The 144,179-nt window shown below is 38.0% G+C and overlaps 1 protein-coding gene across 1 annotated transcript; it reads right to left on the reverse strand.

Annotated features, from left to right (window-relative positions):
• Positions 1-31,125: 31,125 nt before the first annotated feature.
• On the reverse strand, positions 31,126-114,547 carry GULP1 (GULP PTB domain containing engulfment adaptor 1; the record flags this gene model as incomplete). The annotated part of the gene is made up of 11 exons (XM_080622053.1): positions 31,126-31,197; positions 38,188-38,282; positions 43,562-43,700; positions 46,504-46,728; positions 57,139-57,231; positions 57,615-57,731; positions 60,084-60,221; positions 63,192-63,290; positions 77,459-77,530; positions 101,340-101,401; positions 114,520-114,547. 11 exons carry the CDS (start codon positions 114,545-114,547, stop codon positions 31,126-31,128), a joined length of 1,140 nt encoding a protein of 379 aa, XP_080478179.1.
• Between the last annotated feature and the right edge of the window lie 29,632 nt (positions 114,548-144,179).

A 144,179-nucleotide genomic window follows, 5' to 3' on the forward strand; every position in this document is an offset into this window, starting at 1 on the left:
TAAAAAATAAAGCTGAAGTATTCAGTTTATTAGTAAAATACAGTTAAAAGAGAGTATTTTTATATCTATCAAATTCAATGCATTCACTTAAAATGTGAATTAAGTAAACCATATAGATAAGCATAGATGGGAAATAAAAAGATGGGATTCACTACTTCTGGATATTTTGTTACAAGAGATCCATATATATCCTGAGCTTTCAATAGGATATTTTTCTACAGGGCTGTGAATTTGACCCTTAAAGTCATTTTAGTGGTAGCTGCAACATATGTAGGGTTCTGGTAACAAGGAGGATTTTCTGCTTATCAGGAGATGTTGCATTTGGTGTCAGTAACTCCAGCTAGCACTAAGTAACTTGTCTTTCCCATCACCAGGTCTGGCCTCCTACGTGTTGAGAATTATGGTGTTTGTTGCTTCACATTCTTGCCCATTTTCCTTAGGACCTGACCCTCTTCCACAAGGCTGGAACGTTTAGGGAGGAACTCCTTCAAGAGAAACTTCTTGGATGTTTATGCATATCTACTCATAACAAGGTTTAGTTGCCAGAAATTTTTTTATGTTTACTCCATTTGCCAGTTTTCTATGAAAACCAAAAGGATCTGGAATTAAATTATTTGCATTCAGTACAAGCCATTAATGTATCCAAGCACTGTTGGATGTTGAAGTAGAAAATAATAGCTTTGCTTGATAATGAAATCTTTCACAAAATAGACACCATATTTTACTTAGCTGTGGACAGAAATAACTGCTATTGTGAATATATCCAACTTCTCATAAAAACATTTCCTTTATCAACATTTTGCTTTTATCAAACTTTGAGGAAAAGGTTTTCCTGACCAATGCTTTCTACCTCTAAGTCCTCATGTAGCGTAATAAAGGTAATTAAAGGTTTTAATAAAGTTTAATTGAAGCTACACATCATGGAATCATTATGTGCAGCACATGTTCACTATGTTCAGCACACCTGCAAGTGAACAGTCCTTTTGCTTATTCTAATCTTCAATGGAAAACCATCGAAATGTCAAGTATATGTTTGCAACTGACCTGTAATCCAAACCAGTTTGCCTCAGTCCTCCAAATAGAATCATAGAATAGTCAGGGTTGGAAAGGACCTTGAGATCATCTAGTTCTAATCCCCCTGCCATGGGCAGGGACACCTCACACTAAACCATGTCACCCAAGGCCTCATCCAACCTGGCCTTGAACACCGCCAAGGATGGAGCATTCACAACCTCCCTGGGCAAGTCTGGACTAAGCAGGAGACAAAGCTGCAAGTGGCTACAGTTCACAACATGGAATACTGTAACTGAAGACAACAAACATTAGCCTATATTACAAATAAACATACATGTTTAAAAACTTTTCTGTTCCGTTACCAAAGAAAGAAAATTGAATAAATTGAGCTGAAGACCTACTCTGGCTTATGAAATGAGTAAAACAAAAGATAGGAACAGAAATCACTCTTTAAAGAAAACCCAATTAAAGAATAAGACACCAAGCCAGGCTGTCAGTAAAGCACCACAGAGCTCAAAAAGCTTTTTGAATTACCGCCTGGAAGTGACACATATGTCTTTCAAAGCATGCACGCCAGGCCTATAAACGTGCAAGTGTGCATGTGTTCTTGAGATGACCATGTCAGCTAAGGATAAAGGAAAGCATTCAAAACATAATGCCTCATGAGTATTTTCCAGAAGAAAGTATAGTTGAGGGGAAAATAAAATAAAAATGAAAAATAAAAATAACCCAAACAAAATCCAGCTGAGAAACAAAATAGAAGAAGCTCATTCAGGATTCTTCTCAGTTTTCTCTTAAGAAAAAAATCTACATATAGAGCCATAACTGATGAACATAGAATTTTTAATTGTATTTTCATAATGTTGTAATACTTTTATCTGTCTCTTTCTGGTAAACAATAGACCAAATAGCAATGAAATAATGGAATACATATGTGTCTGCCATTCACTGGACACATTAGAAATTTTCTACAATTTCTACATCTGTACTTGTATCCAGAGTTGAGCCAAGACCCTATTCAGGCTTTCCATCAGCAAACAGAGATACTGCAACAAGCAACCTGCAGTATCAATACTCAGATTGTTTGAATATTATGAATTTGAACAAAAAAAAAACACCTTCATTTTTGCCAGACTGGAGCTGGCGACCCTCCCCTCAAAGCTGCCTGATCCCCGTTTGAAATGTAACCAGAAACTGAAGCAGTTGACAACTAATTTTGTCAGTTGAAGATAAGGAGGTTTTATTTCTGGTATTGAATTGTAAAAATAAGCCTAAGACAGATCAATAAATGCGGCAAGTTTCTAAGCACTTTACTCCTTGTGCCTCCTCTCTGAATCAAGGACAAATGCCAACCTCACCCCACCTGCTGAAGGGTGACTTGGATACTACGTGTAGTAAGAGTCATTCACCATTTACACACTGGGGTTTATGGTACATACTAAGTGTTCAGTGAATGCTCTATTTCTCTACTGAGTATTTCTAGGTTGTTAACTTTCATTGCTTTCTAAATGCTTACATCAGAATCAGAATAATTCAGGCTGGGATGTCATTTTGAGACCAGGGCAAAGCAAACTTCAAACTTAGGTCAAGCTGCTCAGGGCCTTGTTTAGTGCAGCACCAAATGCCTACAGGCATGGAAGGCCCAGAAACTCTCTGGGCTATCTGCTACAATGCTTAATCAGTTCAGCTGCAGATTTGTATCCAGCAGAGTTCCCCTAGCTGCAATTTGTGACTTTTATGTCTCATCCTTTTGCTTCATTCTTTTTGTCTTCATCCTCTGAGAAGAGTCTACCTCTGTCATTCCTGTAACATTCACCTCCAAGGGAACTAAAGGCAGCAATGAGATGCTCTCTGCCTTCTGCTCTCCATGCTGAATAAACCTCAGCCCCTCTGTACTTGACATGGTCCAATCCCAACCATCTTGGTGGACCTCTGCTGGACCCTCATAATTTGTCAGCACCCCTCTTGTCCCAGGATGCCCCAAATGGGACATTGTTCTCCAGATGTGACTCCACAATTACCACATAGAAAGGAATAATCACTTCCCTCAACCTGCTGGCTATGCCTATGCTACGAATGTTGCCTGTTTATTTTAAGGCCCTGTGAGGATCTGGGAATCAGCCTGGGCCACTGGCCAGCTTCTGTGCTCTCAGCCTTTCTTTTGCTTCCTGCTTTGGGGCTCCTGCAGGCATTTCTTCTTCCTTCAGCCTGACCCTTAGCTTGTCCTTTCTGGAGTCATTCCCTAACTAAACTCATCTTTAGCTTTCATCTATCTGACAGGGTCCTAGCTCCATCACATATTTTGTAGTCACACTGTGTGGCCCAGAAGACATAAATTACTGGTGTGCTTGCTTATGGCCATACAGCACATCTTGTGCTAAAGCATGGAAGAACTTAGTTCAAAATCCAGACATAATATGGGTGTTTCCAGTACAAAAAGACTATTCGTCAACAGCTACCACACAGTCTTCCTGCATTAGGAACAGGAAGTGCTGTAGTATCTCAAACATTGCCATGTGAAAGAGTTCTAAACTCTTAATTTCTAATACTCTTGGACAGTAACCAAGTTGCTATATTCATCCTGGCAGCAAAACACAGCAATTCCCTTATTCTGGTACGTTTGTTTTCTTGTCAATATGGAGAACCTTAGGAAAGACTGACAGAAATGTGTACTATGCTCATATGTGCTGATGTTGCTTCAGAGAAGTCTTGCAACATGCTAGCTTCCTCCACAAGATTTGATATAAGTTACTTTGTCTACCAGCTATATCCAAGACTTGTGCTCTAGATTGTAAACTGTGAATATTCTCTTTTGTACTACCTGTTTTCATGCTGTGTAAAAACACAGATGTTTACTTTGGTTTTTTAAATGCTCGCTGTTCACAGACAGATGTGTGCATTCACACAGGTCCATACAAATCAGAGATGCACACACTTGAAGCAGAAGTTGCTTGTTCATATTATGTATTTGAGAACTGCCTCCTTTGTTCACGTTTCGCCTGTTGTTTTCTAAAGCAGCTGGTGAGCAAGAGGGACCCAGGCAATTTACTTCGCAGTAATTAAGCCCCAAGAGGTCACATGACTCATGCCCTCCGCTTTTCCACAGATGATTTCCATCAGCGGTCGGCAGGGATCTGCTTTTAGGAAGGCTCCCAAACAGATGCTCTGCACAGACTGTTTATGCTTCTCTGCCACGTCTTTGCCTGGAAGGGTGCTTTGGGCTACACACGCTTAAAAGGAAAAAAGGGGGCAGGGGAGAAGGACCTAGGAGAGTATATGAAAGCCCCAGTAAACTACTTCTTTACATTAACAATCAGCAGATCTTACACAGAAGGGAGAGGAAATCACAGCCTGGCTTGCAGGGGCTATTGGGCTGCTTGTTAGAATCAAAACTCCAGGGATATAAAGACTGTAATGAGAAAACTTGAGAATAATGAAAGATACCTTCATCGCATTAGTCAGAGTCAGAATGCCCGTACTGCAAATTTTACTGTCATTAACACCAGGTCCAGTTTTGGCTCAGTTAGAAACAATCTCCACTCATTACAAATCTGAGGTGTGATCATATGTTTATCTCAAACTGTTTTAAAATGTTTTTTGTTTGATCTTTTCTATAAAGTGAAACTATAAAATGGCAGAACTGTACCTCAAGCTGCATGTTTTAGAAGAACTTGAACAATACAAAAGCACAGATTATTGAAAACTGCAGTTCCTGCTAGGAAAGCTTATATTTCTATTTTTTAAAATGTTAGGCTTCTTGCTTCGTTTGAACATGGCACATCTACAAAGGAAACATTTTGTAAGAGTTTTATAATAATAAGAATAGGATGCTTCAGTAATGGAATAAATAAATCTAATGCTGAAAATACATATATGTAAATTAATTTGCATTTCTGTATTTTATTTAACATTTCATCATAGGCTAAGCTTGCGAATTAACTTCCAATAGTAACATTTTCAAAAAATATGCTATATAATCTAAGCACCTATTGAAAGGAAGTAATAATGTCAGTATGACATTAGCTTATATGTTCCCATCTACAGTGTTGATTTCCCCTCTATTTTAAGTCAGATTTGCAGTGTAAGTGGTGCAATAGCAAATATTTGCCCGCACAAGTGTTTTTATTAAGCAAGACCATTTCACTCAGGTTCCCCACACACACACACACACACCCCCGCCAATGAGTTTTACTATATTATGGGGTTTTTTGTTATAATTGATTGCTTTAGCTTTAACCAGGAGAAAGTAAAAACTGCTACATCTAAATATAAGACCATAAAGTCAACAGAAACAGTGTCATTGGTATTGACTCATTTAGGATCAGCGCCATTCATACCTTCTTGTAGATATTTGACAGCCTTAAATTTCATTGATCTTGAGTGAGACTATATACAAGATCCATTACCTATATACTTCTATTATTTTCACGGAGTCAAGAACTGATTTAAGCCTGAATTATTTGAAGGAACTTATTTGCTGTATTTGATTTTGACTGCAGTTCTCCTTTCTGCCTTGCAAAGTAGATTAGAAACCTTCTCATGTCTAATGACCTTACATAAGGCCAGCTTACAGTAAGCAGCTATCTGCATGACACCACTGTCGTAACTGAGTTTACTTGGCAACACTGGCTTGGACAAGCCCCAGATGAACTTGCCCTTTTTATGTAAAGCAACTACTTTCTCATAAGAGTTAAAGTTGAAAGATAGGCCAGTATGGTCCAGACAATCTCTGTGCTATCATGCATGTCATTAATTATGATTCATCCTTTATCTCAAATATGATGCGCTCATTAGGATGAAACATGTATTGTTTAATGAGACATTTGACTTTATTATTTTTTCCCAACTGTTCAGGGAAATTTATATGTCTAAGTTTAAAGCATAGCCAAATTGACAGTGATAGACAGTTTGGCATTAGTCACTTTTTTCCAAGATTTAGTCCAACAGTGTCTTATTGAATACAGCTGCAAAATTCAGATCTTCCAGATGGTCACCACAATTCTCAGAGACTAAGAAGCCAAGACATTGGTGCCAGCTTATGTAATGAACCTTAAAATACTGACATGTACAAGAAAATCCACGTGTCTTTACTGTGACTTTTTTCATCAGTAGACATGGTAAACATGTATGGTGTTTACTATGAGGTTCGTATTACCAGAAATGAACAGGAGGGTATATGCTTTATGTGATCGGAAATTATGGATTTGATTCAGATTGTTAATGATGGCTTTCCTGTGGTAGTGGTAAAGAAGGACAGCAATCGTTCCTAGCTTAGTTTCTTCTCCAGGGCATATTGACTTTCTCATGTCAAATAATGACAGGTTTTTTGCATCTGAACAGATAATCACTGCTTTTATTTTCTGTGGGCTGTGGGCTGTTCTAAAGGGAAAGAAAAAAACAAAAAAAATCAAGTTCCAATCAGTAAACCAGGATTTCACACACACACACACACACCCCCTTTCCGCATGCCTAGCTCCTATGGCTTAAATTTCATGGAAGACATACTTCACCCTGCAATGGTTTGTAAGAATAATTGGAGAGGGGAGGTTGTTCCAAGGCTTCTCAGTTTCGTTCACTACAGTTTGGAATCCATCTTATCAGTTTTAAAGAACTGTCTAAAGCTAATAACATGCTTTAAAAACATTACATAAAGAGAGCTCTGTCCTTGCTATTTAAATACTTGCCTTCCAGTCCTAGTGCTCTCACTTCTTCCTCAGCAACGGAGATCTTAACATGCAGTTGATTTCTGATTTTGAAATCACAAAAAGGAAAGTTATGGGATGAAATAGAAAATAACAATTGATTCAGTTACAAAGCAGACCCTAATCTTATACGAAAATAAGGGTTGCTGAGCATTTGAAAGGGCCAGAACTGCCTCCTGACAAAATATAACAATATAATTTAGTTTGATATTTCTTTGAGACATCAGCACCTCCCTGAGAAGGAGGAGGAAACTGCATGATATTTTACAGTTTAGATGATCCAGCAGGCAGTTACACTAATGGCACAACCTCTCCTACAACTCTATGTAACACTTTGTCTAGATTTTAACTAAAATAATTGTATGAGTGCAGAATTTATTTCAACATGATAAAATTATACTCCTTTTTTTGTCCAGTTGCAGAAATCACTTGTTACAAAATTCTGAGAACTGAATTTCTTGAAGTGTTTTGCATTGATTATGTTTAAATGTTATATTCTATTCTAATAGCTAACAATAAAAATATACTATACAAATGATAGAATTACAAATGACATGGTCACATCTTAATCTTTTTTGGTCTATTAATTGGAAAATATACAACTATATATTTTTATAGATAAGTGTTTGATAGCAGGAAGTAGGATGGAGAGATACTAAGTTCTAGACATAGAGATAGACCCCATTCAAAACTCAGCTGAATAAAATAAAACCATGCCAATTTAAATCAGCTGCAAATCTGGCCTGTGAATATGTTGTTTTCCATTTGGAAAGAGGGATATGCAATACATCAACTAGTCATATCCAGGAAAAATGATCCAAGGTTATTTAGCCAGGGAAATCATTAAGCTGTTTGATTTTGCACTGTGTCCATGAACTTCACACACCATTGTGGGTGAACATACAGTTTTAATTCCCAGAAAGAAAATAATAAAATTAGCCTAAGTGCTATATTTTTCTCCTCTGCCCTATTTAAGAGGTTAGTAGCATTAAAAAGTCACCAATGAACTAAAAGTCACTACCATGGTGCAGCACTGAAGGCTTTGAGAAAATGACAAGCCCTGGAGAAGCGGAGATAGTCTGGGAAAGAGAAGAAAGGGAGAGGGGAACATGACCATTTGGGACAAGGGTAACCCAGGCAAGGGGAGAGAGACATGAAAGCACTAAAAGACACGAAGGAAGGGAAGTAGGTTAGATGCAGAAGCAACACACTGTGTAGATAATAAAAATTAGACCTTAGGAGAAACTGCATTTGAGAAATGCTACACACATTCATATATTGACTATGTTTGGTTTTTGTTTGGTTGGTTGGGTTTTTTGTCTGGAGAAAGTTTTCCAGAACTCAGAGCACCTTCTGTTCTTATTGCTCTTCCCTTCTCTTTCTCTTTCATTGCCTATAAGCTCTCTGATTCCATCAGCAGCCACCTGCACCAGGAAGCCTGCAGCACTTTGTCATGCATCCAGTCACCCTGCACCACCTCACAGAAGATGCTGGAAATTAGGAGATGCTTCCAACTAGTTCTTTCCAGTACCACTCAAAATGCCCAGATCCCACATGTCCTGGTCATTGCCAAACATCACCATAAATATCTGGGTTACCAGTGTGCCATAATTATCACAGTAAACAATCTAAATACTCATGCACAATTAATTATGAATACTCTACAGCATGAAGTACTACCTGATGCCCTTCTGACAAGACCTCCAAATATCATTCTTGACAGCTGGGGGCCCTTTAGCTCCATGAGAGCCACATGCCGTGGTCCCACCACATCCATGTGCTCCTGGCTCAGACCAGCCAGTCTCCGCAGAGCATCTTTGCTTCCCATCCCTGGGAGCTCTTGAGATAGAGCTCATCATCATTCCAGGGGTCCAGTGGGGATGCAGGTTAGCCCTTGGGACAAAGCACAACTGCATCTATCATATATTCCAATCCTTAAATGACCCTTGAATGTCAATTTAAACACATTTTTCTCAGAATCAATACCGTTAATGGCAAAAAATCCATCTAGGATTGCTAAGGACTAATATTGTGTTGTAACGACTGTGCTACTCCAATACATTCAATCCATTTTACTGGGTCTTATCTTTCACAGGACTTCCAGAAATTGCAAATCTCACTCTTTTGCAGTCTAGACAGGTTTATAGTTTCTTGTATTAAATGGAAATATGCAGTTTCTTGGCCTTCAGTGCATTCTTGCCATACAGAACAGTGTTTCTTTACGCATCAGTATCTCATGTGTTTGTATTCAACTTGAAATTTTCAGAATTGTTGCTAAAAAGCAGACTTTTAGAGTTGTTTGCCAAGTACCATTGCTTACCAGGTCTATTTAAAGTCCCTAGTCATTCTGTTTCACAGAACCCCTGTATCTGTTTTCTGATTGTTGTTGTCCCCTTGCTTTTCATTGTTCCCTGTATCACTGACATCACCTGGGTCTTGCAAGTCTCTGTTCAGTGTGAACTGAAGGCCAGGTGGATGGGGCTCTGAGCAACCTGGTTAGTGGAAGGTAATTGTATGATGATGATTCTGGAATGACAACTTCACTATGTTCTGGAGCTCTTGTGTCCATAGATCCCTACAGATACTCCTGTTCCAGTGATCCTGGTCCCTCCAGATGTGTGGAGGTGGGTGTAGCCTGCTCGCCTCTTGCCACTGGCCATGGGTAATCCTTGGAGCCACAGGGAAGCATCTCAGAACAGGCTGGGTAGAGAGGGAGCTCACAGCTGGGGCAAGTCAGGAGACACATGGCAAAGGCAGGATGCTGATTCATGGCAAGGCCTCCATGGGAATAAAAAGAAGCTTTTCCCCTGAGGGGATTATATAAAATTTGCTGCAAAGCAGAAAGCAACAGAAAGTTTCCTGATTGAGACCGAGAAAAGGGAACACATCCTGTCTTTCAAAGACAAAGAGGGCTGGCAAAGGTTCGTTTAGATCCTTTTATTTTCATCTGCTTTCTTTTGAGATTTCTCTGTTTCACAAGTTATCTTGTTCCAGATATTATGCAAACAGTTTTGTTTTGGTTTGGTTTGGTTTTTTTTGTATGTTTGCTTTGAACAAGGGTGCAGACAGATCTCAAAGTCTTGGCTAACTTGGGATCCTGTCATCCTTCCTTGTCACCCTATCTGCCAATGCACTGATCACTCTTCTGGCAGGTCCAGATTAGCACACAGAGGCTGACCGCTGTTCTGGTTTGTATATGCAGTGACAAACATGACAACACGGTATGTTTTTGTTTTATACTCAAGTTTCTTCAATTAAAATGCTTTGGATTCTCTATGATCTCCTGGATGTGAGAAGATAATCTGCTTTCTACAACTTACATCTGAATTGCACTGACTGGCCAACTTGTAATTATTTTATCAGGGTTTTGTTCTGGTCCTGCAGTAGTCTCCAAAAAAATTTTGTCCTAGATCCCAGTTCCTGTCTTTTATTAGATTTTCAGCACCTTCTTCTCACATCGTGTTCAGAATCTCTGACTGTATTTCATAACTTCCCTTTCCTTCTTCCCTTCCCCTGGTCAACATCACTTAATTCTTGCACAACACACAAAAAAACCAGTATAGGCATGCTTTGGAGAGAGTCTCTAAAAGTACAGTTATTCAAAAAGAAAAATGGGCCAGATTAATTTGTTAAGTAAGGAAGTCCCACTTCTGGAAGAAGATCATTGCTTTCATAAGGAGTTAGCTAGATGATTTAAACAGGGGAAGTTCAGGTTAGATATAATGAAGAAGTTCTTTACTGTGAGGGTGGCGAGGCACTGGAATGGTTTGCCCGGAGAAGTTATGAATGCTTCATCCCTGGCAGTGTTCAAGGCCAGGTAGGACAGAGCCTTAGGCTATATGGTCTAGAGTCAGACGTTCGTGCCCATGGCAGGGGGTTGGAACTAGATGATCTTAAGGTCCTTTCCAAACCAAACCACTCTATGATTCTATGATTTTCATGAACATGATTTTTTAAGAGACAAGAGAGTTAAGTTTAAACCCATTACCCCTTGTCTTGTTGCTGGAGTCCCTGATGAAGAATCCTTCTACAGATCTACAAACCAAGAAACCCCTGGTTAAGTGTCTCTAGCATAAGTAAGTTGTTTGTTTGGGTTTTTTCCCCCTTCTTTTTTTTTTTTTTTTAAACTCCATGAGCTGTTGCCATCAGAAAAGATTTTTAAATCTTTTGTTTAACAGCAAGGTGTTTTAAATTATCTTGTTTACGGTTGTAATGAGAGGTATAGATGAGTGGCAATGCTGTATTTTCAATACACTTCAGATTTGTGGCATAGTATTCCATCTCTGCCTCATGACAGAGGGACAATCTGTCATTTTCCACAATATTTTCCACAATAGATGGGAGATTCCTTGGCATGGGTTAAAAGCCAATGAATAAATAAATAAATAAATAAATAAGCAACCTGTCTTTTGGTACAACCAGGAAAATTCAATGCTTGGAACCAAGACATCCCACAATACTGGCCCACAAATGTGTCTCAGAAAGCTCTTTATTGCAGATGCCTATATTTTCTGAAGTTTTCACCCAAAATCAAACCCCTAAGTGTCCAGTTTTATCTACTCTCAGTTGTATTCTTTACACGGGAACTAATTTTTTTCTTCTAATGAGAAAGCATGCATCAGATACAGGAGAGTTTACATCACCTCCAACAGTTTTAGGGGAGCCTACACATACCGAATCTTGTAAAGCGACCCTCAAGGCTTTTGCACAAATCAAAGGACAACTTCCTCTGTTCAGGCATGGAATGAGATGGCCAAAAAGCCTAATTGCAAGTATTTAATCAGAAAGCCTGGCACAGAATGTGCACTTGCAGCCAGCATTGGAGAAGAAGATGGTGGTTAAATCCCAAGTGCAGAGCATTGAGGGAAAAGATTGAGCACGATGGGAGGGGGGTTTTGAGCCAGTCAAATTAAACCCAGGGATCAGACAAGGATTAACTGGGTTCCAGTGGCTCAAAGTGCCCAGAATTGCTCAGATACTTCTTAATAGACCTCTGAATTGCAGCCCTGTCTCTCCACTGCTGCTATCTAAACTTTCAGTGATTTGCATCAGCTTGTATTTTCTACTGAATTTCTGTGATACTGAATTCCCTCTAGTTCCTAAGAAAACCGCTTTTAAAATGTGGAAAATCGATCTGCATATAAGTGAGGATATCTAAGTGAGGTTACACCTACTTGGGGTAACTTTTAATGCAGTTTTGATGATGTTTGATTTTCAAATGTCTCAGGTTTGTAATGCAAGGACTCTTGCAAGTAGACAATTTTCAAAGTCAACCACATAATGCCCATCACGAAGAAGAAAGCATGCAGTTGCACCTTCTATTAACAGATAGAAACAGCAGATGGGCCCACATAATTTAATAATTTCTGGCAATATTAGCTTTAGATCCAAAACATTTTGAGAAAAAAACACACCGGATTTTCCCCACAGACATCGATAAAACCAAAATCAACTAACTCTCAAATAAAACAGTCTAATAAGCACATTACTATTTTTTTTGCTAATTCTTGCTGTAATTTGGTACAGTGTCACCTTGACACACAATGCTGTTGCAGCATAGCAAGCCACACAAAGAGAGCCATCTGCATGTAATAGAAATTAAATTGACTACACTGTGGTCAGCATTTCACCAGGCAATCATTTTAAAAGGCTGTTATGAAACATTGCAGGCTCCTGCTGGGATTTGGTTTCTATAAATATGTGGCCCTTGTAATTGTTTAAAATCATAGATGTGATATGCTTTCCTGAAGAGAAGTACAGGAATGGAATTAAATGGGAAATACAGCTAAAGTAATAAACAGAATCAACCAAAATGAAGATGTTTGTTCTGTTTTTGCTTGGACTTTGCAAGCAATACTGCCAGCAGTCTGATAACTACTCCTTCCACTTTCTTCCATGCTATCATTCACAACTGTACAGCTTGCTACTGAGCCTGCAACAGAGTTTCCATGTGAAAACAAGCTGCAGTCAGCTCACATATTAAATGGATTTTATACCCACAGTTTAAAGTAGTATGACAAAGTGTCTGGAAAGAACTACAGAAATATAGTGGTCTTGTCTTATAGGAGATATTTCTTATACTAATTCCTGTTCAATCTGTAGGAAGATAACAGGAAGCACAAGTTTTTTTAAAAGTGCATAAAATAATAAAATATTGTATTATGACACTTTTTTTTTCTTTCTTTTTCTTTTCAACTCCATGAGCTGTTTTCTTTAACAGGTTTTAAATGCTCTCGTTTAATAATAAGGTGCATTAAATGATCTTGCTTACAGTTGTAGTGAGAGGTATAGATGAGCTCTCTCCTTGTGATCTTCTTCAACTCTCATCTTTCGTCATTTCTGTCCGCCCTGCCTATTAAGGACATATTCCTGCCCAACCACTCTCCCTTCAGACTGCTTCACTCCTAATCCTATGGGAAGTACTTCCTTCTCATGTGTTAAAGCAAACCAACAACAAAACCAAAACTCCGAACCAACCAAGAAAACCAACCCCTCCACCCTCCAACATTAGCAAACCTGAATGACAACAAACAGCATCACTGCTTCCCAAGGTACCACAAGGCACTCTCAGCAGTCATACTGAACCACAGGACATTGAAGCCACTTCCTGGGTGACACAATCAATACTAGCATGCAAAGGTTGGAAGCCAGTAATGCTAACATATTTACTCATCCCCCTTTACTTCCCCTAAATTCCCCTGTAGTTTTGACCACTGTTGCTGTGCTCTGGACTAACAGAAAGCTGCCCAGGTTTTATGTACTTGCCATGGTCATGTGCTGAGAGGTCTTCTTCCTCAGCCTGGAAACGCCACATGGGATGAGATGACACCCTTCTTGCTCAGCTCCAGCAAGGTTATTTCTGTCTTGCAGATATTTGAAGGCACAGATGCTGCAGCAGCTATGGGGTTTGGAAGGATTTCTGTGGGCTGCTTTCTCAGACGTAGGTATGTCAGCCCTCTTTGGCCTCTTGCTATATGCATAGATAGGGTGGGACATTCTGAACCATTAATGAGTCACTGCTGTTATGATATGGCTGTAAATGATTAACAATTCAACAGGAGCTTCTCTGCCAAGCTGCTAAAAGAGAACAAAAAATGGGACAGGCCTAATTCAACTCCCCTGTTGTGCCAACAGCAGTGAATGTATTTGTGATTCTGTGAAAATAAAGTATATGGTTGTCCAAGTTTCCCTAACAGAGCAGCCCAAGATCTGCAAACTGTATGTTCAGATTTGGATCAAAACCATGGAGCATGTTAGAGTTTAGCTTGGATTTGAGCTTTTCCAGAAACAACAGAATCTTGGTATCACTTCAGATTAGGGACAGAACAAAGAAGTAAAATCTTCATTGCAGAGTTCAGCTGTGGCCATATCATGTGAAAGAAGGTCAAGTTACTAGTGACCATGCTATAAGTTTTACTGTTAAAGTTCCATAAGAAGTAAGAACACCCTCACTAATATTTGACCTAAAAACATTGCAGACTAGTTGTATTAATGAAATTAACTTCAGTTAAAGTTTGCTAAGAAGTTTACCAAGAAGTCTTTCATTGCTTTTAATGGTTTGGGCTTTTTTTACCTTGGAAATCCTGGCTGCATATTCATCTACATAATTTCATTATAATATTCTAAGTGTGATATCTTTTGGCTTAAGAAACATTAAATTTGTGAAGAACAATCTAGGTTATTAATAAACATTTAAACTTCTTTTCCTTATGAAATAAAGAGAACTTTCTATTTCCACTTTAACGTATGCTATCATGGCCAGAAAATTAGCTAAAGGTTGCATCAAGGATTATGGATTATCTGTTCTTGAAGTGTGGCACATTTCTTTAAAAGCCTGCAGCCATCCGTGTGAAATTGTATTGAGGATCTAAGGTAAAATCTGAATGAGTCATTATGGCCTAACCTCTGAGCTAACAACAGTTTTATTTAGCACAGAATGGACAACCACAGACTGATTCAAAACTTCATATATTAGAAAGGTGGTCATATCAGAATGTCTCTACTATGTGTTATCTTTCTTTCCTGTTAGAAGCAAGGCTCTGGGCTTTGTGGATAGATCAAAGCAATTGGTAAGCACACAAAGATAAAATGAAAATCAGGTTAATGTCCTTAGATTTAAAAAAAAAAAAACCCCAAAAAAACCAAACCGAAAACAAAGTGTAAAAAGAACAAAAATCTTCTGAACAAGTTTTAACCCTTTATGTGCATCCCTGCCCATGGCAGGGGTTTGGAACTGAATGGTCTTTAAGGTCCCTTTCAAACCCAAACAATTCTTTGATTTTATGGTGGTTTAGGATGATGTTGTTCTGTAAATGTTTGAAGAAAGAATAACATATTAATCATGTTATTTCCCAGTTTTCATTTCCTAGTTATTGTCTCATTGTACTTTATGGTAATGGCTTGTAATACGGGCGGGCTCCGGCAGCAGGGCGGGATGGACGTGGCCGTGGACTTGTACCTGCCCGTCCCGCTGCTCTTCACCGTCCTGGCCCTCGTCCTCGCCTCCGTCTTTGTGAGGCTGCGGGGAGCTGAGGGGGAGCGGCCCCGGGAGCCGGCGGCGGCCGAAGCGGCCCGGGAGAGTGGCCCCGGGGACCGAGCGGCGGCGGGAGCGGGGCCGGAGGCCGGGAAGGAGGCGGCTGCCGAGGAAGGGAAGGAGGCGGCAGAGGAGCCGAGCCCCGCGGCCGAGCCCAGCCCCATGGCAGCAGAGAGCATCCCCCAGCAGCCGTCCGCCGAGCCCCGTGAGCCTGAGCCCCAGGAGGATGCAGGAGACCCCGCAGCATTTCCCAGCAAGGCAGAGGAGGAAGATCTGGACTCAGAAAAAGGGAAGCTGGTGGTGAGAGAGCCGGCAAGTACAGCAGCTACAGCAGCCCCAGTGACAAGTACAGCAGCATCATTTGAGAGTTCTGAAGGTTTTGAATGGCTTTTGGGTACCCTTGGGACCTGCCTGCTGATTGTGATGGGGATCACCATGTTGGCACACATACAGAGTGTGTTCTACCCACGACCATTTTGTCTGATCCCGAGAGTTAAGCAGAGTCAGGTTTGGGTCTTGTCTGGGTTTAGACAATACAGGGGGACTGAGAGGTTTTCCCCAAGGCTGGACAGCCATGAGTGTCACGGTGTGTGGGACAGTATGGGCGAGTATCTAATCCACTGGGCCCCTCCAGTGCTTTGGAAGCATCGGAGATGGAAGGCAGGTGTGTGGAGTCCCCGACGACAAGTTGCAGAGACTGCTGCAGGGGAGGGTGAATTATTTTGAGCCTGGTGGGCCCGTGACACTTCAGGCCATCAGGGCAGAGATGCAACATAGCATCTAGATGGACTCATGATCGAGGGGTGGACTTTGCAATAGATACTATTGCCCAGGTTATTCATGAGTGTGAACACTGCCCACAGCCTCTCCTGCTCTGAAAGACTGTTACAAAAGATGGAGCCCAACATCATGGACCGAATGGACTCAGCAGCTTTATAGGGATTGGTCTGTGCACTAGGATAAGAGTGCACTGAGAGGAAAGTGAGGGTATATTGAAAATGTGGGATCTGAGCATGACGTAAATGGTATGGAATAAGGGGTGGATACTGCCCTGGGTTCAGCAGCAGCAGTCAGTTTTTCTCCTTCTTAGTAGCTGGTGCAGCACTGTGGTTTTGACTTTCGGCCTGGGAATAATACTGATAAAGCCGATGTTTTCAGTTGCTGGTCAGAATGTTTACCCTGACCAAGGACTTTGTGAGTCTCATGCTCTGCCAGGGAGGAGGAGAAGCCGGGAGGAAGCAGAGACAGGACACCTGACCCAAACTAGCCAAAGAGGTATTCCATACCACAGCACATCATGCCCAGGATGTAGAACTGAGAGCGCCCGGAAGGGCTGGAACGCTGCGGGGTGGTGGCGAGGTACCGGTCAGTGAGGTGTTGTATCCTCTTTGCTTGTTATTTCCTTTATCATTATTATTATTGGTGGTAGCAGTAGTGGTTTGTGTTATACCTTAGTTATTAAACTGTTCTTATCTCAACCCGTGGGAGCTGCATTCTTTTGATTCTCCTCCCCGTCCCTCCAGGAGCGGAGGGAAGAAAGGTGGGGGGGGAAGTAGATGGCGTGGTTCTGATTTACGGCCTGGGCTTAAACCACGACACTCACACTAGACCATGTCACCCAGACTCTTTAGTTTAACAACAACTTTACATTCTTGATCACTTTCTTTGAAATTCCCCTTTAATCTTCACTGAAAATGCTGGAGTAAATAAAAATATTCCTAATTTCTCCTGCATTTTTCAGATCCGCAAAGTTGGCATTAACTATATATCAGATAAATTGAGAGTCACTAGGGTATGTAAGCTTATGGACTGCAGTAGAAGTCTGGGTGGACAGTAGTACTTCTCAAAATTCATAGCAGCGTTTATCTGGCAGTGATGAATACCACAGTTCTGGTTACTTACTGTGTTACTGTGGGCTTTTCCAGAGGATATTTGGGTTTTTTTTGTTTGAATGTACATATATATAGACCTGTACATAAGCATTTGCATTTAGACACACACATATATAAATATTTGCATAGTTAAAGTCAAGAGCTGGAGTGTACTGTGTTTGCTGCTAAGCCACTCTTGCCATGTTCTTAGAAAGGTGAACAGTTTGTATTCTTTTCTAGACTGCAGGTTGACTTCATATAAACAAAGATAATTATATTATTATGAACTTCATATTTAAACACTTTTCGTTATTCAAGAGGAAGAAAACAAGAATTAACTAGACTCCCTAGAGACATGATTAGAAATATGCTGTTCTGATTGCTACAGGGGATGAAAAATGTCTGCCAAGCCTGGGAGAGAGAAGTGCCTGTGTTACCTGGCAAGTGTCTAAGGGTATCCATGGAAGAACCACTGTCAGCTTGAAATAATTTGTTATACTCTGTCAACAAAGGCTATTATGAAAGAATATCAAATAAATTAAATGCATAATAATCCATGAAAGGATCACATAAAAAAATACTCCCACGTACCAACATAAATATATATTCTCCTGACCCAGGAATACCTTGCTGTTCGCAGTTACTATGTTCCATGATTTTGAAACACACATTGACTGGAGAAGGACTGCTTGCTCCATGCATTATCATGGGTTCCACACACATTGGTCATCGGGTATGAAGTCAGGCAGCAAGTACTTGGTCAGCCAAAGAGAATGCCAGAAGTGTCACAGGAGGTCTAATATGAATCTCCCTTTTAACTACACTAACAGGCTGCTAATACGAAAACTTACCGGTTTTGTCCCCAGCCCAAACCTTCTCTCTCACCAACCTTTCTGCTATGCTTATTTGCTCAGCCAGACTGACCAGACACCAAAGGAAACTGATAAAGCTGTCATAACCTGGCCTGGCCCAGCCAAAGTTTTGGCAGTCTGTGCATCGACAGACTACATCCTACAGTCCCTTCAGGCTGGGCTGCAGCACACACCACTCTTTCCTCCACCAGAACCACTCCTGACTAAAAAGCGTTTTATCCGCAGCAGAAGTCAGGAAAGCCTCTGGCCATACTGGCAAAGACACAGAAGAAAAGCTACTTGTATCTAATGCAGCTGAAGAGGAAAGAAGTTTGTGGGAAGACTTTGACCGCAAGAGCTTTCTAAGAGCCTGGCTTTTCATTGCTGCTTGACACATTTCCTCCAACCACCAAGGAAATCCCTTACACAGGATTCTAACTGTGCCCTGGAGTTCCCAGGAATTGAGATGGCTAATTATGACAGCCAGAGGAAGTGGCCCATTTGGGAATTAATCCATTGATCAGTGGTGTAGATGAAGCTGGAAGCTTTACAGTCTGATTGGATGTGTGGTCTTATCCTTAGTTAATGCACAAGTTTTGTTGTTTTTTTTTTTTTTTTGCCTTCGGTCCTTTTTTTGGAATTCCTAACAAAGAGCACATGGGCCTTCAGCAATACACAGCAGGATGAAACTATTAGCAGGAATACTGGTCATGGAGAACTGTGTGGGTGGCAGAGTTTGGACAGTCGAGGCAGCCAAATCTGTGGGGCAACAATTCACTTTTCCGTGTGCATTTAATCTGCCATAGCCACAGACCAGTCCTGAGACAGCACTGTGGGAATCAAGAGTACATTTGGCTTGGATTCAGTCAGCATCTCCCCACCAAATGAACTAAAGAGCATAATGGTAACCACACAAAGAAAGTAGTTCCAGACAGACTTTAAGGGGAAGCTGGGACTGACTAGTAAGAAGTAGCTGGTCTGCCTTTCATAAAGTTTAAATACTTACGCTTCAAACACGTCCTATAGCAGTGGCACTTGGAAGCCTGGTTTCTCTCTTGGCAGGTGCTCCACAGGAAGCAATTAAAGCCTTTGAAGAAAAAAACAATCAAGGCCTATCAAGTGAGGTTCAAGACTGGATTTCTTTTCAAGAGCAGAAAGGAAAGTCCTGTATAAACTAGTCAAGAGACCAGACTGATGAATGTGGCTGTGAGTATGCAAACAGGATTCTCATGCCTGCAGAGGGACTGCTGGGGTGAGGAAGAGGGGAGCTGGAAGAGTAAAGAGAAATCCATAGCTGAAATATCAAAGGCTCATTTAAGTTCAGAGTAGGGTACAAACAGCCACCATGACATACTGGACAAAACGTATGCAAGACACCCTTGACTCTGAAATACCTATGCAGTACGTAGGTTATTTCAGAGTCAACAAGGGCAGCCAGCACTTAGACTCCTAGGCTTCCTTGTCCCTCTGTTCCCACTCTGACTGGAACAGCGCCTCACTGTCCCAGCAGTTTCAACTATACCAGTGAACATCTCCATGGAGCTAGTGCAAGAAGGGCCTGCTGGGCCACACAGCCCTTCCTACATATTTGGGTGTGCTGAACCTTTATAGCAACAGTGATCTCTGCCTTGCATCATCTTGCAGGAGGTGACTTTCTCCACCTGCCTGACTTGCTTAAGGAAGACAGCACAGAGTTGGTTGGCTGCAACAGATTTGTTTGTGCCATTGCACACATGCGTATCGCTGAATAATGGAACTGGAAGCAGGAGACTGTTGGCTGTTACTGTTGGCTGTAAAGGAACATACAACCTAGCTTGCCTGCTGCTGGACACCAACATGCTGAACACCAGAGGGTCACCTCAACACAGAAGTCCAGACATCATACCCCATAGCTGACCTCAAGGTGTACAGAGACATCTATTGTGCCAGAAGCCCACTACTTAATGGTGTGGCCTCCTGGAATTTGGCTCCACTGTAGAGGGCTTTTAATGCCCTTGAGTTTCTGATGTTCTTTAAGTTTAAAGGAATAAGGATCACAGTGGTAGAACAATACAAAAAGACAGAGTTTATACATACAGCCTGCCATCCAATGGCCCTTAGATGTAGAAAAAGAGACGGGCATTTTTCTGACTTTATCCTGCTACACCAGCAATGGTAAAGAAACTGAGAAATGTTCAATACAGCAATGCAACTGGAAGGTAAACACACCCTAATGAATCAGTTTTTAAAAGCTCATATGCAGAAGACAACCCCAGAACAGCACATGAGAATTTCAGTCAGAAATAATTTTTATAAAAAAAAGCATGGCACTGTTCTCTTTTCCTGCCTTATGAATTTGGCAATGTTTTTCTAGCATATATTCATTATGCATTGTTAGGACATAAACAGTAACACCAGAATAAAACAGTCAACAGCTGGCTGGATAAAAAAAAAGAAGCCAAACTAGAGTATAAGGTGGTAGCAACATTGCCCTATGAAGATGCCCTAAAAAGAGAATTAGACATTACTTGAACTGCAAAAAAGAGTCCATATTGTGCAGAATTCAAACATACTATCCAAATAGTTTCAGAAGTGGCTGCATCAATATGTGTGTTTGCAGTGACACCATCTCTCAGGTTTTACTGTCCTGTCACAGAGTCCCAACTGGAAATGCAGCCAGAGTCAACCTCCACAGGTGATCTCGGCCATGGAAGTTATTGCTTATGGTATCTTTAGTCAGAAAAAGATGGAGCAAAGGTCTTCAGGCAGTTTCCAAAACTTCAAAACCCTTGAACTGGCCCTACATTTCAGCAGGTCTCAGTATGCACAGTACTTGCTACTCTGTATGCTCACAGCTAAATAGGCACAACCCCTCCATTAGCTTGTGCTTAAAAGAGTGCTCTCCTGGAAAGCAGCCACAAGTGCTACTTAAAAGCATATAACATTGGATCATTTTCAGCTGCATAAGGTATGGGGGAAAAAAGCACAACCATAAGGAGACACAGAGACTACAAACTAATTCAGTATTGCTGGAAGACAGCATGCTTTTTGGGGCCAACCAGAATACTTTTGCCAACTTTCCTTGGTAGGCTTGCTTACCCTTTGAAAAATCAACATGCAACTTATGACTCCTAGGAAGAAGACCGGATTTTAGGTTTTAAGAAAGAAGGGTGACTTGCCATTATTTCTAGGCATAAAGGTATGAATATTGAAATATACACAGCTCACATATTGCACACATTTACAGACAGTTCTCTAGGAAAATTAAAATGAAAAAACAAAAATGAATTCATAAAATCTAAGTAATTAGAAGAAACATAAATAGTATTCAAACAGAAGCTAGAATGCTCTGTGTACAAATACCTGCTCCAAGTTTTCAAAGCTTTCATTTATAAAACATAGGGCTACTGCATTTTTTATATACAGCTCTTAAAACTCTCTCTTGCTTATTGTTTTTCTTTTTTTATTAAAGAAATTAATTAATTATGGGGCGTCAGAATGTGCCTCTATTCAATCTAAATTCTGCTGGAATATATCTGACAGTATATTTTCTCATGGGTTTACTCTCAGGCTGAGAAAAAGTAAGTTTTAAATGTTCTCTGCTTTATAACAGCTGAGAGAGGGGCCCATGTCTGGAATGCCTCCGACATCTGTCTGCACTTATTTACACTGTGCTTGAAATCCTGATGGAGATTGACTTGACATTTCCACAAACTCTGTCAGCTCCGGCAATCTCTATTCTTATCCAGAAACTGCTGTGTATGAAGCAGCTCCCCATTTAACCACCACAAACCTCCAGAGCTACATTTTGAGGCATCAGCCTCCGTAGGAAAAGCATTCAGAATACTCATTTGCACATTTCTGTCTGCACACCACACAATGTCATGTGTACAGCAATAGATACCAGTTTTCTTGTTCTAATGTGAGTAGATGAATAAGCAAAATGTCACTTTAGATAGTTTGTCCCCATTTTTTTTCTTGAAAAATTGTACCTATCAATAGCACACTGATGCAGTGATACACACTTCAAAGATATTGCTCAATAGCATTTTATGAACAAGTTAAAAATTCGCAAATGCTCAATAATTTATCTTTTCAAAGCAGTTAAACATCGTGTTTTCTGTGATGTGTTCTCATGCAAATTCAGGTTTTTCCTCTTGATCTCACATTAGCTTTCTCATTGCTTCCCAGTGCCCTTTTGTGACCATAAAGTTTGCTTATGAACACAGCAAGAATCAGGATAATCCCTCTATACATATGTTAGAAAAAGATTGCTAAAGTCATAATCTTTCACTTTTTCAGCAGTGAATGCCTTTTACAAGTAATGCTTGTGCATTGGATTAGAGTCAAATATTGTTTTGAATATTGTATTGGGCTTTTTTCCCCTTTGGTATTCAACTTTTTAACTGGAGAGGTCTGTGACAGACTGAATCTGTGGTCCCAAGAAAACAAATCCCTGTTTTCCTAAGTTTCAAGTAAATTCATTATGGCTATATGACTCATGTGCCTTTAGTAGCCTAACTGCTTTATTTATTAGAGTGCCAAGAGGCAATTTATCTTGTTTACTTAGGTCTCTAGTCACTAGTCACAGTCAGCAAGAGCAACAGTAAGTTCTGTGTCTGTGTGCTAGACTGAGGTGTACAGTGAGGTTCCCAGAGACAGGGAAACTGAGGAAGAGCTGACAGCCCTGACAGGAGCTCTCATGAGAGCCTGACATGGCTTGGACATTGCCAGAGCAACTGCAGGAGAGTGAAACTGCCTGGGAAGGAGTAGGAGCTTGCAAAGATGAGAGCATGAGAAGGACCCTGTGACCTGCATGTAGGCCCACAGCCCAGGGAAGCACTCCGGGGACAGCCTCGGCCGCAGTGATCACAATGTTGTGGAGTTTGGGATCTGGCCGAGCACACTGAAGATCAGTACAAAGACAAATGTTTCAGATTTTAGAAGAGCAAACTTCAGCTCACTCAGAGCTCAGTTGGGAGGGATTCTGTCAGGAGCTTCCATGGAGGATAAAGGTGCTAGCAAATGCTGCAAGTTCTTCAAAAACGCTCTCCTGGGAGCACAGAGCCAGCTCATCCGATCCTTTTAAAGGTAAGGAAGTAGGGGGAGCAAGAGAAACCCCCTCGGCTTAACTGCAAGCTTCTAGGTCCGCTCAAAACCAAAACAGAAGTGTACCAGATATGGAAAAGCAGACGACTACCCAACAAAAACTACAAGGGCACTGCCAGGGTGTGAAAAGATGCAGTTAGAAAAGCAAAAGTTCATTTAGAAATGAAATTATCCAGAGATGTCAAAAAACTGGGGAGCAGCTCTGTGGAAAGGGACCCAGGGGTCCTGGTGGACAAGCAGCTCAGCTCAATACAGTGTGCTGCTGCAACAAAGAAGTCATTGTCCCACTCTACTCAGCCCTTGACAGACCACAGCAGAAATACTGTGCTCCATTTTGGTCCCCACTATACAAAAAAATCTGTGGAGAGGCTGGAGAGGGTCCAGAGAAGAGTCACAAAGATGACCAAAGGACTAGGAAGCTGTATGAGGAAAGGCTAAGAGAGCTGGGTTTGTTCAACCTTGAGAAAAGAACGCTTAGAGGGGTAGAACTTGTCACCATGTTCCAGTATTTAAAGGGTGGCTACAGAGAAGATGGAGACTGCTTTCTTACAAGGAGATGCATGGAAAACACAAAGGGTAATGGGCACAAGATACTCTTGGGGAGATTCCAGTTGGACACTAGAAGAGCATTTATCACAACAAGAACAATCAGCCACTGGAATAGTATCTCCAGGGAAATGGTGGATTCCCCGCTCTTGTATAATTTTAAGATTCAGCTGGACAAGGTGCTGGGCCATTTTTTCTAGACTGTGCTTTTGCCAAGAAGGAGCAAATGATCCTTGAGGTCCCTTCCAGCCTGGTATTCTATGATATTTCTGACTTTTAAATAATGCTCAGGTTTTTTAAATACCTACATTTATAAGGGCTATTAAATAATGGAACCTTCTATGACATTGTATTACTTCAGTTTCATACATCAATCCATTGCAATGTTACAACAGCATTCAGTTGTGATGGCACAGATCACAGCCTTATCTAACCTTTTTGCAAGGTACATTAAATATAATGGCAATTTATAGGTACTATCAAAATACACACAGTGAATGCTAACAATCCTGAAACACCCCGAGGGACAGATTTTAGTGCAGACTCACAACCTTAAAAATGAGAAAACAGACACAAATGGTAAAGTCAATATTAAAACTTTTGATCATTAGACACTTCTATCGATAATATGGAAACAGTATCAAGCATTTTTAATGTCAGATCATCATTTAAAAATACATAAATATTGCCTCAGTTGGGAATATTTAGCATGGTTAAGCCCAGTCAGACAAGCAATTCCATAAAGCATTTTCATTCTCACGTGAAATTTCTCACCAACTCTCACTTATCTCAAAAACTCTCTTACCTTTCTTTCCAAATGTAGTTGCTTGACTGGCATGCCAGGCTTATCTGTCACAAATTACACCTGATCATGTCATTATTTTACAATTCAGATCTATTCTGGCTTCTTCACAGTATTCCACTACACAGAAGGTTGTAAAAACATGAGGAACTCATTCCTGCATCTTTTAAACTGTAGGTGACATTAACCTGCCATTATAATAGCTCTCTTCCACTACAAAAAAATTAGCAAAGTATGTATGCAAATGATACTGTTGTTCTGACATACCCTAAAAAGTGATGATAATGAAGAAAAAACCCCCCAGGTTTCTACAGTCTATCAAGGCTTTTCAAATAGATTGTTGTTGCCTCCCTCTCCCCAAACCATATCTTCTATAGAATCTTATCCCAACATAGCACATAAGCTAAGTATTTTGTCAGTCTTTCCACAGTGTTAAGGATCATTTTATTTGAAAACAGTGAAGTTCCTTTAAAAACTCAAGAACACCAAAATGTTTAAAAAGCACAATAGCTTTCAAAAGCGAACCAGTACAGATTCCCAGGGAACTCATTTAGTTATATTCATAGAATCACAGAATAGTTAGGGTTGGAAAGGACCTTAAGATCATCTAGTTCCAATCCCCCTGCTATGGGCAGTATTCAGTGAAACATGGCTAAAATACTTCAATTCTAATTTCTGTGCAAAAGCTTCAAAAGCATCTTGTTTTTACTGAATAAAATGCTCACAGAATACAATCATACAAGAAATAAAAGTTGCAACAATTTAAATGCCAAACATGGCAGAGTCCCAAGTAGCTTCTATGAATGCTCAGTTAAACAGATTTTCTGAGTTGCATTTTAGTCAGAAAAGCTTGCGTGTAGGACGAAGCTGCAAAAGAAGTGAAATTGCTGAAAATTCTTTAGGGTCTATTCCAAGACTCCTGATTTGGGAAAGTTCTTATCATAAGGAGATTAATCTATACAAACAATTAATGAATAGGTTTACAAAATATCAGGATGACTATTCTTACTGTCATGCTTTCCAGTCAATACTCCAATAAGGACAATTGGCTAAGCACTTCTGTAATGGTGTAATACAGAAGACAGTCCTTCTGGAAGCCTTCATCAGATAAACAACTTTGCTAGGTGTTTAGTATGGTACCATCTACTAGAAATCAGGATAAATGGATGGAAACCAGAGCTTGTGGCTAGCAGGCATCTTGGACGAGGCTCAGTGTGAGTCACCTACTCTATGTAATGAAGCTACAACAGGGGGTCGAAAAAACATTCCTTGTTTCTGGCTAGCTCAAACAGCTCCAATAGCAGTTCTTGTGGACTGCAAATACAGCAAATCTGCATCTTGGCATCCCTCACACAATCCTCAGGCAGAAAAAGTGATGGGGCAGAACCAGAGAAGTTATCAAATCGGTGAAGTTTCAGCAGAAAAATGCAGTGTTACTAAATTGTGGAAAGTTGGCACAAGATGACATTTACCCCCTTTTCCTTCTATACTTCATTTCTAATCTATATCTGTTCCTTCTTTTTCTTTATTAAAAGGCTAAGTTTTGCTGGATTAAATACTGGAAAACATGGAGGGAAAAAAATCAAAACAAAACAAAAAAACATTCCAAAGGCTCAAATATACTGATTTTGGTTGCTCTCATTCATATGAGCCTTAGAATAGGTGCAGTCCATCCCAGCATTCACTGCAGGAGACTGAACTTGCAGGGTTTATTATCTGAAATGATACATAAATTAGACTCTACAGAAATCTCTCAAAAGGCAAATTGCATATTCATGCACTTGGAAACCTTGGAAACCCATCACACACAAAAATTATGTATGCAATCCATGAAATCCAGTGAAAGAGTCTTGTAGTTCCAGGAAGAGTTTTGGTCTGATGAATAAATAAATGTGCTATTTTCTTTTAATCTATGCCCCGGCACTTAACTGAATGCTGAAGCATCTCAAGAAGGCTACATATACGACAAACGTCAGATTTTTATTTTGACAAAAAGTTGCCTACCATTCTGTCACAACTAAATACAAGGATATACTTGAAATCCTGTTCTCTATTTCGTTGATAAGAACTGCCACGTAGTTATCACCAGCTGATGACAATGCAACGTATCTTTCAGTCTCTCATTAAAAATATGTCTTGAAGGGTGGCAGGGGATGCAGGCTAATTATGTACCAAAGCTAACTTGCTGGTTTTCAGCTGAGGGTTACAGAACACCTACAACCTGGCATTTTTGGTTGCATTTTAAAACATATGGCCAGTTATTCAGACTTTTTTTTTGTGACTTCTGCATCCTTTAATTTTAAAAGCAACAACAAAACTCCAATGTGACAAATTAAGACAATTGAGAGCTTGCCTGCCACTGTTAACACTTTTCTTGTCTTAAGAGAGTGTTCAAAGGTGGACAATACCTAGTAACTGATGGGATAGAATGAAAATAGCAGCTCTGGATGTTTAACTAGAAATTTCCCACAGGCAGTGACACTCTCTTCCTTTGCAGAAGGGACCCTTTTTGTGAAGCAGAATTGCTCGGTGAGACTGAGACTGCGTGCTTAGTTTCACAAACTGAAAAATAATCATCATAATGAAGCCTTAAAGCCAGCCCCATTTCTTGGCATGCTCAGTTACCTTTGGGATTACACAACCACGCTTACTTCTGCAAGTGTGAGAATTTTCTTCTTCCTTTCTTCCGTGAGTGAAGCCAAAATGAAATAAAATTCTTTTTTGCCACATGAAGGACTTGATCTTTGCCAACTTGAGTTATTTGATCAATTATACTTTTAGTGCAAATCACATCAGTCATGTGGAAGGACAAAAGACAGCCACTTACAAACCCATCCAAAGTAAAGACAATGTGTTAAGGCAAGAACATCCTGCAATTGTGCTCAGTAATTTATCAAAGGTTAAAAAGATAAAACACAGACACCAACCATATATCAGCTTGTTTAACAAGAATTCTAACCTAAGCACCTCAGTTACTCAGGTATAGTGTAATAAGCAGGTAAGAAGAGAAGAATAGTTCATATACAAGAAAAGGAACAGAAAGCAATGAATCTTGCTTCTATCTGTTAATATGGGTTCATGTGTCATGCCAGCACAGTAGCAGGGCAGCCAACAAGTGAAACTGAAATCTAGTTTTCCACATCCACAAAGGGATGATCATCATGATCAGCAGTGTGATCCCACAGTTTGAAAAAGTTTAAGAAAAAGAAAGGCGGGGGGGGGGGAGAGAAAGGAAAGATACTAGAAATAAAAAAAGCATGGACAAACCCAGGAGCAGTCAGTCACACTGGTATTTTCTTTTTGTTGGAGTATAAATTTACAAGTTACCATAATTTACATACCTCCCTTATGAAGATAGGCTGAGAAAGTTGGGGCTGTTCAGCCTGGAGAAGAGAAGGCTGCGTGGAGACCTCAGAGCAGCCTTCCAGTATCTGAAGGGGGCCTACAAGGATGCTGGGGATGGACTCTTCATCAGGGACTGCAGTGACAGGACAAGGGGTAACGGGTTCAAACTGAAACAGGGGAAGTTTAGATTGGATCTAAGGAAGAAATTCTTTACTGTGAGGGTGGTGAGGCACTGGAATGGGTTGCCCAGGGAAGCTGTGAATGCTCCATCCTTGGCGATGTTCAAGACCAGGTTGGACAGAGCCTTGGGTGACATGGTTTAGTGTGAGGTGTCCCTGCCCATGGCAGGGGGGTTGGAACTGGATGATCTTAAGGTCCTTTCCAACCCTAACTATTCTGTGATTCTAAGTCAAAAAAAGTCTTATTCACAACTGATTAAGCACTGTATCTCAAACTAGCACATGATGTTACTGTCTTTTTACAGGCTTCTGTCAAGTGAATTGCCTATGGTCACACAATTAACAGAATCACTTCACATTCCCAGCCTAAACTAGCTATTGAGATTTTATTATTTTTTTTTTTCTGAGCATGAGGTGCACTCTCATTTACTCTAAACAGAGCAAGAACGATCACCCAGACTTCATGTACTGCTCTCAAATATGTATTTTAAAAGTAACAGTCTGAAGATTTAGCACATGACATTATTGTACTATCTGGAAAAGAACATTGATACAAGTGGGAGACATGTTCTGAGAAAGAATAGCTCATGTTTATAACTCACAGGAGATTACATATACCACTTACTTGCTAGCCCTGACAGCATCCATTCCCATGAACTGTTCAAGCCCCATTTCCACAAATGGAAAAAGTTAAACAGGTTTTGAGTATTAGCTTGAAGAGAAAGTTTGCAATGGAAGTAATTACCAGATGGTTTAAGTTTACTTTTCTCAAAAGCATCAACACTGTATGCAGCAGCCTGTACTATTAACAGACAATATTTACAAAGCTTGCTTTGTAGGATTCTGAAAGACTTCAATTACCTCCTTTACTCCTTAAATAACCATCAGAGTCATTTAGTAGCTAAGTATATTTGAGCAGCTACATCTATAAAATAAAAGACAATAAAAAGAGCCAATTAAATCCATGAAACACAGTGGAGAGAGTCACTCACTAGTTATTAGTACTAGGTAGCTGCATATAGAACAAGATTTTTCTCTGTTGATTACAGATCAGACCAAACTCAATAATAAAGGTCAAACATTGGAGTTTCTCTACACTGACTGAGATCACATTCATTCCATCAAGTAAGGTAACTTTCACACACTTCAGCACTATACCATTCTTTGTGGCAGATCCTGCCCAACAATTAAGCATCTCTCCACCCTCCCTTCAACTGGGCATTTTACTGAATGAAAGTTGTGTTCTGGGATGCAATTTATTTAAAAACATTTATTTTAGGCAAAATTAAACAGACATTTGAGATTACATAAAATACAATTTCCAATTGGATCACATAACCTTTTCATTAAAAATGCACTGTTGAGTTGATATAAGTATTTTTGTATGGATTGGCCAGGTATGTAATATTTAACCATGCCATTTGCAGTCAACTATAATAAAAATCAGTAACGAAAAAGGTTTCTTAAAATGTGCAAATATTATTTTAGTGTTACCATTGATAATAAATGACCACTAAATAGATGCTCATTATGTAAAACTTTTTAAAGTACAATAAAAATACAAATTCTATTTGTTAAAAAAAGCCATTCCTATGGCTACTAAACATCCTCATTATACAAATTCCAAAATACTATATGACAAACAAAATTATAAAGATTTCTCTTTATGAAACATATACTATTAGTGATTTGATATATTTTAATATATATATTTATATATAACACTCTACATGAATGTTGAACACAGAATAGGAAAGAGGAAGATTAAAATAATAATCCAATTCATTTTTGTGGACTTCAAAGGTATATGCAGAAGTACGTTGTTGAACAAGGCATAAACATACACATGTGGTGCTGAATTTGCGAACTGTTTTTTCATTGTGAACTGTAACTGTTATAGACAAAAGCATAAGTATTACAAAAAACTTCTAATAGAAAAGGAATGAAAACAAAAAAAAAATCTAAAATTTTGGGTTTTTTTCCACATCTGTATGTTTTGAGGGGAAAAACCTAGAGTTTTTAAAGTTTCTGAATTGAACTAATGTGCAGTTTGGGCACCAAAACACTAATGATAATTTTCTGAGATAGGTTTAAGATGGTATTTTATTGCTTATGCTGAAGATTAATGAAGAGTATGCATAGACAGGTCAGCGTTCAACTTGCTAGAAGCTGAAAACTGCAGTTACTTCTGTTAACAACCGGTGGGTATGAAAGACTTATGAACTTATATAGAATTCTTACAGCAAGCTTTAAAATTATAGTAAGACATATAGCATTAAAGCAGACAGTGAAAAAAATACTCAACAGAGCCTGATTGTAAACACTCAGGTGTTGAAAGTAACTTACAGGACTGAGCCCACTAAATGCCTGCTTATATACAAAATTACATAAACTCCTAAGTAAATGTAAGACCATAATCTTCTTTCTAAGTTATGGTTATCATATAATGAATTCCATATTACATACTTTACAATTCAGCTATAAAATATCAGAAGAAAGGGCAGTTACTTTGTCCAGTCTGCAATTAGCAGTTCTTCTATGCTCATTAAACACTAATTAGCATACTAACAATTTGTTAGTTTATAAAACATGAATTAAGGACCTAAAAGTCTTTTGGATTTTGTAAACTAGTAACGACATATATACAGCATAGTAATGATACACAGTAAAGGAGATCAATTATACGGAATCCAGATTTACCTTTTAAGCATATATTAATGGTTAGTATTTTCTGCCTTTTCACTGCAATTTGAACTTTTTGTACTAAATATTAAACATTTTACTGCTTGAATATTAAATAATGGCTTAAAAGCATAATTTCAAAATGCTGCCAGGTAAAGTATTACATGTAAAACATGCTTGCATGTCTGCAAACAGAGAGATGTATGTGCGAGCTTTCTGAAGAACTTCTCCAGGCTAATAGTCATAAAACATAGTAATGGGGGGCAAAATGTGAGAGAAAGAAACATAACAGCATAATTTAAATCATATTTCATAAACAAATATAACTTTTTACATTTGTACAGGGCAAGACTAGAACTAAGTTGGATTTTTACAGAAGCAAACCTCACAAGAGTTTACATGTTGAAAAAAGCAATTTTTGGCACATGGATAATATCTGTGAATACGTGTTCAGGATTAAAAAAAACAACCAAACAACACTGTGTAGGATTTTCACATATAGTTTCTTGGCATCAGCACCTGCTGTCTAGTGGGTCAAGACAAAACACTGTGCCTTCAAGAGTTAATCCCATTTTGAACCCCTCCTGCAATGAAACAAAACATAGTTAACAAAAAGGAAAGTGACTTTTTGAGGGTTAAACTCTTTCTAAAAACATCTGAATTTGAGCCTAACTGTAGGACATTTCTCTCTTTACTTTAGAAGAAGCAGAATAATGGCTGAATTTTGGCCTGACCTTCAAGAGAAAAGTTACCTTTGAGTCAAGAAAATTAGTCTGTTAGGTAAAATTACTGTAAAGTTATAAGCCACTGGAAACAAGGGCTCTGAGCAGAAATGCTATGAGAACATCATCTCCAGGGACAGCTGTCATAATGTTCAGTTCACCATTGTCTTAACATACAGTTCACTTAGAGAATGTTGATTGCATGCTATGAAATCAGTAATAGGTGCTTTCATGAAGCAAATGTCTTGTAAACAAAATAAATCTTCTTGCAAAGCAACCTGTACTGGGATTACGCATAAGCTCAAGCCTTTTCTCATAATGTACAGCAGTAGCTGAAGCATGCCTTTTAGTTTTGAAAGATAAATCCCAAATCAAACCAGTTTAATTTCAAACAGATTTAAACCACAGGATAGAATTTTGAAAGCGTATCACTAATTAGTAACCCCACTAGCTACTGCCATTAGAAGAGTAATACTGAGAAACAGAATAAACCTCCTGGCAATAGTTATTAAATGGTCTGAGATTTTCCAAGTAAAATTTGAATATTCCTACAGGCAAATCCATTCTATGCGATGATGAGCCAGTAGCTCCAACTGTGTCACCAAGTTTGCCCTGCCTGGATGACATGGTGCTGCCAAAGCTCACCAGCATATTTGACTTTTTTTTTTTCCCTTTATTCACTTTGTACTTCTCAAAGGGTAACAGGAAGAGTACTGATTTGAAAAAATATTTCAAGCAAAAGATACCTGAAGCTCCAAGTCAAACATCTCCTGTTGTTCATTTACCAAAAGGATATTATTAATTGATGTAACTGCAATCACAGAAGCGGAAATTCAGAATTAGCCCTACAGTCTATCCTGTCATATTGTAAACCCTGCAGTTAAACTGAGTCTGAAATGCTAACCTTTTGAAGCACTTCAGATATGCTTTGAAGCATATCTAAAAGCTGCTTCCAGTTTTGTGATTGTAAAAGGGATAGTTTGTGCTTCAACCTGAGGATGCTTCATACAGGTACAACAGTAGCACAGCTACAGCAACTACTTTAGGAAGGACAACCATCTTCACTTTTAGCAATCCAGAGAGGCCTTCACAGAACACGCATCTCATTCATGTCCTGCATGCTCTTACCTTTCTATATATTCAAGCACTGTTTGTTGCTGTCTTAAGAAGCTGCACTTCCAATGCCCTATCTCTGGCTAGCTAAAAGCAAATCAGCTTATACATTTTGGAAGCACATACATCCCACTGCTTTTATGTTGATCATGTGTGATTTTTTAATTTTTTATTCCATACAAAATGGTATTTTGTCATTTAACACTTAGCTTGTGTTTGCTATTACTATTTTGAACAATTTCTGCTTTCTTGAAGAACAATGCTCTCCTTATCTTTCCTTCTTTAACTTCAGACCACTTTCCCCCCTATTTAGTCCTCCCCCTCTTTTAAGACGTGATAGTCTGCATTTAAAATGGTCATACTTTCACGTATTTGCAATGTGATCAATGTTATTCCATTAAGAGATTGCTGCACTATATGTATCATAATTATTTTTAAAAGCATGTTAACTTTATTACCGTAACTATTGTCTATTGTAAAACAAAATAGTGATGTGGTAGCCAGGTGCTGTTACCAGTTGCGTGCTTGAGAACCCAGCTTCTATTACAGGCAGAACTGATAAGGGAAGTAAAACCTACTACTACAGTATCAGGAACTGCATTGTTAACACATTCATACTTTAAAACGGCTCATGCACTTAGCTGTCTATAAAAGGAACATGACATTTCAATGTTCATCTGATAAATCACACAAAACAGACCGCCATTAAATGTCAGATACTACAGTTACTAGCAGGTTCAAAGTTCCATGCCAACCACATGATAAAAAAAGCCCAACAACATAAAGAGGACATCAAGGCAATCTAGATTGCCAACTGGGCACTTTTCAGATTTTAAAAGAATGTAAACCCCAGAGGTTCAGGTTTTTGGTTTGTTTGTTTTTTTTTTTCATGAAAATCTAAGTGAAGGACAAGAAGTGCGTAGGAGTTTAAACCAAAGAACTGGCTTAATCAATGTTCCTATTAAATTAAATGCAGTCTTCAAAAAGGGGGGGAAAGAAACCAATAAATCAGAACACCCTTGTCTAGCAGATTCCTTGGCAAAGTGATTGCCATAAAATTTCCAAGGATCACAAAAGCATGGCCTTCAGATCTCCGCAGCCATCTCTATTCCTAATCCTTCAAATTTTGCAAAATAACTCCAAATTCTTAAATGGTTTTTGGAATCTTCAAACCTGTATTTTGGCAAATATACATTGTATTTTTTAAAAAATGGCAATTAGCTGTAGTCAAGCAAGCTGTAGGAAGATAAGGTTTTACCAAAAGATTCTCCTTTATGTCCAGACACAGCTGAAGTGTAATTAATGCAGATAACAGAAGTATCCTATGCTGCAGAACTATGCTATGCAGAACTCTTTGAGCTTTATATCTGCTTTCAGGAATACAGTTTATACATACATCTGAACTGCATACATCTCTATCAAATCCTTTGGCTCCTGCTTGAAGCTGCTATATTATTATTATAGTATCCGTTACACAGTATATGTCTACTTCAGACTCTCCACTTCAAAACCCAGCATTTGCAGCTGTCATAATAATGAAGTCAGTTGGAATGACCAAGCTGATTACAAATTACGATTGTTTCTTTTTCTAACAAACTCAATTAACGTGTAATGCAGAATATTTTTTCTTTTAAAAAGACATATATAGCCAGCACTTGATACACATTACATACTATATATATTAAAAGTTACAATAATTTTAATACACAGCATTTAAGGTATTTTGCCTTGTGAAATTCAGACACTTCAGCTTCAAGTAGCATGTCTTAGCATAACACACTGCCTGTTCATTAAAACACGTGTGCCATGGCTTCCTGTACTTTAAAGATTCATGAAAGAGTAACTCCTCATGTGATCAGAAAATCTCTCTAATCTGCTGATTTTTAGGGAATGCAGAAAAGGCCATTCTCTGTTACTGGACAGGAGTGGAAGGGCTATGAAGTGTGCATCTATATTGCGCCTTGCCTCTCTGTTCATATCCTTATGATGACTATGTCAAGTAACTTTTTACTTTCATGGTGATTTAACACAAGGACTGAACATCTTAGTTACCCAGATAAATAATGGTATTGTACTAAAGGATATGATTGGTCTCTTGAAGAGAGTAGCAAAGCTTGTTTTCACTAGTGAAAGCAACCTGAAAACAAAGCCTCTTCCAAAACACCCACTTTTTTAGTTTCTCTGATAATAAGACATGAGCTATTCTGGTTAAAACCAGTAAACAGTAAAAGACAAAGAACTCTTTTTTCCAAGAAGATAAATTTGCCAAAACCTTACTGCTTTGAGGTTAACTCGTCACTTCACAGTAACTTCATGAGCTTAAGTCAATGCAAACCCTATGAACCAACGATAAATTTACACATATCTGAGAAGATAATTTAAAGGGCTGAGGGTAACTTATTTCAGATAGGAAAACATCAATCCTACTGACTGCTTCAGGGCATGCAGGGGGAATGGCTTGCAGCTCCTGGAAGCTTTATGATATTAACTACCTTGAGATTTTAGTAAATTATAGCAGCTGTTGCTGGTATGATTCATGATCCAGGGGAAACTTCCCTTCAACTGCAAGATTTCTGAGAAAACAGATTAAATTTATTAATGTCTGAATGCAGTAAAAATAGTGAAATTAAAGTATGTTTCAGCATAAAGGTGGGGGAAAGGGGAGGTTGAACAGCCATCAGAGAGAGGCCTGAGATGTAAAAGTCACATCTCAGTATATGTTTGAGTTTTGAGCTCTCCAAAAAGATCAACAGACTGGACTGAGAAATGGAACAGAAAGAGCCTAAGTGTGAAATCTGGACCCTCACTGAAGTTTAAATATAAAAGTGTTCTCCCAGAGGTCAGGAAAATCTATCTTATCTCTTTAAATTCAGAATATTGGATGCAAAGGAAACCACCCACTCCTTAAAGGGCTTATTCTCCAAAGCCTCTTCTGTGCTGCACTTTCCCATCCCACTTTGCTTACACATCACCTTCCAACGCACACATACACTGAGACACCTTTCTGCAGACAGGGGTATGTTTGACAAGGCATCCGACATAGCTTTGCAGGAGAAATAGGGTAAGAGAGTCTGGACTGAGCTGCTCCAATCAGGTTGTCACTGGCTGCTGCTGAGACAGCTTGTTTACCACTCAGTGCAGGATAAGCTGTATTTAACACCCCTCAGAGCGAGTTTATATTTTGAACTATTAGATGTGTTCATAAGTAACTTACCTTTGTATATTTAATGGAATATGTATTTGCTGAAAGTCAGACTGTACTTTCATAATGTGAACAGGTTCCTTCAGTTTGCATTTCACAAAAAGAAAGAAGCCTGTATTTTTCTTACATGTTTCTTTACATTTTCCAGAGCACATTGCATATTCTGTGCTTTTACCTTTAGCAGCATCCGTTTCACCTTCCTTCTTATCAGCTGTATATCTTAACAACCATTGACTTCTAGTACAGCTATCTCATGCTCATTTCAAGCTTTTAAGTAATTATTTCCAAATAAAAAAAAATTTCACAAATATGACTGGATTAACACAAAAATACATGTATCAAAGGTTTTGCTTAAACCATTTCGCTAAGGACAATCTGATAATGAAAATGGAGATTTCACTAGTACACATGGAAAATAAACAGCAATGAAAATGAAGGCTTAGTATTAGCAGCTAATAAGAAAAAGAATCAGCTTTCCTACCTTAAAAAATTGTAGGTCACTGAAGGTTTTAAAAGTTACATGAAACTCTTTACATATGTACACACATATTCACAAAAACAAAGACACCAGACATGAACACATACACACTTCAATTGTAAATGCTTTAAATACCATTATTAAAATATGATATACCAACCATCGCTGACGCTGGGCACCCAGGAAAGCACAAGAAGATAAAAGAGATATTAGGAAAAACATGTTTCAATCTGCATTTTACCACCTAGTATAATACTGTACATAACTTTTGGTTTGGACAAAGTTAGAATTTTATTTTTGTTTTCAGACCTTGTTAATTTTATACTTGTTCTCAACTGGATTATAAATGAACAAGTTTTGTTTCTACATATAGACCCACTAGTTAATTTTCAGTGGAAGTGTCAGGGTATGCTAAGACTGATAGACTAGACGCTCCAATTGCTAGATAAAGCATACAAAAAAAAGTTGGAAAAACAAAACCTGTATGTGCAGAGGGGAATACAGGACCAAGGCAATATTCTTTGCAATGGGGCGTAATAATGGCATCAGGTTTGGAGGTTTTGTTATTGTTTGTCTGCTTTTTTAGGTCAAGAAAGTACAAACAATGATGCAAGTTTCTCATTTTAAGACTTCAAAAATCTTTGACAAGGATTTCTACTGTTCCATTCACTGATGTTTTATGAGGTGATAGCACTTTGCAGGCTTATATGCTAACAATCAAACTATCATTACCTGTAATAAGAACTCTTAGTGTGTGACACTTGGGTATTTTCATAGGATTCTTCCTAGTAGCCAGAGATGCTAGTATACTTTTTCCTAAAGTGGGCTATAGACAATGGAAACATTGATATATATCACTGTGAGGTGCTTAAAGATTTGCTTTTTGTGCTAAAGGGCTTGGCAATAACATTATTTCATTTACAAAACCCAAGCATTTTTACTGGAATTGTAAAGAAGCCAGTTTTGGCTTTTAGCTGCTATCAGAAATTATATGGGCCAAAGTACAGGTGACCCACAACCTCAGTTTCTTACTTCGCTGTGAGTGGAGTTTGCCAGGGGCGACACCATAAACTGACATGGAAAATGAAATTTCATAGTGAACAGGAATTAAAAGATTATACTCAGGAAAACTAAATGGTGTTGAAATCTTATTTCAGCCATTTTGAAATGTTTCTGCTGCTCTCCAGGCAGAAAAAAGAAACTGAAGGAGCCGGAGAGCTACCTCTCTTGGACCTTGTGAGATCATGAGAGAAAAGAGGGCTAGAAGCCCTGGGAACACTTTCTGCTGAGGAGCCAGGATCCTAGAAATTCAAGTTTCCAGTATTTTCAGCCGTCTGTTTTGCTGTCAGGCTGCTGAAAAACACACAGATAAGAAAGCTGGCAAGGAACTAGCACTTTGGAAAGTCTGACTGAAGACAGTGAGTTATTCCAAAACTTGACGGCTTTCTCCTAGAACTGCTTCAAAATTGTATCAGCAGCTGAACAGATAAAATTGAGAGTTTTAGAATCAGCAAACATTTTCTGACAAATGCTTGCACTCAGAATTCTTGAATCAATTCTCAACAGTTTAAGTGCTCCAGAGTGCCACAGTCAAATACAGCTGGTTTTAAAGGCACCTGACACTTTGCCTGTGCCAATGCTATGAAAAACTAGACTGATGTCACGGATGGAAAGATGAGGGTAAACCGGGATGATGGTGATTGCTAGAACTGAATAGTAACAACATCAGGGGATCTGTAGGACTCTTGCCTCAGCTCTCTTTTTCAGCTCCCTCAGAACCTTCCCAGATAGGAACAGCAGTATCCAATTTGATTACACTGCTGTGACCCCCTACATTAGTGCAGGTGTCTATATTAATACCAAGTAAGGATCTTCAGGCAAATTCAAACTTCAACTCAAAGACCATGAAACACACTTACAAAAACAATAGTCAAAACCAGTTTTTTTCTCTATGTATTTGTGTGTAGTCTAGAATACATTTTCAGAATACTGTAAACATGTATTTCAAGAAGAGTCATACAGCCACAGAAAACTGCATAATTGATAACTCAGTAGTTACCTGCATCTCATCTAGTTTGGACTGAATGTCTGGAGGGAAATCTCCTGCTCCACAGCTAAAAGGGTCAAAAGGTTCTGCTCCAAAAAGGTCTCTCTCTGGAACAAGAGAAAAGTGAGTCACTGAGAGAAAAAGTATGGGCTACGACAATAGCTCTTGGAAAAAGTCAGCTTCCATCTCCTTAAAGGCTGAACAATAGCACCTCCAAATCTACAACTGATTAACCACAACACCCAAATTTAAAGCCAGGTCTTGATTAGTTTTCCTAAGTTTAATGTTCAAGTATTTTTCCAAGAACACCATCAACCTCTGTTTAATGCTTAGATTTCATTAACACTTCTGCCAGTAAAAGGAATTTTAGGGATCTGATAAGTTGCAATTTGAAGAGGGCATCTCCAACTTAAATGTGCTCTGGATTCGGTGTGTATGAGGAGTTTCAGAAACAGGAAGGGAACTGGACATCGGTTGTCAAATTTCACCCTAACATTATGTCAGAAAAATATTGGAAACAAACTAGCCTTCGTGTCCCCTGTCTCCCACTTCCCACCATCAGGGTTAAGGACATCTTCATAAGGACAACATCTACTCTTCCTCATAGAAGGGAAGGCCTTCATTTGATAGAGTTCCTCAGCGCACACCTGATATTAACTAACACCATTTGTTAGGGTTTTAAAATGTTGGATAAGATCAAGTCAAGAAAGAATGCATAAAAAAATTATAGGAGCATGAAAAGTCACTTATCCTAAAATTCCACTAAATCTGGATCCATAATAGAATGATTGCAAATTTCTCTCGTTCAATACCACACTGTTTCTCACTTTTCTTAACTGTAGTATGCTTTGCAGCGGTCAGGGGATTTTTGTTTTGTTTTTGTTTGGACAAGAAGAAACACCTCCAATATTTTTTTCCTCTTTTTTTTTTTTTTTAGAACAGTTCTTCAAATCTGAGAGCCCAAATATTTATTTTTTTTTTTAATTCCTTCTTAGTAATGGGAATTTTTTTCCCTCTACATGTAATGTTCCATCTACACAGAGTTTTTCTATCCCACACTGGGTTGAACTAAAGCAGTAAGTTTGGCAAACAATGATAAGACAAGGGGTAATGGGTATAAACTGGAACACAAGAGGTTCCACTTAAACTTGAGAAGAAACTTCTTCTCAGTGAGGGTGACAGAACACTGGAACAGGCTGCCCAGGGAGGTTGTGGAGTCTCCTTCTCTGGAGACATTCAAAACCCGCCTGGACACATTCCTGTGTAACCTTATCTAGGTGTTCCTGCTCTGGCAGGGGGATTGGACTAGATGGTCTTTTGAGGTCCCTTCCAATCTCTAACATACTGTGATACTGTGATACTGTGAAAATTATTTTGCTAACTCTACTCAACCACACTGATTGCAAAATTTACAGAACCAAGTTAATAGTCTTTTCATTAGTAGAAATAAAATTAAAAACATATCCTATCTCCTAACTTCCAAGGTTGTCCAGCAAGAAACCTGGTAAGCATACTACCTACCTTAAAACAATGCTAGCTTAAGAACATGAGAATAAAAGGGGCTATTAGTAACTTCGAAATTACTGGTTAATTTTAGATTTAGAACAAAATTTTATCCGTTACATCCAAGATACAAAAGCTGACAACTGACTACTTGACACAAAATCCATGTTGCAGTGTTACCAGTCATGTTATGAATACTGAAGCACGTGCATGTAGCTAAATGGTCTTTACTTTGGCATCCCTGTTGTCAGAATTTTAGATGTGTAGTTGTCCAAGCTCTTCAACAATTATTGCGCATGTTAGTCTTCTCATTGGTTTTGACCTGATTTATTAGGTGTTATCAGGCTGCACAAAAAGCATTTTAAATTATTAGCAGCTATCAGCATTTACTCCCATAATAAAGTACAGAAAAAAAAAGGAACTTGATTAATTACATATTTCAAAACCTGTGGCCAAACAATTCCGAACTGCCACATGGGACCAGGAGATGGCCCAGATCAGAGACCTTTATTCCAAAGGCCTATCTTACTCAAAAAAAGAAAAATCTAGTTTTCCTGGCAGAGGCAGACCACCTGCATACAAAAGAGACTTTAGGGCACTGCTAAAGTATAGTTGCACTACTGCATGGGATCTCTGTAAGTTTATCTGCTAGTGTTCACTCCACCATTCATGGGGGGCTCCTTTTTAGCAGAGGTGGGATAAATTACTGATTTTTTATTTCAGGCATGAAGATTAAATATTGCCTAGCATACTCCCCAAAATAACTGTAGCAGATACAGGCATTTCTTTCTCCAATACACAGCAACCAGTAAACCTCTGAAAATGATCCTTTCAAACAGCACATATAATTTCCTTTCCTTTTCCCATTCCTTTCTAAATGGAAATAAATTTACAGTGTGGAAAATTAACCAACAAATTCAAAATGAAATACTTGTTTTACATTCACAACTTAAATCACAAAGCCATTAACAGGTAATACATTCTTGTTTCTGTGACATTCAGGACAAGAAACACGTAATACTGGAGAGTAGCAACCTGAACTCTGTAATAAACCAAAAACTAACAATTCCTAAACAAAACTACAAATATTTGGCATTATGCATCTCAATCTTCTTTACCTCAGCTATCATGCAGGCACAGTTATGTTTATATATCCTTTCCCCAGTTCTAGAGGAGCTGTGATGACAAATAAAAATTAATCACACTGAAGACAAGCACCCATGAAAATATTTGGAATAAGCTGAGGTAGTAAAGTCCAGAAAGCCTTTCCCTTAGCTGAAGGCTACTCCATATTTGTTTATTTTGGAATTATTACAACATAAAAAATGGTTCCACCATTATTTTGACAACATACTCTTAAATGTCTCTGGAAAGACAGCATCTGGAACCATATTTCTACATCTGCCAGTAGTGACCTTGGATTATTCAAGATGCATTTGAGCAATATAAATGTTGAACAATTGAATAATGTTATTCCCCAGTTCTTTTCTGAGATACAATAATGCTGTGCCTACAAGAAACACATAAAATACTTCCTCCTTTAATTAATTAAATTTAATAAATTATTTCTGTCCTTTAAGATAACTTTCAAGAACATTTGCAATCCCTTACTCCATGAGGAAGCAGCAGCAAAGTGACAAAGTAGAGATAAAAAACATAAAAGATGACCTCAGAAAATGGGAGACTCTAAACATCGCTTCCTCTGGGGTGCCACCTATCTGACTTATACTGGAGAAAGAAATGCCAGCTTGCTTGCACTGGCAGCAGTAACACCATACAAAACAATGTACTATTGTATATTATTACGGCACTGTAACATTACATAGCTTCAATGAAGTTCTTACAGGATTTGAACTTTCTCATCTAAGACAGTAAGTCCTTGTTTGATTATAAAGTATTGCTCTTCTGTAATATGAAGATATGTCATATCTGAAATATGCCGAAGTGTGTTCATAGCTGATGAATGCAACAATTTTCAATGTATAAAGTACCATAACAGACTAAAAGAGCAGGAATCAAAAGTATAAAGACTATGATGTACTTCTGTAACCTCTCTCTGAAGCACGGCACACTGAGGAGCAGAGAATTCAGAGATACTGCCTGCGAGATCTCTGAACTACGTTATCTGAATTTAACGCAAATGAATGAAGTACAGAAGAAACAACTATTTTAAACAGTACTCATCACTAAATAAGCAATTTATTTATAGCATTTTCTATATTAAAAAGCCCACTGATAAAATAATCACAAAACTTATATAGCTGGAATTCTCAAGACTCCTCAGCATTGAGTGCTGGCTCCCACATGATTTCTAGCCACAATTTCAATGGAACTGAGCCAGGACAAAGCTTTAAAAAAAAAAAGAAAAAAACCAACCCAAAAAACCCCCAAAACAAAACCAAAACAAAACCCAAACTAAACCAAAATGAAAAGAAAAACAAAACCCCCACTCCAAAAAACCCCCAAACTAAAAGCACCCAAGAAAAAAACCCCAATCCCGCCAAAAAACCCAAACCCAAAACAAAACCCTTGCCATGTAGTTCACTTGAAATTATTTTCAAAGCTGTATATGAGCAACTGAGATTGATTTTAGGGCACTGTCTGTAGTTTCCAAAGAACAAATTTCGAAACACAAAAGGAGTTCTTGGAGGGGATGTCTTTGAATATTTTCTTTTTCTGTACAAAGCTATGAAACTTCTGTTAACAGTTCTAATCCAATGTTCTTTTAAGTTATTTAAGAACAGTTAATATTAACTATTCTTAATGGTTTTAAATTATGTTAATACACCCTCTGAGAGACCCATAGAAATTAATATAAATTAATCTAATATCTTCACTTGAAAAGGAACAGATGTTTTTACTGAATCAATAGCCTGGACATCTACTTTCTTTTTAAATGGTGACAGCCATTCTGAGCAATGGAACCAAAAGGCACGTAGGATATGGTACTGGGGAAGACATTCACTGAGTTAAGTTTTACAATGCATTTATAATTGTACACAGCTTTCATTCATACCTGAAAATTCTACATACCAGAAGCATTCCCTAAAAAACACAGAAACTTTCCAAATGTGGTTTTATATGGTGTCAGGCAGTAACACTAATGTCCCTTACCCGTACTAAAACATGAATCAGAAATACAAGATACTACACACAGACTGATTCTTCTACTGCCTCTAACATTGCTTGTGTATGTTCCATCCCCCTCTCCCCCAAAAGATTTCCAAAGCTTTTAAAAATATATTGTGGACTCCTAAAAAATTTCCAGTGACGCCAAGAACCTTACCCTAGCTGCTTTCAAGCCTTTGGAAAATAAAATTGCTATTATTAATCATCTTTTCAGGATCTTTTAGGAGTGGTTCATAGATCTGGAAAGGCTCATCAACTATAACTGAAAAACAAAGCTGTAGATGGTATGAAAAGCAGTATTAAAAATAGCATTCCAAGGCAGTCTGCATCTTGAGGGATTTCTTCAACTCCTCCTTCTGCACCATCATCGCCATACTTACTCCACCTTCTGTCTTCCCCAGAATTGTAGGTATTAGATGCTACAACTGTGGCTTGACAAGGAAAGAACTAAGAGGAAGTAAAAGTATTTCTTGAAGTAAGTACAAAAAAGATACCGTAAAAGAAAAGCCAAGTTAAAACCCCCAACCAAACTCCTTCAATCTGTATATATAATAGTCCAGCAAGTAAATAAATTTGTAACTTGGCAGCAACATCGATGACTCTGGGAAGATGGTATAAAAACGAAATGGCATTATTGAATGTGATTTACAAAAACTGTATCTGTCTTTTCATGCAAAATGTACGTAAATTTTTAAAGATGCTTTACTAAAAATATAATGTAAGCAAAAATTAGGTCAGTTGTTACAAAACTTACTGATCTCTGTAGATCTACTGGGTACTGGAGGAGGCTGTGTACCATTGCGAGTAGGTGTTGATGACTGAGGGGATATGGGAGAAAAGGGAACCATATCAAAGATGTCAGTGGAGGGTGATTTAGGTGTCACACTGCCTGCCTACAATAAGGACAATAAATATTAGGGCAATAATTCACATGAAAAAGATCACAATACTGAATTCTTCAGCATGCAGATAAGAGCCACAGTTTCAAAAAATGTTAAAAATAACCATCAGCATGCAAAACCCAGCTCCTGACAACAAGCAAATGGCATTTGCAGATCAGAGTCTGAGACATGCTAAGACTCTCCAATATGTAAGCAGCATTGTAATTTTTCCTTTTTCAGTCCATCTGGTACAGCCAGAAATGTAACACAGTTAAACCTGAGAAAACCGGTGACAAGCAGTTCTCTGCTGCAGATATATGAATACAGGTATCTTCACAAGACCCATTTTTTAAGGTAACACTGCAACAAGAATATGCTATGCTCCAGACAAGTAGTTAAAATTAAAAGATACAATCTAAACATTTTTTGTTCACTAATTCTTCCCTACATCATAACTTACTTGGCAACCTAAAAACCTGTTGTGATTAAAGCTTCAAATGTATTTTTTCATTAGTAACAATATGGACATCCAATACACTGAATATAACAGAGTAAAACTCTCATTTTTGAATGTGAAACAGAAGAGATTTCATTAGGAAGGCCCAGGAATTTGGAAGGGTTCAATAAAAGCAAGGAAACCCCAAACCCAACAAAAACTATGGTTCTACAGCCATATTTATTTTTGAATGATTCATTCCTCCTACATCAGTCTACTACTTCAAGACACAAACAAGGCACAGTTAAGTCAGAATAAACCGAACACTAAAGACAGACGATGAAATAGATTAAAACTCAGATTTGCAAGCTGAAAGCAAAATATATGTTCAAAACTAGTTTGCATATTAATGTTATTACTTCCACAACACAAACCCCCCTACGTTCTGTGTATCAGAAAGACTACACAGCCAGGCACAACGAAAACCCACTTCTTTTAAATAAGATTCAATTTGACCAAAATATTCACATGAGAATTATTAAGAAGTTAAATTAGTCACATGGATCAACAACCTGGCAAGCACCTAGTCTTTAGTACTGCTGACCCACGAGAGAGAGTTTCATGGACCTAAATCTTATTTTAGAATGCTACTTCAAGTGCCTCTCCTGCAACAACTGAAGCTGCCCTCTCACAGCACACAGCACAGATTTCTAATCCAAGTGTAGAGAGAGCCCTAACTACGTCTATTTCTCTCTGAAGGCTGCAGTAGTTGCTGAGAAGGAAAGGATATTGATCCACAGTCATCCACTGAATAGACTGCTTAAAGACAAAAATAGACTCACAAGTCCTACATTTCCTATTTCTAAGGGATTTTGAATTCACATTTTAAATTTGCATTACGAGGCATCTAGAACTGCTCAGTATCTAAAAAACACTGGGGCGTTTCTACCTAGGTATACCAAGAAGGAAAAAAAAATAATCACATTTAACATATTGCCTTTTTTTTTTCCTATTTAAAAATATATTCTCTCAGTCATGTTATTCCCTGGCAAGATCACAGCTGCATTAACTTCATAAAATAACTAATTTCAAAGATTTTTACATATACATAACTCGTACTGGCCTCCACATGAGTTACTGTTGCAATTTCAAAGACCATATATTGTGAAAAGATTTGCGTGGATAGTGTTTAGACACAATAGGCTCTTACTGCTATGGCCATGGACCTTGCATTAACCTCCTGGCACCTCTGTGCACAATCGGAGAACCAGTATAATTTAGGTCAAGGCAATCACTGGATGTCATTCTCCATTCAAAGCAGGGCAATGGATGTTTTTGACCCAAAGGAAACATATAATGAATCTCACATTCCTTGCTTCATACAAACAAAACTCTCTCTGATTCTAGATAGGCTTTCATCTACATCAGGAAGGTGGCATCAGGTTTAACGCATAAGTACATGCCATATATTAACATTTCCCATCAACATTGATGGATAATCCTAGAATCTCATGGAGACAGTAAATGCTAATGTAGATTCGCCTTATTTGCTAAGTGTTTATTACATATATTTATCGAGAAGCTAGGTAAATAAACAGTATTTATATTTAGTCTTGAGTCTTTTAGACAAAAAAAAACCAAAACCATCTTTACACTTTCATTTCCTGGCTATATGCCATTCTGCTGAAGTTACTGGCCATGTCTGTACTACTGCTACAGCTAGTTTAAGTAAAGCTACAATTTAGTTATTTTAAGAAATGCATATTTTGGATATATATAAGCATAAGAAGCACTTTTATTTAGTGAACACATGCAAAAAGCCAGGATGTTTCCAAAATACAGCCAAATGTTACTTGCAAATGGAAAAAAAGTTGAGAGTATAAGCATACTGATATGAAAAAGCAAGGAATATGCCCATTTTGTGTAAGAATAATTCTCAACCTTAATTTTGCACAGAGTTTTTATAATGTATGCTAAAAGCTATATAATGGCTGTTTACTTTTATATTAATTCATTGGGGGAACAAGGAAGTCCTTGAAGTTGGATTTTTAGTTTTGTTATTTTTTAATAACTATTCTTAATAAAAAGAATTTAATGAAAGATTGACAGATAACAGAGAGGTAATTAACTGATGGACTAATTTAAACATGTTGGGAAAATAAGAATTTATGTTTTGGGGATGAGAGAGAAAAAGCTATACAGAAATAAGAGTAAATTTTCACAAATTCCTCATTTTAAGAGTTTCACTCAAGAATCTAAGACACATCTGCTCTGTCCTTTAACCACTGTACAAAATGCACATTTTTAATACAAGTTAACACACAACAGAGAACAAAGGAAAGCAAAAAAAATTAAAAAGCTTTTGCACAGCAGGATTACACGAGGTCTTGGGCAGCTGTATTCATTGGTTGGCTTTGGAAGACCACTTTTTGAAGGTGGTGGTATTAACAATCCAGGTAGTAGTCTAGAGTCAGGAGAACTCCTAGGAGTAAGCGTAATGGAAGAGATATCTAAACAAGGAGGTGAATCCTCACTGTTACACCAGAAAAAAGCAGAGGATCTTTGAAACATATGTTCATCATTATCACACTTTATGTGCAGCAGCTGAAAAGGAATCACAGAAAGAGAAAACATTCTGAGGAACAGAATGTGGTAATGTCAGGAACAGAAGAAAGAAAAAAGAAAAAACCAAAACAAAGCACATTTCATACTTCAAAAAAGTTCGTCAGCGACTTGCTGTTCATTGCTACAGTTACAAGATACAGAACTTGAAAATTTTTTAAAACAAAATCTAAAAACACACCACAGTAAGAGGTAACCCAGTATTAAACTCAAATGAACATTACTTGCTCCTTGATAATCACACCAAACGAAATGAAGAGAGACATCTTTCCAGAAGTGGGTGTCTCAGATGCACTGACAAATGTCTAAATCCAGTAACATATCAGCAATATCTCATATCTGCACATGTAAATTAGCAGGTAAGCACATATCCAGGGGGAATAGTTACTCTGGTGCTTAAAGCACAGGTCAGAATTTTCTTTCTGCAAACCAGGAAACACATTTATATCTCACCAATATTTAAAGAACATTTTAAAATCTTCTTACAGTAGAAGCTCACAGTGCACAAATTTTAATGTTTACATTAATACTAGAATTTGTTTCATTTCCCTATCTACAGAATTTGAGAACCTAAACATTTATGGACAGTAATATGCTTCTGCCATCTTTTCTGTGTGGATGAATAACCACTTGAACTTGGTATTTTCAGTAGGTATCTCAAAAGCTAAGACTCGCTGTTGCAAAAAGCAAAGGAATCCTCATGTCCCTACAACAGTAGCACAGGATGCGGGACAAAATAAAACTTTGGTGTTGTGGAAATAAAAACGTTGAGGATTGCAAGATTCTCTGGGCCTCTTTCACAAATCCACAGAACAGCTCTGAACAGAGGTAAATGAGTAATATCCACACCAGAATACAGATAGTAAGAACATACACCTAAGATGACAAAGGGGTAACTGCAAGGTTCTGGTCTGAATTAGGCAGACAAGAACCTCAAGCTAGCTGCCTCTTATGACTGGGGATATTACAGCAAGATTCAGTGTACATCAAGAGCAAAACTGAGGGTTTTGTCGACTTTGATAAAAACCAAAACCTTTGATTTTTTTCTGAATGGGAAATATCTGCAATCCTGAAAGGCTTCAAAAGAAACAGATCTTGCCTAGGTGAAATTAGAAACAAGAACCTGTAGGACTGATCCTGGGAAGAAAAGCAAAAAGGAAATGTATTTAAATATTTAAGAAACATGCCCAGCCAATCTTTCTGTTGGGACCAAGTTGTATTCCTATCTCAAAATCTGAGGAAAACAGCTTTGGGCAGTTGAAACAAGGCTTTGGAGGACAGACTGATCTTTGAATCTTAACAGAAGGGACTGAACACTTGTGCAGCCAGTTCTTGGCTAGAGTGAGGAGTTTATATACTGAGAAGGCAGGAATTTCATCTATGCTGTAGGTATCTTGCCTAAAAATCTCTTTGACTTGCTCAGGCTGAAGCAGTGGTAGGTAATGGCAGCAAAAATTTTTAAGCCTGCTTTTCCTCTCTTCCAACAGTGTTACACAATTGATATGACATGACTACTTCATTAGGAGCTTGCATAGCTCCAGTAGAGCAGGATTTAGTCAGTTACTTTATACTATTTTTTCCAGAGTTATGCAGAAAATAAAACATCTCAACTCCTTTTAACCTGAGTCTTAGTTCCTTTCTTCACTTTCTTTACAAATAAGTTAGGTTAAGGGTACAGGTATCCAAATTCAGTAACTACGCCATATTTATGAGAAGACCAACAAGCATCCCAAACCTCTCTATTCAAAAGTTGTGATTTGTAATTCATAAGAAAAAAAAATTATCACAATTGCAAAGAATTGATCTGTTGCCAAGCTGGAACTGTGAAACAGAGGGTTTGGAATGGTAATCAATCAAAATGAAAGGAAAAAACTGCAAGATAGAATTTTCATTATTATTTCAAGAGTATCACTAGAGGTAGAAGACCTGTAATGCCACTGTGTAATTACTACCATGTAATACTTGATGCTATACATATATATATATATAAAAACCAGATCTCATAATAGCAAACACTGGAAGACACTAAATACAAACAAAGTACTTAAGCAAAGTATTTCCCTGAAATGCAAAACAACACAGGATGAATAGTGTCCATAAAAAAGCATGTATATCACATGAAAAGAATCATACACAAACCAGCAAAATGCATACAGGATGCAAAGCAGCAAAACTACAAGAACATGTATCAGATCCAGGCATAAAAGGTTTCAAGCCAAAACTGGAATATACACTATTTGTATCATTCGAGTCCTGAATGCTGTGCAGTCACATATCTAATAAACCATGATTTTAGGACATTTTACACCATACAGGGCGTCAAGCTTCACATGACGGTTTAGGGGATGTGTCTTGCTCTTGGAATGAATTTTCACCTGCAATTCCACATTTGCAGTGCAATCTAGAAGCCCACCACTGGGCGCTGGGACCTGTGTTGTAAACACTGTTCTGCATGTTGCATCTCATGACTCACTGTCAGCCCACTGTGAGGATAACAATGGTCTTCTGCTTGCAGCCCTATGTATTTAAGCAGCCCACAGACAGGAAAGGTACAGCAGGGAAATGTATTCAACAATGGAAAATAATATATTGGGAGGTCTCAAAGAGAAGCATTGAAAAGAAGGGTTTTAAAAAGTGTATAGCATAAAAAGGTGTAAATTCTGAAACTTAACACTTTTCCACCAAATCATAAAGGAAGAAAAATGTAGTAAAAATACATTAAATTGCCATTTTATATGGCAATTGTATTTTGTCTGAGCTTCCCATTGTGTAACACTGAACATGTAGTATTGGTCAGGTTGATATATTACTTTCCAATTTGAGCCTTATTTCATCAACACAAGAAAACAATATGATATCATCCTAAGTGAAATGAACACCAGCTCAGTGGACTTGGTCTTCACTATGAGTAGATGTGATTATGTGCCTGTCAAAGGATTTATTTTTTACTCATTCTACTTAGCATGATGCTGAAAATGTACAGTTTGGCTCTATCATACTAGAAAATGTAGCATGACTGAGTTTTTTTAATCAAGAAATCATTTCAAAATTATCTGCTTTTACTAGGTGTCTCAAGACACTGATTGCAATCTTTGAGTCATACTCCCATTTGAATCACACAAGCTTATCAATGAATTAGAAAATGTTTTCCTTCCTTAGAACATTCAGGTTGGTAATGTACTGGAGCTGTTGAAACCAGTCCAGAAGAGGGCTGTAAGGATGATCAGGGGGCTGAAGCACCTCCTGTATGAAGACAGGCTGAGAAAGTTGGGGCTGTTCAGCCTGGAGAAGGCTGCATGGAGACCTCATAGCAGTCTTCCAGTATCTGAAGGGGGCCTATAAGGCTGCTGGAGAGGGACTCATCTCCAGGGACTGTAGAGACAGGACAAGGGGTAATGGGTTTAAGCTTAAACAGGGAAAGTTCAGGTTAGATATAAGGAAGAAGTTTTTTACTGTGAGGGTGGTGAGGCACTGGAACAGGTCGCCCAAAGAAGTGATAAATGCTCCATCTCTGGCAGTGTTCAAGGCCAGGCTGGACAGAATCTTGGGCAACATGGTCTAGTGTGAGGTGTCCTTGCCCATGGCAGGGGGTTGGAACTGGATGATCTTAAGGTCCTTTCCAACCTCAACCATTCTATGATTCAGAACTATCACAGTGGATAACTGCAGTGAATCTTCTAGGGAACTGTGAGTGACTCTGAATTGGACATTACGCAGTTAATTACAAAACCAGTGATTACAAGCTACCTGAGATTTTTGACTACTAATGATATATTAATTTATTAACTCGAAAAATACTGTATAAGCATTAATAGTTTCATTAATTAACTGCTACACCTTCAGTTTAGTACTTTTCCAGTAACATGAAATCTGATACAGGCAATTTCAAAATTACTTTTTTTAACACCAAAAACATAATTGAATTTTAAACCCTCATGAAAAAGTGCGCACTGAACTGAATACAGAATATTACAAAATTGAAAGAGCAGAAGATAGGTGAAGAAAAAGTTAACAATTTCCCACTCGGCAGTCTTAATGGAAACATGAATCAAGTGATATGCTAAACACATTCCAAAACTGTTTTTTGAATTATGCATACAGTTTCAACATCTATCTTGGGGTTTTCTCAAGGGCACGGTAAGGCGTTTGAATGAGGGTAATAGATGCAGGTGGCCTCCGCTTCTAAGTCACAATTAAAGAACTTTAAAAAAACATCTAATCAATCAGTACCATTAATGTTCTGTTCATTTTTAAATGGAGGTTTTTTGTAACACTGCCATGATATGAACATGTATTAAATACTACTTCTTTGACAATACTTACGGTGAATGGAAGAACATTGTTCTTTTTGGGGCTGTTTGTCCCAATACCTTTTCCCGCTGCCTTTCGATTTTGCTTCTCTCATATTTCATCATTCTCCCTTTTACATTATTTTCCTGAATATTCCTGTTTTCTTCTATCTAACTTCAGTCGTGCACATGTCACAACTTCCTTCTCTGCCTTTGTCCTGGGTTCAGCAGCAGCAGTGCAGTTCAGGAAGCTGGTGCAGCTACTAAGAAGGAGAAAAACTGACTGCTGCTGCTGAACCCAGGACAGCCTTAAACAGAAGGCCAGTTTAGATGGGGCTTTGAGCAACCTGGTCTAGTGGAAGATGTCCCTGCCCATGGCAGCGGGGTTGGAATTAGATGAGCTTTAAGGTTCCTTCCAACCCAAACCATTCTATGATTTTATAAAACATGCTGCTCAAAAAGAAAACTTTAAAGGCATGCATGATAAACTTCAGCCACGCCCAAAACAGCTTAAAAATCTCTCTTATCAGAGGTTCCTTAGTGGCCTACAATGGTTTACTGTTCAGACATCTATAAAAACTGAGTGTGCTAACTGTACCTAACTGCTAACCACATGAAGGCTGTGAGTACAGTTAACCCAGGCTGCTTCAGACAACACTAGGAATATAAATGGCGATCAAAGAAATCATGTGAAACAGTGCTCCCAGGGATGCACCGATCTTTGCAGGCTGGATTTATACACAGCAACATCCAAAATCTTATTGTGATACAAATCTGAACAGTGCCATCAGAGTCAAACAACAAAATGAAAATCACGTTGTCCTCACATAATCAAGACCAAACGCAAAAAAGACTAATGTATTGCCAAGCAACCAAAACAGATGAAAATTAAAAAGCACAGATCTAAAAGTAATGGAAACTTTAGTAGCACATGCAAGGGAGTGGGAGACAAAAGAAACATCCCATGCCAACATTTCCCATGGCACATGTAAACACAGCAATAAAGGCACACTAAGGAAACTCCTAGTTTGGTATAGTATGTCCTTGACAGATCTGTTTAGGAAAAGAAGAAAAAGTGACAGTTTCTGTTGCATAACACTTCTGCATTGGCAAATACAGACTTTTTAGGGACTAACTTTTTAAAGCTTTAGAAAGACTAGCATACTTGAAAGCTTCTACCCAAAAGCAGAAAAGTGGTCACTAAGCAGTCTATTATTTACCAAATGTGCTGAACAAAACTTAAATCTAAATAGTTACAGTACCCTGAGAAAAAAACTGTGCAGAAGATTGATAATTTAATGTTCAACTTTAACAATACATTTTAACGCAAAATTATTTGATTATACAACCTAGATTTCTTTTTTTCATTTCCAACTTTGATTTCATTGCTTTTATAATGCTTCTTTTATAGGTTCAGAACGAAATTTTATTTTTCCCATACAGTTTGTGAGCTAATAGAAAAAGCACCTAAATTAGATTGATAATGATTTATTTGCATTTTCTTTCTCTTGGTTAGACCACTTATGGATTTTGGACAAGTCACCATTTGTACTATTCTTTGTACACATTTTGATGTCAGAGATCAGGAAATCAAGTTGTTTTAGCACAATGTTTTGCAAATAAGAGTTCTACACTATTTCCTTCCCAAGACTGCAATATGCAAACATGTGACCAACTCCTTTTAGAAAAGTAGATCTGTCAGTAAGGTCACACATTGCAGTCCAGACTGCTAAGTCCAATTTATTCTTGAGCATCACATATATAAAATAGCATCCCTGATAAACTATAGACAAAGTATTTTTAAAACATTCTGGAACCAAAAGAGGATCTAAATTTAAGTCTTGATAGTATTACATTTAATCCTGAGCTTGAATTCCAGCAAATGGCTTTATGTATGTCTTCAGATTTAGTTAGCAAGACTATTTCAAATGACAGCAGGAAGTCAGATAATTTTATTTTAAATGACAATCTGGATGTATCTACTTACAACTGAAGCATGGCAAGATTAGGTTGTTGGGTTTTTTTTGAATGTGCAATGAGCCAAACATTTAAAGCTATATACATATTAAGTTTATCCATGCACAGTTTAAAGATTCTATTGTCCTTTTGACACTGAAGTGAGAACAGAGATGCAATCTGGTCCTGTTCATGGGAAAATCATGGTCTAGCTTTAGCTTTACTGGCAGAAAAAGAAGAAATGGCTTTTGTTAAAACACAAAACAGCGTCAAGTGTCAGTGAAATAATGCAAAAAGTACTGAACTTCAAATTTCTGAAGGTACTTTCTACCTACTTCATTAATGGGAAGACTAATGTGTCTAGAATAATTAAAGACACAAAAATCAGTCAACATCAGATGGAAGAAGCAGGAATAAATAAATGATAGACTGGCACTGCATACAAATTTTACCATGGTTTTTCAGTTACTAACAAGTGGGAAAGACTTTCTGTACTAGAAAGTATTTTATCAAATAAAGCATGGTAGTGACATCACTTGGTGTCTGTAACAGCACTGTTTCATACTACAGGTATGTAACAGTTTAATATTTACAGGCAGTAAATATTAAAAGCCCTAAGTCTTCTCTCACAGGAAAGGAAAAGATACACCCACTGTCAGCCTGACACTGTGCCTGCTTAGACCACATGGCCTCTGGTCTCCATTCCATAGCAATTCAGGATTGAAGAAGAGGACGTAGCTCAGAACACAATTTCTGTGTCTCTATTTGTCATGTTCTGGGAACTGTCATCACAGGTCCTTGCAATACCTTGTTTCCTTAAGCATCTACTTGTTTAATCAAATTGCTAGTGTTGACTTCTGAAGCGTTAAATCTATTGCTGATTACCAAGTGTGTCTGCGACCATGCATTAATCACTAAAGGAAGAGAACAGTCAACAACAGACAGGAAAGCCATTTCAGCACAGCTGGCAAATGTTAAGAAAGTACAAACAGCATGCAAGCAACCAAATACAAAAAGGAAAGCATAAGACATAAAAACCCAAGGTACTACTTAAGCAAAACCAGAAGCAACCTTATAGCCATCTGTAGTTGGCTCCTGAAACTGAGTATTTCTTTGCAAATTACTGCAACGCTAGTAATGATGGCACATGTACTTTTATCACATTTAGGTATCAACTAGGGCTTAAACTTCCCATCAATCACTAAACGATCCCTCCCTAGAGCTCAGCACACAGAATAACATCAAAATGAACTGACAAATAAAGAATAATAGCTATATCAAATTAATTAAATATAAATCAATCACTTATTTTGTCTAAAAAAGTTTCAGAAAGCTCTCATATGGCATTGGTATCTCTTCATAATTCAACAGCCCAGATACGAGAAATGTGAGAAAACCTGAAATTTGTCATTTAATAAATCTGCTTTAAATAATGGGAATGGTTATGTTATATCCACAGTATGTAACATAAGGAATATCTGCAGGGAAGCAAGTTTTCCCCTGTCTAACCAAAAGTGCTTAGGAAGTGACTCAGGTGAGGATCTTACTCCTGATGCTGGGTACTCTGCTTCATTAATACAAGCTATTTTATTTCAGTATTTAACAAATTACTATTGCCAGATTTAGAAGTTTTACTTCTGACAAAATGATCACAAGATACAACTGCTATTTTTCTTTTCAAAATGGAAAATTTTGTCTTCCAAAATAGGAAGACATAGAGCAGCAGTAGTACAGATATTTTTAGCCATATGGTACTTAAAAGTTTTAAATTCAGAAAAAAAAACCCAACTTTGATAAGTTTTTTAAAAGATCACCAAAGTGATCTTTTTCATCATAGGAATTAGTGGAAATAGAAAATATTCTTTGCGCCACTTCTGCTTTTTTCTAATAGGAGTTGATATTTTGCAATGTCATTCTTGAATTTATAGTCAATTTGAATTAAAAATATAAAAACCTAATTGCAAACTATAATAGGCAATTGTCCTATGAACTGTAATTTCCTTCTTTCATACATATTTGTTGCTCATAGTAAAAGAAGAGACAAGTATCATCAAATCACATCCACTGCTATTCCACCCACTTTGACATCTGATCCCTTTATTGGACTCAATCTTAAGAATATTTATGCTTTCTTTTCCCTACACTGAAGTCAACTTATAACCTCCCTATCCCATTTCTTCACTTATTTTCAACCTAACTGCTGCATTTATATGTACTTACTCTTATGGTACCACATTTAAGAGCTCTGATTTACAAGGTACACAATTATGCTTAAAACAGACCTACTTGAATGATGTCTCTTGGTACAAAAGTTGATAGCATTTGGTGGACACAGTTTTGTTCCTAGATTGAAGAAAGACACTTTCCTAAAAATGTGTTTGGTTTTGTTTGTTTTATTATTGGCTGCTCAACTGATTATCTCCAAGAGTACATACAAATTGGGCAACTTGTTCCAATTATTTATTCATTTATATAAATCTATTTTGTGGCAGAATTGATTTAGATATTACATGGGCTTTTAGATTGCTCTTACTGTAATTCTAATGATAAGGAAACTCAAATCTGTGACAGGATATGCTTGTGGTTTTCTTTTTAAAGATTGAGAAGTAAATAAAGCCATAGAATTATGTGTGAAAACTAACAGCTGGTAGTGATTTACTATAATGCATTACTATTTTAATATTAATAATTCTCAATAGTATTTTGTTGTAACATACATGTTATTTAAGCAATATGCATATTCATTGTACCAGTAGTAATTAACAATAAAACACCATCTAGGGAGAGTACAAATGACTGTCAAACTTACAATTTTTGATGTCACCTTTTTAATAAGGAATGAGACAACACTGTCTTACAAGACAAAATAAATCACAAAGTACAGGATATTTTAGATCATTATTAATAATTTTGTCACTAAATGTAATTACCAAATTCTTCATTAATTTAAATGAAAGAGAAATGCATCTATCACAAGAGACTTAAGAGCTTGTTTAATGGAATTCAAAGATATATTTAGTTATTGTATTCATAATTAAAATCAAGCTAGCTGCCATCCCAACTGAGGAAAATTAAAGATTAAAGAATTAACTAGACTGATTTTAAATCTAGCATTAAAATTGACTACCTATCACTGAATGCTTTATAATTGAGAAGACATCCATAATTTACACTTCCACTGTGGCAGTTATGTAGTATTTATAATTTATGGTGCTCTCCTTTAGATTTTAGTAAAACAAAATGACAGTTCCTTATGGGAACAACCCTCTAATCAGTATCAAGAGAGTGTATAGACACTTGTGAAAAAATTGCCATCACCATTATAAACATCCTTTCACATTGCCCAAAATTCTAAACATCCATTTAAAGTGAAATGGTGTACATGCAGGGCAGGGACAAGGTGGCCCAAAATGCACAGTTTAAAAGCAGTCCATCTTTTTCTAGAATTTTTCTATATGCACATTAAGAAATTTTATTTAGTTTCAGTTACCTAATGATGTATAGATAGAATACACTTCTAAGAAGAGGGGAGTCATTAGGATCAGACTGCAATGAAACCTGCATTTTTTCTTATCCACCTAGATATAAGAAACTGTCAGGCAATCATTTAAAAAATACTGTTGTCACAATCACCTACAGGAACTGCAGAAAGCATTAGAAATTTCCAATTATGAGGAAGCCACACTTGCTCCTTTTTACCTACTTATCCATGTTAGCTCCTGAGACCTAATGACTCTTCTGAAAGACAGACAAAATTTTTGAAAACTCACTTAGACAATATCACTTGTAAGTAACAATATGCTTGTGACAGAAATTCCTAGAAAAATCCCACGTAGCATTTGTGAACCAGATCCCACAAGTGCAAAACAGAGTTCTTCATCCTCAGACATCTACTAGAACGAGTATTCGCTGGATTTAGGCCGCAACAAATAGGTATGACAAGGGGATTAAAGAATCACAATTTGAAAGTCTGCAATTTGCATTTCTGTTGGCTTGTCACAATCCTACTGTTACTTCAGTACTGCATTTCAACAGATATGTTACATGATTGAAATGTTAATCACAATCACTGGAAATGGCATGGATGCTAATAATTATCGTAACAATGATATAAATTTAGATATAACAGTTATGTTTATGTACTTACTGGAGATGCATGTACTTGTGTTATTCTTAACTGGTTTTCCAAATCTTGAACTTTATTTTTCAGTTCTGTATTTTCAGTTTCTAATTCTTGAATCTACAAAGCAAGTGGTTACTGCAGCAGGTATAAGTATAGTCATTCATTTCACGACAGCATCTACTGAGAGTAAGTTTTATCTGAGATACGGTGATTCAGAAGCAGTGTTGGACTAGTTATTTGATTACCAAACGAGAATTAAATCTTGCTATCTTACATATTTATATATTGCTTTTCTCTTTAATGACCTTGCAAGATGGCAAAACATAAAATACTGTTTCAAAGTTATCAGGTCTTTTTTCAGTTTTCTTTCTTTATTATCTGTTGCAGTTCTTAGCAATCTGAGAATAATGCTGGAAATTATGCTGTCATAAAAAACAAATAACAAAATAATACAGTAGCATATTATTTCATCTCTTTAAAAAACATAATTCAGAACTTACTCTTTTCTGTAAACCTGCAATTTGTTTCCTTGTTTCAACATCTTTTCCTCCGGATTCCAGAAATTTCCTGTAAGCTAAGTCAAATGCTTGACCAATTGTTAAAGTTATCTCTTCCGCCTTTACATAAAACATAAGATTGAAATTAGTATAATACGAATATTTTATATAATTACTTTTATTTCAGATGATCACAAAATACTTTACACCATATATCATGTTCAAAGGGTTTGCTTCATACAACCTGAAGTTAACACCACAAAGGAGCATGGCAAACACTCTTCAGCAAAATAACTTGACAGAAGATACTACAAAAGCAACTTAAAAGAACTGCAGACAAAGAAGGGAGACTGAACAGGCAGAACACAATTAGCTAATTTTTAGTACAAATTATGCCTCTAGCTTCTGTAAATAGAGACAGCACGCTGCAACGTTATTTTCTGTTGTTTTCTGAAGCAAATACAGGCTTTTCAATCATTAAATAAATTGGTTTACTTTTAATGGACTCATGTTTTCATTTTAACGGATGTTTTGACTCCCTACTGCTTTTAAATCTGGATTTCAAGTTACTTTCACAAGTCCTATAAAATCGCAAGCAGTATGTGGTAGATAAATGTATCTCTGATAAAAAAAAAATCTAACCAAACAGTATTTGAATCTATACATGCAAAATAGAATAATTTAGTAGTTCTATGCTGATTCACATAATATATTATGCTCTGTATATACATCAGTGCAGGAAATCTACTTTAAAAGTAACAGGGGTAAAAATAAGAGTATAGGAAGTTCGTTGAGCACACAAAGGTTTCAGAAAGAACATGCTGACTTACAAGAGGCCCAGTAAAAGGTGAACACATGGCTACGCCATTTGCCTTCGAATTTTAGTAGACAAAGTAAACACAGTAATAACTTGTGGTTTTAAACAATTTGGCAGGGGAACAAAAATGTTGGAAAACATTAATCTGGCTAACACAAAACTAGAACTTTCTCTTCTTTATTGAAATGAAAACCTGAAAATGATTGTTTCTCATGAAAGCAGAGCATTCTGCTCAATGCCAAGAATATTTTTCCTTTACTATCTGTAAGAACATCAAGGGCTAGATGCACAAAACTGGTATAAAACATGATGCTCTCAGCCTTTTAGCCATCAGTGCAACAGTAAAGTCATCCAGTAGAGTTGTATGAAGACCTGAGTTCTACAGGAATGAGGAATTAACCCCTCTATATTTTTATTTTTTTGTGAAAAAAAAAAAGGCAAGCCACACAGCCAACTTTATTAAAAAACAACAAAAAACAAAAAAACCCACAAGAAATTATTTTTACCCAATTAGACCAAAAAAACTGAACCAGTACTGCTTTAAAGAACAACTGTTTATGTTAGTAAACAGTTTATGTTAGTAAAACAGTAAACTGTTCGTGTTAGTAAAAGAAAAGACACTGGAAGTATGCAGTCCTGCTTTCTTGGGAGGACAAAAGTTGGCCGAAATAAAAAGTACCAACTGAGGCAGAATTCTTTTAAATCTGAAAGTACTAATGAACGAAGAGCGAAACAGGAAAAAAGTACAACTAGTGAAGTATCAAATGGGAGAGAAGAAACAATGGTGCACCAATCTGGAATAAAAATGGCACTAGTGGGTAGAGACTGCAAGGGCAATTTAAAATCATGGGAATATGTGGCAAAGAGGCACAGGATAGAAATTTGAAGAGAAATTAACAGATGTCTACAGTAATTATGAACAATATCTACTGAAGGCACTGAAGCAATGGATGTGAACAACAAAATAACCAGAAACTGTGAAGTAACACATAATACTACATAATTGCATATAAACAGAAGTGAATCTTAAAAAAAAAAAAATAATGTTTCCTTAGTATTTCCTTTGCATGAAGCTACTTCATAATAAAACAAAAAGAGAGGCTTCAGATTACAAAAAACCCTAAAACATCCATTTTTGATGCTGATTCCACTGTTTTCATTTGTTAATTACTTTCTGCTAGAGTAAACACATGACCCTGTTTCAGCTAGACACCATTTTCTTCGCTGCCTGTCCTACATTTTTCCTGATATTGCACATTTTTGAACAGTTGCCCTGTTCTATCTCAGAAGAGCCTGTGAGGGTATCTCAGCCACAGGATTGCAGCAACCTCTGCAAAACAGCTGTGCAAACATTTTAAGCTTGGAGGGATGAAGCCTGTTCCTTGAGAGCACTGCAGATGCTTGGCCTAGGATATTGAGCTGGGTAGTAAGAATTGTCCCAGAAAACCACCTTTGATCAATGAAAAAAAAAGCTCTCTAAATAAATGCATCTAAGTTAACAAGACACTATAATTGCATGAAAGATTGTATCAAAGTGACCTCAATCAAAATGCAGGTTATCTGCCTTTATTAACCATTCCTGTTTTATTTCAAAGCAGAGCAATCAAAGTCTGTAACAGTCACACAAATTCTCTTAAAACATCTTGAATACTTACACACTTTTCACTGTCAAATACATAGCAAAGATGCTTATTTGATTCTGAGTCTTTGCATATGAAAGTAAATATTCTCTTGTCAGTTTTATCATCAGCACAAAATGATATCCTATGGAGTTGACAGTTGTGCTGGACTTCCTGAAAATAAAAAACAAAAATCTGTTTTCAAGAAATTACTATACTTGCTCAGGATAAAGACACACAAAGTAAATCTCTAGATTTCCTGATATACGTAAGAGCAGGCAAACTGCAGTGACATTTTGAATGCCTCTCATTGTACAATAAAGTGCCCAAGAATGGACCTAGAGTATAACAGAAGTTAGCAGATTAATCTCCTAACAAATGTTCCCATTTTTACTCAATGTAAGCAGGAAGTTTTTATTTGGACAGCACTTATCTGGAAGTATTTACTTGCCAGTAATTTCTGTTCTAGAAAATACGTTTTACTGTTGATCTGTGTCTCTGTGCAATTAATTTTAGGGACTGATTATGTAAAATATCCTGCTCTTTTTCCAGGTGAGCACCATCTTTAGATTTCATCATCTCCCAGGGTTTGTTAAAATGGTTTCACTGAAATAAGGACTTGCTTTTCTATCTTTAATGTAGAAATAAAATTACTTTTGTTATCCAAATACAGGAGCATAGAGAAAAAAATGAGACATCTAAATAACTGCTTACTTAAGGTGCAACACAAACAGCTTTAAGCATTATTATTTGCATATTTTCAATACTATATTTCACTTTCCATTAAAAAGCATGTTCCAACTACTTAAAAAGTTGTGGTGGCAATGCTCTTCAGTTGAGAAAGCTTGACAAGACTGAAATAAACTATCTCAACTACTTTTTTCGTTGTTTTTCTTCAACAAGTCTCTTCTTGGTATTTTATTTTATTTGGCTTATTGCATGGGAAAGCAGCATTTGTTTTAAAGGAAAATATGCAGTTTAGATGTTAACTATCATCTATTAAAAAAAAAAAAGAAGAAAGTTTCTGTGCAGCACTGGGGTTCCCAGATTGCTATAAACTCATAAACAAGGACATGCAACCATTTAGCAAAAAGACGTACCATACACACAATCTTTTCTCCTTGCATCCCTGTTCTCAGTCTTTATAGCCAGTCTTCTGTGCATCCTATTTCTCCCATGTCCTCAGATCTATCTCAGATTTAACTTCTTTCTCTTTAACAGTAGCTCTTTAAGTTACATAGAATCATTGAATAGTTAGGGTTGGAAAGGACCTTCTAGTTCCAACCCCCCTGCCATGGGCAGGGACACCTCACACTAAACCATACCACCCAAGGCCTCATCCAACCTGGCCTTGAACACTGCCAAGGATGGAGCATTCACAGCCTCCCTGGGCAACCCATTCCAGTGCCTCACCACCCTCTCAGTAAAGAATTTCTTCCTTAGATCCAATCTAAACTTCCCCTGTTTCAGTTTGAACCCGTTACCCCTTGTCCTGTTACATACAACAACATATGCTTGTTCTGGCTCTTTTACATTTCTAGATCCACATAACTACTTTATCTCATTTAAGGACAGAACCATTTTTCCACAATCCTCCTTTTTTGAGTGCCAGGTATAAAATCAAGTCCTGATACATGAGCAAGCCACCTGTTCCTAACACAATAGTTGTCGCATAAACCTTCATAGTCGTCGCATAAACCTTAATAGTCATCACATAAACCAGTATTCCTCTGTAATAATACTGACCTGTTTCAAAAACACATAGAAAAAATTACTGTAATCAGTGATTATAACATGAAATTTGAATAATTTCCTAAAGCATCTATAAATTATGCAAAAAGAACTGTAGGTTTAAGAAATAAAGTGGGGAAAATAAAAAGACTACTCATACTTAATTACTATTTGAGTTGTAACAACAACATTGCTAAGAGATTTGAATGTTCCTGATCTCCCAGAAACTTCCATCCCACAGCTTTATGTTAATCTCCGCAGGAAGAGTTAGGAAGGCTAACATATTTTGGCACTTAAAACTGTTACTTTAAAATAGTTTTTTGGGTTCACTACCCCCTTCTGCCCTATGACATCAGGAAGACGCAAAACCTGCAATTAGTTGACATGGATATTTGCTGTTTAACTGTTGAAATTGTGGTTGTATCAAGAATCTGAACTGAAAATGGATTACAACTATATATATATAGCCTTGAACTAAATTTCCTTTACCTTTTCTCAAAATATCACTATCTGAATGGCAGCAATTACTCCACAATTAAGAAGCAGTAGCAAATAGTTTATGCAAATCCAACATTCAACATATGTGTAAAAGATATGAGCATTCAGATGTTAAGAATTGCTGACTATTGAATAAATTACTTTTTAGCTTGATTATATTTATCTCATTATTCCTCTTTGATTTTGTGAGGAAGATCTTTTGCTTACTATGTAACCCCTTCCAAAATACCGGAGCAAACAAAGGAACAGGAAACCCATCAATGGGATGACTTAATGGACAGAACTGCTGAAAAGGTGGGAATTGTCATGCTGTGCCAGATGAAAAGCCTACAGTAGTGCTTATAGCCTGCTACATGAAGTTTATATAGAAATGGGTAACACACTTGAGAAATGTACACATTCTAGGGAGGGTAGATACAACTTAAAAAATAACAATTAAAAGCAAGAAACAAAGAGGAAAAATTAGTATGTTAAGGAAAGAGAGGTGCGATTCCAAGGCAGCAGTATGAAGAATGAGCCACTGAAAACAAACTGTCTCCTGATTCACCATCTGGAAAAGTGTTTATCATGTGCAGTGTTAGCATCTATTTATCACAGTATTTCCATCATCCTCAGAGTTTAAAAGTTCTGGTGCGAAAGGATTAAAAAAATTAAATCGCACATTAGCTACAGTCTGTATTTTGGAATACCATGTAACTGGGATGTCACTCATGTCTTGTAGCAAGAAATGGTATTTTAGAAGAATTTTCCATAGAATCATAGAACGGTTAGGGCTGGAAAGGACCTCATCTAGTTCCAACCCACAATCGCTTTCATTATAATACTTTTTAAAAACATAAAACAATAAAAACATTAAAACCATTAAAAACAGTATTTAATTACTAGTTTAGCACAACAAACATAGAAGTCTCTCACCTTTGTTTTTGGATCTAGAATTTTTACACCATAGATTGAGATTTGTAATTCAACTTTGGGTGTCTTCTGGCCTTCAGATTTCTTGATATGTCTTGCAAACTATAAGATGAAAAACAGAACAGCAATCACATTAATACTAAGTTTTCTTTATGTTGGGATTTATTTTAATTACTTCTCATTTCTTCTTAACTCCTTCCACCTGATATTGTTGAGGTGAGTAGCTCGAGAGAGGATGCCTTCAACATCGGAGTGGGGAGGAGATCAGCATCCAGGAGCCTCAACTCAGAGCGGCCAGAGCCACTGAGGGAGCCTCAGGTCCTTGACAGGACTTGCCCAGGAGCCGGCAGCTCAGCTGAGGCGAGCAGGGACTCACAGGGTGCGGAGCCAGGAGGAGCGGCACCAGCTCTGACTGGGTAAAAACCTGCCCCTGGAAGCGCGAGCGACCAGGGCGGGTCAAGGCAGTTTGTGCAAGCAGGCGAGCGGGATGGTGAGTACTCGCCGTATGACCAGGGCCCGGTCTGGGAGCTCTGCTCTGGCTGCCCCGGTGGTGGCCAGTGTAGGCACCCAGCCAGAGCCGATGAGAGGGGAGGCTGCAGTGCAATGCTCAGAGTGTAGAGAGTGCCTGCACTGGTCTCCTGAGGGAACGGTGCCCAATGGGCAGGGCCGCACTCGGTGCTCCCTGGTGCAGGTCCTCCTGCAGCAGGGGCTGAGCTGCGGGATGCTGTGAATAGGCTGCAAGATGTCAGGGAAGCTGAGAGGAAGCAGGACTGCCTCCTCCAGGCCCAAACTGTGCAGGGGCCTCAGGCGTCCCCTGAAGCTCATGGAGGAGTGGAGGAGGCTGTCAACCCAGGAAGCTGGGAAATAGTAACAACAAAAAACAACAAAAAAAAGGAGGAAGACGACAATTAAAAGCAAGTGGCTTCCTCCTAAAGCTGTTGTCCCCACCCAGAACTGCTTTGCTGTCCTCCAGGGTGCTAAGAAGGAAGGTCACTTGCACCAGAAACAACCGGCTGGTGCACCAGTAAAGAAGATCTCTACTGGTGCTGCCAGGAAAAAGAGATGGGTCATAGTGGTAGGGGACTCTACTTTGAAAGGGACAGAGGCACTCATCTGTCAGCCTGACCCCATCTCGAGGGAGGTGTGTTGCCTACCTGGGGCACTGATCAGGGATGTTGCAGAGAGGCTGCCTGCTCTAGTGAGTCCCATGGACTATTACCCACTTCTGGTGATCCATGTGGGTGCTAATGATGTTGATAGCAGTAGCCTGGAGAACATAAAGAAGGACTACAGAGCCCTGGGAGAGGTGGTTAGGGGCTATGGAGCTCAGATTGTCTTTTCATCAATTCTCCAGGATACAGGGGAGGACCTTAAAAAAGCTAGGAGGATTGGCCAAATTAATAAATGGTTAAAAGGGTGGTGCCATAGTCAGGGGTTTGGGTGTCTTGAACATGGGGCCCAAGTTAGTAGGCCAGGTCTACTGGGGGCTGGTGGAGCTGATCTGGCAAAGAAAAGGAAGAGAGGTTTTGGTAGGAGTCTTGCCAGGCTGGTCAAGGTTTCTTTAAACTAGATGTGTTGGGAGAGGGGGGCACTGTTTCATCCCATCACACCCAGTCAGTTGCCAGCACCTACAATAAATGCTCGGAGCGATGCAGAGATATTCCAGCCGCCCCAGCCAATGAGCCGGCTTCATTTGGAGCTCAGCTCAGATGCCTCTATACAAACGCCCGTAGCATGGGGAACAAACAAGAGGAATTAGAGATGTGTGCACAACTACGGGAGTATGATATAGTAGGCATCACAGAAACATGGTGGGATGGCTCCTACAACTGGAGTGTTGGAATAGAAGGTTACAGGCTCTTTAGAAAAGACAGGCCTGGCAGGTGGGCAGGGGGAGTTGCTATTTATGTTAGGGATAGGCTGGAGAGTATGGAACTCTCTCTGGGGACGGGTGAGCAGTCGACAGAGAGTTTATGGGTCAGGGTTAAAGGGAGAACACCTGTGGGGGACATTACTGTGGGGATCTGTTACAGACCGCCTGATCAAGAGGACTCTGTGGATGAAGTGCTCTATAGACAGATAGGAACAGCCTCAAGCTTACAGGCCCTTGTTCTCATGGGGGACTTCAACCACCCTGACATCTGTTGGAGTGAAGGTACGGCCCAGCACAAGCAATCCAGCAGGTTCCTCGACTGTGTGGAAGACAACTTCCTTCTGCAAGTAATAGAGGAGCCGACAAGGAGAGGTGCCATGCTTGACCTCGTGCTCACCAACAGGGAAGGGCTGGTTGGAAATGTGATGCTCCAGGGCAGCCTTGGTTGCAGCGACCATGAGATGGTCGAATTCAAGATCCTCAGGACAGTGAGAAGAGCATGCAGCAAGCTCACTGCCCTGGACTTCAAGACAGCAGACTTTGGCCTCTTCAGGAGCCTGCTTAGTAAGGTTCCATGGGACACAGCCCTAGAGGGCAGGGGGGCCCAAGACTGTTGGTTGTTATTCAAGGATCACCTACTACAAGCTCAGGAGTGTTGCATCCCAACTAGAAGGAAGTGCAGCAGGAGGGCCAGGAGACCTCCTTGGATGGATAAGGAGCTGCTCAGGAAAATTCAAAGGAAAAAAGAGGCTTATAGAAGGTGGAAGCAGGGACAGGCAGCCTGGGAAGAATACAGGGATGTTGTCTGGAAAGCTAGGGACCAGGTGAGGAAAGCTAAGGCCCAGTTAGAATTGAACTTGGCTAGGGATGTTAAGGAGAGCAGGAAGGGATTCTATAGGTACGTAGTGAATAAAAGACAGAATAGGGACAACGTAGGCCCCCTCCGGAAGATATCTGGAGAACTGGCTACCAGGGATTTGGAAAAGGCTGAGGTTCTGAATGACTTCTTTGCCTCGGTCTTCACCGGCAAAGGCTCTGACTGCACCACCCAAGTCTTGGAAGGCAGACGCAGGGACTGTAAAGAGTGAAGACCCTAGGCCCACTGTAGGAGAGGATCTGGTTCGAGATCATCTTAAAAACCTAAACGTACACAAGTCCATGGGACCTGATGAAATCCATCCGCGGGTCCTGAAGGAGCTGGCAAATGAAGTTGCTAAGCCACTGGCCATCATATTTGAGAAATCATGGCAGTCAGGTGAAGTTCCTGACGACTGGAAAAAGGGCAATATAACCCCCATTTTTAAGAAGGGGAAAATGGATGACCCGGGGAATTACAGACCAGTCAGTCTCACCTCTGTGCCTGGCAAACTCTTGGAGCAGATTCTCCTGGAAGGCATGCTAAGGCGCATGAAAAACAAGGAAGTGGTTGGTGACAGCCAGCATGGCTTCACTAAGGGGAAATCCTGCCTGACCAATTTGGTGGCCTTCTATGATGGGGCTACGAAACTGATGGACAGGGGCAGAGCAGTTGACGTCATCTACTTGCACTTGTGCAAAGCGTTCGACACTGTCCCACACGACATCCTTGTCTCTAAATTGGAGAGACATCAATTTGACGGGTGGACCACTCGGTGGATAAAGAACTGGCTGGATGGCCGCACGCAAAGAGTTGTGGTCAATGGCTCCACGTCCAGCTGGAGATTGAGTGGTGCCCCTAAGGGATCGGTGTTGGGACCGGTCTTGTTCAACATCTTTGTCAGTGACATGGACAGTGGGATTGAATGCACCCTCAGCAAGTTTGCCAAGGACACCAAGCTGTGTGGTTCTGTTGATATGCTGGAGGGAAGGAATGCATCCAGAGGGACCTTGACATGCTTGTGAGGTGGGCTGATGCCAACCTTATGAAGTTTAACCATGCCAAGTGCCAGGTCCTACACCTGGGTTGGAGCAATCCCAGGCACAGGTACAGGTTGGGCAGAGAAGAGATTCAGAGCAGCCCTGCGGAGAAGGACTTGGGGGTGCTGGTCGATGAGAAAGTGAACATGAGCCGGCTGCAGTGTGCGCTTACAGCGCAGAAAGCCAACTGTATCCTGGGCTGCATCAAGAGGAGCGTGACCAGCAGGTCGAAGGAGGTGATCCTGCCCCTCTACTCTGCTCTCGTGAGACCTCACTTGGAGCATTGTGTGCAGTTCTGGTGTCCTCAACATAAAAAGGACATGGAACTATTGGAACAAGTCCAGAAGAGGGCCATGAGGATGATCAGGGGCTGGAGCACCTCCTGTATGAAGATAGGCTGAGAAAGTTGGGGCTGTTCAGCCTGGAGAAGAGAAGGCTGCGTGGAGACCTCACAGCAGCCTTCCAGTATCTGAAGGGGGCCTACAAGGATGCTGGGGAGGGACTCTTCATCAGGGACTGTAGTGACAGGACAAGGGGTAACGGGTTCAAACTTAAACAGGGGAAGTTTAGATTGGATCTAAGGAAGAAATTCTTTACTGTGAGGGTGGTGAGGCACTGGAATGGGTTGCCCAGGGAGGTTGTGAATACTCCATCCTTGGCGGTGTTCAAGGCCAGGTTGGACAGAGCCTTGGGTGGCATGGTTTAGTGTGGGGTGTCCCTGCCCATGGCAGGAGGGTTGGAACTAGATGATCTTAAGGTCCTTTCCAACCCTAACTATTCTATGATTGTTTCTTCCTTCCTTCAGAAAGCTCTTACAAACAACATCAACCATTTCCAAAGTCATAGGCACAGAACAGCATTTCTGACTGCACACTAATGAATATTCCTGTAATTCAGGAAAAAAAAATTAAAATTACTTAGCTGATTCTCTTCAGACTTTTACCTGCTGTTTATGCACTTAATTTAAGCTTTTTCTTGAGACTTCTAGAACAGGAGAAACATGAACACCTTCAGACAGTTTGCCAACTGCATGGTTGTTGAGCAGTGAACACTGTTATGCTTTCCACATCTCACTGTTTCTACACTCCTGTACACATGCATACAGGGTACTTCCTATATGGAACTTCTCATATTCTCTAAGGAAATAAGTTCTTTTAAACAGGTGAAAGCGCTGCAGCTGTCAACACCTAAGAAATATTTGATTTCTTCTACCATATTCTCAGGATTTATTTCATTTTCATGTTCACTACACAGCTAGACACATGACTGGGTCAGGTCATGTGTTCTATTCAATGCATTTTCCGTCCTTTTATATCTCCTTTTCTAGCAGCTCAAGCTGACCTGTCTTTCTCTTAGGAACAGTGCATCTAAAGTAAGCAGAATACCTAACATTTGCTACTGCGTAACAGTTAAGTGTCATGAATTTGGGGAATTTTCTTACCAGAGATACAGAATCCTTCTGTATTTTGCTCTGTTACCAGCTCTTTTCTTCGAAAGTCTTTGACAGCCTAGAATGCTATTTTTAAAAGCATGAATAAGGATGATGGCTCACTGATGGCCAGAGAAGTTGGGGTCTCTGCTTCACAGCTGTATGTTTGAACACATCGTCTTCAAACTTGCTCCTACTCAAGTATAATTGAGTGTATAATTCACTATCAGTACAAGTTAAGTATATAAAGAGCCAGCGAATACAATGACTTTTAGTGGCATAAGGAGTCCAGGTCGTCAGCAAGGGTACTCGCTTATCTTTAAGACCGAATTACCTAACTGTGATTGTCAAGTATTGGACTGCAGCCAACTGATACCTCCCTCACAAATGCCTAAATCCCTCATTTTAATTGATTATTGAAGCAATAACTGAGGGTTTGGGTTTTTGCTCTGTCCCTACTCCTATGCCAATACAGTACTTGGGAAGTCTTTCCATGAACTCAATTGCTTTACAGAATATGGCTGCCTCCATCTATTTTATTTCATTTTGCTTTAGGCAGCTCCATTCATGGCAAATTATTAAGTGTTTTTACGAACCACCCTAAAAGCACGTAATTAACCTGGTTTTCCCTTCCTCCCAATTTTACTTCTCATTTTGACAGCACACTTCTTGAAAATTTTAGTAATTAAACACTAATTTACAATTAATCCCATTAACTTCATATAGTAACACAACCTATCTAGACAGTTTACTACTGATTAATGTATCACGTGAGCTGATGCAGTATCACAGGCTTCACAAGTTAGTCAAAACAGAAGCCAAACAAACCAACCCAAACAAAGCAGCCCACCTAAACCACTCTATGTCATTCTCAAAACCAACTTAAATCTAAATACTCGTATTACATTTCAACAGCTAGAACACTACAGTCATTAGCCAGACATGACAATTCACTAGTGAAAAACCAACCAGTCAAAAGTCAAGCAAATCTAACATAACTTCTAGTTTTTCTAACATTTTTCTAACATAACTTCTAGCTTTGCCTCACTTCAGTATCATATGCATACAGCTCTTGCATCCTCTTCCATTCCTATTTATTTTGAAGAACATTTTTCACATATTCAGAGTATACTTTTAATACAGTTTAATGGCTATCCTGATCCTTTTATTTTAATTGAGGAGGGCCATCTTATAAGCATCTTTTTATAATAAAAAAACCCTATAGAAAATAAAATTTAAACAACTTTATCATTTGTTTACAGGCATTTTGGCCAACAAGTTCTCTTAATCTTCTAAGACAATTCAAATTTGCTACAGGAAAAACATAATTTTTCTTTAATAAAAATTACTAATTAAAAATCCCTCAAAATGTGACTTAAACATTATACCAGCAATTCAACCTGTTTTATTCTTAACTCTCCACTTTAAAAAATAGGAAAATAATAGGCCAATCTATGTTTCGTTAGCACAGATTTTTTTTTCCCAAGACGAATATAAAACTAAAATTGTCTCTCAGATAATTTTCATACGTTTTCTCAATACCCCCACTCTGCTGGCTTTCCTTTCTGATTTGTAATTTGATTATGTTCTTTTACTGGATAAAACTTTGAGGATTTATATAGTCCTTTTTCATAGTACAACAGAGATCCGTGCTTGGCTCTCTTCGCTATGTATTAAATGGAATGACCACAAAAACCACAGATCACCTGGACAGTTTGGGCATCTCAATTTCCAATGTACTTTACAGTATACAGAAACATGACTATACAACAGATAACCCCGGGGCAATCTCAGTTTGAAACAGCCTTGTAGTTGAATGAACCCTGGCTTTTTTACAGTGCCCCTTTAAAACCAGAAGCTCACAAATATTTCTGTGCAGTAACAAAGAGGAGGCATACGTAATACTGATTTTACTGAGTCAAAGACATAGTATATGTTTAGAATGATGCTGGTTTTCCAACTGTAACCATCTTCTCAGGGTCCCCAACAGCTCCATGAGAACTTTTAAAAGTAAGTAGGTCTGAATAAATTGCATGAGTTTTAGAACAGCTGGCCAAAGCTTGCTCCAAGTAGCCAAGAAGTCTTACAACTGAGGAAGTTCCAGAAGATATTCCTGTGACAATACTAAAAGAAGGGTAAACAAAATGGACCTATCACATCTCCTTTCTCAAAAGGCATAAATCCAGTTCAAGAACTGGAGAATTCAAGTGAGATGTAATTAATGATGATCACTACAAGTTTTACGAAAAATGCAGCTTGTCAAAATAGGCAAAGCATTTGTCTGAGTTTTGAATGCTGTTATATTTGGGAAATGAAGCAATACAAAGAAAGTATTAGTTAACTTAGTTACATTAGCCTCCAGATGCAGTTATAAACAGGAAATTGTCACTGGGAAGATATGTTTCTAATGTATTCCAGCAGGGTTTATTTTTTAAGCATGACATTACTGAACAATGACCAGGAGGAAAATAATCACGGATAAAATCTGCAGGCAGAAAAAAACTAGAGGAAAAATGAGGAGAAAAGTAACTCATGAACTGAAATCTAAAACCATTACAGAGGAAGCTTGCACACCATGAAGGCTGATGGAGGGGCAAATAACAGAGAGAATACCTCACCAGCCAGAACACCACAGATTGCCTGTATTGCAAACAAACCACCTCTGTTGCAATACCAATTTTGCAAATCATACATATGGAACAAACTTGTTTTCTTGGAAAACTACCCTGTGAGGATGAAATTAAGAAAGTCTTGATGTCATGGTAGGCTTTCTGCTAACTGGACCTTTTCACGAAACTACAGTTGGGAAGATTAATGCAATCCTTGGATATTTCAAAAGCATCCTTAAGACGATAACAATGGCTGCACTGCATTGGCTGCTTGTGAGAATTGACTCAAACTTTATGTTCTGAGGTTTTTAAATGCAGAAGGATGTTGACAAATTGGAGAAAAACTACAGAATATTTACAAAGTGTTAGCAGAGGACTGGAAGCCCATTTTATAAGAAACTCCGTCAAATCAAAACCAAGCTAACGGAGAAAGAAAAACACGTAAAAATCTCTTCAACAGAGGCATCCAGAAAGACAAATGAACTTTTTAATTTAAGGTTTACTAGGATACAGTAACTGAAAAGTACACCTAGATAGATATAGAAAATCAGGTGCAGTTACTTTCTTTATGCTTTTCCTGCCCACTCACTGTTCTGTGTAATAACAGGTAACATAGAGATACTGATCAGTAATTTCTTTTGTACCTGACCTTCTCATGAGAATGCCAAGTTCAGCTACCTCCCAGACTTGTGCAGGGTACGAACAGCAAATCCTAAACTTAGTCAGGTATCAGCCAATTTGCTTCCTTTTTCTTCTATTTTTTTCTACTACTTCTACCTGAACAGAATGTGAGGGACCTCTGGACAGAGGAGATTTACATGCATTTTCTTCCCCTTTCAGCACACATTTGAAACAAAGTAATACTTGTAGCTTGCACAGTAACAAGATTATTTAAGAGGGTAAAAATCTGCAGCCTCCCATTGGCATCAAAATGGACAATGATATAAAATTATAATGAATCACAACATGGCTTGGGAAGAGATGAAGTGCCAAATTCTTAAGCTGTTAGTTTATACATATATTGCTCTCAGGCAAGACACACAGATTTGTCCCAATAATAATGTGAGCAGCTCTGGGAATGGGCTAGCTTTTATTTAATTAACATCGTATTTCTCTTGAATGTTTTAGGGAAAGCAACAAATACAAATAAAGCTATTTCCTATTGGTTAGTTTAGCTTATTTTTTTTTTCTAATAATAAAAGAAAAAACTTCCATATTCCTTGTCTTTTACTACAGTAGCAGGAAAAATTGCATACTTAAGACTCTTACTAGAATTGTATTTGAAATGCTTGTGCATTAAGTCTTTGCAAAGCACAATCAGAGGATTAATCAACAAAAATAACATGAAGAAAAAAGGTATCACACTTTAAAAACAGCCAACGGCTTTAGTTAAAGAAATAACGGCTAAACAAATTATAACAAAATCTATTTAAGAGATGCCAAGCTAAACTATTTGTTTCTATCTTAATATTTACACCTCACTGCACAATTCAAGAGTTTATAAAAAAACCTTGAAACATCAAAAGCAGATGTTTCTGTGATTTGGGTGCTAATCTTCAGTCCAGGGAACAGCGTTTCAATGCCTCATTTTACGCAGGCTTCCAGGGAGACTACAGACACTGCACTTCATGTGGACACCTTAAAAATATCTGTTTGAGGGCAACACAGTTGTCTAAACTGAGACACAGCTTTATATCTGGCTTTGAGAAGATGCTTTCCCTCTTTTCTCATAACTACATTCATTATAAGGAAAGATCCCTGAAAAACAACAAAAGGCCCTATTTCTTTTGCTGTGACTGTGTCACCTTTTTGGTCATATTATGGTCTAAACCCTCATGCACATTTTATGTTGGTATAATGAAATTATGACTTCTGGAAAATAGCTGGCAAAAGAGAAGGATGAAGAGGCCACAGATATGCAAACCTGAACCTCTCAGCTGGATAGGGAGAAAGCCATCTCAGAAATCCATTTCTGTGGAACATGCGGTATTTTATTTTCCGAAGATGTCTGGTGAGCTTGTTTGGGTTTTTTTGTTTGTTTGGGGTTTTTTGGGGGTATTTTTTTGGGGGGAGGTGTTTGTTGTTTTGTTTGGTTGTGTGGGATTTTGGGGATTTCTTGCGGGTTTTGGTGGATTCTTTTTTATGTTTGGGTGGTTTTGTTTGTGGTTTGTTGGACTGGTCTTTGGTTTTGGTTGCTTTTTTTGAGGGAGAGGTTCAACAGGTATTCTCTTCAACTCTTTTCATTTGATGTGCTCTGGTCTTCAGGCTGTCCCTGACTGGTCCTAGACCACACATTCTGCTTTCTCCAGCACTTCAAAAGAGAACAGCCATGGCTGCAAGGCTTGTCTGGAAACATCTTCATCCCAATATTACAAGATTTTCTGTACTCCACCTTCCTCTGTCCTTTCAACAACAAGTGAAACTCAGCTTTGACACAAAAGGCAGCTTAGAATGATATCCATTATAGACTATTATAGCCACAGAACAATATCCACTGATGGCCCATTAAGGGCAGCAGCAGGACAGCATCACAGCCTGCATGGAGGTGCACTCTTCACTTTCTGTATCCTTATCCAAGGGGTTGAATAAGAATATTTCAAGTGGCTTCACAGTGATTAACTCTATTTACATTATCTTTGGTTATCTCTATTTACAGAAAAAAAAAAAAGAGGAGAAAAGGAGACTGATGCCCCAAAATTTAGGTGAGCGAGCGGCTGCATGGTACTTTGTTACTGGCTTGGTTTAAACCACAACATCCCTAACACCCCTCCACACTAGCTTCTTATTAGGGTGTGTTTTCTTATATGCTGCCCTTTGCATCTGTTATGCTGACCTTTTCACCTGGTTTTGCCCCTGGCAACCCCTTGAGCACTTTTTCAGAAGGACCAAATTAATTCCTACGTTCTGATTTAGCAGTTACATCCTTCATTAATCAAGGAAAGTAAACATTCCACTTTATAAAGTGTGATTTGACAACATATGCACATGTGAATAACGTACGCATGTTCTGATAGTTCTGATACACCTTGGTATCATTTTCCTTAGTTTTTATTTCACTTTATAAATTAGTCAGAGTAGAAAAAAAACTGCTTGTAATGAATTATGAGAACAGTTGACCTTATCTTAAAAATAAAAATAAACACTTTAAAACATACGTGTCCAACCATCTTCTTTCTCCTGCAGTACAGCTCCAAGAAATTTGAAAACAGGAGGAGAAATCCTAACTAAAAAAACCCCACTAGATAACTCTGTAGAAAAATTAAATATAGATGTCCAAAAAATCCCTCTATATTCGAATTGCAACTGACCCAGCAAAATTGTTGTGTTGAGAAAACGAAGTAGTAGTATTTCAGATAGAACAAGTACATTGAAGCATCAAGAAAAATTTCCTTCAAGTTATTGTATTTTACTGTAGAACATCAGCTCCACCTGCTGGTAAAAGTAAGTCCACAGGATGGATGAAAAGTTCATAGATGCTACAGTTTTGCACAAACCTACGTTTACCAAACGTCTCCGTGCTGTTAAGAAGTTAAGAGCTTTTGATTTAAAAGAAGTGAAGAGTTGTGTATCAAATGTCTCTTCTGACAAAGTTTGATGACAAGATGGCTTAAGAAAAATAGTTTACTGTGACAGTATTTCATGGTCTATAATCACTGTAAGCACATGACTTCAAAAGGTTATTTGTGCAAGGCACGCCTCTCATAAAAATAGCTCCAAATATTAAGAAAGTCAGCTGCCTTTCTGCTAGCTATTTATTTTCATTAAAAACAAATTATGATTAACAACACTGTGATTCAAACCAAATCCATTAAAAAAAACCCCAACAAAACAATATAGCATCACAAGCTACACATCTCAAAAACTCCTACTCCAAAAACCACTATATATGTTTTCTTTCGATATAAGACATTAGTTTTCAAGCTGTTTTCACTGGTTTCAAATTTTTAGTTCACATTTTCTGAAAACAAGCCACAAATGTGTGGTTCACAATAAAACCCAGTACCTCTAGGCTTCTCTTCAAAGAATCCAGATGCGCAACACAAGTCAATGTTGAAAAGAGTATTCAATTAATTGAGGATTGTTTCAAACGTAAAACCTCTTTATTGCTTTCTGAATTCTGTTCCAAGATTTTTCAAGTCTTTCCAAAAATTGCCTTTAATTACTTTGTGAGTTTTCCAATAAACCTGTGATTATGTAAGATCCCATGTAATACTTGAAATCTAAGCTCCCAACTTCCAAGCTTGATGAAAGTAGTGTAATTCTGGCAGCAACAATTCAGACACATATCTCTCCAAGGAGGATTATTTAGGGAACGTGTAAAAAGTTAGAAGAGGTATCTGCATATTCCAATGGCACAACAAGTATATACCAAAAATTTCTACTTTTATGTTATAGTGCTAGGCTGGCAACTGTTGTTTGCATGTCCTGTCCCCTCCCCCAATACAAATAAGCCAGAATAGTTCTGCCTCTTCCTATACTTAACAGAACAGTTACTTGAAATATTTTTTGGACTTGCTTTCAAAGCAAACTATTTCAAGGTACCAAATCATAAAAGCCAACCCACCAAAATCCTCCAGTGATCAGCGAGAGCTCAGGTTAGTCTGGCGTTTCCCCAGTTAGAAAGAGACACTTAGCTGCTGCTTTACTTGGGAGGAGTGTGATAAAACATCATAAAAATAGAATCAAAACTTCTCCATAGCAGGATATTATCTTAACAGATTTCTGCACGGAATTAACTTTGCTCAGGGTAATAGAATCGTATAAACACAAAACATCTAAACAACAGGCTTCACTCCAGTATCAGCCATAAACTGTATGAGATTCACACAAAACCATACATTTTTTTTCCACTGGTAGCATGCTGCAATTGTTAAAAAAGGGTCATACTTACATTAGCTTAAAACACTTGAAAACAACTAGGCAATAATATCTCTGATGAAGTGCAGAAGAGTAAATATTTTTGGCATAAAATGGTCTAAGAATTGACTAACCAAATCTCAAGGCACCTGTACTACGTCGGTAGAGTGAAAACAACGGCAAAGAACTTATGTTTCAATACCTGAGCAAAAGTACTAACCAATCCTGTAAAGATGGCTTTTCTAAGGCAAACTTCAGTCTTAAAAGCTGAGCTGTGAACAGTGTTTCATGACTTCTCTCTTCCTTTATTATAGTAATAACACAGAATCAAACTTTTGTGTATTGATTCCCAAATTTTTCTGTCCATTTCCAAGGAACTTGTGTTTAAATGAATAACAAAAACCCCACAAGAAGTTATAGAAAGTACAAAAATAGGCAGAACAATTTTTATGTCTAAATATTACGTCTAAATAATGCTCCAATAGCTGTAAACAGCTAAGCATGAAACAATGCAATTCCACAGCAATGTGAGCTAGCAGGCAAATGAAATCAGCATTCCCTACCACAACTCATAGCATTTGTAGAGCTTTAAGTGTATGAGCTCTTGCTCAAACAGTCAAGTTAAAGCCATGTTACCAGTTAGCAACCCTCAACAAGTCATTTTGCTAGGATACTTTTGAGTATGCTGCTGAGTCCCACATTGCCCAAGGACACATAACCAAGAAGAAATTTTAAATGTCTGGTTTTCTCAGCCATCTATGTGTACCAGCACATAGATGGTGTTTGTGCACACAGACCATTTCCAACACAACACAAAGACCTAAAAGACAAGGCAGCAATGCCCCTTGGCTTGTTTTAAGTCCTATTCTCTCACTACAGCTTTATTTCCAGACATCTCCAATTATCACAGCTGGAGGGTGAACGACATTCATGCCAGTGTCACATACATCCCTCTCCAGTCTAACAGTTAGTCTATGTGGATCAGACGTGTTAGTTTAAGGTGAAAAGCAGTCAGGGACAGCCAGTACTCACAGAGCTATCACAGCCCACTTATGGCATGGTCTAACATTCTTACTCCTGTTCTCTGCCATGAACAGCTTACCTTAAGTGGGAGGGTACTCTATGTTTTGCAGCAAGACGCAACTCACCCAACTGGGGCTCATAGAAAGCAACACACAGCCCAGAGAAATGCAGGTCAGGCATTGCCGATGTCATTAGGAAGAGTTCATTTTCTTAAATTCTCTGGCAAACTGTTTGGAGTGCCATCATGAGAGGTACTCAATAGCCACAAAGTGAGGATGGCAGCTAAAATAAATTGTTGCTACCTAAGTTTGCATTGATGAAGCCCTAAAGTTTCCAAAGAACAAGCATTATGCATTAAAGTATATAAACTTTGTATTATAAATAGTTGCATAATTTAGAACTACATATTTGTACAGAAGAACACCAAATAATACAGACATAGGTGCCTACACACTGATGAAGAGATTACTAGAAGCAACTGCTTCTAGAACCAATGAATATACCTAAAACCACAAAGTGTCTTATCTCTGAAAACAGGCTAAGAATACATTGCATTTATATCTTATTAAAAATTCCTTCTTACCTTTAATTTTCTAACAGCATCTCTTACAACTTCAGTGCCTTTGGGCTGCTCCACTTCCGTACTGCCAAGAAACTGAGAAGATTATAATTTGTGAGTAATAAATTATGTCTTGAAAGGCCTAATTAACTGAAGTAATCTTAATTTCCAAATAATATTTTGGGAAGACAACTGTTTCAATACTTGATGAATAACAAATATTCATATAGCTATTTCTAATCAAGAGAATAACAAGAATTAAATTTTAATTAGGCAAATACAAGAATTATCAAAAGCAGCTTTTAAAATACATTTTATCTTTCTTCTCTGCAAGTCTGTAAATTAGAGGTTAAGTACCTTTTCCCACTAGGAAATTATCATTTCGGTAATATAATCTCTTTTAGAGAACAGTGAAACAATGCAAAAAAAACCCCTATGTAAGATACCTCTCATGAATCAACATGAGCCAATGGTTTGGACTATGTTACTAAAACTTTCATACAGTGATGCAAAATAAATTAAGAATGCCTGATTTTGCTCTCCAAGCTGCTCGGTACAGTTATTTCATAGATTTAAAGGAACTGAGTTCCAATCATACATAAAAACAAGGCTTATGCTCAAAGAATTTCTATTAAAGGCCAAATCTTTACCAAGCAAGATCGTAATGAAAACAAAACATACACCTGTTATTACAGAAAGCATGATACTTCAAAAGGACCTTACAATTTATTTGCACGCTGAAATGCCTTTACATTCTTCCGTACTGTTTTCCTTGCCTTCCATTGAACTGTTATAAAAGTATAATAATTCTGCCCAAAATGCATCTATGTAATAATTATATTGAATTGCCTGATTTTCATATTGAGGCACAGTTGATTTAAGTCACACCATGTACTTGTACATGCTAAAATAATGTTATCAAGAAATAACAACCCCCTTTTTTTTTGTCTAAAGTACACAATTTTCTGTGTAGCATGACACACAGAGGTATGTATAATTTTTAAGACTTAGCAGTTTCAAAAGGAACTTAAATTTGCCAAGCTACAGATAACTTTCAACATAGTATCTCTGAAGTTTAAAATTTTATTAAAACTTCAAAACATGTTTACGCTAGTCAATGTCCTCAAGCTTTACTTCTGTGAAGAAACCAGTAAGTCTCATTAGATACGTGCTACTGACTCAAATATGATGTGCCATCTTGAATACAACAGTGTGTAAATCAAAAGACCATGGACATCTGCTGACTATATTCTCTGTAACAGTTCTCCAGCTAAGAGACCAAGGTTTTGTAGTAACAAAGCAGAAACCTCAATTATTGATTTCATAGAATCATAGAATAGTTAGGGTTGGAAAGGACCTTAAGATCATCTAGTTCCAACCCCCCTGCCATGGGCAGGGACACCTCACACTAAACCATACCACCCAAGGCTCTGTCCAACCTGGCTTTGAACACTGCCAGGGATGGAGCATTCACAACCTCCCTGGGCAACCCATTCCAGTGCCTCACCACCCTCACAGTAAAGAATTTCTTCCTTAGATCCAATCTAAACTTCCCCTGTTTAAGTTTGACCCCGTTACCCCTTGTCCTGTCACTACAGTCCCTAATGAAGAGTCCCTCCCCAGCATCCTTGTAGGCCCCCTTCAGATACTGGAAGGCTGCTATGAGGTCTCCACGCAGCCTTCTCTTCTCCAGGCTGAACAGCCCCAACTTTCTCAGCCTGTCTTCATACGGGAGGTACTCCAGTCCCCTGATCATCCTCGTGGCCTCCTCTGGACTTGTTCCAACAGTTCCATGTCTTTTTTATGTTGAGGACACCAGAATGGTACACAATACTCCAAGTGAGGTCTCACAATGTCTTTCATTGTCTAACATCTCCAATGACTTTAAATAGAGGGTGTGTTCTTCATTGGGAAAGTGACACTTGCACACAGAAAAAGAAGAATAATTTTTGGACATTATGGATACTACATGTGACAGAGACAGAAAGGGAAATGAGAAAAAGGTAACCACAAGTTTAAATGGACAAGAAAGCAGATAATGTCAGATGATGATCTAAGAGGAATGCTGATAATACCAGATATCTGTACACAAGATACTTACACACCACACACCTGACACAACACAAGAAGCAGAAGTAGAACTGCTGTAAAGTTTGTGAGCAGGACAGGGCACACTATATACAGTACAGGAATCCTTCATAACCACAGGAACTAAGAGCTGCAAGTGTGGACAAGGCTCAAGGAGCAGAAAGCACAGGGCACTGCTGCCCATAGTGAAGCGGAAGACAGCCGAGCTACTAACTCACATTACTGCCTTAGAAAATGTAAGCACCATATTAAGCTTTTGCCACAGCTGCAGAATCTGCAAATGTCACTAAATTTTTAAGAAATGTTCTCAAATCCATTTCTGGTCATGGAAGAGAGGGAGAAGTAAGACATCTTCACTAGAAAGATAAATTGCTGAAAGCATAGCTTTAAATGATTGACAATACCTGAAGAAACATATTAACTGGGTTTGCTCAACAAGTTATACAAGAAATAAACAACCAAGATCTGAGATATGTGGAAACACCATAGAATTATAACATCACAACAGGCATTGTATCATTATCTATGGAACATAACTTAACCAACCAGAATTCCAACAGTCATACGCAATAGGCTGTCTTCCAGATGAGTATCTGTTTTGACATTAAGCGTCACTATTGAAATTCTTATTGCTCTTGACAGTTTTGAACTTGATGTGGAGTTAAGAGCTTATGCATAATAAACTGTTCAGCATAGGAAAATGTAGTAAGATGCATTTAATCCAGAATTATGAAGCTTAAGTGTTAATATCAATCAGACTGGGCCATAGGTTACGTTGTTTGCATCTGATATCTATTTGCATCTCTGTTAACTGCAGTTGTTTGGCTTTTTTTTGTTGTTGTTGTTGTTGGTTTCTTTTTTTTTTATTTGGGTAAGCTAAAACTTTAGTTATTACCTGCTTAGAGATTTCATTCCCAACTTTCATAAGCTTTTTCATTTTAATCTTTTTTTTTTCTTTTTTTGTAAGAGAGTAATAAAGAGAAAAGCAGCAATAAAGAGCAAATATTCTGAATATTTGTATTAATTAGACTGATGTAATTGGGAGGGAAATATTAACAGAACTTCAAATCAAGACAAGTTATTTCTAATTACAACACAACGATGACTATGTAATATAGGTTTAACATACACCTGATATATTAACTGAAGGCTTTTTAACTGCTTGCTTTTTCTGCTCTGTACCTTTTCTGTGTCATTTGTCCTATCCTCATATTTTGCTTAATGTTAAGCACCAATTATGATGGCATTACTCGTAATAGTTAAGCTAAGCAAACACATACGTATTTGCAAAGCTGAGACTTCAGAAGACAAATGCAATGTGTCGAAGTCCTCTGTGTTTATGTAATCCCTAACACAACGGATTGCGCTGCCACCTCTGGGATTTCCTAAGTAACTAACAACTAATTCGCCATCCTCATGAAACGGGGAGATGGCCATGTCATTATCCTCTTTACAGCAGATTTTTCTCAACAGACCTTACACAAACACAGAGAACAAATATTTGTTATATCAGGAGTTCAGTACAGCTGTGGCATGAATGGTATAAATATTCATCATGGAAGAGTTTCTGCAACAGCAACTGCAAAGCAAAACTGGTAAATATTAGATTTCCTTTTTCAAGATCAGGCTCATTTAGAAAGCAATGCTGATGCAGAATTCTAGATGGGAACTTGAAAAGTCAGTGACTACTCTGACCACCTCCAGGATCTCTTCTGCAGCTATGAACCTCCTGCAGACCTGGCTGTTGAGCAGAGCCAAGCTAAGACTACTCCTACACATAGCTGCAGAACAGCAAAACAGAAAATGATGTAGCAGTTCCCCTCAGATCATTCACTATTAAACCTATATGCAAATTAATAAAAGCATTGCATTTTTAAGTGTTCATTAACATCCAATATGTAATACAGGTGAAAAATGTTTATATATATGATTGTTACATGTATTTACTGTTTGCAACTAGTAAGAGTTATTCTTGAATGTGGTGTACATAATGCATGATAAGCCAATTCCAACAAAAATGATCAGTAAGTTAGGCATGCCACTAGACTCACCTTTTAAAATGTTTATATATTGTTGAGTGCTAATGACAAGTTCACCATAATCATACTGCGTTTCAGTTAGATACTCTAAGAAGTTTCAAGAGCATGACATTCAATATTTTGTTTAACATAAAGCAAGCTAAGGCAGTCTTTTTCCTATATGAATTACTACACATTTTTCATTGCAGTCTTTCATTCTTCCAAACATATTCCCTACAAAATTCATAAAAGGTTATTTTCCTAATATATTACTTATTCTGATCTCACTTGCAGCTGTCTTATCAGAAAAAAAAACTTTTATGAGGTCAATGAATCTTATCAGTGAAAACAATTTAACTGTTCCTTTAAAGTACATTAAGGGTTGCTCTTTCCTCACTGATGTCTGCCATTAAGAAAGTGAGCTGTTGACCAGCCATATACGAGACAAACATCTCAGATCAAACTGTTTATAATTCAATATTAGCAGACAACCAGATGTGCTCACTCCATGTGCAAAGATTTGCAAGATAGTGCAGCTGCGGAGAATGAACAGACACTATTTCAACATACCAAAATCAACAGAAGTTTTATCATTGTGAACTGGGAGAATAATTCAGCGCTGAATTACTCTTCCAGTAATGGCCAGGGGGGCTGTCTTGCACAACAAACTAGCATGCAGACCTTTTGTGGGGAATGTATCTTCCCTCAGAATGTAGTTGAAATGAAAATTTTCCTACTTATTTAAATTGTGCAAGACATGTTTTGGTTCAATTCCATACTGAAATAATAAAAAATGCTTTTATAGTTGTACTTTGGCTGGAGAAACTGTTAAAAGAAAACGTAGGTCTTTCTTTGCCTTTATTTTGCTGGCTTAATTAAAAGTCAATTTCAAATGTAAGGTGTTTCAGGCATTCCGAATCCTTTACAATTCTGACAAGTCTACTGCTGTTATCACGTGCTCAATAGTTGCAAGTAAGGTCAGGTGAATTAAGGTTAACAGTTCACTTTTTTCCTTGCCGTAGCAAGATGCCTTCCAGTAATTCTACCCTGTCTGCTTACATTTCAGTCCTCAACATTCCACTTTTTTACATGCGAAGCATATCCAGATGCTTTTCTTCAAAACTCAGGGGAAGTACAAAAGCTTATCCATCTTTTGGAAAGTTACTTTTATCAGAGTCAAAGAGAATCATTAAATCTAGAACTTGACTAAGAAAGAGTTTTAGGTGACTTTTTGAATAGTTAATGTAGGCTTCCACTCTTCCAGTAGAGAGCAGTGTAGGATATTTCAAAACTAAAACAATATATTTTCTTTTGTCATCACATTTCAATCTTTAAAAAAACTGTCTTTCACAGTGCCACGCTTCTTTATTACTCTGAAATCCCTGAACATTAAAAGTTCCCTTGTATGCAGATTTAAACACAATTATATGAAAAAAGTACTTACCCAACTCATACAATAAAGAAAGGAAAAAAGCAATACAAAATTACTGGATACCTGCTGCTAGAATTTGACAGATTAGCTCCTTCTACAGCAGAAATTGAAGGATGTTGATTTACTGATGAAAGGAAGACAACTGAATCCACATTCTAATAACATCAGAATAACAGTATATAATAGAAAATGAGAACAAAAGAGACATGGGACCAGTTTTGAAGCTATGAAGAAAACAGATGAACAAATGTCTATGCAGTTTTTACTCAACCTTGCATATGTGAGTCTTCGCTGCCAACTAAGCAGCGTAAATACCCACCTCTTTCTGTTTTGGATTCCTTCTCCTTCCCCACCCCACAATGCAGTTCCCCACTCGCAACAGCTTCCATGGTTTTGCCAGAGTACATAAATGTTTGGATTTTTCCTTTTTGCGGAGCACTTCTCAACAGCAACACCTTAAAAAACAACTGCCTCTCCTAGGCATGACTGCTGCTCAAATGAGAGCAGAAATCAAACTCACCACGTGGGAGGACAAGACAGAAAAGTGCCACAGACATCAGCACATTCCGTGGATATCCCCTGCTCATCTGATATGTCATGTTCCACACAAACAGTGACTCTAACACAGGAAAACAATTCTGTGCCTTTTTCTAAGGGACTGTTCAAGTACTATTTGCAATAAAGGAAGGAATGCATAATTAAAAAGAGAGGAAAAAAACCCAAGAAAGGTCTTCTAACAGAAATCTTACGGAAATCAAATATTATCAGGTATTTCATCCATCAGTAGAATTAAGCCAAATTCATGAGGGAAACACAGGGGGGTGAAGATATTTACAGTAATTAAGATATAAAGAAAGAAAAATCTATTTAATAAGCTACTGAAAATACGGAGGGTGGGTGAGAAGAGCATTAGAGAAAGGACTGTAAAATAATTAGGCAATGGTTAACTGAAGAATCTTCCAGATGCAGTAAAAACCACTGTGCTTGACTTCAATCAACCTCTCAACAAGCCACACTGGTTTAATTTGTATTTTCTTCTATTCTCTAGAAGTGCAGTGACTTAAGAATTCTTCATTATCAGTCATGTAAACAATCATCTCAGTCTTTAAATTTGGTGCTATGACTAAATAATAAAGAACATAATGTGGTAACTAAAGCTTAACGTATCTTTGAACATTTGAAGGACATAGAGAATATTTTTCTTTGTCTGTGTCTACAGACACCTCACCAGGCTCTGGATGTGGTTCTTGTCAGGAATCCAAATATCTGGAAGCAGGAATATCTAAAAATATTCTGGTAAAGATGCCTGAAAAACTGAGGACATATGGCAGTGCTAATCCTGCCTATACCTGTCTTCTAACCCAAGTTTAGATTTGATGAGAAATTATACAGCTGATCACTGGGAAGAAACCTGAAGTGTGGTCCAAATAAGCTGAATCTAGCTTGGTGCAATTTTAAAGGCAAAAGAATGAGATTAAATTACACCAGGTCATATTCTTCCTCAAGTCCCACTGCATTTAAATCCACAGCCAAATGGGAAAAAAAGGGCACAGAAAAAGGAAAATACAATAGGATTATACATTTATATTAAGATAACCAGTTTGTTTGCAAGCAGAACTTCAGGAGAATTTATGATACCACTTTGTAAATGACCAAAACTTAGTATTTCTCCAGAGAGATCAGTGTGGTCAGATGCTGAAGGGGCTATCAACAAGGATATATTTAAAACCAAATCAGATAGCAACACAGCTATCAAAGATGTTCTCTGCATAAAAGTGTCAAATTCTAAAGATAAAATAATGTTAAGAAATAAAGCTAGTACCTTTGCAAAGAAGATAAGAGCAGGCTGGAATACAGAAAGAAAGCAGGAAAAGTAAAAAGCTTATCTTGTCAAGACTGCCACTATAGAAAAAAATACCAGTTGTACAAGAAAAAACATTCAGTATTTCTTCAATCCATCAATCGCCACAGCATTCAGAAGCACATCTCCAACTGTATCATGCTCTGAAAATGTCAGGCTGAATCTGAAGAGGGTAACGGACCTGGGATGGTGGTGGTGGGGTTGTACAGTGCTCTTCCATTGCATGCAGCATCACTGGCCACCATACAGCTACCCCAATTTTAGCCACAGGCTGAGAATAAACACGGCTACATGCAGACTTATTTCCATCTCTAACAACTGGATAAGGAAAAGCAGTTCTTCGGCAATGCTCTGCAGACCTGTTGGCTGGAGCTAACAGTTCACTGCTGGTCTAAGTGAGCATTATGTTCCCACCCAATGAAAGTACAGAGGCAGCAGCAGCAGGGTAACAGGAATATCCCTTAGGGATATACCAGCTTGGAGCAAAAATCAGCAAGCTGAAATAATTTTTAGAAAATTCTTTAAAAACTTTTGCTGTATGGGAAAAGAGCTTATAAGGGAAGATTTTAAGAATGCACAAGTGACAACAATGCCAGTATTAATAGAATACCCTACTGAAGGCCTGCTTTTATTTTAAGCCCAGGTGCACTTCCCACAGCTGATAAATAAACAAAAAAAAAAATAGAGGTAATATTTAGCATGAAATAACCAAGGTCGAAGGAAGATGGTAGTGAAAGCCAATTGATCACTGGAGAAAAATAATTTCTTACCATACATTCCCTGGTGACTGAGGGAAACACATTCTTTTGACATCATTCTTTCTTCATATGTTCTGCAATGTTCATTAGCCTCGCATGCAAGAATCCTGTGCTCAGAGACTGGATACAATGAAGCAGTAAAATAAAGAACATCGCACTTCCAGTCTTTATCCTCTTGGTTTCAATTTGGACATATCAGTATTTCCAGTTTTGGCTTTTTCACATGGGAACAGGTTTGGGTTTGTTGTGGTTTTGGGTTTTTTCTGGTGTGTGATCCCCTCCCCAGGATCTGTCAGCTCCTTTTACTACAACAGGAGATGTCTGTGGGTAATCCAAAAGCACCATCTTCAAGTTATTATAGCTCCTTCACTTTCAGTACAAAAGCTATTAACACTTTACACAGAGATTCATCTAACGTCGAACAATGGCATCAAATTACTACCTTCTGTTTCTCCACTCCTATTCATCAACTCTGCAGAGCCTCCTGTCACGTATCATTGTTACTGCCTGGAAGTTTTAAGATAAATAACATAAGAAAACTCATCAAATGAGCATACTGTTGATTACTGTGACCTGGCTAGACCATATTCATGGTCTGAATGGCTTCTGACTTGGCTAGAAAATGACCGAGCCATCCAGCTACAGATGCTGAATAACATCCCTGCCAGCTCCTGCAATCTTCTAATATTACTCTCTTATTAGTTTAGATTTTATTTAGTCTCTCACCTCCAAGAACTGGCAATTCTAAATTCAGTGTTGAATCTTAAAATGTAGTACCTCTTTATTCTGTAAGAGTTATCATTATTGAACCAACATTCAGTCAAGGTGATTATTCAGGTTATACTTCTGATAATGTGGGTGCAAGGGAAGGGTGCACCTGTACATTCACAAAACCATTCTGTATCCAGACATGGAAAATGGAACTAATTAACACCCTTCCTTCAGAAAGGAATATTCCAAACATGAAGCCGCTCTGATTCTCACTCACTGAAGACATACCACACCGCTTGAATACCTCAATTCTGAAAATCTGTATTCCTGATGGGATTGTTCCCAGTAAAAAAACACTTACTTTACCTGAACTGGAGGGAATCCACCAAAAAATAATTCAACGTCACTGTTTTAAACATTGACTTTTCAGCTTTGGAAGTGCGTAACAACAGAGTGGACAGGTTTGTCAGCTTTACAAGTCCATAATTAGTAGACTTAATTCTGCACCACAGAAGTGGATTCAACTCAAGGATCATTCTTTAATGGAAACAGTAAAGTGAGACTAAGCCTGCAAATTTGCTGACATTTTTCACCTAGCTTTAGATATTTTCAAATATCTTAATGTAAGAAAGCTGATGTTATCTTTGCATTTTTTTATTTTCATAAATCAGGTGCCAGTACAGTGATTTAATTCATACTAACTGTAAGACAACTTCAACAATTCCTACATTCCACTCAAATGTACTGTTTGTACAAAATGGAGCTTCCCTCAAACCAGCTCTGCACCTACAGACTGCTTTGCAAAGATGTCAAATGTAACTGTTAGAAAACTTTAGAACACAGAGACCATCTTTGCTTTAATTCCCACTTAATCTCTGCAAATGCCAGCTAGCAACACTGGCAAGTCCAGAGGGACCTTCATTGCACTGCAGCGTGAACAAATGTTTTTGTTGTTACTACTTGCATAAACCCACTGTCTACCCGGACTGAGGCTACAGTTCCATTTCCTTAGCATTCCCAAAATGCTGAAGGACAGCCCTGCCCTCCACCTCCTCAAAAAACTCCATCTATTACAAGGTTACAATTAAAGAAATAGCAAGATCAAGATCCCAAGTGCTAGTATTCTCACAACAACGTTCTTAGGAATTACCACATAACACCCTGCATAAGACATGCAAAACTGTTGTCCTAGTTTTTGGCTCTGTTTTGCCCTGCTGCTGTATCAACCCGCTGGTTTTCATAATAACACTGTTCCTTTAATTGCAGCATGTACTGGTCTGCCCTGTGTTAGCATTCTGCAGGCTATCTGGCTTTCTTCACAAAATATACCAAGTTAAAGCTTGAACTCAGTGTTCTCAGGCTCCATCTGTCCTGCTTACATTTTTTTTTCTGTTGCAAACATTCAGCCTATCAAACAGAACGTCCCCAAGAACAATGAAAACTGAACTGAGATGACAACCTTTATGAAGAAACAAGCTATGCTGTCAATTATTTGATAACAAAACCAATCTTAGCTCAGAAAACTGGCAAAACCACTCTGTTTTGCCAGTAAGATGAAGCTTTGTAAAGCTGGGAGCATTTTGATTAACTCACAACTTCTTTAATGTAGTGAGGCAGCTGGATTAGGGGTGCACCTCTGAGCCACATGAGTAAACAGGCCACAACATCACCCAGAATGCGGCTGTTGCTTCAAAGAGATATTTCCCAGATGACTTCATTGCTAGGCATGAATCCAAGAGCAGGCTTCAGATTCTCTTTTTCACAACAGCATGTACAAGAACATCCAGGAGTTTCCATGTGCTGTTTCAAGGTGGGATTGTGCAATTCTGAGCGCTCAGCTTGCAATAACTTCTTCAGCTTAAAGCTGGACACAAAATCTTTAGAGCCTTCCTCTGTTCAATGCAAATAAACTCTACAAGTTGTGTAAGAAGTTGTAATGGATTTTTATATATGTAAATATATATAAAGACAAACGGAAAAGTGTTGAAGTTACTCATTTGGACTGGAAAATACTAACATTACCTTATAAAAACAGAGATACAATTCCAGAGTAGTTCTCAACACGTTTATTTTTCTCGAAACTGATTTCTACCTCTGACTAACATGATAATGCTGAACTTGTCATATCACACTCTTTTGCCATGGCAACATGCAATGACAAACAGAAACATAAATTCCCTGTGGGACAAAAAAAACCCAACAAACAAAACCCAAACAAAAGAAAACAGAAAAGGTCATAGTTAGGAACAAAATCCTCACTCAAACACAAATAGCCCTAGTAATAGGAACAAATAATTATTGTCCATTACTCTCAATTTATTAAAGCCCTTTTCCAGTTTAATGGTAAATATGAAATTGCCTATATTAAGGACATTGTACCTCTTCTGAATCTTCAAACTACCTTTGTTGGGATTTTTGATTTTTTTATTTCCTAAACTGGAGAGTTTAGAGTTCCTATACTGAGGATCAGTACATTTGTAAAAAAAGAATGAACCTAATATTTTCTTAGTAAAGCAATTTCAGGGAGGAAATATGCTGAGTCAGTATGAAAAGTGTAACCCATAATCACATGGATAATCTACAACAACTTGTTAAAAGAAGTGCCATACTCACATAAATTAAGAGAAGTCTTTTCATAAAAGTGGCCAAGAAAATGTCTGTGTTTTCTAACTAAAACGTAAATTTTTATTTTGATCCTAAAAACTACTTCCTAAGCTCCACCTTCTACTTTGTGTATTTAGTTTTGCACAAATTACACCTGCAAATGTCTTTGGGAGTTACTGTATTCACAGAATAGCCTCAAAACTTGTCAGGGAATATTTGACTAGGGTAGCCAAGTGAAAATTAGATTAGCTATCTGTGGAAGGTAAAGAGAAAGAAGATCCATGCAGCATGTAAGAAAAACATAGGAGACAAAGCAGAGTAGTAACTGTGAACCAAAAATGGCATCATGTTTGAAGTTCTGAGAAAGTATCTTTAACTAAAGCGAGTATCTTGTAGGAAAAGGACAGGGAAACCAGCACTGGTTCTGGGTGCTTTGATTATCTGAAAGGAAAAGGGGTAACAGCATAAAGAAAGCACACCTAGGAGGCAAGCTGAAAGAGCAAACGCGTAACAGAGGCTGAAGCGCACCAGAACATATAGAAGCTTAAAGCCAAATGGGTGGCACTTAAACAAGGCAGTTAGATAACATTTGCATCTATTACAGACTCATGACTACAGTACAAGATAACCAAGACAACCTTGTTATCTTGTACTTATTAAAGAATCTTCAGGAATCACATTTAAGACTTTTATGGAATAATAGAAAAATACTGGAAATCTTGCTTTCAAAGACCTGGAATGTATCCTTAACATACATCTACCTCATTATCTGAGAATGTCCTGCCTGTCAAAAAAGTCAGATCCTGCTCTGAATCTTTCTTCTTAAATTTCAGAATGGATTCTGGAAGCAAGTACTACATAGGCAGTGAACCCTAACAGGAAAAGCACTTCTTATATTGGTTTAGTTGAGCTGGATCTTTCACTTTTCCTTCATATAACTAGAAGTGTATCCTCTGTGACAATTATGGTTTTATGAACCTGTTCATATTTTCTCGTCATCTATTTTTTTTAGAAGAAACTGCCATTTCTTCACATAATCTCACATGAAAGCCAACTGTAAGACATATGTGATCACCGTAATTCAACATTTGGTCTTCAGGTACTTCCAAGAACATCATTAACAGAGTTTTCCCAAAACCTAACTAGGATGAGAGTCATTTATTTTAAATAATAATACTTGGAAAAGAAAGAACTGCCTCTTCAAGCTACCTTTCTTTAGATATTTAAATCAAATTTGCAGAGCACGACCTAAACATTGGAGATATTTTTCCCTCTAAATAATATAAATTAGGGAACCGAAATTTTTATTAGAAAGATTATTTTAGCAAAGCGGAAAAATGTTTAATAATGACTACTTCAAGTTGACAACATCACGTACGAAATGAAACTACTAGTATTGTGACTGTAAGATCTACCAGCAGATGAGATGAACATCTCAGATGAACTGCTGTAAGAGAACATAACTGTGTCAGAAAGTAATTCATAAATTATCTTCCAATGGCAATTAATCCAACACTAATGTTGGCTGTCACTTCTTACTTTATAAAAAAATACTATGCTTTTCAATAAAAGACCTATATTCTGGTGCTAAAGTAGTAAAATTAATCTAGTCTAGATTATTATAATGATACATGCATTGTTAGGTGAACATAAAGTAAGAAAACAGTAGATTTTAAAATCCTTCATGTAAGGATTGAGAGTCTTCTCTAACTAGAAACATAATCCTTTTTACTAAGAGAGCACGCACTGAGAACATGTTTAGTCTTGAGCTCAAGGCACTGAAGAAGAAGTCAAAATTTGGGATCTGATTTGAAAACAGATTTGGGGCAGATACGCAGAAAATCTCCAGTATTACCTCAGTATCTCTGAGGATAACAATTCACCACCCATTTCTTGTCTGCATTATCATTTAATTAATCCAATTGAGAAAAAAGCTCATGAGAATCAAGTCCAAGGTCTTCTGTTGCTCACTTATTCTGAACTTTGACCTGTGATTGATTGCTTCAGGGCAGCACCTAGAGCCTCTGTCTCATTCTACAGGCTCTACAAGCATAGGAAAGTTCACCTTTAGCTTCAAAGAATGCATGATCTAATGAATTTGATAAATTACACTAGCCTTTTAGAAATGCACAGCATAATTTCAGTTAGTATGTCTGAGTGATATTCACAAAAATCAGTATAAAACATCTCACCCATTCTTCCTTGTACACATCAGTCTAACAGCAAGTACTAATACAAGTATTGTAAAATACTTTACAAGTAGTTGTACAGAGTTACAACTAGTACAAAATTAAGAGAGTGCTCTTTAATTTTGAAAATAAAACACATGTGAAGAGGTCCAACTTTTCCACCACCATCTTGTCTGATTACCCAAAAGCAAGAGGCGGAAGATGGCAAGCCCCCGCAGTATATATCTAAGGAGCATAAGGAAGATTCACTTACCCACATACCAAAGTAAGATGTTTTCAAACATCCATTAAGAGAAAAAACCCAAACAAACAAAACCTCAAACCCAAAAACTGTACCTAGTTTTAAAGCTTTTAAAAATGACTTTAACATTAAGTACACACATGCAACTTCAGTGAATGGTTTTTCATTTTGAGAATGGGTTTGCTTTTAATAGCTTCAGCTACTCAAAGCCTCATAAACTGCAAGTTGGGATGTGGCCTCTTAATTCTGAGATGTGTCAGAATATGTAACAGATGTTAGAAAGACCTACACATTCCTGACTTCAATAAGCTTTTCAGAAATAATCCTATATTCATGAGTAGACAAGACTTCCCTCCCACCTAATCTTATTAACAGAATGCTCTAATTAATGTGATTTGCTGAGTTACTTACCTCTTGACTCCTGACTACCTCTCACTTCAGAAGTACAATCTACAGCACTAGTAGATTATATGGTTTAGGGACACTTTTAGTACATGCTTCAAATTATGTGTTCCTTCAAAAACAATCCTTGGTTCCACACATATAAAGCTTTGATGTATATCCTTGTTTCCACAATTTCTCTCTTTTCAGTAATACTAGAGCAACAAATCAAAAAACGACTTGTAAAACTACAGGAACTGACTAGATTTTATTTTCCTAAAGAATTCAGCATAAAGAAAATATTACTTATGCAAAAGTATACAGTAGGAAAAAAAATAAAGCTTAGACCAATGAAACCCATCACTCTCTCCCTTTTAGTGGCTAATAATCATTTCTAGTGAAAATGCAAGACATTTTAACAAAGCTTTATGAATTAGTTCATGTAAGTGTTTTTCCTTTGCTTTGTTCCAAACCAGAAATAATAGTCCAGTAAGCTGCACCTAAAATTCTCAGGTTCTAAGTTCAAAATGCTTTTTAAAATAGGCCAAGGTTGGCTTTACACCTTCAGAATCAGAGTAATCTGAGTATTTCTGAGACAAATATTCATTACAGTTCAGGAACCACAACTGGTTAGTGTATGTTATTGTCATGGTTTAAGCCCAGCTGCCATGCAGCCCACCCGCTCACTCCTCCACTTCCTCCTCCCCCCTGGTCCCCGAGGGATGGGGAGGAGAATTGAAAGAATGTAGCTCCCACAGGTTGAGATAAGAGCAGTCCAGTAACTAAGGTATAACACAAACCACTACTGCTACCACCACCAATAATGATGATAAGGAAAATAACAAGGGGAGAGAATACAACCGCTCACCACCCGCCGACTGATACCCAGCCTGACCAAGCAGCGATCTAGCCCTTCCGGGTAACTGCCCCCAGTTCTACATCCCGGGCATGACGTGCTGTGGTATGGAATACCTCTTTGGCTAGTTTGGGTCAGGTGTTCTGTCTCTGCTTCCTCCTGGCTTCCCCTCTTCCCTGGCAGAGCATGAGACTCACAAAGTCCTTGGTCAGCGTAAACATAACTTAGCAACAACTAAAAACATCAGTGTTATCAGCACTGTTCCCAGGGTGAAAGTCAAAACCACAGCACTGCACCAGGTACTAAGAAGGAGAAAAATTACTGCTGCTGCTGAACCCAGTTACTATTCTATTAAAGTCAGAGACTGCAGCTGCTAACTTGTCTGATGGTTTCTTGAAGATGAATCATTACAGAAATCATGGAGTATATGTGAAACCCTTCTGAATGGTGAACAGCCCAGCTGTTGGACAGATTCCTATGGTCTTGCTTGTGTTGGAAAAATTATATGTTCTTGTCAAAGCTTCTGTTCAAAAAGTTGTGCTATTCTCTTATTTTCTATGACCCAGTTTTGTTCTGGTTTTTTTTCCTAGTTTATTTTGGAAATTTCCTGATTATTTCTGATTAATAGTAGATGTAAGGTGGTGGCAGTAGTTCCATAAAAATAGCAAAGGCTGAACAAAAGAAATACCTAGGTATTTCCAAAAGTAAAAATGGCAGATGAGAAGGACTTAATTCATCTGCAGTCCTGGTTCTAATTTAAAACAAGAATAGTCTATAAATTACTGCTGGCCACCTAGCCCATGAGTACAATAATCCAGATGTTTGAACTCTGCAGCCTATTACTTCCAGTGTCCAGCATGCAACTCACTTGACACTTGACAGTCCGGAGGTGAAAAAGCCTGCTTAAAGAAACCTCACATTCTCACAGCTGACAGCTCACATGGAAATAGTGCAGAAAGAGTCCCCGGAGGGCATGCTAATGAGGCTAGTTGTTAGTTTCAAGCAAACTTAAGGAGAAGTGGGAATAAATACCAGCAACAGAGAAGGAACAGAAAGGGATGCAGAGAGTAGAGTAAATCTTTGCTGATCTTAAGGTCTTAGGAGCTTCCATCCTTATTTTTTGTATGCTTTTTTGTTTTTCATTTTGTTAATTCTGTTTGGACTAACCTCTGAGTTTTGTTCAGTTGTCTTGAATGGACATTCATATCACTCACTAACTATGAAACAGTTGGTGCTTGCTCTTGCCTGGTGCTGAGGAACTCATGATTCTGAGTACCTTTCACAGTAAAATGAAGATTTATATTCAAATACTAATTTATTCTTTTTCTGAAGAATAAAAAAAATGACATTATAAAAGTTGTTTATAAAGCTTATAATAATTGAGTCTTTTGTCTCAACAGTCTCATTGCTCAGCTCTTTTGAGACAGATATTGAGGCAGTGACATGTCTGTTTAAAACTCAGTTTAAAACTTTTAGTTAACCCAGTAACTTTAGCAATATGCTTTAGATACTGTGTTCAATACTAAATGCCATATTACCAAGAACTGCTGTTGCAAGCGAGCTGCTATTACTACTGCTTCTACTTGTTTTTTCTGTATATCACATATATATACAAATGTACTTTCAGAACTTGTTGGATTAACACTTTAACATATGGCTGTCCTACATTCCAACAAACAGCTCTTCTACCCCAAGACCACTGGAAAGAATCACAGTTTATGCAACAAAAATAATTTAAAGAATGCACCTGGCACAGACGGGTCTCAGGTATGATGTTGCAAACCACTGTACTCTGTTAATCATGCCAACACCACAAGTCTTCCAAACTGCAGGCTGTGCCAGATAAATCAGTACAAGGGAATTCCCTGCTGCAGATTTTCAAACTTAACCAAAAGGAGATCAAAACTCAACACACAGGTGATCAAATCTCAGAGTAAAAGGCTACAAAAAGCCTTGACCCAGGAAGAAGTTTCCCATATATATTTGAGTTACGGGCCTCATAATCTAGAAATCACACGAATTCCAGAAGTTCTGTATCTGGGTATTTTACACATAACTGACAGAGGGCTATAGACACCTGGAAGAAGAAAATTGCTATTCTGCACAGTTTAACTTCTCAGCCAGTGTTTAGCCATAAAAGATACCAGCACTCCAATTATAAAGAAGTGACATTTTCAAAGCTTTCAGGTAAGCAACAGTAAATGGACATGAAAGATAAAACTCTAGGTGCAGAAGTACACAGAAACCATGATCCACATGCCCACCAATTCTTGCAAAACAATCTCGATATCCTGACATGTAGGGTCCATGTGGGCTACTGAAGCATATGCAACATGCATTCATAGAGTCTTTGAACTTGTGTGTGCATTCATACGCAGATGAGATAACAACTGTCTGCAAATACAACTCAACTTCCACTACTGTACAGTGATACACTATTGACAAAGTGAGAGGTGGGTTTGTGCTCAAAAAGCTGGACCAAGATTCACTCAGGAGGTGCAGACTTAATTCTTGCCCCTTTACAAACAAGCTATGCAACCTCTGGCATAACAGACCGACAGCTTTCCAAAATCACAATACCCCAGAGAGCTTTCTGAGGAACTAGTAAATGTTCAGATTTTCAGGAAGCAGAAACATTCACCAGTTTTCACAGAGACAAATGACAAACACTGCAACTACCTGAGGCTGAATAGTTAAAATACAGCTTCCCTCCTCATTCAGCTACTTAGATGATGATTGCTGCTGTTGAAAGTTTAGAAACAATCCTGCTCAGTCATTTGTTTTGTAGGGTATTTGTGGATATAATGCTATCTTCTCTTACGCTTTTAAGTATGTAATCCTCTAAGCAAGAGGTAATAGGTAGGTCCATTTTCCAGAAGCAGAGAAGTCTGCCGACAGCACCCTTTGCAGATTCTAAATATTTTATGCTTTATTTACCTGATTATTCATCTTTGGTATCACGAGCACCAAGTTTTATGAATGCCATGTATCAGAAGTAACTAAGAAATTGAGATTAGCATTTTCTTGAAAAATTTTAATTTTCTGCTTTCATATTTCATTTGGATATTTTCAAAATACTCATTTTTCTTGTGCTTAAACACTAAATTAACTATGACTACATCCAAGACATTTTGATACTCCAATGAAAGTTAATGCCAATTAAGTTATTAATTCTAATTATAATAAATTAAATGGAGGAAAATGAATTATTTCTTGCAATACTCTCTTCTATTTCATTAGTTTGATTTTCAACATTTTCACGCTGTTTGGACTATTTTGTTATATCTAACTTCACCACATAAATTTAAGTATACTTTTTAATAGTGTGCCAAGTATCATTTATTTGAAAAATCTATATACACTTCTCCCTTTGATATGTTTTAATTATTTGTATTGATGCAAACCCATGATCATTCTGTAGTTATCTGACTAGACAGAAAAAGAGAAAATGCTAGTATAGCTATAGCAATAAAAATTTGTAGTAGAAGTGCTGTTTATGCCATGAAAACGTGGCTTTGATAATACCATACACTAATGGCTGTGATATGCAGATATTCAAAAGACATAATTGCATCTAGAGCCCTGCTACAGCAGTTGTGTCCATTAGAAGCAGCATGGTATTTCTGACTTAAAATTCTTGTCTAAAATGCCTACTCCATGGAAGTATTATCTGCCATTCCTCAGTGATAAATAAGTTGAAGGTATAAGAAATTACATAAAGTTGAAAACCTAACTAAACTCTATTGTACTACAGTAAAGATTAATAATACAAGGTACTGCCAAGCAAGGTCTTTTTGCAGAGTATTTATTACTAATGCCTTTTTTTTTTCTGCCTTTCCTACAGTTGTAATAGACGACCAAGATACATACTGAAAAACTGAAAAGATCATCCATGCAACTGCACAACACTTTACAATTAATCGTCACCAAACCCCACAATAATATAAAGTAAGAGAATTTTAACAGTCCTTCGTGGGAAAGCTTTGCTCATTTATCTTCAAAGTTTCAAATTTAAACTTCATCAAGAATCATAAATGTGCATTTGACAATATTCAAACCTTTAAAGGAAGTCTAAAGTAAACATTAAGGCAGTAGCTGTCTCAGCACTAGGAAGCCATCACATCTCCTTGTAAAATAAACTCCCAAGAGTTTAACACACCACCATGTTATTATGTAAAACAGCAGCTCTTTGGCCTAAGGTAAGGTCAAAGCTACAGACTCCACAGTATACTAGTAGCCAACATAAACACCAGGCTTGCAAAACAGCACCTGAAATGTGCAAAATGGAAAGATGTGCATGTGGAAATTTGATATAAACAAACAAACAAAAAGAGCCAAGTGACTATGAATATATACATCATTTACGACAAAGGGACGCAGAAAACAGTGCTGGTTTGGGCAGTGGCAACTTTTTATCATCAGAAAGGCACTCCTCAGGGTAGCTATAAGTTACATTGTAACAAGAATAAGCCTATTCTTAAGGTTTCAGCCAGATTCCATTATAAAGTCACACTTTGATCACTTCTGTTTTGGAGAAAGGAAACTGGCCAAAAACCAAAGAAAATTCACTTCAGGGAAAAAGAGAATATTTTTCCCCCTCCAGCATAGAAAATTACACAAACATCTATTCTTGGGAACATTACAGAAAAAAAGCTGACACAAAAGAGATATTTGGGGTTCGCTTAGTATTTTATATCCTGGTAACATGAAAATTGCTATGTTGTTATGTGTACTACAAATGTACCCCATGTTTGACAATTATACTATCAAAATTTTAAATCATCTTTTTGAAGGAAAAAAAATAATGACCATGATGCTTTAATTTCATCAAATTATAGAATCAAAGGACAGTTTGGGTTAGAAGGGACCCTCAAAGGTCATCTAGCCCAACACCCTGCAGTGAGCAGGGACATCTTTGACAAGATCAGGTTGCCCAGGACCACATCCAGCCTGACCCTGAATGTCTCCAGGGATAGTGCAGCCACCACCTCTCTGGGCAACCTGTGCCAGTATTGGACCACCCTCATTGTAAAGAATTTTTTCCTCACATCCAGCCTGAATCTCCAGCATAACCCCTCATCCTATAGCAAGAGGTCCTGCTAAAATGTCTCCCCATCTTTCTTATAAGGCCCCTTTAAGAACCCAATAGGGCCATAATAAGGTCTCCCTGGAGCCTTCTCTTCTCCAGCCTGAACAATCCCAATTCTGTCAGCCTTTCCTCATAGGAGAGGTGTTCCAGCCCTCTGATCACTTTAGTGGCCCTATTTGAAGTGATATAGTCAAGACAAATGAAGGATCACAAACTGATGGCAAAGTACTGAATTCAGTAGACTCAGGTTCCACCTCCAGAGCACACTGAAATGTGTGCAGTTTTATCACCAGTGCCTTCAGCAAGACCAAGGCTGGGGACAGCAAGAAGATTAATAAATAAATAAATAAATAAGCCCCAATCAAAAACAAAACGACAGTAACAAAACAAAGCAAAACAAAAATGAAGCCCAGAACCCCACTATCTTAAGCCATACAGCAAACTTAAGCCATGCCAAAACCCGGAAAATTTCAAAATAGCAAGCACCATTAAGACTGGGCATGCTGGAAAGGCAAGAGAGAATCGAGATGCTATTATATTTAAGGACACACTTTTGAGACTTGTGGCTCCTGGATTGTACTTCCAGAAAAAAAAACCCTGATGAAGTTTTTTTACAAAGATGATTTATAGCCATAAACCATCGTGAGGGTGTATGTCCTAGGACATAACAAGACATTACTAATCCTCTATTAAAAAGTCCTCTCAAATTTGTAGAAAAAAAGGCCAGTTGTTTATAGCGCAGGGTTATTTTAATTTCCAGTTAACTTTGCAAGGATTTTTTTAGTAAGTCAACTCATCAACTGCATTTTATCAACAAGCTTTCTTTAGTTCTTTAAGATGTCATAGGAATCAAATAAACAAACAAAATCACGTCTTTTCCAGTTATTCTTAGTAAGCTCTCCTTTTTCTGATCATCTCAGAAGATCAGTGTCAAAAAAAGTATTTTTGTGTCTGTCCTGGGTTCAGAAAACACTATTTTTCATTGATGATAGTTTGCATTCAAAATACCATATAGTAGAATACAGCTCACTTGCTCATGGAAAAAGAACATCTGTGGTATTGCTTTCCATTAAACTGGTTTTATTTTCCGAACGTGTCATTGGTCACTCAAGTGAACACCTTTTGAAATAAATCAGATAAAGTGCTGTCTTTTCCTCCAAGCAAATATAAAAGTTATATGAACAGAATGATACAGAATTGGAAGTGGAACAACATTAAGATTGGGGGGAAACAAAAAAAAAAAATAAAAATCAATGAGTCCTTTCCAATGCTTGCTTTATGAATGCTGAGATTTTAATCATTATTTCACAACGTAGTTACAAGATAGGAAATCAGTGAGATATCTTCGTTAAAAATCAAAACGTTACAAAACCCAAATGAGGTACTAGTAGATAACATGCTTCCCTCTGAAAAATAACGCAAAGCTTAATGAAATGGTACTTGAGAATTGAGGTGAAAATGTCATCTAGATTTAAAAATGTTGTTATGTTTGCATATGCCAGCTAATCTTATAAAAGCTGAGCGAATTTATGCCGGATCTCAATAAAAAAAAAGCAATGTGGAAATCCCATATCCTTTACACTCCAGAGCACAGCAATTGTTTGCTTGCCCAGGAATAATGAATCAAATAGCTGACAGTCTAAATAATAATTTTCTGTTGATTCAAATCTTTAAAATTGGCTGGGTTTTTGTTGTGTTGTTTTTTTTTTTTGGTGTTTAACATATGCTGTAGTACCTTACCATAGAATCATAGAATAGTTTGGGTTGGAAGGGACCTTCAAAAGTCATCTAGTTCAACCTCCTGCAATAAGCAAGGACATCACTGCAGCTTCCTGCTAGTATTTAGACAGGAAGTTGAGGAGACCATGTAAGGTCAGAACCCATACTGAACAAGAGCAGAACTGGAATGACACTTGGGCATACATCAGTCTAAATAAAAGAAAAGACTTGTTTGGACCAAGAGTCTTTCTGTAAGGCTGAGAACAGACTTTCTTTGGATAGTGTCATGGTTTAAGCACAGCTGGCAACTAAGTACCATGCAGACACTCATTCACTCTCCCCATGCCCCTGACAGGATGGAGAAGATTATCAGAAAAGAAGGTAAGACTTGTGGTTTGAGATAAGAACAGTTTAATAATTGAAATAAATATAATAACAACAATAATAAAGAGAGAGAGGAATAAAACTCAAGAAATCCAATACACAATGCAATTGCTCACCACCTATTGACTGATACCCAGCCCAGCTCCAGCCCCCCTAGTTTCCGTACAGAGCATGGCATTCTGTGGTATGGAATACCCCTTGGGTCAGGGTGTCCTGTTCCTGCTTCCTCCTGGCTTCTTGCACCCCTCCTCATTGGCAGAGCATGAGAGACTGAAAAGTCCCTGATTTACAGTAAGTGCTGCTAAGCTACAACTAAAACATCAGCGTTATTCTCATACTAAATCCAAAAAACTCCACTGTACCAGCTACTGGGAAGAAAATTAACCCTATCCCAGCTAAAACCAGGGCAGATAGGAATTCCCCATCCCTTTTTTTTACTCCAGAAGTAGTTGATGCTGCTGTTTCTACAGTTATCACCAGCCTATCACCGTTCTCTTTATTCTATTTTTTTTTCTGCATAGCTGTACTGACATATTCACAAGACACAAAGACAACGAGGCATGAAAGGTGAGGGAGGTCTCTTTTTTCTCTAGAAGTAAAGACCACAAACCAAAGGACATTTTTCAGCGCATGAATAATACATAGCTTCAGCTTTCTCTTAAAACAGAACGTTGCAAACACAACAGCAGGAAATGCCACTATAGGAAACTGAGTCCCAGCCCGTGAAACAATTTTTACTTTTACATTAAGAAATTCAAATCATATGAGAACTTTATCCAGAACAGAGCATAGTGGAATCTTATTGAATTATCCTCCTAGTTTAGGCAAATAATACCCAATAATCTTATTGAATTATCCTCCTAGTTTAGGCAAATAATACCCAATAATCTTATTGAATTATCCTCCTAGTTTAGGCAAGTAATACCCAATTACTCAGTTTACGCTGAGTTATTCTGAGTCCTGTATATTTCCTCCTCCTGTTAGCAAACCATTTTCTAACTTGTTCTTTCGGAAGATGTATCTCCTGTGAACAGATGTGATTACATTAATCGAAATAATGTGGAATTATGTTTTAACTGGAATAAGAAACCATAAATAAGTCTTCTCTTTTTACTGTGCAAAAAATCCATTATTATTCTACCATATTTCCAGAGTATTTAAAATTTCAATACATCCAGGAGATAGGATCATCACTCTTTGCCTTTGCTGTTGTTCAAAAGAAGCTTGTGCTATTAATTTTATTTTTTCTACTACTGTAAGCATGCAACCTGATGTCAAATTCCTTTGCACTCAAAATTTCAATCCATTTAGAAATCCATTAAAAGAAAACAGAGCACCAAGAAGAAAAGGAACACTGGTCTGCTTTCTAGAAAAACATCAAATAACTCAGAAAAAGAATCAATTGGTCACTATTTAAGAAACAGGAATTTTTTATCTGCAGAACAGACATCTACTAAGATTTTCTTTGTTATTTCATTTAGCTAATACATGTCTCTGCAGTTCTGAAATGAAAAGTAAGATAGAACACACTGTGTTGTAAGGTAAGAATACAAAACAACTTCATATTTTCTTACCTTTGCATTATAGGGAATATAATGCTTTGATAAGGCTTCAGGAGTGTGCATCCATGTTTTGTCTACAGAAAAGCAAAATAAAAGAGGCACTGAATAGGTTATCCACTTGTTAATTATTATAGCATCTATACAGAAAACATCAAGAACTCTCCTTTTACCCAGAGAAGTACCCGTTTGAAGTAGTTACTGGGGCTTGAGGGAAATGCAGCATATCTCACAACTTCTAGAACATTACATGAAAGAACCTGGTTACTTCTCTTAAGGACATTTTAACCAACAAGATTTACTATAAGAATTCCAGCTCTCCTCCACCCAGATATATTTATTGGTCTAAGGTAGCTTGCTGTTTCTGCCTCAGATGAGTATTTGCTGCATCCTGATGTTGTTTAAAGCACTGACTGCGTATCGTGCTTCTAATGATTGGATTTTGATGAATTTATGTACTTTTTGATGGATTATCAAGACATTAACGGGACAATGGAAATTATTTTTTGAAAAACTCAGAGAAATAACTGATAGGAAAAAGCCCTAATCCTTCAACAGGAAAATAGAAACAAGTCACACTGTGGTAACTGATTCAGAAGTTCAGATCTTCTTCAGTATTTCCTTATATATCCTAAATGAATGTGCATATTTTCCTTTAATGATTGTCACATCACAAGACTGCACTATCGTATTACTTTACCCATTGCATGTTTCATATGGTGACATGATTCTATGATTATTTTTAAATACATCTTCCCACCTTGTTTTTAATGGTCATTTATGTTCTACATAATCTAAGGTGCAATTCCAAATGTTGGAAAATACTAATTTTTATTAGAAGTTTACAAATCCTGTTTAGAAAGTTTTATCATTTAAAAGAAGAAAAAAAGATGTTCCAAAATACTAAATTGTATTACCAACCTCTTGAAAGATTCTGTAACACTTAGTATTATTTTATACTCCACACATTCAATATTTAGTCTTTTCTACTACAAGTATTTTCCACTACTCCTGTTTTAATTAGCATGAATTCAAGTTACAAATCTGTAACTTTATTCATATAAGAAAGAATAATAGAATCATAAAATAATAGAATAGTTAGGGTTGGAAAGGACCTTAAGATCATCTAGTTCCAACCCCCCTGCCATGGGCAGGGACACCCCACACTAAACCATGCCACCCAAGGCTCTGTCCAACCTGGCCTTGAACACCGCCAAGGATGGAGTATTCACAACCTCCCTGGGCAACCCATTCCAGTGCCTCACCACCCTCACAGTAAAGAATTTCTTCCTTAGATCCAATCTAAACTTCCCCTGTTTAAGTTTGAACCCATTACCCCTTGTCCTGTCACTACAGTCCCTGATGAAGAGTCCATCCCCAGCATCCTTGTAGGCCCCCTTCAGATACTGGAAGGCTGCTGTGAGGTCTCCACGCAGCCTTCTCTTCTCCAGGCTGAACAGCCCCAACTTTCTCAGCCTCTCTTCATACGGGAGGTGCTCCAGCCCCTGATCATCCTCGTGGCCTCCTCTGGACTTGTTCCAACAGTTCCATGTCCTTTTTATGTTGAGGACACCAGAACTGCACACAATGCTCCAAGTGAGGTCTCACGAGAGCAGAGTAGAGGGGCAGGATCACCTCCTTCAACCTGCTGGTCACGCTCCTCTTGATGCAGCCCAGGATACAGTTGGCTTTCTGGGCTGCAAGCGCACACTGCAGCCGGCTCATGTTCAGTTTCTTATCAACCAACACCCCCAAGTCCTTCTCTGCAGGGCTGCTCTGAATCTCTTCTCTGCCCAACCTGTAGCTGTGCCTGGGATTGCTCCAACCCAGGTGTAGGACCTGGCACTTGGCATGGTTAAACTTCATCAGGTTGGCATCAGCCCACCTCACAAGTGTGTCGAGGCCCCTCTGGATGGCATCCCTTCCCTCCAGCGTATCAACCGAACCACACAGCTTGGTGTCATCAGCAAACTTGCTGAGGGTGCACTCAATCCCACTGTCCATGTCACCGACAAAGATGTTGAACAAGACCGGTCCCAACACCGATCCCTGAGGGACACCACTCGTTACCGGTCTCCAGCCGGACATCGAGCCATTGACCACAACTCTTTGCGTGTGGCCATCCAGCCAGTTCTTTATCCACCGAGTGGTCCACCCGTCAAATTGATGTCTCTCCAATTTAGAGACAAGGATGTTGTGTGGGACAGTGTCAAACGCTTTGCACAAGTCCAGGTGGATGACGTCAACTGCTCTGCCCCTGTCCATCAGTTCTGCAGCCCCATCATAGAAGGCCACCAAATTGGTCAGGCAGGATTTCCCCTTAGTGAAGCCATGCTGGCTGTCACCAACCACCTCCTTGTTTTTCATGCGCCTTAGCATGCCTTCCAGGAGAATCTGCTCCAAGAGTTTGCCAGGCACAGAGGTGAGACTGACTGGTCTGTAATTCCCCGGGTCATCCATTTTCCCCTTCTTAAAAATGGGGGTTATATTGCCCTTTTTCCAGTCGTCAGGAACTTCACCTGACTGCCATGATTTCTCAAATATGATGGCCAGTGGCTTAGCAACTTCATTTGCCAGCTCCTTCAGGACCCGTGGATGGATTTCATCAGGTCCCATGGACTTGTGTACGTTTAGGTTTTTAAGATGATCTCGAACCAGATCCTCTCCTACAGTGGGCCTAGGGTCTTCACTCTTACAGTCCCTGCGTCTGCCTTCCAAGACTTGGGTCTTTTAATAGCTTAAAGCAAAATTCTACCCTTGAATATCCACAGACAATTCTCCTTGCCTTTAACAGGAGTTGCAGTTACAGCAATTACTAACTTTTTTGTTACATGTAAATACAATAAAATCCTGTTCACCTGAAACTGCTCAAGAGCAAAAAGTGTGACATTTATTGACAATAAACCAATAACTAAACATTTTTGAATATACAGAAGCAAAAAACACTGTTAAACAAGATATTTCCCAAAGTCACCACAGGACCAGGTTCAAAACTGCAAAGCTGGAGGATTTTTTTTTTCTTTAAGCAGATTTCATTCTAGATTACAGTAATGTTCAGCTCCATTACTGAAAAGTGATCTTATCACTTCTTAATTAAGCAAGCATGATTTGTCCATTCAGCAGCACCCAGGAGGAGTAGTTATGCACTGAAGTGGCTCTTCCTTTCAATTGTTGCTCATGACTGAATACCGGAACCAAGATCTACACTCATCTCCCAGGATATTTTAAGACCTGAAACTTGGTCCCTATTTTCAGTACAATATCAAAAGCTGATGCTATCTACAAAAAAAAAAAAAAAAAAAAAAAAAAAAATCACTATGAATTAGGAATGTTAGAATAAAGCCTGACAAGCTAAAAGATAATCTTCAGCACTGTTTTCTAGGTCAGTGCACTGCTGAAGACCAGACAAGCAGACTGGTGACTGGGCTTAATGGCAAGAGGCACAGAGGAAGCCGGCACATACGGCAGGACTACTGTCTGCCCCATCATGCTTCCTGCAGCAGAGCAAAGACCTGCACAGTGCAAACTGCAACAAAGTGCATTGAACACCGCCAAGGATGGAGCATTCACAGCCTCCCTGGGCAACCCATTCCAGTGCAAACTGTGCATTCACATCACTAATGTCAATGTTTTATTTACCCATTTCCTACATGCTAACTGTTCACTAGCTTCAGCAAATATACTGTCATATTTATAAATTCATAAAGGAAAACCCAGTAAAAACAAAACATTGAACCTCTTCAAAATAAAAAAAAAAAATCAACAACAAAATCATTCCTCCATTCATTTCATGCCTAGTACTAGCACAAACAAATGACAGGGCTGTAGCTTCTAAAGCAATTTTACAGGCAGATAACTGATTACACAGGTACCGGTAAAACTAACTGCTCTTTGCAAGTGTTTCCTCCTTCCTTCTTCCCGTTCCCAAACAGAGCAAGTTCAAACCTGAAAAAAAGGTGATTTTATTTTGGAGCCAAGTTTGAAATGCTGGTCTTAATTAAGCAGCTGGTAATCTTCCCAATATAATTACTGAGTAGCTGGAAATCTTTCAAATATTATTATTAGGTACAAAGCTTCACTTCAAATGTTTTTCTGAAATCATCCACTTGCCTAACAACCTCAATCTCCAATGTTACAGGGATTGCAGCAAACACTTCACGCTGCTAGGAAAGTGTTTAAGTGTTGGTACCCCTATTTAGGGGGAAGATTTAGAAATACGGATGGGTTTCCTCAGCTCAAAAGGAAATCAGTAACTTAGCAGAGTACCAAAAAAATGCTTGGATTCTGCAAGTCTTGTGCCATTGATTAAAACAGTGAGTTGGCATGCTACATTTCCAGCATCCGGATGTAGATCTGCACACACTGTGACATAGATACTGAAGTTTTCCATTGACATTGGAAGCCCATTTCCTAGAGGCAGGTAATAATTACAGAATGGTGGCACTTCTGAAAGAACGCTTAGTGCTAAACAAAAATCTACAGTAGACAAATTCACGCTGATAGCACAGATATGCAAAAAATCACGCAAGTTACTATGGGGAAGTTTGTTACTTGCATTTCCTTCTGAATTCTAAGTTCTAATTTTGGATTTGTGTCACTTTCAGTAGCTGTCTGAAATACTGCTTAGAGTTACTTTGATTTCACAGCAGTTGAGCAATACCAAATTCCAGACATGTTGCATCCAATGAACTAGAAAAATATGAAAACCAGGAATTCAGTTAAAAGTGTTTAAAAGTATTTAAAAAAGTATTCACATAAGTATCCAATGTAGATGTGGCTTGTGGTTTGCACGATCCTTCACTTTTTAAATTCATTTTAAATGGGCTTTCACAGCTTAGTATTTAATTATTCATTCTGAAGCAACAAACAAAATATGAAACCCTACAATGAAAATCACAGTTGATATTATTATTTTATTAGTTATAGAGCAGCAAGAGTTCTAGACACTTCATAAATAAATAAAACACTAAGTCCTGAAGGACTAAAAGCCAAGATAAAACCAAAACTGACAACCGCATGCATCTAACACAACAGTAGTAGAAAGTGGAAAGGGACTCATGCTATCACACCAGGTGAAAACTATAGTCATTTTAGATCTTGTCTGAAAGTCTTAATCTAGGTTGCCTTCACATTTACATTAAAGTTTAAGTGCCTGGTTATTTTTGTAGATTTAGGCGTTTGAGCCATCCAGAATCCATTAAAACCTAAGTAGAGTTTAGCTTGAATAAGATATGAGAGAGTCTAAGAGGTAATAGCCTAAGTATGAGTAGGTTTTGCCAAACATACTGGCACTGTGTGGAGAAAAGATGGGCAAAAGGATCACTGCTCAGGATTGAAGGGCACAGGATAAGCCACAGCCCTGCTTAAAGACAGTAATACTATAACCTCTCCTCAACACCTCTTCACATGCATGGCATACTAACTGTGCAGCACAGTGGGCTTTTTGAGAGCCCCTGTAGCAGCAGCACAGCATCTCAGTCAGCTTTTGAGAGAATTTGGCTTGGGTGAAAGCTTCTCAGGTGCAGGTCCCTGCCCGCATACAGTAGCCTGCTAAGAGCAGTGAAAAAACCGCATAAAATTAGCATTCGGAAGACCGAGGGTTTTGACAGACAGAATTGCAAGGGAGGAGGAGGCAAGGGGTTGGGCATTTTCATGGTCAGAGGATTAACTGTGCTCAGTATTGAGACTTCACTCCTTTCTAGACTCCCTTGAATCACCTCTTCCATTCTAAAAGAAAGATTCTTTTACAATCTGCATGTTGCTTCAACTGCTTGGTCATTACATACTCTGGGAGCACTGGTGTGAGTCATTTCAGAGGCCTCAGCAGTGCTGGAAGAGCCAGGGAAGAGGAACATGCTGACAAATCACACGCTGAAGTCAAGAGACTCAGGAACTTTATAAAGTACCCAGAAAAACCGTGATGCACTTAGTGGAGAATGACACTAGGTTAGATAAAAGCACAGCTAACCACTTATCTCACAAAAAGGAAAGCTAACAGTGCCAAGAAATTGTTCTCTCTTTGAGATTAATTTCCCCACACATTACTGCACACAGCTATAGAACACATTTAGTAAAGAGGCACTGATGTACTATTTTCCATAAATGGCAAAACAACTCTCAACAGCGCAAGCTTAGTTAACTGCCTCCCTAAATCCCACTCACATTATTTTTATTTATTTTAGTGCCACAATGAAACTTCTGAAATGGAAATGAAATGAAGCAATGAAACTGAAAAGTCATTTCTTGAAGGGAAAAACTAACACCTTTATTCTTTACTGAATCAAAGTACCTCTGACACCAATGCATGTCTTTTCTTCCTGCTATCAAAAGAAAGATCTTATGTGACAATCAGCCTAGTAACAGTCTCCTGAAGGGGAGAGTACCCCATGAGATCACTGCTACCTGTAGGTATTGATGCCTCAGGAACAAATGGCTTATTTGCTTCAGTGTGTGTACTTATGTATCTACATCTTTCATTTTTCTCTAGATTATTTACTTTTGTATAAACCAAGAAAACCATCACAATGGGGAATCTGTCAAATAATTTCCTTTACCCTGCACTACAACAGAAACAGGCAGGTACTCCCAAACCTCACTTATGCTAAGTCAGACAACAAGGGAGAATCTGTCTTCTTGACTGCTGCAGGCAATGAATGGATACACCAAGCCATGAGACTTACTGTTTGCTATGGAAGTTTTCAGCTGAATATAATACCTAAACATTATTAACCCATATTCTTCCATAATACAGCTATAGTATTTGCTCCAATCACCTTCTAGAGGAATGACTGAGTACACTCTGTGTGTCTAAATAGCAGTAGTTTATTAAAGTTATTGCTAGGTTACTATGATTAAGCAAGTGGAACTATGAACCAGATTCTGCCCTAAGCATGTATAGGCAAATACCCATCAATATACATAATGGAAAAATAATTACTTTGGGGGTATTTTTGTTGGTTTTTTTACCCCTAAGCATAAAATATTCTTTGGAGGCATATTTATTCTTCGCAGGCATACTCATTCTTTGCCAAGACAACAAAGCTGTATCTTCCTAGAATAGACTGAGCTTTACAGAATGCTTTGTCTTTCTGTGTCCTTCTCTCACAACATTTAGGACCTCATGAATGGTTTTAAACAGCTGATTAGTAAAATAGAAAAATGACATCACAGAATACTGGGTTGGCATGGTCAAAGTTAAGAAAAATAAAAGCGTTTGCAATGCCTCTAGTAGCAACACTCACTGCATCACCTATGCATTTATACTATATATATTTATATGAATGCTAGTACATAAGTTTTGACAAGAAAGAAAGATAGGATCAAAATAATATATTAGTGCAACTAACCAGTGATTAGCGAACTTGTTTTCTCAAAATATTATTTTCATACACCTTGGATGTTCTTTGCAATTTTCCAGCGGCTTTATAAGACAAAGTGCTTTAAAACAAAGCGCTTTAAAACAAAGCAGTCATTGTGATTCCAGTCAAGGTATGGCTGGTACACATCCAAATTTATTTACACATCCAAATTTATTCACACAGCATAACACATCTTGTCATTAGTTAGATGTTCATCCAGTTAACTCGCAGAGTACCTATGTAATTCAAGCATTTAGGTTGTAGTTTGTAAAGTTACTTGCAACAGTACACTTGGACAAGAACTCTACATCATACACTCGTAACAACTTACTTTAAAAATTCATTAACTCAAAAGACATGTTTGCCAAGCTCCCATGCAAATCATTTAACATTCCGTAAATTAGGCTGTATAAATTTTAATAGGGTAGAAACTAAAAAGCTTAAGGCTCCTTCAATGCTGTTCCCATTCTAAAGTCAGTATTCAGTGCTTTATGGTTAAGCAGTGCATGTATGTTCTTGAGAGGAGCTCCTTAGGTTTTGCAGAAGCATCAAATAGTTATTGAGGTAAATATGATTGTCAACTTGCTTAGAATATTGTTTAAAGCAGGCGACAGATAAGATTATTTCTGCAATATCCTTCCAAAAATAATGCAGATAAAACAGCCAACAGGATATTATTCTCCCATTCTTATGTTAACAGAAAGGAAAGAAAAATTGGGCTTTATTCTTTGGTATTAGGCTAAATTATCTGTGCAGACTCAATATGAATCTTACAGAGAAAGTTTCCAAAACATACTCCTTATTTGTAACTATGAATCCTCTAAATACAAGCTGTAATCACCTCTTTCCTAAACAATGAGATCTGTTCCTTCTGCTTTCAGAATATAAATACATACACAGCTGCATATAAGTACACGCAAAGAGACAAATGCACAGTCCAAAAGAGGCACCTGGCACTGAATATCAGCTTTTCACATGAACTTCTCTTCTGAAGCCCAAGGAACAGTATTTGGAACACATAAAACCTCTCTGTATTATAAAAATATTAGTATAATTATTCTTCTTGTGTGAAGTGAGACCAACTGAATACAATATTTAGTATACAAAAAAGTACCCTTCTTTCCTCCCAACATTTACTCTTGAAAAAAAATCATATTTAAAGAAATCCTACAAACAATCAAGCAGCAGCATTTTGGGGATGGGGGAGGATGAGGATATTTAGAGCTAGTTTTGGGTTTTTTCCTGGAAGGTGATGAGCTCTTTTATGAAAAGTTAGTGTGTCATGACAAGAATATCTAAAGAATACAATGACAAAGATCGTGACTACTTATATGCCTTTAAGGTGTACAAGTATCTACTCCTCCTTCATGTTTTTTATCATTACTGTTACTGTGGAAGTCCAGCACACAACAGCCTGTTTGTTTAAATCACTAATGTGAAATATTCTCTCTGACAGAATGAAAGTATTTGCTTTAGGACTAAATTTACCCCCTTCACCCTTCTGTTGTATATTTCAAAAAAAGAAATATAAACCAAAACATTTGCAATCTCTGGAATGCAGCATAACTTGACAATGAAAATTGTATTATAGCCAGTCCATACACATAAAAGAGCATCCTATAACCTTTGATTGCAATTTTTTGTCAGGCCCTGCCCATTAAATGCATCTTCCATAAATGAGACTCACGAAAAGCCATTGCACAGAAATGTTATTGCTGAAATTTAATGATTTATGACAGGCTATTATTTCAATATATTCCATTTAGCATCATGAACACTATCTACATCTCATGAGCTGATTATGTGGCACCAATTACCAGCCTTACAAACTGAAATCATACGGAATAAAAACATTCAAAAAAATTCAGATTCCTGGATACAACTGCAGCTTTGGCATTGAACTTAATGCCATACTAAGGCTGACATTTATTTTGGGGTGAAGGAAGACAATTAGTGTGCAATAAAGAATGAACTAAATTCAACTGTGATTTACATCCTCCACAACGTCACTGAAGTTCACTGGATTTCACACATTGTAATTCAGTAATAAATTTAGTCCAAAGTAGACCTACGTACCTACATTTTTATCTCTATTTTGAGACATTTCAGTAGCTTCACTCTTTTAACTCCAGCAGGTTTGGATTACAGTCATTCCATATTTAGAAATGTCTCTTCCCAAGCGGAACAGTAGGTTTACCCATTTCTGATGAGGAAAAGCCAATAAATACTGGTAATAAACACTAGTTAATTTTTGTTTACTTCTATGCACCAGTTCTTATACTAATGGTTTTGAATGCAAAGCCACAGAATCAGTAAAATATGCCAAACTCATCTGGGAGAGGCACCTCCCTTCCCTAAAATAAAATAACCAAACCAAACCAAAAATCCCATGATTAATGCTTTCTGTTTTGTGTATACACATTACCCATATACACAGTCGCACACAAATTAAGGACAAATACCTGAATCAGTTTAGATGTCAATACACTAATAATGAGAAAAATTTACATTAAAATATAGCATGAACAAAGATCTTTTACAGGAGAATTACATTAAGAACCCTAAACTGCTTGAAAGAGAGACTGAATTTATCAAGATGCAAACAGAAGAAAAAAGAACTTCAAAAAAGAACATGCTACCACACCTGACTTTAAAGGTAAAATTAAGAGGACCCTTCAGAAAACATGACCCAACATGGCTCACATAAAAAAGCAAGCTCCTGATACTGTGATAGAAACCTTAATGTTTTCACAAGCTTTGTCATAATAACTAATCAGCAAGAACATACATAACAACACTGTTCTTTAATTTGGCTTTGTGAGAGATCCTTAAAAAAAATAAATCTGTAAAAGCTGTATCAATAGAGTATACTGCATTCATTGATAAATGAAACAAATGGGTTTGTATAGTCATATAATAGTTCTGTGACAGAGATTTTTCTTCTTAACACATGTAACTGGTAGTCCAACCAACCTGTACTGAAGTCAAGACAAAGGCTATTTTAGTTCAAACAGGTACTAAGCTTTTTCATATCTAACATGCAACTTTAGGAGATGCTAAATAGATTTATTAGTTCATAAAATTTGTTTCCTTGTTTTATTAGCTTACGGCTAACTGATGAGAATAGATATTACAACTCTTAACTGCTAAAGGATTCCACTTATTATTACTTATGTAAGTGCTTCCTGAAACAAACTGATTTTGCTTAAACTTCATTTTCCTGTATTTTCATAGTCATCATTAGTATGAAAGATGAACAGTCTGAATTTATTAAATTTGAAATTGAAATGCATTAACTAAAATTACTATCAAACAAATAAAAATAATGACATCTATAATACAAACGTTAACTATCCAGGTTAGAAGTTCTGGTTTGTGCTTAATCTCAGGCAGACAGGCAACGACTACTAGCTGTTTTTAAGGTCAGAGCACTCAGTACACCTTCTCAGTTGAAGTGGCTGCTTCATGCCCAAATCATGGCCCCCGAAAATGAATTTACATTGAGTACTTGCTATAGATACGACACCTGTAGCACAAATTTCTGCTGCAAAATGAATTAGTGGTAATACCCGAAATGGGGTCTGTGCTCTACTCTGATTTAGGACAAAACTGCTGTTCCCATAACACAGACTCTTCAATGCACATGAACAATCATGTCACATCATATCTATGAGGAACTCTTTTCTTTAAAGAATCAGGGTTAATTTAAAAAAGATCTCACTTCCTTTCTCCGTTAGCAACTCACACTTCCTTTGCAAATTGGTCGTGAAAGCACAGGTTACTATCCAGCCTTCAACAGTTGAATAAAATATAATAAAAAAAATCAAGGAAGCTTGAGTTTAGTGCTTCTCTTCTTGCTTTGTCCACCACCGTGTGTCAATGATGAAAAAATTTCCTGAACGCTTAGAAGGAAAGCTTTGTTGCTTGAATCAGGTGATGGTGCAAGAACAGAGCTCTTCAAGTACAGCACAGTCCAAGTCATGAGGATGATCAGGGGACTAGAGCACCTCCCGTATGGAGACAGGTTGAGAAAGTTGGGGCTGTTCAGCCTGGAGAAGAGAAGGCTGCGTGGAGACCTCAGAGCAGCCTTCCAGTATCTGAAGGGGGCCTACAAGGATGCTGGGGATGGACTCTTCATCAGGGACTGTAGTGACAGGACAAGGGGTAACGGGTTCAAACTTAAACAGGGGAAGTTTAGATTGGATCTAAGGAAGAAATTCTTTACTGTGAGGGTGGTGAGGCACTGGAATGGGTTGCCCAGGGAGGTTGTGAATGCTCCATCCTTGGCGGTGTTCAAGGCCAGGTTGGATGAGGCCTTGGGTGCCATGGTTTAGTGTGAGGTGTCCCTGCCCATGGCAGGGGGGTTGGAACTGAATGATCTTGAGGTCCTTTCCAGCCCTAACTATTCTATGATTCTATGATTCCAGTCACCAGCTAACCAGGTTCAAGAAGATATGGCACTACTATTTTCTCTGAATGCATCGTATTAAAAGTCTAGTATAGACTGACTGTGACCATGGAAATTAGGGGACACTTACTCTAGAAATCTGCATAATTCACATAACCTTTGCCTTTTATGAAAGTACTTGTATTTGTTTAAACTCCCCTCACAATCCTGTACCTTTAAGACTGCTGTTTATGTAGCTCCAAGGCGACAGACCAATGCAAACTTGTAATTACCACAAACCCCACCAGCATAGTCACCAGGAGACTAATTTGGATATAGAGAGAGCTGCTAGTGAAGTCACAGCACTCAGTTAACTCCTCAAAATACCCATGCTCTTGCGCACAGAAGAAATCCATAAACCACTCCATCAAACACAAGCATGAAAACTGTGGTATCCCTGAGTTCTGGGAGTAAAACCAGGAAATACAATAAAGTAAGTTCATCAAATGAATGTGTTTGAACCTGATTAGAGATGAACACTTATACTGCCAAGTTTTTCTCAACTTCAGCTGGCATGAAAAAATACGTAATTTTCACTTATCCTTGACAAGTGCTTAACCGAAATTTGCATTTTTCCTAGGATACGAGAATGGAAATAACATAAGTAAATTTCATGAGTAAATACCATGAGTAAAATTAATGGATGACAGTATTTAACTCTACCGGTTGCTCAAGTTCGGGATCATTTTTAAGATCTGCAATAACTGCACTTCATCACGCCTGACAGCTTTTTTTGTACCACCTTTTTCTGGTTGGGCTAAATGCTCCATCTAAAAAAACCCCAGCTTATATTTAATCATAAACAGACCATGAAAAGAGAATAAAGCAAGCCAGAAGAGCAACATACATAATTAAATATTTAGTGGTTTGATATTCTTTTGGAAAGCATACAATTTGAAGATTGCTACAAATTCAGAACAGCTTCTTAAAGGTAAGAATTATTCTGTTGCATGAGATACTTCAAGTATATTAAATACAGTTTTCTAAAATAGATTCCCAAGAATAAGAACCCATTAATATATATATATAATAAATACAGAAGTCACTAACTCTTCAAAACTTCTAAAATCCTACAGCACATCCTGTGGAGTGTGCAGGGTTAAAAAAGAAAAAAGTGTGTGTATTCCAGATATATACATACACACATACACAAGCAGATGCCTCAATCAAGAAAATATTATGAAATTCAACCTAAGCCTTACAATCCACAAAGCTCTGCAAGTATTAATCAAGAATGCTTTGCTCTGTACATCTCAGAGAAGGCTGCCTGGTTTTATCTAGTTAATTAGGTGCGATTATTCATAAGTACTTCCTTATATGATTTTTTATATTCTGAAGAATTTATACAGGATATTTACATCTCCCATGGAATATAAGCTAAATTACTTACCTTTCTTCCTGCTAAAAGCACGATTCATGTTGAAAAATCTATCCAGTCAAAGACGTTCTTGGCTTTTTAGATTTTTCACACACACACACTTTAACCTGCAGAACAATACATAGAAGAAAACAGAAAAGTTCATTACTGTATGTGAAGTAAGCTCTTTATCTTCATATTAGAGACAATGCAAACAAACTTCAGAATTCTGAAATAATTCAGGGAAATAAAAGTGAGATGTGCTTTGCTGACAAAGAAACTGCAGAACTGAGAAGATTTATGTTCAAATGTCCAGTGGTACTTCATACAGAAAGAAATCTGTAAAGCTTTTCTCACTGAGATTTCAGAGACACAGAGCATATGGTATTATATGTGAAGAGAAATACTACCCACAGATAGGCTGGGAAGAAAGCTTTGAAATGAATGCTGACTACAAGACTTCATAAAAACATTCAGTTCACATCTGCACTACCCTATTTTGTGTCATTTAGGCTGTCAGATTATTTCAAGCTATGCTGTCATCTTCATGTGGGCCTGACATTGAAAAAAAAAAAAGAAAATCACGATACAAAGACTTCTCTTTACTCAGGGATTCAATACTAAAAAAAATGCCTCTCGATGCAACTACCTCCTCGCCCCAACTACAACAGATCACACAGTAATTGCTGTATTTTCTTCACTTAAAACCACCAATAAACTCAAATTTTTATCTTAACTTCTGATCCACAAGATTTTATTCCTTACCAACATTTCTCAGCAAAACAAATTAGATACGACACATCCAATGTTGTTCAAAGCCATCCCATTTGTTAGTATATTTTCCTTTGTCAGTCACATGTAAGAATATCCCCACCACTCCTTTCCATTTTGTTCAGATCTTAGAGGCAAAAGCTGTATCAGTGCCCCTTCTCTGCTGTCAAAGCAGTCCACTCAAAGAAAAAAAAAACAAAAAAACCAAAAAAAAAAAGCAGAAAATAAAAGCACTTGGTATCAGATTATCTTCGAAATCAGTTACACTATCTTTGCTTTGAATAAACGCAAAGTTAAGCCAGTATTTCAAAGGTCAGTATCAAGATGACTAACTTGTTTTAAGATACTTTATACAGATCATGAACACTTTTTGTGGTGCTTGCCCCCCTCTTTAAATAGAGTTCAACACCAATTGTTGTGGTTTAAGCCCAGGCCGTAAATTAGAACCACGCAGTCTACTTCCCCCCCCACCCCCCCAGAGGGATGGGGAGGAGAATCGAAAGAATGTAACTCCCACGGGTTGAGATAAAAACAGTCCAGTAACTAAGGTATAACACAAACCACTGCTGCTGCCACCAATAATAATGATGATAAGAGAAATAACAAGAGAAGAGAATACGATACCGCCCGCCGGAAATGAGCCCGACAGCAAAAGAGGACGTGCCCTTCCGGGTAGCTCCCAGTTACATCCCGGGCATGACGTGCTGTGGTATGGAATACCTCTTTGGCTAGTTTGGGTCAGGTGTCCTGTCCCTGCTTCCTCCCGGCTTCTCCTCCTCCCTGGCAGAGCATGAGACTCACAAAGTCCTTGGTCAGAGTAAACATCGGTGTTATCAGCTCTGTTCCCAGGCCGAAAGTCAAAAACACAGCGCTGCAACAGCTACTAAGAAGGAGAAAAACTGACTGCTGCTGCTGAACCCAGGACACCAATTAAACCAACTATATACCAATTTCCATGTGAACACTTGATATTTTACAGATTAGAACACAAGGGCAACTGCAGCTAAAAACTAACTTCATTTTATTTTCAAATAATCACTGATGTGGTAGGACTACTTCTCAATATAATCCTGTGAGAATGAAGGAATAACCCCTGTTTACCTGAGCTGTAGTACCCTAGATGTGCAATCAACCAACACTTGCTCTTTAAAGTACATTTACCAGATCATTTGGTTTTTACAGATTTTGCTAAGTAGCTCAGAAGGGAGGATGCAATGAAATAAGCAAAGGTAGTAGGATATACTTTCCATCTTGTTATTTTGATACAAAGCCAAGAAACAAAGCATTAGGTGCGCTACACAGTGGATCTTAACAAGAAAACGAAGCCTTGCATATACCCGTAACCATTCCTGCTGTCCGCCTACACTGTATCATCAGCGCTACACAGAAAGATGTGGACAGACATCAGTGAAACCCAAACACACTGTTAAGGGTTACGAAATCCTAGGAATTATTTCAGCAGCCTCCCTGGAATGGGCAATAGCACTACTGGAGTAATTCCAGTAATAGCTCATCCGTGAGGGCGTTTCATACAAAGCTGCCAACGCAGAAGTGAGTAGTTCTCACAGGGAAGGCACAGAGTATGACTTTCAACAGTTGAAATTATAATAATTAATTCAGTTTAAATGAAGTAACAAACAGCAAAGAACATCAGAATTTTGACTTTTCAAGCAACTGGTGTGTTTAGCTTAGAGGTTTACCTTCACAAGCAACACAGGCAGCCTATTACATACACTACAGATATATAAGCAATGGAAGAACTTTGTTCAGGATGTTCACCTTCTTCATGAACTATTACAGTCAGTGAAGAAAGCAGTTTTGAGGAAAAAGAGCTCTTAGATATCTCTGGCAGTTGTCTTACACAGCACTTGAGCAATCACTTCAGTCCTCCACAATGGAATTATAACACGTCCTTTTTCAGAACCCCTTTTTTTGTGTGTGTGTATTCCTGTCCTCATCCAAGAAACTACTAAGCAGCATACTTGAGATGGCTTACTGAGTAGAGAATCTCCTAAAGACTGCATGCACATCATGAAGCTGTTGACTAAGCCACATTTCTAAAGGTCACCACTGAAGTATTTTGTTTAAAAGACAGCATAACTAAGCATGTAGGGGTTTGGCATGGACAAGGACACGCTACCATTAACCTACCTTTGGCCTAATAAAGGAAAAAAATATTGAGTACATACCTAAAAATTGACAGTATTTGCCAAATGTGTGCTCATAATTTCAGTTCCAATAAAACATCAATAGAACAAAATACGGAAGTGGATTAGGCAACAACTCGTATTAAAACAATCAGTTTACTTCCACTTATCACAGAAAATGTTACTAAACAAGGAAAGAAACACTTAGCTATACGCAACTGCTTTTAAAATTCCCTTCAATTCTAATATGAACAACTTCATCAGTCTCCCAGATCCAGAAAAAGGATTTCTTGTCTGAAATCCCATCTGGATTCTGATCCCATCTGGACCTGGATGGGTTAAATAACCATAAAATTTTGCTATTAAAAAAAACCAAAACCAAAAACCAAACCACAAATTCCACGAGGCTAATTTCAAATTCCTCAGTTGGGCTCAGGAGAAGAGTGTCATGCCAGACTTGTAAGCAGCACTAGGAAGTTTCTTATCAGGAGAAGAGCAAAGCTATGCTTCGATACCTGTGATATCATTGCTCACAATATTCAAACAAACAAACAAAGCTCTAAAGAGCAAGAAAGCTGTTCTCTGATCATGAATCCTAGACAGGTTGTCTGTTAGAATATGTTTTGTTTCTGCCAACGCTCAACACACAAAAGCAGCTGGAAGAAACTGAATTTCAAAACAGTCTGTTAGAAGCTTGTAATGAAGTCAAAAAGAAAGCAAGTCTGAAAATCCCATTATGGTACAGCCCTGTGCAGAAAGGGGGAGGTCTTCCTATGACACCATTTGTTTTGAAAGGGTAAAGCAGTCCCAACAATCAGAGACATTAGGGAATAGGAATGTGGACCAAACCACTTCATTACTCACCACTTAGGAAGACACACCTATGTAAGGAATGTTTCTCCACCTTATACTAGGAGTTTTCTTCATCTTTGTCCAGAAACCAAACCCTACTACGAAATACAAACCTGCATGTGATTTTCACAAAATAGTTAATTGACAAAACATTAAGAGTTCTTACAGGTATAAACCAGTGAAATTTGGAGTTGTATCAGGTTATTTCGTTGGGGACAGGGGGAAAAGAGACTGAAAGGGAAAGAAAAAAATAATAAAAAAGATAGAGAGAAAAGGCTTAAAAAAGTAATAATAATAAAAAACCCCACAAATAACAGCCAAATATCCTGGGAGGGGGGAAACACAACATTCTCAGTCTGAACAGTGAAATGGGCATGTGGCATGGAAACTTATTTAAGCTGCCATATCAAACTTTAAACAGTAGCAGTGGGGAAAGCAAACACCTTCCTTTCTCCTTTGTCTTCACGGTCATTAACCCCTTCCTTTTCACAGTGAGGTGCTTCTCAGAGTGAGAAGGAAACTGCAAAATGGCAGGGCTGCAACGAAATTAGTGGGTTTGGTGACAGTCGTGTTTGCAGGCATTTGGGCCGGTTGAGTGCAAGGGTGGTAAGTTTTGAAGGTGAAATCATCTCCTTTGTAATTACTTAACATCAACAATAACATTAGTTGCTGTCTTCTATGCTTCATGCAGCAAAGGAAGCTGAACAAAGGATGAAGAGTGGCAGGCTTCCAGCTTCCAGCACAAGCAGGTGAAGTGCTCCCTGGATACTGAAACACCGCTGAGGCTTCCACAGACATCTTCACATGCCTGTGTGCTCCTTCACAATGTTGTGGTTTGATATGTTTTCTAAATCTAGAGCTGTCTCAGACAAGCCAAGAGAAGGGGTACTTCTGAAGGGGATAAAACAAACCATCAGAGTAACTGCTCTCGTTTGTCTCTTCTTTCCTATTAAAAATAGGGTATTCCTCAGGATTCCCCCTTGCAGACAGTCCCTTCGAGTGGCATGGACCGTAACAATTACTTGGGCTGAACCTTTTTTTTGGTGTACTTCTTTTTCATTTAACAAATAATTTTTCCAACAAAACCTCCCAAACCCCCAACTTGCACCCTTACACTCCCTTTAATAAAAATCTAAATTCCATCCTGTCCCTTCCCACACAAACACACACAACACACAGTTTCCATACAAAGTCAAATTGAACTTCAGAAGACCTGAAGATCCAGACTCTTTTCCCTCTCAGACCCCAGCATTTCAAGCATACGGGATAACATTTCTTAAAGAACGAAGAACAAAATGTCTCAAACCCTGTTTTCAAAAGGGCTGCAGCACACAGGAATGTGTGATTCATTTACTTGCAATGGAACCTACGCTTATAAAGTTACTGCTGAAGGTAGGATGAGAAACTTGAAATTTCTTTTTCTGCGTTAGACCAAAACACCAGGATGCTATTGTCCTGATCTGACACGTGACATAATGAAGGAAAATTATGATACTAAAAGACTATATGAAGTGATAAACAAAAACAGATAAACACTGTCATATCATGACGTACTCCCTTTTAAATGACAAGTAACTGAAACACTAACATCCCGCAACGCTTTCTCCTATGAAACAGTAAAATCAAAAGAAAAATATGTTGACACATCAATGAACAAAATTCAGTGCAGACCCAAACTTGCACTCACACACATCCTTTCTTAATGTTCAGGAAGCAAGCAGTTCCATTCCTGGTGATGAAAATACGAGTGTCTTTTGAGTTTGTAAGTAATACTAGTCTATAGGAATATAAACCACAAACAGCATTTAAAGAGAACTTAGTGCTATGAAATTCTATAGAAAAAAATACATCTTCAAGATCCTCAAAAACAGCCTCACCAAAAATGAACAGCTTTCTGTCAGCTGAAAGTTCTTAGTCTGTGCTTGGACTTTGTAACTGCACAGAAGCACAAATGGAGTACAAAGAAGAACATTCAGTCACTGGAAAGCTTTAAAGTTTTATTAATCTCTGCGTTTTCAGAAACATTCATTAGCCAGAACCAAGTGGCAGGCCTAGTTTCCGGCTGGAAGTAAATCTGAGATTAATTCTTGTATTTTTTCACACGTACAGAGGAGGGGGGAAATTTGGTCATGAACTGGTCTTTTACCTAAACGTTCTCATACTCCCCACTACTAAAGTATACCTTGCTGTTGAGATGATGGTATTCTGAATGGGGTAGAGCTCGAACAACAACTTTCCTGGACTATTAGCCTGCAGTGAGGGAGGCATGAGACTGAAAGGGACTAGAGGCATCACCAAAGGGCTAACCAAGTGAGAATGAAGACAGAAGTGGTCTGACAAAGACCAAATTCGCTAAAAATCACATCCCTAAAATGTAGCTCATCTTCAAACACACTCACTCTCCTTCTGTGAAAGGGATGGGCAGGAACACCCTTATCCAAAGGCTAAAAACATTCCTCTGGTCCGACAGACATCACAGCCCCTGTTCTCCCAAAGCTCCTGAAAACAGCTCAGAGGTACAGGAAAATCACATATGCACTGGCTTTTTTTCCTCTGTCAACCAGTATAAGCCCAGTACCATTGCAGCAAGTGTTTTTCCCCACACAGCAAGAAGTCTTTCATACCACAGGTAAACCATTTCTCATACAGTAGATCTGTCAAAGCTAGAGAGGTATTCACGTAAACTCTAAGGACGAGCAGACAGCAGTGTTTTGCTATAAATATCAACATCAAAAAGATACCAGGAATCAGAAAAACCTATATGGAACTCATACATTTCATACCAGTTTCAAAAAAGTTTTGGCAAGTGGCTTTTTACTCTTCCAATTCCTAAAAATAACCTGCTTCTTTCAATAGTAAAAAAGAAAACACAGATGAGTAACAGGTGATAAGGGGATATCACTTTAACCAGCAAAAACAACTCCTTAGGCAAGGTTGCCGCTAGTTTTTGGTTTACAGCAAGTAGGAATATCAACATCAGGAAATATAACAAGAATAAATTACACTATTAAAAGTTCAGCTCTGATGAAAATACGCTTAAAACTGCTGCAAGCACCAATAAATCCTCAGACAAGTTGTTAATGGCATAATCTTAAGAAAAAAACAACAACAGAGAAATACAAAATTCATTTGTTTCACAAAACCAGTTCTCTAGATCTGGCTTTTAAAGCATTAAAAAATAACTTTTAAAAAATGCATTTTTCAGAGTATTTATTTTTAAGCAATTATTTTGTATTATGCTTGTGCTGGTATGTATTAGTGGATTACATTACTCATGGAACAAACTGAAGTTTATACTGTACAAACAAGTAATTTTAAAACCAGGAATATTCCCTTCTTTCCAAACATGTTATATTTTGCAAGAAAAACTGATACTCTTATTCTGTTCACTGTGACAGAATAATCACATCCGGGATACAAGAAGAGCTTCCTTCTTCCTCAAATCCACAAGCGTCTAGTGAAACACAAAGGATTTCAGTTGTGTCAGCCTAATTTTTACTCTGCTGTACAAGAACTTACAGATGTCAGATGCTCAGAGCCAAGAGAAAGGCTTTATACATGTTCCCTCTCAAAGCACTTGGTTACTTTCATCCGCTTCCAAAAGACATATGGCAAGCATCTTGCTCACTTGCAGACAAAAGGTTCTGTATTTGACATCCCATTAGCCATCTGATCATCTATATGGAATCTGAACAAGATTTTTGCCCACCCCACTAGTTTCAGACGGATGACGGAGAGCCTGGGGAGCTTTGTTAGTGTTTCGTTTTTAACAGCAAGGGGCTCCACCACAACAGGTAAACACAGACGAGCTCTTAAAAATAGAACAGTTCTAGTAGGAGTGATGCTGGACTCAAGTTCTTGACACACAGCATGAATAATTCTCCAAAATTTTACACCCAGTCCTTGCTTAGATGTTTATATACAATTAAAAGTAAAGATATGTCCTAATGCTGAATATGGTTACTTCTATGTTGGAATCACCCTTTGTCCTCTGGAAGAGCTGACTGCTCCATGCACAATCTAGAGAAGCTATTTATTTAATTACTGGCAGATTATTTTCAAACTGTTCATTGCATTTACTTGAAATCTTCAGGTTTTCCAAAGGGCTATATTTATATTCATTGCATTTCCACAGTCACATTGTAGAAAGTGCAACTGACAGAAAAGGCAGAGATTGAAAGACTCAGGTATTCTAAAATACTAAGTAAAAGAGGAAGAGACCCTGATGTCTCTTTAGACAGAACCACCAGAAAACTTCTGGGTACGTACCAGAGAACCAGCAGCGAGAGAAGAATGAGAAGAAATGTGCCTGTGTCTCCCCACACAGATCCCCTCTGTATTACCTTTGCTTCTGTATGGACTTCACTGGATGTTTCTCTGCTGCAATCCTCTCTCCAGGAGCTTAACAGGCTTGCTCCAATTTACTATGAACACAAAATTAAAGATATAATCACCCTCTCCCAAAGAACTCTGAACTGGGACACTACAAATAGTTTCATAGCCATTTGTGGGCACACTTTGTGGGTTTTTTAATTGTAAATGCTTTTCCATTTTGGGGGCAGGTGGTGGTGGGTTGGTTTTTGTTGTTGTTTGGATTTTTCTGTTTTGCTGTGTGGCTTTTTGGGTTTGGGTTTTTTTTGTGTTTGTTTTGTTGGGTTATTTATTTGTTTTTTAGTTTAAAAGATCAAAGAAAAATTAACAGAGTTCATTCTCTTATGGAAATGAGAACTACATGCTAAAAACTTATAATCACGTCGAAAGGGGGAAGAAATAAAAAGATATCATTAAGCCTATTTACCTGCAGGACTTCAAGTCCATACTTCATACCTTAATTTGGGAACTTTTGTTCCACAACTCTCCCTCAAAGGAGAACCAGAGCCCTGTATAAATTCAAGGTGTAGAGACTGCTATGCAGAGTGCATATATAATTGCCTTCTTATCTTTTACAGTCCAATTCCTATGCCCATTTCCCTCCCTGCACTAAAGGCCACGCTAGAAATCTGTGTGGCAGAGATTTTTTTCAACAACTGATTTTCTCATAGCCAATTTATTAACAAATTGCATGCCTCTGAAGCAATGAGATACAAATGTCATTCATTTAACAAAAGTTTAAAGCGCCATTCGTTTCACAAAGACTTTTAAAATCAGTGATATTGAACACACATTCCCTTACTATTAAAGTCAACAGATTTCTCATTAATACATTCAGAATCTTTGCTTTAATTGGCTAGCCTCAAAGACAGCATTAAGTTTTATTTATACAGATGAGATAGGCTTTAAGTGATTTCAAGAGTTTTCAAAATTGAAAAAAGTTGGTAATACCCATTTTTGTCACTTTCACTTAAATGAATCTCCGAGTTTCTTGAAAGCTAGATTATATTGGGTTTTGGGCTTTATCATATTACATTTCTTTAGCTGATCTTCTTTAGTCCTTCTGAATACATTCTGAGGAATCCCAACATTTCAACAAGGATGTGATATGATGTTAAAAGTACAGATATTAAAATAACACAATAGCATGGGAACCAAAATCGTATTTATGACAAATAAATCTCATCTCCGCCTTGTAGGTCAGGTATGTGTTCACGTAGTTCATTACAATTTGTATTAAGGAGAAACATGAAGGTATTTCACAGTACTACAGTTATTCTAAATCTTTTTTTGAGATTTCGGTAAGTGATGCATCCTAATTTCATAGAAATTACTGGGATATAGACTATTACATAATAGAATTTCAAAGCTAGCAAGACTTAAATTTCTTCAGCTTTCCTGGATGGGAGTGCTCTGTATCTTTTCACATGGTCAGGACTAAGGAGAACATTTAAGTGTTTAAAAGCATGGCAAATCAGCAAGGTTAGACTCAAACATTCACTGTATCACACACAGAATGGTAACAGCTACTTGGGACTAGGAAGACATTATTGCAGTCCCTGGCTCAAATTAATTTCCATGTAGTTCAAATATGCTGCTAGTCTACCATGTTCTCATTTTTTGTCAGCTTTACATAGAAAAACTCTCAATGAGGCATCTCCAATATTTGGGGAGGAAGGAGTGTCTTCTGATCTTTACAAGTATATAATACCTTGAGAACGATCTACTATGAAATGTATTGTGATGTATGGTGATTTAAGGCTCACAGCTCATTCGCTCCCCAGGTAGGTACCATAGCTCACTCACTCTCCAGGTAGGTACCAATCTGTGCTGAACCTTCAGAACCAGAGGAGAGAAATAAATAGAAGTCATCCTCCTGAGTACATGGAGAAGATTTAGACAGCAACTATTAACAGATTCAATGACCGAGCCCATAATTGAACTACAGGATGTAAAAGGAGAGGTATGTGAAAAGCAGGTACCGATATCTTTTCAAAGAAAGTAATTTTTAGACTTTCCTTGAAAACTGGGGGGGAAACGGGGTGGCAAGGAACACAAACAAACAAACAAAACCACCCAACCAAACAAGCAAACCACAGAAAAACAGTAGTTAAAAACGAGAAATGGGTCCTTGCCAGAAAGTTTCTATTGAATGGCTTAAATACCTACGATAGGCATTTCTTCTCCTTTTCTTTCTATACATATCTGAGCTATCAACTCTGGCCTATGGCTTTGGGTACAGGAATTAGATTCATAAACACTGAAGCAAAACTGTTTCACAGCACCTCAGTTCTTCCAGAAATTTAAGCTTCACTACCAAGGTTTCAAGAAAGCAGTGTACGGATCCACAGTGTATAAAAAACTGCTTCATTTAAACATGCTTTTTAAATGTATTTGTGCAGCTGAAGACTGCAAGTTAATTCCACTTTATACCTACATATTTAACACCTGTCTCTACCAGTCAGCACCAAGCATCTGAATGTCCAGCGCTGACTTCCTTAGAAAGCACAACTTGAAGAGGCTACCAGCTATCCTGTAGTAAGAGAAAACTCCACCACCAGCATGTGGACTCTTGAGAGACTCTTGTAGCATGTAGCCATAGAGAATCTTCTCCTAGAGAGTTATTTATTTTGAGAGAAGAACCCAAAGCAAAACCATAGAACATAAACCAACTCGCTACTGCATTCATACACTTGAGACCATGCTGCTTTCAAAAACCAAACCTAGAAGTCATCTAGTGAAAAAAAAAAAAAATAAATAAATCAGAGCCATCAACATAAAATTCCACTCCATATCCAACTGTTACACTGAACTACATGCTACTCTCTCTTCCTCCTTCCCCCAACAACATAGATTGATGTTGTCAATTTTATCAATCACGAAGAACTATTCATGTTGCCCTAGAAACAACTTAAGTAATCACACAGAAATAATACTGGTGGTTGCTCATGAAAATTAAATTAGTCAATGTTTTGGATTCATATACAAACAGAACTTCACAAACACTTCTTGAATACTGCTTTTCCACAGCACTTAAATGTTGCTATACATTCAATATATATATATTGATATCCAATCAAAGAAACCACCATACAAGAAAGCATCTCTGCTGGTATTCAAGCATTTCCCAGTTCATTTCAATAGAAATAGCTAGTACAGAAAAAGAATAAGCTTGTGTCAAATTACCAATCTTAAACAGTCATGCTTTGATTACAGTTTTAAAATTTGTGAAAAAAAATTGAGCACAAAATTAATAATTGAGAAATGCAGCAATTGTGAGAATCTGTAACACTGCACAGTCATTACAATCCAGCGCTATAAAAATCTTGCTCAAACACACATCTTTAGCTACAGTTTTCTGCCCTTCTCCAAAACTCATTCTGTTTTAATGGAAAACTTATGCAAGATGACTCAAGCAAAGCTCATTCTTTCAAAATTGCTTGCATATATATACGCACATAGATGTGCACTCTCAACTGGCTCACTAATGGCATGCAGACAAGAAGGATTTGTTACTTGTTACTGAATCCTCACAAATATTTTTGACTCTGCCTTAAAAAAAAAAAAAAAAAACAAAAACAAACCCAGAACAAGAGCATTTAAGTCCCTTGAGAAAAACTGTACTTCTCATAGAAAAAAATCAGTACCTCCACAACACTGATGTAAACCACAACACAAATTTCTATATGAAAAAAAAAAAAGGAAGAAAAAAATATCCTACTGTTAGGGTCGGGGGGGGAGAGATGAAAATCAAGATTAGTAATTAGCAGTTACCTTGACAACTGAAAGCATAAAACATTATTTCAGCTAGGAGAAAAAAATTACATGTGAAATTACTTACATGCCTTGATAAGCTGGAAAGGAAGAGAAGAGGAAGTATTGTTTTAAGTGAGGATTAACAGAGACAAAGTACCACAGTATAGTGTGGATGGAAGTTCCCCATTACTCTGCCAAACCCGTATGTTCCTTTTTCTTCACTTTGTTTATGACTATGAGCATGTCAGCTCTAATTTGTTTCTTAAACTATCTATATTTAAATCTTAGTGGAATACCACTGCACATATGATTATGCAAAATTAATTGCACCTTCCCTTTTCATCCAAGAATCCAAGAATGTGTGTGTCTGCTAACTGGAGCAGACTGCTAACTGTTAGCATGACACTACTACAGAATCAGAACGTAACTTTTCAAACAAAAGTATACCTTGCTGGTCACGACTCTCTGATATTTTTAAAAACAGCTTAGCTTTGTATGTTTAACCTTCCAGAAATTATCCTGTATTGTAACTGGACTCTGACTTCAAGAAAGCACAAGAACTATTAACACCACCACCGTTTTTTAAACTTCATTAACATCAGAAGCAACAAGATGAGAGCATAATTACTACAGGAGACAAATTAAATTAATCTCTCACTTTATAGCTCCTTCAAAAGGAGAATATCACTGAAAGTGCCAGTATAAGAATTCTTTTCACGTAAAACCTCAAGATGCTCCCACATGAATTAACACCCAGACTAGAGTCTACACCAGTTAGTAGGTATCAAGTTTTCAAATATAGTCTGAATCAAGCCAGTGGGAAACTAAACAGAAGCACTTACTAAGCAGCCAGAAGAAGAACAAAAAAAACCCAAAAACTTAAACTAAAACAAATGAACCAATCCCTGAATTTCCTTCAAATTCTCTGGAGAGTCTCATAAGCCACCCCCTTCCCTTCCAGATAAAAAAAATAAGGAAGTCAGAACTAATAAGCCAAATGATTATTTCTTTTTTAATGCCAAACTAATGTTGGAGCTAAAATTGGTATAACAAAGGAAGTTAGTTGCTTGTTAACACTGCTGTTAAAGCTGCTTCCTCTCCCATAATGCATTTATCATCTATGAAATCTTTCAACAAAGGATGTAGAAGCATCCATTGACATTAGATAAAGTTTACAAGTACTCCTATAAGATTATTATCATTCCATCTTGTAGGTGCACAAATTAAGATGGAGCCACAATACACAGCTTCCCAATGGCACTGAAAGAATGGACAGCTGCAGTAAAACCCAGGACTTCTGAATTTCACAACTGTGCATAAGGATTTCTCTAAATGGAAAATATTTTCTTTTTTATATTTTTATATAAATATTAAATATATTTATATATTTTATATATATATTATATATATAATTATATATTTTTTTTTAATATTTGCTTTTTTGAGGGGCAGGGTTTTTTTGTTTTGGGTTTTGGTTTTTTGGGGGGGTTTGTTGTTGGTTTTGGTTTTTTACAACAAGCTTAGATAGTTCCTATTTATTTTACAGTTAGGATGACACTACTACAGAATCAGAATGTAACTTTTCAAACAAAAGATCTCTACTACTATTTCATTAACTGACAGCTAAGTGGAGCTTTCAAAGCAGAAAAGATAAAAAAGGTGGACATACAAACAGGACAGTGTGCTAACTTCCACAAAATTTATGACCCCATTCCTTATGTTATGGCCAATAACATAGCTAGGATCAACAACAGAGGATGGATGTCAATCCTACCTGTTCCACACAGGCTTCAAAAGCAGGATTACTGTGCCCATGGTAATACTGTGAATCACTGAATTTGTACATATTCAAGGCCCTCACCACGGGTTGCAGTGAAGCTCACTCACAAAGGCAGAGGGGCAGTCAAGCATATGCGCTTTGTAAGAGTCTTACATATTGATGTCTCAGTACGGCAGAGTAAACACATAACAGATATGCTTGAGAGTTACTTTTGGAGCAATAAGGATTAAAGTCACCCAGGAAGACAAAATATTCTTGAAGAGGAAGGGATGAAGGCAGCATGCAGAAGGGGACACGTAGACAGAATCCCTACTTACCACCACACAACCATGAACCCCAGAAGAGCATAAGTTAAAAAATCAATTTAAAATATGGTAAGTTGATTTTTTGAAGTTTCTTTAAAAATGCTTTTATTTTAGGTGCTACAAAGTTTATAGAAAGTCTTTAATACTTTGTTGTTTTGTTTCTTGGGTTTTTTTAATGCCCTTAAACAGTAATATGGCATGCCTTTATTTTCTGATATTCCTGCATCACTGAAACATCACCTATTTAATCATGTTTTTTGTTTATTTCATTTTTTTTTTAAATACATCAAAACCTAAGCATTCGTTTCTGTTAAAGTACATTTTAGTTTACATCAGTATGATTCGATTACATTTATTCATAAACCTCCTTTGGAGTTTTCACCTCTATCTCAAATTCCATAGTGACTTAAAAATGCAAAAAAGAGGTGATTTAAATAGTATACATGACTACTGAGCCAATTAGGTAAGCTTTCATGAATGGCTAAATCACGCATCAAGTTTTTGAGCTGTCAAAGTGAAGACTTTCATAAACCCCTCAAAATGTTGTGAACAAACGTGTCATTTACAGCCTAGGCAATATTCAAGTGAAGCAAAATGTCTGGCTCACATTTTCAGACATTTGTAAGCCTCTTGGGTTTCTGTACTTCCGTTTCAACAGAAGTGTCCCAATTACCAAAACATTAATAAAATCAGGAATTATGGTTACAGAACTGTGGAAACATCACTTCCAGTACATCTAAGACCTTGAATACACCTCGGGTAACTTCAGTCTTCCCACTGCTCTGGTACAAAAGAGTTAAAGGCGAGGATGAAAAGGAAGCAGCAATTTATTACGAAAAGGAAGTAATCCAAATAGGGGGAAGGCACTTTACTGCTTTTATACTTCTGTTAGGTCCTTTCCAACCCTACCTATTCCATGATTCTATGATTATTATTAACCTTTTTTAATTTAGTTATGTTACTTCTGTCTGTAAAAGGTCAGAATCAAAACAGCCTCCTGACAGAGATTAATGCGAGAAACAAATCTCTAAATTTTCCTCTCTAAATTTGGAACTGAATTAGAGGCAGCAATTTATAAATATAAAACCAAATAAACAATAAGAAAATAAATACAACATGAATTATAATACTGTACTTTGATTCTTAACAAGGTTATATGTTTTCATGCAAAATCCATAGTCATTGAAATGTGAAATGCAATTCCCTCCCTGTCTCGAGAGCAGTCAAAAAAATATTACAGCTGATCTTTCCACTCCAAGAGGACAAAAAAATACAGAGCTCTTCATACTTGTTAGGAATGTTAACTTTAGGGAGAGAGATCTTAAAAATAATCTATGAATGAAAACAAGAGGTGGCAACAGATTCCATCTGGAAATTTAGAATGACATCTTTTTCAATGTCACGTATCATGTAACCAGTGTCAGACAAAAATGAAATTACCTAATAAATAAGAATCTGCTGTGGAAAGCCACTGAGCTACTTACCACAGATGGATTGACTGGTTTTTAATTTAATGCTTTAGATGTCTCAAAAGTATGGAAGAACACACTTGCATTTAAAAATGGAATTCAGGGTTTGGTGGATGAGATCTGTGCAACTGCTCTGTCTAAACCTCTGCTAGAGATGTAAAGAATAAAATATAGTATAGAGTTGTCTCACAAAACCATTAGAGTTGACCTCCGATATTTTGATTCATCTCTTTACTCATAGCGAAAAGTCTACCTCTATAAATGCAGAATCTGATAGCCATTATGTATTCCTAATAAGGCCAGATGTCATATTTTCTGTAGGTAAGTAAAGAAAGGAAGCAAGTAGCTTTGACGAGGAATTTCAAAAGCAGAACATTGTAACCCAAGTAAGCATGTAGATAGCAAAGAGGCAACTACAAACACAGGCGTTTTTTCCAAGCACAGTTCAAGCCACATGGGGGCAGGGATGGAAGTAACAAATGCAAAACAAAAATCCATTCAGTTTTTGTTTGTTTGCTTTTTTTAAACACAGGTTACATGTATTCAGGCTATTGACAGCCTTTTTGGAAACCACTTATGACACACTTATCACCACCTGCCACACTAAAGAGCAACAGGCTGGGTCACCATTGCATTCCTTGTGTCACTGCATTCCATGTGCGTTCCATAAAGTCTATTCTGTAAGATTACAGCAAATCGTAAAGATTGGAGCAGTGATTCAGCAGGGCATCTAAGTTCACTAACTGCATCAGGCTGGTGACACTTCTGAATGACAGCAGATTTTGATACTGATGAACCTCTTTCTTCTACAGGTGAGTCCACAGTTCCAGTTATTTTAATAGGGATAAAGCTGCTAGAATTAAATGTTTCAAACATACCTTACATTAAAGGGTAATTAGAGTTTGACCTTACACATTATGCCAAAAGGCACTGCAAAGCACCCATTTATTTTAATAATACTGCAAGAAGTTTGAGATTAAAATGATATAACTGCTTGACTTTTGGAGATGCTAAAGCCTGAAGCTGAATTAAAAATAAAAATAATGCAACCTAGAAGCAGGTTTAAAAAAAAAGGATAATTGCCTATAAAGAAGAATGTAATGAGAAATGTGCCAGAATCTTCACCACCTGCAAACTTGCAAAAGTTTAATGGCCCTCTAAAAAGGAGTGACTCTCCCCCAAACGGCAGGAAGCCTGTAATATAGGTGACCCTAAGAAACTCAAGGTAACATCCTGAAACAGACCTAGAAGCAATTTTACATTTTCAGTCATTTGGCTGCAGCCTTGGATGGCTCCTTGCCAGTACTACACAGACAACAAAGAGAATGAGAAAAAGCAGTGACAAAATCAGCCTAGCTATTTGGAAGGGGAAGCAGAGACCTAGTGGCAGACAGACAGGAGGTATGGCGGCAGCTTGGCAGAAATAACAAAGCAGAGAAACAGAGTTTTAATAAACAGATCACAGTCAGCAATACTGAGCATGCAGATTTTTACGGGTACACCTAAACTTGTTAGCTCTGAAAACAGGATGCACATACAATGAAAGAAAAAGAAGAACTAGAAAAAGATCCCAATCAGGCAGACAACTGGGAATGAATACTAGATTTCACTGCTTTTCTTGTAGGCTTAAAGACCTATGGGAAGAACTTCAAAATCCAGAGTTTGTATATAACAGCTCTGCCATCCTATTTGAACACCATCTTAGTATGTTTTACTCACACTCAGAACACTGTAAAAATACAAAAATGTTTTTAACTGTTTTAAGGGAAAAAAAAAACTTTTAATGTGTATATTATTTATACATGGATACTATTACTTATTAAAACATACAGCTCCAAACCATGACCCATCAATTTAGTTACCACCCTATGAGATGACATTTTGTACAGTTTTGACTTAATCATAATCATTGCTACTTAAAAACCGATCTACACCATAGCTTCTGATTCTTCTAGAAACTTTGCCAATGCACTTTAACCACTCACCATCTAGCCAGCTGAAAACCACTTCACAGAAACATAGCTATTTAAACATGTTTAGTTCTGATGTTACTCTAGTCATGTGAACAGTTTCACATTTGATTTTAACACACTCTTAGAGCAGTTGTGCTTTTCCCTGCCTTCTGTCTCCAAACACTCCTACTTATGTTGCCCTTCTCCCACACTGGCACAAAGTCCTGCACTGCCAACTTCCACACTGGCTCATACTGCAGTACTGAACTGGAAACCACAGCATCGATATACATAGGAAATCTTTCAGTAAATAAGGACATGGGTGAAGTGACAGTCACACTTAGGTCCGCAGGCAGGTTGCTTCGAAATAGCCAGAAAAGACATTAATTCAACTCATTTATCTTCAATCTGCTGCCTCTTTACAACATTCTGAGACATCAGCTCAGCTTGACAAAACCACTGTGCTGCTAACATGGAGACAAATTCTCCCTATCTTAGAAAAATTGTTTTAAGTAACTAAACACAGCTCAGCACTAAACTTACAAAAATTGTAAAGCATCAGTAAATGCAAAAGTCAGAGTTCATTAGCTTGCTCTAATTGCATGAATACATTTTTACTATGTTCATTTATTTGGCCATTAAACTATAAATCCAAACACAGAGTCCGGGCAAACAAATATTACATCAAATTCTACGAAACAAAGCTTTGCCAATGAAATGTTGAACAGCATTTCTGTGTTAAGTGCAACTGCTTTCTTAATCTTCCTTGAGATTTTAACTCCACATACCTATTGAAAAAATTAATACAAGGAGCATTACATGTCCCACTGGCTGCTCCTGCAGGTCTCTAAAGAGTACTTAACACAAACACTAATTTATGGTATCTAACTCTTGGACTTTAAGTATCTCAAATGCCACTTCAGAGTATTAGGCCAACTGCTGTTTAAATTATGTGTAAATTAGTTGAATCAAGACCCTCCACTGGAAAAATCTGCCTTATGGATCATGCCCTTAGGGAGTCGAATGCTGTAGTGACAACTTACCACTGAGCTAATCAAGAATCAGAAAATGAAGTTAAAATTAACTAAAGCAGAGTCGCTGAAAAAAAAAAGAAAAAAATCAATAGTGTTATCCAGATGAACCAGGTCATGCATGCTAGAACCTCCTACCATTTACTACTGCAGCACATTACTGTTACAGTAAAAATACATTCTAACCCTTTGCAAAATAACACAGAGAAATTGAAACCTTTCTTTTCACTACCAGGAATTTAGAACACATTTACTAATTCAGAGTTTTTAGATCCTGTCACTGGCCAACATCGATTTTGAAAATGTCAGTGATTAATCGCAGCCCTAAACCTTTCTGTGTGTGAGTCTATGTATTTTCCATGTAATTTCTGCTGTAAATTTGCAACACTACATTCTTTATTTATTCAGTAACTGATGGACACTGAAACGACATACACCTTTAAAAGCCCAAGGATCCACTATTCTTAAAATAAAGGACTTCGAACTTAAAACCAGCTTTGTCTTTAAATTCCAGTACTCCAAGTACTTGATAAGCCTGCTGCAAATCAGCAAAAGAATTTGTATCTAAGCATCTTAAATAAATCTGTTTCATTTAAGTCTATCTCTACAAAATGATTCTGTGTTTTGGACTGGTAATGAGTCCTGTCAACATTTTTTGCCAATGGGTCTGGCTTTGCCCTACCCTGTGGAAGGAGAGACCTTTTAGGTAGTCTTTTTCAAGTGCAGAGATAAAAGGAGAACGCAGTACATACATAGGGGAGATTTTGAGTTGCTGTTGTCAGAAAGAAAAAAATCCCTCTCCTCCCACTTGTTCCCAGGCTACAAGACCCTTTTGCAACTGACAAGCTTTGAGTTTTTCGAGTATTGTCTTTACACACACCCCTTTTTTTTTTTCCCCAGCTTCTATCTGCCCCATGAGAAAGGTCTTTTAATGAAGAACACCTACCTACATAGTAAAAGAGTCTAAAGAAGAAAGATAACTACTTGTATACCCATTGTTTTATTTTAGAGAGGAAGTCAAGAACAACAGCCTTACATCCCAACCATCCATGAAATAAGAAGCACAGGACCTGTCTGAGACAGAATTAGGAAGTAAAAGCATAAAGTCATACACACATACACTGACTTTCTGAAAACCAGCAGGAAATGAAGTTATTTTTGGTCATCCTACAAAATAATGCCACAGCAATAATTCAAAATTCAAGGAACTTTTACTTGAAGCATAGTTTGTGTAACACCTATATTGGAGACATCAAGAGAAACAAAGGAGGTCAGAAGGGAACTGCACGCTACTGATCTGTCTTTAAGAAGTAATGAAATCATGTGAGCACTTTGAAGAGGCTAGAATATCATAGCAATAGCCATCTTGGTGCCAGATTAAAGATAACCTTCGGGAAAGCCAGCAGCATCGACAGACTGACTCAGCCTAATCTGACTTTAGCTCTACACTTTCTCTGAGGTACTTCAACGGATTTGGGGATTTAAAATCAAATGAAGAGATATGCACTTGCTCTAAAGCACATTGCTGAAACTGAAATAAGCAAGACAAGAGAAAGCTTTTATTAACCACTAGAATGCTAAACAAATATTTTGCTTACACTCTCAAAACAACAAAAATTTGCTACATAGTTTTAGCTTATCTTCCTTTCAGCTAAACAAAACATTCAGTTTTCCAGAGCCTCTTAGTTTCCTATGCACACTTTGAAAATATTTAAACTATTTAATGTTTTTTAACAAGTATATCACAACCACTTCCATAAATAAATTCTTATCCATAACATTCTAAGTCTGCAAATTTTGCCTTTTTTCCAATAAATCAAGGGAAACTTCCTTTTATCCAGACAAGCCCTTTTTGTCTAAAGAGAAGAGAAGCAAGGAGGTTGCAGCTTCAGGGGACTGTAGCAGTGTTTTCAGTCCAAGCAGTGAGTTATCAGCTGTGGAGAACGGAGGGGCAGAAAAAGAAATGAGGGATGAGGGGAAAGAGCGCAAAAGCCAATTTGTAATAGTCATGCCAACAAGCATTATTCTCTCACTCAACAAAAGGGTTAGTGAAACACAGTTACACAGACTGAGCGAGCTCTGGGTCAACAACTTGGTCCTGCCATTCACTCAGCAGCTGACTTCACCTAACAGGCACTGCTTAATAGGGGAAATGGACAGAAGCAGATCTCTAACCCCCAAAGTCTGTAAACTTAGCCTTGTGGCTTTGTTACAAGTGCTTTAAATGGAAAATAAACAAACCACATGTAAGTTGAATAGTTCATCACAATCTTAAAATATCACTCAACCAAGAAAAATCAAACATTTGTATAATCCTTTTCTGTAAAGCAGATCACAGCAACAATTACAAGGGCTTACCCTTTTATGTTCAGATTTCCTGTGAAGGTACAGAGCAGACACTAATTTTCATGTGGAACAGATCACTCCTTTGTCAACATTTTTTGAATCTTTGTTACTGCTGCTTTATAGCTTTTCATGTACTGGAATAAAAAGAAACAGTGACAGATATAAGTTGTGAACAAGTTTATTATCGAAGCATAGAAATTATTTTCTCATATTTAATTCTTTTCCCAAATTTAGAAGGTACAGCTTAATGGAAATATTTCACACAATTTAATACAATTTTTCTGGAAAGATCTAACCAGACTAGAATGGTGGAAGCAATAGAACTTTTATGTTCAAATAGTAATTCCAATTTAAATCTTTTCCCATAATTTCCTTATCCACACTGTCCTACACCAATAAAATAACCATTTAACACAGAGAACAGTAGTTTGACTATTTATTAGTTAAAAAAGAATGCTGTACTCCCACAGATGCTGTGAAATGTGTCTGTAAATTTAAAGAGGATCCTGGGAGGTACCAGCCCGTCAGCCTCATCAATCTGACTGGGAAAATCATGGAACAGATGCTCCTCAAAGCTAAGGTAAGGCACATGGAAGACAAGGAAGTGACTCCAAACAGCCACCACTGCCTTGCCAAGGGCAAGTCCTGCCTGACCAGCCTAGTGGTCTTCTATAATGGAGTGACTACATCAGTGAGCAAGTCAACAACCATGGATGTCATCTCTCTGAAATTCTGTAAGGCCTTTGACACAGTCCCCCACAACATTCTCTCTAAATTGGGGAGATATGGATTTGATGGGTGGACTGTTTGGTGGATGAGAAATTGGCTGGATGGTTGCCCCTCAGTGGTCAACAGCTCAATGTTCAGATGGAGATCAAAGTGGACAAGTGGTGTTTCTCAGGGGTCTGTACTGGGACCAGTACTGTTTAATATCTTCATCAATGACGGACACTGGGATCAAGTGCAACCTTGGAGAGTTTACAAATGACACCAAGCTGAGTGATGCAGTTGACATACCTAGAGAATGGGATGCCATCCAGAAGGGCCTGGACAAACTTGGGAAGTGGGCATGTGAACCTCCTGAGGTTCCACAAGGCCAATTGAAAGTCCTGCACCTGGGTCTGGGCAACCCTCAGTATCAATACAGGCTGAGGCATGGATTTAGAGCTGCCCTGCCAAGGAGGACTTGGGAGTGCTGATGGATGAAAAGCTGGACATAAGCCAGCAAAGTGCACTCACAGCCCAGAGGGACAACTGTATTCTAGACTGCATCGAAAGAAGTGTAGCTATGAGGTCAAGGGAGGAGATTCTGCCCCTCTTCTCTGGTGAGACCACAGTGAGTACGAAGATGATCAGAGGGATGGAGCATCACTCCAATGAAGAATGGCTGAGAGAGCTGCGGTTGTTCAGCCTGGAGAAGGCAAGGCTTCAGAGAGACCATACTGCTGCCTTTCATTACTTAAAGAGGGCTTACAAGACAGATGGGAACGAACTTTTTAACAGGGTCTGCTGCAATAAGATATGGGGTAATAGTTTTAAACTAAAAGAGGGTAGATTTAAACTAGACAGAAGGAAGACATTTTTTACGAGGGTGGTGAAGCATCAGACCAGGTTGCCCAGAGAGGTGGTAGATGCCCCATCCCTAGAAATATTCAAGGTCAGGTCGGATGGGGCTTTGAGCAACTTGGGTTAGTGGAAGGTGTCCCTAAGCATTGCATGAGGGATGAATTATTTCACTCAACAATTTCACTTGCTTCTATCAGGCCTTTATAAGAATACCAAGACAGTATGTTGCTAAAGGGCATCTGCCTAAGGTATGTTCTGGAGTTACAACATACAAAGATTTTCCCTTTATCTAATCTGAAATCTGTCCTGTACCATTTCATCATCATGGCAGTACAGAACTCAACAAGCAAATGCTACGCTCACACTGATGCTCTATTCCCTATACTTTTCTTCAAAATGAAAGCAGAAGGTAGAGAAGTGATAATTTCAGCTCTTGCAGTAACGTATTTTTGTTTCTAATCCAAATTTGTACTATTTATGAGTTTGATATTCCAGACAGAAGATACAACCATTAACCTATTGCACATGTAATGATGTTGTGGCTTTACGTGAGCCTGTACAGCCAAGCACCTCCTGTCTCCCTGAATACAGCAGAAGCTCTAAATCCTCAGCCCCCTCTCTCCAAACTCAGGTTTTGAAGACAGCATCCACTTGAACATTTTCTTGTCTACCGACACAGGATCCAATCCAGAAAACAAGTCCAAAACACATATTTAACTGTTGTTCACACCTAGACTGACACCTTGTTTGTGAGATTTAAATTACTGCTTACTTAAAAAATAAAAATACTAAGCAACTTCTACTTGCCTCTCCCTATTTCTTCTTGTAGCTATACGGTAACAGTATTCCACCAGTATTTTTCACAGTAAAAGCAGAACAAGAGAAAAGGTCATACAATGCTCTGGAAGGCAATACTTACTAATGCAGCGTTCAAGATTGGATCAGAAGCAGCAACAGAACTGGGAATCACTGATCCAGTGGCTCTGCTCTTTTTTTCTCATTTGCAGTTCACCCTACAGTGCCTGAAGTTGTTGACAGCTGCCTGCCAGCAAACTGTTATTCACAATCTCATTCATATTGCACTGTCCACAGTGACTATAACCAACATTTCAAGAATTGCATTTATAGAGCAACTGTCAGTAGAAGGACTCAGATGTGCAGCAAAAGCTTAATGCAATTCACCAGTCATATTCAAGGTGCAGACATTTCAGAAACCACACAGAGAGGTTCTTAAACTGGAATTGTCAGAGAAAGGCATGTAAGTCCCTCTGACATGCTCTGCTGTTGTCCCTCTGACATGTTCTGTTGTTGTACAAAATCTCTTCAGCTTTAAGCAGTTGGTAAAACAGTATTTGTAACATTAAGTAGCACTACCTCTCCTCAATTACAGATTCTGTTTATCATAGTAACAAGACAAATATTTATAAAGTGTACTACATGTAAAAATTGTAAAGAATTTTTTCACTTACACACGTCAAAAGATTCGGCAATCAGGCACAGGTTCATAATACTAACATCATAAAATAATACATGGGAAGAGCAACACACTTGAGACTCAGCTATCAAAATACATTCCAAATTATACAAGCCCAGTATGCAGTGTAAGTTCTTCCTAAACATTTCAGGTTCACTCCACCTTCAAGAGAGGGCAGAGCTTCTTTATAATTATAGCTTAATAGAAGTTATAGAAGTTTTAGAAGACATCAAATAGCATTTAGTCATGGCTATAATACTGTGTAAGGTACAGTATATGCTTGACATCATCTCAGAGCAAAATGTTCCAAACCATTTAAACTACGCTCTTTGAAAACTCATGGATGAATAACCAGTGTCCTAGTGGGCACATACAGCACATCCAGTGCAAATACCTTGATTGATTTAAAAAAAAAAAAAAAGAAATCCAACCCTTAAAGCCACGTGAAAGGAAAATCTTCACAGTCCCCAACAGCCTCAGCTAAGCAACCAGTCCTCTTGAAACTCCTCTTTCCAAATTGGCTTACATCCATCCCTCTCTACCTATCTTCCCCAGTTCACAGATGCATCCCCTATTGCATTCCTACAGAATTTAAATGTAAAATATTTTGCAAAAGAAAGATGAAAATATTAATTACGTTTTCCTTCATTTGCAAGGTCATGAAAATAATTGTTATAGATATTCTGGTCCAGCAGATGTAAAAAAGAATCTGCTATTCCACACATGGGATTAAAAGTCTTCTATGTCTCAGCACATTGGTATCTGTGCATTTCATACTAGAATTTGCTTTATTTAATACCTATAAAGTAATGTTGAAAATACAGATATTTTTTTTTTTTAAATTGGATCTGTGGTGTAATGTGCAGTAATCCTGACTAAATCGTAATACTAACATGTAAAGGCCTAAAGTAATTCTAGGGTAGGCGATAGAAGAGAAAAAGCAATGCTGAAGTACTCAAAAGAATTAAACCCCTGTGCAATGCAAACATTACAGTATGTTCCATAAAATAATGAGCTACAGCAGATTAAGGAAGGAAGCAGCTAGAACATGGATTAGATAACAACAGCTGTATTTGAGTCAAAAAGAAACTTCTTGACAAGTCTGACATTCATCTAAACAATCTGCCGCCCATATAATCTTCAAAAAAAGTTGGGGAGGGGGGGAGGCGGGAAGTGTTCCAATATTTGCTGTGGTGTTAAGAGCTTCCAAGGAAGCAAACACAAATATGCAAACAAACTGGTATCAAAAAATCAAAATCCACTAAGCCAAGTTCTTCAGGTTAATTCGGGGAGCAGGATGCTAGGGTGCTTCTCAGGGGAGGCCAGCTCTGACTTTTTACAGTTCAAAAATCACACTGTCCTCTACACAAGGAAAAGACCAGGGGGAGGGAAATACTATAAATTACTGAATTCCCACATTAGACAGTCATTTCTCACACTTTGAGTAAGAATGTATTTGCAAAGATGAAAATAAAAATGCAGGCACTCAAGCAGGGAAGAAACATCAAGTAGAATGTCGCTTAATTCCTCTGTATGAGAGGAATTTATCCCAGGGATACTTTGAAGATCTCTAAGACTAGAGAAACGAGAAAGAGATATAGCCCTATCACAGGATGAAACAACTATTTTATTTCTACGTTTTAATTAATGCCAAAATAACAGTTAGAGCAAGGAAAATCTCTTTACATGTGCAGAGAAGTCTCAAAATCTGACTGCACCCTAAAGAATCAAAGACAAACTGAAGAAATGCAATCTGCCTAAAATCCTACTTATCCTACAGCTTCTTGATAGGCAGCAGGTCCAGTCATGACGAGTTATTTTAACCCCTTAATTCAAATGCAACTGTTTCAGAACACATCACCTTCAGAACAGATTTTTATTTGTCTCACCAGGTATTTAGACAGTGCATCACTACTGACAGGCCAGTAGCTGCAGGACTCAGCGGAAATCATTGCTTCATACTCCCCTACAGATACTGGGAAGGAGTGCAGGGGAATTTTGGTCAGCTAGCAAAAGTCACTGCCTAATCTGAATCGTTCTGCTCAGCACAGACAAGCCAACTATGACTCACTGACTAGCCTTCACCACTGTGACAAGGGCCAATCTGACTGCCAGAATGAACAAAATAGTCCATGAACCCTTCTTTTTTTCCAACTATATATTTTTTCTTGATGATGTCATGAATTTATTTTCCACTTGTGCTATTATTACTCTCACTAAAAATCAAAAAAGTACAAATTACAACAATTTAGATGCTAGAGTGCTGGACAACAGAAATTTTCATAAAAACATGAAAGAACAATGAAGCATGAAAATTGGACAGGACACTGCCTGAGAATTAACATACAGTTCTATGCTTTTTTTTTTATCTGATCATTAAATGTCACCTAAATGTGCCTCAATTACTGACCTGGAAAACAGAGATAATATGAGCACACTGAAGTGAACATTCCTGGAAAAATCAGAAAGAGATTTACAAGAATTTTCACCTATTGGTAGAAAGTATTTATTATGGAGGGCAATTAAAGTAGGGGAAGCTGACAGAAATTAAAATGTTTTGCTGTGTGCTAAGTAAGTACTAACTATGAATAGGAATCTTTTAGCACTACATCTCATTCATTAATTTAACCCTACACAAAAATATTTACAAGAAACTGAATCAAAACAATTATCAAATGAGAACTCCACATTTCTACCCAGAAAATTAATACACAGCTCCTAGCCTTACAACAGACGATGTCATCCTCGAGCTCATTACCTTACACGTTTTCTACAAATCCCTTATTCTTAGATGAACTGATTTGCAGAGATGGATTCATACGAGATAGTTGTTTACAAACATAAATACAACAGATTGTCTTGGTACACTTTAACACATATTAAATAAAAAGGTGCCACAGAAATAAGAAAAAATCCCTGACCAACTAACACTTACATTCTCCTAGAAAAATGTGAGATGAGAAATCTTTAAAACAGTCCAGTAACTAAGGTATAACACAAACCAATACTGCTACCACCACCAATAATGATGATAAGGAAAATAACAAGGGGAGCGAATACAACTGCTCACCACCTGCCAACCGATACCCTGCACGACCGAGCAGTGATCTAGCCCTTTCGGGTAACTGTCCCCAGTTCTACATCCCGGGCATGACGTGCTGTGGTATGGAATACTTCTTTGGCTAGTTTGGGTCAGGTGTCCTGTCTCTGCTTCCTCCTGGCTTCCCCTCCTCCCTGGCAGAGCATGAGACCCACGAAGTCCTTGGTCAGAGTAAACATGACTTAGCAACAACAAAAACACTGGTGTTATCAGCACTGTTCCCAGGCCGAAAGTCAAAACCACAGCACTGCACCAGCTACTAAGAAGGAGAAAAATGACTGCTACTGCTGAACCCAGAACAAATATTTAATAGGAAGCCTCTTGAAACATGACCAACAGAGATTAAAATACTAATAAGAAAAGCTAAACAACACTTTAGTTGTACTCAGCCAGATTTCAGGGTGTACTCCATACACTACTGGTTAGCACAAGAAGAAAACAAGATAGTAATTATAAACATTGTCTAGAGACAGTTATCAAGCTGGGAATGGAGCTAGGGGAGACACAGGAGAAGAATAAATGCAAACAAGTTAAATTTCACTGCTGGAAATGGGGGGTGGGGGTGGCGGAGGGGAGGCAGGGGAGAATCTATAGTAGATGGCAGTACTAAATTGATTCTCCAACCCAACCTTGGGAAACATTCCCTTTACATTTCAAGGACTATCCCATAGTACGTTAGGTAAACAAAGCTGAGGGTTGAGTGAGGAATGCCAGAAAACTTTTCCAGTTTGCTAAACTGACACACAAACAGAAATATAAGGCCGTGGTTAGGTCCACCTACCTATCACATTAACTATTCACTCCTGAAAAAGCTGTGGTTTTCAGGCTTTACTGAAGTCTACAATGCAATACACGAATAAGATTATTTCGAAATAGCCAACACATAAGCCTCTTCACATGTCCCAGCTTCTCTTTTTAACTGGACTTCAAAACATCTGCATATCGGAGGTAATCTTTTGTTCAAACTCACAGCCCTCCTCAGGTGCAAAAACATATGTCGATTTTGAGACACCAAGGTGTCATATAGATGAAGCCTGAACTTTTCAGCAGGTACTCAACTTTGTTCTCAGAACAGTTTTATCATTTAAAACCTGTGAATATCCACAGAACTGCTTAACACCTGCTTCTCACCCCCAGAGGAAGTCACCTCATTATATTTAAGCAATTCGACACACTGATTTTTCAGCACGGGTTCTCTAAATCCAGTAGTCCTATAAAAACCCCCAACCAAAACTAGAATTCAAATCTTTCTCTATAAGCCTGCAGTCTGCTTGTCTCAAGCTGATTTAAGGGAACACATACTCTGCTTTTTTCTCCTGTTTGGATGACAATTTTGATTTAAACAGCCTGACAAGTTACATATTTAGGGCCAGTTTTAAAGAAAAGAATTATTTTTATCTTTTGATAAATCTTGATTAGGCTTGTGATTCGTAAGAAATTATTTAAATTAGGCCAGGTTATAGATAACAGCCTGCCTAAATCCATGCAGCCCAGAGCTGCATAAAATGGAATAGCTTAAGCATCACAGCCCTTGAAAATATGATTTATGGTTATCATGGAATCAGAGAATAGTTAGGGTTGGAAAGGACCTTAAGACCATCAAGTTCCAACCCCCCTGCCATGGGCAGGGACACCTCACACTAAACCATGTCAGCCAAGGCTCTGTCCAACCAGCCTTGAACACCACCAGGGACGGAGCATTCACAACTTCCATGGGCAACCCCTTCCAGTGCCTCACCACCCTCACAGTAAAGAACTTCCTCTTTATATCCAATCTAAACTTCCCTTGTTTAAGTTTTAACCCATTACCCCTCGTCCTATCACTAAAGCCCCTAATGAAGAGTCCCTCCCCAGAATCTTTCCACAAATGGATGTAGAAAGAAAACAGAATTGTTATGCCTGGAAAATTGCCAACACAAATATTGTAGCCTAAGTAATTTTCTAAACAGCTATATTATTTCCCAATAATAAAATATATTTGCTGTGTATCCAGTCAGAAAGTAGTGAGAAAATGTACTGAACATCAAAACATAATATAGTTTAATTCTTCGATCCTGCATTTATTTAGGAAAATAACCTAAACAATTTGAAGTTTCCCATACAGTACATAAAAACATATTAAGAGCTCCAAATCATATAATACTCAATCCTAACTAACTGATACTTCATTTAATATGATGAAGGTAGTGGCCACATATTGATATACAGTCACATTTGGAGCAACTGACAGTGACATCACTTAGTATAAGAAAATGTCCTCAGTACAGAAACTATACAAAGCATAAAATTTATATCTTATGATACATTAGCTGTACCTTTTTTAATTACTGCAGTTATGAAAATTCATGAATAAAAGTGATGTCAACATCTATTAATTCGGTAACGTTCAGTATTGTTACTCAAAAATGCCTTCATCATTAAAGCTAGAGAATTTTGTACATTGACACTCAACCAACTGCTAAGGATTGGCAGGGTTCAGAGATTAGCCCCTGCCATCTGCACATGAATACACATCAAGTCTTCATTTGATCAGTGAAAAAGAAGTTACAGTGATTACAACCAAAACACATAGAGCCGCATTTAAAGAAAGACTAAGGAAGTGACTTCAGTCCACAGGATTACTGGATGAGATACAATGACATCTTCAGAACATACACTGACCCTCCAGATATTCTGTAGCACATCACTTATAACCAAGGCTTCAAACATTTAAAAAATAATAAAATAAAATCAGAAGATGCTGAGACACTAGCAGTTGCCAACATCAAAGACT

Source organism: Psittacula echo (genome assembly GCF_963264785.1).
Source record: "Psittacula echo genome assembly, chromosome: 6".
NCBI classification, from domain to species: domain Eukaryota; kingdom Metazoa; phylum Chordata; class Aves; order Psittaciformes; family Psittacidae; genus Psittacula; species Psittacula echo.